We start from the raw sequence: 138,137 nt of genomic DNA on the forward strand, positions 1-138,137 counted from the left end.
GCTCTCAGTAGGGCTTTGAAGAGAGGAAGAGAGCTTCCACCGCCCTCACCCCTCCTAGGACTCCACCCGAGGGCAGGAGGGGAGGGAAGCCGGGCTGGCCTGGAATGCCCTCCTTCCACACATCCACCAAACTAGTTCTCTTCCTCCCTTCAAAGCCCTACTAAGAGCTCACCTCCTCCAGGAGGCCTTCCCAGACTGAGCCCTCCCCCTTATCCTCTGCTCCTCCTCCCCTCCACATCACCCCCTTCCTCTGCCCTAACCCCTTCCCCTCCCCACAACACTTGTGTATATTTGTACATATTTATTACTCTATTTTATTAATGATGTGTATATATCTATATTTATTTTTAAGGTACTGACAGCTGTCTACTTGTTTTGCTGTCTGTCTCCCCCTTCTAGACTGTGAGCCCATTATGGAATAGGGACTGTCTCTATATGTTGTCAAATTGTACTTTCCAAGCGCTTAGTACAGTGCCCTGCACACAGTAAGCGCTCAATAAATACGATTGAATTAATGAATGAATACTGTGGCAAGAGGAGAATTTCAGGCTTCTCACAGCTAAGAGTCCAACAGCAGCAAAAGCAGCCACAGGAACCACTAAAGCAGCAGACCACTAAAGAGATTTGTTTTGCAAAACCCTGCTGTGGCTGCTTTTGGTCCCTCGATCGATAAGTGGTATTTATTGAGTGCTTACTGTGTGCAGAACATTGTACTCAGTACTTGGGAGGGCACAGTATGAAAAGCTGGAAGACACGATCCCTGACCCTCTGAGTTTACAATCTATAGAGGGAGAAAGACATAAAAATAAATTACAGATGGGGGAATGATGGAGTGTAAGGATATGTAAATAAGTGTTTTGTGGGGTGGGAGGAATATCTAAGTATTTAAGGGCTATAGGTCCAAGTGTAAATGCTACACAGAGGGAGGGAAATGAGAGCTTAAACAGGGAAGGTCTCAGAGGAGTTATGATTTTAGGAATGGTTTGAAAGTGGGGAGAATGGTGATCTGTCAGATATGAAGGGGAAGGGAGTTCCAGGCCAGAAGAAAGATGGGCAAGGGGTCAGCCTAATAGGTAAACCACTCCCAGGAGATGCTGCACCTTTTCTCTTCTTTCTCCACCCCCACGTACAGAAAGCAAATCTCCCAACCCCACAAGCAGGGATCTCAACTAATGTTAGAGGCCACCTGGCATCACTAACTGTGTGGTCCAGGGAAACGTCTAGAAACCAGGACTCAGGCAGTAGGACTAGGGTCAGTTTTGAGAGGAACAATGTGCATTTTCGTAAACGTGTTAAGATTTTATTTTGCAATATCACTGGGAAGTTAGGATTTCTTGGGCATTTTATTTATAGGTTGTTAATGAATAAAGCCCCTTTTACAGAGCCCCTCAGCAGTCTGCCTAATTAAAGTCTTTCTAAACTAAAAAAAAAAAAATCAATAGAATCAGAGCTGTTACTTCAGGAATTCCTTTGCGGTCCTCCATTCTCCCTGTATATTGATAAATCTACATTACTCCCTAACCCACTGACTGTTGGGAGGATGTCTACAGAGGAATTCAAAATGCCTATCTTTATTTTTACTGGTATTCGTTAAGCACTTACTATGTACTGGGCACTGTGCTAAGTGCTGGGATAGATACAAGATAATCAGATTGGACAGAGTCCATGTCCCACAATGGGGCTCGCAATCTTAATCCCCATTTTACAGATAAAGTAACTGAGGCAAAGAGAAAGTTAAGTGACTTGTCCAAGGTCACACAGCAAACAAGTGGCAGAGCAGGTATTAGAACCCACATCCGCTGACTCCCAGGACTGTGCTCTATCCACTAGGCCATGCTTCTCAGATTCCTGTCTTCAGACTCCACACCTCTTCCCTTGTGCCAAAGTCATAGAATTTGCGATACACTGAGTTACCAGGGGTCCAGTCAGGTATTCCATTGTCCATGGAGTTCACATCATGGGCTTTCCCAAAGTGTGGTGATAAGCTAAAAAAAAAAACTGTTCTTTCTCCATAATGCCCTGTGCCTGTTAGTAAAGGTTGTGAGTAATAGTTTAGGAAAGAACATATTCAATCATTCATTCATTCATCCAATCGCATTTATGGAGCGCTTACTGCGTGCAGAGCACTGTATTAAGCGCTTGGGAAGTGCAAATTGGCAACCTATTTATTTTGGAAAAATTACTAAAATTAAAGAAGGGAGTTAAGGAAATAAATAAGAGGAAAGAGTAGCAAACTGGAGCACTCGGTGAGAAAAAAAGGAGCCTGAGTTTTAATATTCTTCATAAGGCATCTTTAAATTGGCTAATAAAGATTGTGTTCTTAATTTATGTCTTGTTGAAATAGCACCCTCTTGTGGCTTTTATTGCCAATTTCAACATAAACTCAAAAGTAATTGAGTAAATGCTCTAATATTTCTTCTTCTTTGATTACATTGCTACTCCACAATTTAGGGGCAACAGCCCTTGGGTGGTAGCCCCGAGGGTCACAAGTTCAACCAGAGGAGCCAAGACTATACTGCCACTATTCATATCTGAAACCAAGATAGAGTTCCGAGACTTTTTATTTAACGCAATTACCACAAAGAAGGTTACCATAGTGTTCGAGTTTTGGGTGCATACTGCAAATATCTAATGGCAATTCTGCGGCATTTTGGTCCTACTTGTTTGCAACAATGAAGTTAAACATAGGGATTAAGATCATTCAACTACTAAAGGGAGGAAAATGTCAATATTACCCAGGTTAAAAATTAATTATGAGAATTACGCTTTACTACAGTAATTCCTAAGAGCACTAGTGTTGGTGATATGAAAGTGAATTGCAAATATTTGCAACAAACATGGAAAATAATGAATAGCTAATGTTTTAATTATACCAAATGACATATTTAAAATCACTAGTAGACACAGTTTTGAATAACAATTAAGTCTCTGGAGAACTCCATTCTCTCTCTGAATCTTGCTGTAGTGTTGAGTGTTTCCTCCAGAAAAGCTGGGAAACACCTTTATTTACTTGAGACCATGCTTGGGGCTCAGAATCCCAGAAATGGCTAGAAAGCAAGAAGAAATTCCCAATCAGCTTTCTATTTAACCTGTTGGATTGGCGAGTTCAATTTTAGAAGATAATCATGATTGTTTCATTCAAGGTTTCGTGCTGAAAGAAAAAAGGAACCTATGTACCCTTTTCTACTATTCCAGCCAAATGACTTCCTTCCATCCCTTAAACCTGCACTTATCCGAGCGTATTTTATTTTCATTTTAAGAAAGTGGGGAAGAGACTCAGGGAGGGATCATAGACCTGAGTTCCAGGCAACTCTACTCAATTTGAGCACTTTTACACGCCTAAGTTTCCCTTCCTCTCCAAGGTTTTAAATGTTCTACAAATAACTTAAGCTATACAGCCCCCACCAATCCATCGAGGACAAGGGGTACAGGAAAGGTGCAGCTCATCTTCCCCCCACATTCCAAGTGAGGAGACTGAGGCTCAGTCCTTTGCCCAAAGTCACATAATAAATGAGTCTGGAGCAGAAATGAGGCTCAAATCCAGATCTCCACTCTACACTTCTAACCACTAGACCACTTTCTGTGCTTGCTCTAGAAATGCTCTTCCTATTGGTCACAGGAGAGTAAATTTGCTTTGAACGTCTTCTAGGGACAACAGGTGGCAGAATGGCAAATCACCATTCTAAACATGTCACAGACTCAATCGGAAGATATCTCCCAACTGGGATGTATTTGATCTAACATTATAACAGAGTACCCTAGAAAGTCATTATGAGTATCTGCTAATTCTGTTGCATTGTGCTTTTCCAAATGCTTAATACAGTGCTCTGCACATACTAAACATTCAATAAATACGATTGATTGATTGAAAAATATCCATATAGTTTGCATTTTCAGGAGAGTAGGGTAGTGTAACTAGAACTGCTTTTGGATTTCTGAATCTCTGTCCTCTCCAGGAGGTTATTTAGAGCATGGTGAGCTAATCGGAAGATATCTCCCAACTGGGATGTATTTGATCTAACATTATAACAGAGTACCCTAGAAAGTCATTATGGGTATCTGCTAATTCTGTTGCATTGTGCTTTTCCAAATGCTTAGTACAGTGCTCTGCACATACTAAACACTTAATAAATACGATTGATTGATTGAAAAATATCCAGATAGTTTGCATTTTCAGGAGAGTAGGGTAGCGTAACTAGAACTGCTTTTGGATTTCTGAATCTCTGTCCTCTCCAGGAGGTTATTTAGAGCATGATGAGCTTCAAAAACTCTCCAGGATATTTTCCAACTTCAACCAAGCTTCCCAGCAAAGCTAGATCCACTCACATTAAGAGCCGAGGTCTGTATGGATCTAATACCAGAAACAGCCTTTCGCCTCCTCCCAGACATCGGAAGAAGCTCTTTGAATGACTCTTCCTCTCTTATCTGAGCCTGGAGCTTTAGAAATGTATCCAACTGCTCTCCCTGAGTGCAGACCTTCCAGCAGCCATGGAAATTCTGTACACATCTGGGATGATCTATGAACACAAAAAAAGGAGGAGGTGAAGGAGGAGACCAAATACAAGAGAAGGAAAAACGAGGCTGCACTGAGGACTGGTCTCCCTGACAGTGAATGGCCCTAGGGAGAAGAGCAAACTGTACTGTTTCTGGAGAGCTTGTCAGACATCCAGTTATCTTGGGTTGGGAATTGAGTGGGGAAGGAGGATAAAGCCTGGAGACTGAGTGTAGAGTAGAAAAGTGAGAAGCAACGTGGCCTAGTGAGAAGCAACATGGCCTAGTGGAAAGAGCACGAACCTGGAAATCAGAAGGGCCTGAGTTCTAATTCCAGCTCCACCACTTGTCTGCTTTTTGACCTTCGGCAAATCACTTATCTTTTCTGTGTCTCAGTTACTTCATCTATAAAATGGGGATTAATACTGTGAGCCCTATGTGGTATGGGGATGGTGTCCAACTTGATTATCTTGTATATACCTCAACACTTAGTGCAGTGCCTGGCATTTAGTAAGCGTTTAACAAATACCATAAAAAAAAGGATGGTATCTGGCCTGAGGAAGGGCTCAGAAGAGGAATTGTGCTAGGTACTCTCCATGCAATACCAGTCCTAATTTGCAATTTAGTCCTTTGGAATATGGTAACCGGATGCCCCAGTTTCAGCAGGACCATCCCAAACTTCAAGATCTGTCCCCGCTTCATACCTTAGGCTTTTAAGGACCAAAAAGAAGAAAGAGTTGGCTGAGAAGAGCACAAATTTCAGCCAATAGGACTGGTTGGGGAAATCTCACATCAGCAGATATCTCTTTTCCTCACTAGGAGAAGAAAAACGGGGTCAAAAAGCCAACTGAAAGTCCGATCCACAGGTCAGGGGCTCAGACAGCCATGACTATCCTTTCCCACCTCTCCCTCTTTTTGCCTTCTACTCTTGACCATTCTCCCCTTTTTCTTCTTTCCCTTTTCCCTCCTCACCCCCTCTTTTTCTTTCTACCCTTCCTTCTCCATTCCTCTCTCTGACCTTGGCCCCTTTCACCTCACCCCAACGCTGCATAAGGGACCCCTTACTTTGGAACCCTAATGGAGCAAGCCAGGGATATCCAAGAGTTTCCTCATTAACCCTCTGACTCCTCCACGGTTGTATTTTGGATGATGTACACACTATGACCAAGAAGAAGCCCTCTTCTCCTTAGCAAGACACAAAACTGGTTTCACTGATCTGAAAAAGGGACTGGGGAAAAATATATACTTTACCACCCAGTTCTGGTGCTTGAGTTAATGCCACTGGGCAAGACTGCTGCCAACTGTATTGCTAAAAGAAAGAAACAAAAAGGAATCAGTGGAGAACTTGAAAAGCAAGAAACTGGACACAGTCCCTGTCCCCCACATTGGGCTCACAGTCTTAATCCCCCATTTTACAGATGAGGTCACCGAGGTACAGAAAGGTGAAGTGACTTGCCCAAGGTCACACAGCAGATGAGTGGTGGAGCAGGATCAGAACCCAGGTCCTTCTGACTCCCAGACCCACCAGACTGTTCAATCTGTTGGCAAATCCCGTCGGTTCTACCTTCACTACATGGAGAAAAACCACCCCATCCTCTCCATTCATACTGCTACCGTGCTGATCCAAACACTTCAGTGTGGCTCAGTGTAAAGAGCTCAGGCTTTGGAGTCAGAGGTCATGGGTTCAAATCCCAGCTCCGCCAACTGTCAGCTGAGTGACTTTGGGCAAGTCACTTCACTGCTCCATGCCTCAGTTACCTCATCTGTAAAATGGGGATTAAAACTGTAAGCCCCCCTTGGGACAACCTGATCATCTTGTAACCTCCCCAGCACTTAGAACAGTGCTTTGCACATAGTAAGTATTAACAAATACCATTATTATTATTATTATTATTATTATTATTATTATTATTATTATTCTGTCCGGTTGCTACTGTATAACTATAGGAAACACAGGCAACTTTCCAAATCTTACTAGAAACAGTTCTTATTAAAGGGATGTGCGAGCTGAGGGAGGAGAGAGAACCTCTCCACCCTTCAAACTCTGTGTATTGTTCCTTACCCTTTAAATGTATATTCTGGGAACAGCCAGGGGCTATATTTTAGAGAAATCAATCAATCAACAGTATTCATTCATTCATTCATTCAATCATATTTATTGAGCGCTTACTATGTGCAGAGCACTGTACTAAGCACTCAGGAAGTACAAGTCGGCAACATATAGAGACGGTCCCTACCCAACAGCGGGCTCATAGTCTAGAAGGGGGAGACAGACAACAAAACAAAACATGTAGACAGGTGTCAAGTCATCAGAACAAATAGAATTAAAGTTAAATGCATATCATTAACAAAATAAATAGAATAGTAAATATGTACAAGTAAAATAGAGTGATAAATCTGTACAAACATATATACAGGTGTTGTGGGGAGGGGAAGGAGGTGTGGCGGGGGGGTGGGGAGGAGGAGAGGAAAAAGGGGGCTCAATCTGGGAAGGCCTCCTGGAGGAGGTGAGCTCTCAGTAGGGCTTTGAAGGGAGGAAGAGAGCTAGCTTGGCAGATGAGTGGAGGGAGGGCATTCCAGGCCAAGGGAAGGACATGGGCCGGGGGTCGACAGCGGGACAGGCAAGAACAAGGTATAGTGAGGAGGTTAGCGACAGAGGAGCGGAGGGTGCAGGCTGGGCTGTAGAAGGAGAGAAGGGAGGTGAGGTAGGAGGGGGTGAGGTGATGGACAGCCTTGAAGCAGAGAGTGAGGAGTTTTTGCTTGATGCATAGGTTGACAGGCAGCCACTGGAAATTTTTGAGCACTTCCTGCATTGCTGACCACTGTACTAAGGAAAGTACAGTAGAATTAAATTGACATGATCCCTGCCCTTGAGGATTTTAGAGTTGAGTCAGGGAGATAAACAATAAAATAAGTTATAAGTACAGGAAGAAACCAAGTTCTTATCCTTGCCTACAGTGTGACCTAGGGCAAGTCATTTAACATCTCTGTGCCTCAGTTTCCTCATCCATAAAGTGGGGTTTAAATATCTGTTCTCCCTCAGACTGTGAGCCTGCTATGGGACAGAGACTGTGTTCGACCGTCTACTCCTCTACTGGTGGAGCTTAGCACAAAGTAAGTGCTTAACCAGTACACAGTTATTACTATTGAGTCTTTTCAATGCTTGGGCTGCAGTCCAATGAGTACAAAATTGAAACGAACACATTTTCAGGCTAAAGGGCTAAAGTGACCAAATGTTCCCACTCACCTTCCTTAGCTTCTCTTCTTCCGCCTTCACCCTGGTCAAAGGAAACCAGGGAATTGTTAGAACAATGATGCCTTCTTGGCAATCAAGTTGTAGTACTGGGAGAGGAGCTGACATTTTTCCCCAGAGATTAACATCAGCTCTGTACCCTTAGGCCAGGAGCAGGGGCATGGGAAGGAAAAGCAGTAGCAGCAACAATGTCTCCCCCATCACTCCTGTTAAAAGACTGCAGAGACCGAGTCCTCAAAGTGTTAAAGGGACAGTAGGTTGTAGATGGTTCTAGGGAGGACTCCAGGAAGAACTGTATAATAATAATGGCATTTATTATGCTGCATTTGATTATGCTCTAAAGAAAGGACTTTGACAACATCACCGCATCAACAACTATGAGCCACTGAGAGGATTCAAACCCCAGGAGGGGTTGTGGGTGAGTGATAAACCAGGGGAGGGATGGGGAATAGGCCACCCAATAACTCCCGCTTCTTCTGCAGGCTGCCGTTTCACTACCTTGTGGGGACCAGACCCCAGGAGTATGCGACAAATGCAATAGTAAACCATGAGAATTCTGGAGAGTGGCAATTACTGGGGCAATGGATCCATTAGAATACCAGCTATGAACTCAGGGATGCTAATGATGTGACAGGATCTCTCTGGCCTGTGGCTAATGATCTCCAGGCACACTACCTTCTGCAATACATTAAAAATCATGCCCTTTACCTTTTCTGGGCAAGAAGATTATTTTCCAATGCGAGTTTAAAATACTCTTTATCTGGAAGACAAAAAGGTGGATTGGGTTTAATGCAATAGTCTCTCAAATGTGTTCCAAAAGCCTCAAAATTTCAGTATCACCTGCATCTCAATAAAACTGAATTAAGTATCCACCTGCGTGGGGGCAAGCTACTTCCCTGTTCAATGTCAACCCTAAGCATGGAGAACAATAAGCAATGGACCCAATATAGTTGGGTGCAGTGGAATCCCAGCCATGGCCAGAAGGAAATCTCGTCATCTGTCTGTTTCCTTGTATCCTGCCAAATCTTAAAGACTAGGAGGAGAAAGCTCAGAGGGAAGATTTAGAGAATGATGGCAGGGAACTCTCTCTGTACAACTAGTACATAGTTTACTCAAGCTAACCTTCCAAACATACCTCATTCTCCCATCTTTGTCCTCTCAATCGCGCTGTTCCCCTGGCCCATATCTCCCTCCCATCTCAACTACTGCTCTCCCTATCTCCAAAGCTTTCCTGAATCCCACCTACTCCAATAAGCCTCTCCAATTAACATCCAACACCCCAAGTTACATCAACCCAAGAGCTACCTCTGCACTTGCACATTTGTTTATAGCCTTCCTTAGCACATGTATATATGTAATCAATTATACAATCATTCTGATTACTCAGTTTGTAATTATTTTCAAGTCTGTCTCACCCATTAGAACAAGGCTTCTTGTCAGCAGGGAAAGCGCGTCTGTTGTACTTCCTCAAGCACACAGTTCAAAGCCGAACCCCCAGTGGGCACTCAATAAATACGATAACTATGACTACTATTTTACCAAGGCTGCCACCACCCTACAGCAATTCAGACTTCAAAAGCTCTGACCTGTGTGCCTCTCTTAAACTCTTGCATGATCGCTAGTTTGAGAAACAATCAATTAAGGCAATTAGTTTAGGTTATTTTAGCCATGTTTAATCAGATGTGTAACAATATTTAATGAGCACCAATCAATCAGTCATTGGTATTTACTGAGTGCTTGCTATGGATTAAGCACTTGGGAAAGTAATACAACAGAGTTGGTAGTTGAGACCCCTGCCCCCAAGGAGCTTACAGTCTAGGATGATGCGGCAATACTGTACCACATCTTGAATGTATAGAACGCTGTAGGTATATAACAACTGTGTGTGGAATATTGAATTAAGGCCTTTGGAGAATAAAGAAGAGGTTGAAGTGACAATTTCCACTTTCAAGGAACTTACAATCTAATGGAGGAGACAGACACAAAATAAGTTACAGTAGAAGGAAGAAGTGCTTAAATAGTAACATGTGAAATCAATATTATTATTATTATATTTGTAAAACACTTAGTTCGTATCACTGTTCTAAGCTCTGGGGTAGATACAAATTAATTAGGTTGGACATAGTCCCTAGCCCACATGGGACTCACATTTTTAGTAGGAGGGAGAACTGGTAGTGTGGCCTGATGGATAGAGTCCGGGCCTGGGAGTTAGAAGGACCTGGGTTCTTATCCCAGTTCCACCATTTGTCTGCTGTGGAAACTGGGGCAAGTCACTTCACTTCTCTGTGCCTCAGTCACCTCATCTGTAAAATGGGGATTAAGACTGTGAGCTCCATGTGGGACAGAGACCGTGTTCAACTTGATTAACTTGTATCTACCCCAGTGCTTAATATAGTGCTTGCCCTATAGTAAGGGCTTACCAAACGCCTTTAAAAAAACAAACAGGTATTTAATCCCCATTTTACAGTCGAGGAAACTGAGGCACAGAGAAGTTAAGTGAGTTGCCCAAGGTCACACAGCAAGCAAGGAAGCAATTGGCAGATCCAGAATTAGAACCCAGGTCTTCTGAATCCCAGGCTCATGCTCTTTCTAGTAGGCCACGCTGCTTCTCCATGGGACTATGGGTGGTTATGAGTGCCTAGGTACTGAAGTGAAAGTTGGAAAGACAGAAGCTGGGGAGAAGAGCAATTAATTGGGAAAGCACCTTAGAGGAGGAGGGACTTTAGAAGGGCTTCACAGATAGGGAGAACTGTGGTCTGGTGGATTTGAAGGGGAAGGGGCCTGTAGGCAGAAGGAAGGGTGAAAACCGAGGGTCGGAGGTAGGAGAGTGAAGAACAAACTACAAGGAGAAAGTGAACTTGTGGGGGGACAAAGAGTTCAGCACTTTGCTTTGATATAGAAACAGATTTTTTCAGCACTTTGCTTTGATATAGAAACAGATTTTTTCAGAAGCGTTTTCACATCACCAATCTCATGTTATCCTCATAATATCCCCAAGAGATAGAAAAGGGAGGAAACTGAGGCTCAGAGAGGTTAAGTGACTTCACAAGATGATGCAGCAGGTCAGGGGCAGAACAGAGACTAAAACTTGGGTCTCCACACTCCCCAACCAGCACTCTTTCCCCTACACGATAGACATACCCTCATACATTAGAAACAGCTGTTCATTTTTTTCTTCTTCCTCTCTAATCCTGTTGCCTGCCTTTGTGGCAAGGATCCTCATAATTTGAAATCTCTTCTTCTTTCTTTTTTCCTTTTCTGCAATTCTTCTTTCCTCTAGGATCTTCTGATCAGGGTCTTCTTCTTCCAAGTAGTACCTAGCAGGAGTCAAATTTAAATATGCTTGTGGCTAGAAGGTTTCAGATTTGTCCTGAAAGAAGTCTGAAACTCAGGTAATAGAGAAACCAAAGATAAAGAGGACAGAGGAGCATTTTGAGAAAATGAAAATGAAAGCCTCAGAAAATTCTGCATCCCAACAGAAGAGTGGAAGTCAACTACTGAGGTAAGATCAGCAAGGCACATGTAAATCAAAGGAAGAGTGGCTCTCTTCGAGCCAAAGCTTTGTAAAAAATGAGACACGAAGGTAAAAGAGGAAACAATGAAAGGCATTACAAATATTAAACACGAGATATTAAACAAGAGACAATGTTTTTGCGTGCACAATGTGGCCAGGACTGTGGATCCCAAAGTGAGCTTTTCAGCCTCCCACACTCCTAGGTAAACGTCACCTTTAATCAATCAATCGGTCATATACATTGGGCACTTAGTGGTGCAGAGCACTGTAGTAAGTTCTCGGGAAAGTACAATATAACAGAGTTGGTTGATGCATTCCCTGCCCAAAAGGAGTTTACAGTCTAGAGCATGGTGGCAAAAAGGAAGAAGTTGTATCCATTCATATTTCTTAAGCATCTACTGTGTGTAAATCACTGTATGAAGTGCTTGAGAAAGTACAACAGAAGTGAATGATCCAGGCTATGCTTTCAAGGAATGTATTTATTTCACTTGTACATATTTACTACTCTATTTATTTTATTAATGATGTGCACATAGCTATAATTCTATTTATTCTGACGGTTTTGACACCTGTCTACTTGTTTTGTTTTGTTGTCTGTCTCCCCCTTCTAGACTGTGATCCCGTTGTTGGGTAGGGACCATCTCTATATGTTGCCGACTTGTACTTCCCAAGTGCTTAGTACAGTGCTCTGCACACAGTAAGCACTCAATAAATACAATTGAATGAATGAATGAATGAAGATGCTTCCAATATGTGATGCCAACACTTGCACAAAAAAGCTAATGCATTTCAACAGAATAAGTGATTAATATTTCCATAAGTAAAACACTGAGAATTCAACTCAGAAACAGATAAACTAGAGAATCCAAAAGTAAGAAGCTACCAAGGGGGAAATATGTATTATAACAGAAGTAATAATACTACTTATTAAGCACTTACTGTGTGCATAGCACTTTACTAGCATTGGAAAAGAATACATGGGTGGGATTTAGATCTAGTCCCTGGCCCTCAGGGGGTCATAATCTATGAAAGAGATGGTGTTCTTCCTATTTCTACTTTACCACTACCAGCTCCTTACATCCGTTCCAATCTTCGACTCCTTAAAGCATGCCCATCAATCAATCAATGGTGTATACTGAGCACTTCCTGTGTGCAGAGCACTGCACTAAATGTTTGAGAGACTACAATACAATGGAGTTGGTAAACATGGCCCCTGCCCTCAAGGAGCATTCAGCCTAATAGGTCCTCTAGTTTGAGAAACAATTATCTTAGGCGATTATTTTAGATCATTTTAAGTCATAACTGATGTGACCAGATGCTTGTTAACACTAAAGAGAAAAGGAGCAGAGCCAGTGACACCTTCACACAAAAAACAGCAATAAAAAAGTGAATGTACAAATGCAGAACTCCTAGAGGCACATAGCTGTACCCATACAAAAGACACAGAGATGCATATACCCAGAGATGAGAGAGGAAAAGAGAAAGATAGCCAGGCAGAGGTAAGCAAAAGACAAGATTTAGAAAGCAGGACAAAAAAAGACATGTACATTCACACAATAGTATTTACTGAATGTCTTCTTTGTTTAAAGTATTTTATTAGGCATTTAGAAGAGTGCAATGAAAGTAAAAGACACAGCTCCTGCCTTTGAGGAAATTACAAGACACAGGAACCAGAGATAGAGGGAAGCAGAGACAGCTCCTTGTGGGCGGGGAGCGTGTCTATAAATTCTGTTCTACTGTACTCTCCTGGGCACCTACTACAGTACTCTGTACACAGTAAATGCTTAACAAATACGATTGATTGAGACAGAGACAAAGACCCAGGGAGGACAAACTCAGATGAAGGGAGATAAAATTAATAAGGCTGAGACATTATAAAGATTACATTTACAACATGGCGTGCCACAAAGAGAGACAGAAAGGAGAGCTAGAGACTCAAGAAACTAGGTGGGATTGCATAGCTGGTTGGATGGGAAAGAGAATGGCTATGTAGATGGGAGAGAAAACGAATGTATGTAGAGGGAATTACAATATTTTCAAAAAGTGACCGTCTTCCTCTTGGTACCACAAGACCAAAACACTGCCTTACCTCTTTTGGAACCTGTGATCCTCCATGGTTTCCTCAAGATGGATGTGGTTACCAAGGTCTATAGACAAGTAAACAAACTCCTAGAGCCATGGAACGCAGTCACAGAATCAACTGTGTCATAAAACTGGAAGGAACTTCCAGATTTCCTCTCCCTGCTCATGGGTTCTGTATTGGCTACTACAGGTAATAACATTACTATAGTTACAGTGGCAAATCAAAACTCAAGCATTAATTTGACTCGATGTATTAGCGATGTTTAACGAGTCTGTATATTGCACATAAAGGAATTTCATATTACTTTTCCAGGGGTTCTGAAATGGGTCTTAATTAATGGGAAAGCATACGCCAGGATATAACCATATTTTCAAGGAATGGGATAAGCTCATCCTTGGTTAAAGCCCATAGTGCATGATGGTGATAGCAGTATCATTTTACCCAACAGATGTCATTGGGAAAAAAAGATCACAAGTACTGGTTGTAGAAAATGTTATAAAAAGAAATGCCAAATGCTGAAAGATGGAAATAGTCATCACGTATGAAGTTGAAGAGGAAGTCAGCATGGAGACAGAACCTGAAGAGCCCCTGGGTATATACTCCAGACCAAGCTGTTTTACCCAAGGAGAGATTAGATTTGGGATTTGGACTGTAACTCTCGGACTCTGGGCCGTGAGGAACCCAAAACTCTGTTTCTCTTGTTCCTTCTGCAACCCGGACTACACATCTTATTCCTTTTATGTCAACCTACTCACCGTACCTTGATCTTATCTATCTCACTGCTGATCCCTTCCATATGTAACTGTAACTTCTTCCCCCTTCATAATCAACAGACCACCTTTCTCCCCACCTTCAAAGCCTTCCTACAATCACATCTTCTCCCAGAAGCCTTACCCAAATAATCCCTCATTTCCCCACTCCCTTATGCATTGCCCACACACTTGAATCTTTACCCCTTAAGCACTGGTTGGTCATTTGGCCCTAAATCCCATTTATGTACATATCTGTAATTTATTTTAATGTCTGTCAGCCTCTACAGTGTAAACTTCTTGTGGGCAGGGATGGTGTTTACCAACTCTGTTGGGTTGTATTCATTCATTCAATCGTATTTATTGAGCACTTACTGTGTGCAGAGCGCTATACTAAGTGCTTGGAAAGTACAATTCAGCAACAAAGAGGGACAATCCCTGCCCACAGTGGGCTCACAGTCTAGAAGGGGGGAGACAGATATCAAAACAAGTAAACAGGCATCAATAGCGTCAATATAAATAAATCCAATTAGAGATATATATACACATCAGAACAAGTAAAACAGGCATTAATATAAATAAATAGAATTATAGATATGTACATATATAAAAAAGTGCTGTGGGGCGGGGAGGGGGTAGAGCAAAGGGAGTGAGTCTGGGCGAGGGTTGGGGGGGAGAGGAAGCTGAGGAAAAGGGGGGTGTAGTCTGGGAAGGCCTCTTGGAGAAGGTGAGCCTTCAGTAGGGCTTTGAAGGAGGGAAGCAGTTGTAATCTCCCAAGAACTTAGTACAATATTTTGCACAAAGTGGTCAATAAATATCATTGATTGATTAAATTGATTGGGAGGGAATGTCCTACATATCCTTGAGAGGAAAAAGTGATGACAAAATATCCAATTGCAGAGGATCAGTGTTTCTCCCTGGGGAACACCAATGCACTCACTTAAAGATGGAACTGACTTCCTTGGGACAGGAAAGGGAGATTTCCATAAACTCCCCAAACCCCAACTCTGTGGATCGCGGTTGCTGTTGCATTAGTTCCATGGCTTCCTATTTCCCCAATTCCTCTCTCTCAAGTCCCAAAGTGAAGAGAGAAAAAGCACAAAGAATTGGGGGTGCCCCTGAGGATTTATTAATAATAATAATTGTGGTATTTATCAAGTGCTTACTATGTGCCAAGTCCTGTACTAAGCACTGAGGTAGACAGTCAGGTCAAAAGCAGACCCTGTCCTTACATGGGGTTCACAATCTAAATGAGAGGGAGAAAAGGTATTGAATACCATTTTTACTGATGAGGAAACTGAAGCACAGCTATGTTACTTGCCCAAGGTTGCACAGAGGCAAATGTGAGAGCCCAGATTAGATCGTCGGTCCTCTGATTTTCAGGCCTGTGCTCTTTCAATAATTCATGTGGTTCTAACATTCATTCATTCATTCAATCGTATTTATTGAGCACTTACTGTGTGCTGAGCACTGTACTAAGCGCTTGGGAAGTACAAGTTGGCAACATATAGAGGCAGTTCCTACACAACAGTGGGCTCACAGTCTAAAAGGGGACACATATAGAGATGGTCCCAACAATGGGCTCACAATCTAGAAGGGGGAGACAGACAACAAAACATGTAGGCAGGTGTCAAAACTGTCAGAACAAATAGAATTATAGCTACATGCACATCATTAACAAAATAAATAGAATAGTAAATATGTACAAGTAAAATAGAGTAATAAATCTGTATAAATATATACAAGTGCTGTGGGGAAGGGAAGGAGGTAGGGTGGGGGGGATGGGGAGTGAGCCCACTGTTGGGTAGGGACCGTCTCTATATGTTGCCAACTTGTACTTCCCAAGCGATTAGTACAGTGTTCTGCACACAGTAAGCGCTCAATAAATACAATTGAATGAATGAATGAGGAGAGGAAAAGGGGGGCTCAGTCTGGGAAGGTCTCCTGGAGGAGGTGAGCTCTCAGTAGGGCTTTGAAGGAAGGAAGAGAGCTAGCTTGGCCGACGTGCGGAGGGAGGGCATTCCAGGCCAGGGGGAAGACATGGGCCGGGGGTCGACGGCGGGACAGGCAAGAACGAGGCACAGTGAGGAGGTTGGTGGGAGAGGAGTGGAGGGTGCGAGCTGGGCTGGAGAAGGAGGGAAGGGAGGTGAGGTAGGAGGGGACGAGGTGATGGACAGCCTTGAAGCTGAGTGAGGAATTTATCTTCCCCCAAAAGTCCTGACTTTCCACCAGCTGCAAACTTTGGTGCACAAAGCCCCACCTCTACCCAGCCCCGGGGCAAATAATACTTGCCCTTGAGGAGAGCACAATAGGCTGTCACTCTAAACTGTAAGCTCCACCGGTAGACTGTAAACTCCTCCTGTAGACTGTAAACTCCTTCTGTAGTCTGTAAATTCCTGGTGGAGAGGAAGCAGCATGGTGTAGTGGATACAGCATGAGCCTGGAAATCAGAAGGCCATGGGTTCTAATCCCAGCTCCACCACTTGTCTGCTGTGTGGCCTTGGGCAAGTCACTACACTTCTCTGTGCCTCAATTACCTTATCTGTTAAATGGGGATCAAGATTGTGAGCCCCAGGCAGGACAGGGACTGTGTCCAACCCAATTTGCTTGTATCCATCCCAGTGCTTAGTACAGTGTCTGACACAGAGTAAGTGATTAGCAAATATCATGATTATTATGATGATGATGATTATTACAGGGTACATTTCTACTAACTTCGTTGTATTCTCCCAAGCACTTAGTATAGTATTGTCTATACAGTAAGCGCTCAGTAAGCACCAGAAGCAGTGTGGCTCAGTGGAAAGAGCCTGGGCTTTGGAGTCAGAGGTCATGAGTTCAAATCACCACTCCACCAATTGTCAGCTGTGTGACTTTGGGCAAGTCACTTAACTTCTCTTCGCCTCAGTTACCTCATCTGTAAAATGGGGATTAAGACTGTGAGCCCCCCGTGGGACAACCTGATCACCTTGTAACCTCCCCAGCGCTTAGAACAGTGCTTTGCACATAGTAAGCGCTTAATAAATACCATTATTATTATTATTATTATTACCACCACTGATTGATAGATTGGAAGCCTGGTCCCCACCTAACTCTGTCTTTCAGGAAAAGAACATCCCAGTCTAAACTACCAGCAGTTTATGGAGCCTCTCTCTAAGAGGTAAGAGGATTCCCTCAATGGGAGGGGAGTCTATTAGTGGATACGAGCTCTTTTCTTACAGCAAAGGTAAACAGCTCTTCCTGATGTTGCCTACACATTCTGGAACCACCCACAGACCTGACCTCCCTTATTATCCTGAAAAGGGCCCAGGCTCTCTGTTTTCAGCCTGAGGTCCTTAGGTGGGAGTGATGGGGAAGAAACCAGCACTGTTGCTGCCCTGGACTCTGTGCTGGGCATCTAGATCTCATGTGCTGGGCGTCTAAATCTCGTGTCAGTTTCCAGCATGGGCCTGGGAATCAGAAGGACCTGGATTCTACTCCCAGCTCTTTCCACTTGTCTGCTGTGTGACCTTGGGCAAGTCGCTTTGCTTCTCTGTGCCTCAGTTACCTCATCTATAAAATGGGGATTAAGAGTGTGAGCCCCACGCGGGACAGGGACTGTAACCAACCTGATTAACTTGTATCTACCCCCAGCACAGTGCTTGGCACAGTAAGCGCATAACAAGTACCAAAATTACTATTATTAGGATGACAAAATGCCTCCTCTCTGCAGCCTGATTTCTAGCATAAATGTCCCAACACATCTCTTCTATCTAAGCAGTGTGGCTCAGTGGAAAGAGCCTGGGCTTTGGAGTCAGAGGTCATGGGTTCAAATCCCGGCTCCGCCAACTGTCAGCTGTGTGACTTTGGGCAAGTCCCTTCACTTCTCCGGGCCTCAGTTCCCTCATCTGTAAAATGGGGATGAAGCCTGTGAGCCCCCAGTGGGACAATCTGATTACCTTGTATCCCCCAGCGCTTAGAACAGTGCTTTGCACATAGTAAGTGCTTAATAAATGCCATTGTTATTATTATTATTATTATTAATATCTGTCTAGGGAGACACCAGCTGGAACTGTGAAGAGGGAGGTAAGAAACATTCCTGTGCCTGTATTTAGTGTCCAGAGAACGTCTTCATCATCAGTGATACTTACTGAGTGCTTACTGTTGTTCAGAGCACTGTACTAAGTGCTTGGGAAAGCACAATACAACAGAGAATGTGGACACATTCCCTGCCCACAACGAGCTTACAGTCTAGAGAACATTATTCAGTCAGCCAATGAATCAATAATTGTATTTATTGAGCTCTTACTGTGTGCAGAGCACTGTACTAAGCACTTGGGAGAGCACAATGCAACAGTACAACAGATGCATTCCCTGCCCACAACAAGCTCAAAACACCAGCCGGGCCTTACGATTGATTGGACTTTCAGGATTGTTTTATGTGTGAATCTTTTATACCATTTAATCCTTTCAAGTTTAACCCTGTGAGAAGCACTGTGGCCTAATGGAAAGACAATGGGCAGTCAGAGGATCTGGGGAATTAATTAATTAATCAATATTAATTAACCCATATTAATTAAATATATTAATATTAATTAAGTAAATTAATTAATATTAATTAATATTCTCAGATCTACCAATTGTTTGCTGCATGACCTTGGCTAAGTCATTTAACTTCTCTGTGCCTCAGTTTCCTCAACTGCAAAATGGGGATTAAATCCTGTTCTCCCTCTTACCTAGATTGTGAGCCCCCTTTTAGACTGTGAGCCCACTGTTGGGTAGGGACTGTCTCTATATGTTGCCAATTTGTACTTCCCAAGCGCTTAGTACAGTGCTCTGCACACAGTAAGCGCTCAATAAATACGATTGATGATGATGATGATGTAGGACAGGGACTGTGTCCACCCTAATTAACTTGTACCTTCCCAAGTGCTTAGAACAGTGTTCGACACATGGTAATTGCTTAACCAACACCATAAAAAAGAACAAGTCCCATAAATCTTCAAATGTGTTTTTCCACCCAGAAAGAACGATTAGTGTTTCCATTTTTACCTTAAGCTTGTCCCAATACAGAAGTTGCTTTAACTTGAATGAGAGAATGGGGAAGGAGAAGTGGGAAGGATTGGGGGAGAAATGACATTTCCCTACTAATGTCATCTCTCCTTCTTTAGTTATTTTATTCCATTAGCTGCCTCCCTGGAGTTCCTGCAGGGCAGGTCTGATGAAGGTTCGGGTGGGCCCAATGCAGTGGAATCTCAACCTCCTCAGCCACCCCAGGCAAACTCTATTCCTCCCTTTCTCCCCCTACAATGAATCTGCACCCTTACTTCCCCACATAGGCTCCCTGGCAGTCTCTTGTTCCAGGTTCATTGGGACTCAGTACGGTGCCCAGCACACAGTAAGTGCTCAACAAATGTGATTGATTGATCGACTGGCTCAGAAAAAACACTCATCTTCAGAGCACAGAACGGTGTCCCTCTGCATCCTGGATTCTCCTGTTCAATCAGAAGCAGACTTACTCATCTCTCAGCCTGGAGACTCCCTCCTCCAGCAGCCTCAGAATTTCCTCTTCTCCAACCTGGTGGGAATGGGAGGAGGGGAGAGGGGACAAGGGAGGGTTTGAATCCTAGAAGATTGGGCCAGGCTGTTGGGATCTCCTCAAGATGTAGCCAGGCAGTGGTATAAAACGGTCATGATGCAGGATAGAGGTTGCTAAGCTGATTTTCCCCTAAAATTTGGCACCTGGGCCGTGGCTTTTATGGGCTCCAGGGAATCTGCCGTCGAATCAGACTCCCATCATAGAGTGAACGAGTGTTCGGTTCAGCTCGCTGAGGGAAGCCTTACTTCCTGCCCCATATTCTGTTTTCTCTTCTTTTGATCTTGCTCAGGATCAGACCAAAGCGACTTCCAGCTGCTACTTTTGCCCTCCCTTTGGGGGTCACCTTCCTGTCCCCAGGACAGAAGCTGAGCTGCCTTACTGGGTCCCCCGGACTCTGAGGCCCCAACGGCCAGTAAGTGTGGGACTCGACGTGGAACTGATGAGGGGCTGGGAAGGATCAGCGTGTAAGGAGTGGAGTTGGCAGCAATTTAGTTTAGACTGGGACTTCCTGGGCTCACGCTGATCATGCAGGCCAGCCAGCTCAGAGCCCTTGCAACCCTGGAGATGGCAGTTCACGGTAACTATGGCAATAATGCAGTGACATTCAAAGCCATTGGTAATTAAAAATGCAAACTACACTGACTGCATGCACCTCTTTATTTACAAGGTAAGCACCCGCAGGAAGAGAATAAAATGAGAAAGAGTGCTGGGCTTCTAGTGGGACCAGAGACCCTAGAGAGAGATCTCTAAAAACAATAACTATGGTATTTGTTAAGCACTTACTATGTGCCAGGCACTGTTCTAAGCACTGGGGTGAATCCAAACAAATCAGGTTGGACACAGTCCCTGTCCCAAGTGGGGCTCACAGTCTTAATCCCCATTTTACAGATGAGGGAACTGAGGCACAGAGAAGTGAAGTGACTTGCCCAAGGTCACACAGCAGATAAGTGGCAGAGCTGGGATTAGGACCTTCTGACTCCCAGTCTCATGCTCTATCCACCGTGTGCTTTATCCATAACTCTACCCACAGTCTATCTCTAGATTGAGTTTGTTGTGGGCAGGGAATATGTGTGTTTGTTCTATTGTACTCTCCCAAGCGCTTAGTACACTGCTTTACACACAGTAAGGACTCAATAAATACAATTGAATGAATAAATCTGTTCAAGGAAGACTGTAGTACAGGGTCCTGGAGGGTCTCCCCATTTGGAGTCCTCCTCTGAGGACTCACTTACGGAGAAGATGATTCAATTTCCCTGTTGGATAACTGGATTTTCCTTCGGCCACGTGTAATAGGACCAGGACGTGGTTTGGATTATTTGCTTGATTAAGAAATTTATGCAGAAAGGGATTCCCTTACAATTGGCTTCAGTGAGAATTCTTCGGAGCTGGTGAAAAAGTGGATGGGAATGGAAGACCCGTTCGGGGAAGCAGCATTCAGGAAAGCAGCATGGCCTAGTGCAAAGATTATGAGCCTAGAAGTCAGAGAATCTGGGCTCTAATCCCAGCTCTGCCGCTCGGCTGCTGTGTGACCTAGGGGAAGTCACTTAACTTCTCTGTGATCAGTTTCTTCAAACATAAAATAAGGATTCAATACCTGCTCTTCCTTAGACTTTGAGCCCTGGGTGGAGCTCTCCATCCCCTCGCCCCCTCCTACCTCACCTCCCTTCTCTCCTTCTCCAGCCCACCCCGCACCCTCTGCTCCTCTGCTGCTAATCTCCTCACGGTACCTCGTTCTCACCTGTTCCACCATCGACCCCCGGCCCACGTCATCCCCCGGGCCTGGAATGCCCTCCCTCTGCCCATCCGCCAAGCTAGCTCTCTTCCTCCCTTCAAGGCCCTACTGAGAGCTCACCTCCTCCAGGAGGCCTTCCCAGACTGAGCCCCTTCCTTCCTCTCCCCCTCGTCCCCCTCTCCATTCCCCCATCTTACCTCCTTCCCTTCCCCACAGCACCTGTATATATGTATACATGTTTGTACATATTTATCACTCTATTTATTTATTTATTTATTTTACTTGTACATATCTTTTCTATTTATTTTGTTTTGTTAGTATGTCTGGTTTTGTTCTCGGTCTCCCCCTTTTAGACTGTGAGCCCACTGTTGGGTAGGGACTGTTTCTATATGTTGCCAATTTGTACTTCCCAAGCGCTTAGTACAGTGCTCTGCACATAGTAAGCGCTCAATAAACACGATTGATGATGATGATGATGATGATTACTCTATTTATTTATTTATTTATTTTACTTGTACATATCTATTCTATTTATTTTCTTTTGTTAGTATGTTTGATTTTGTTCTCTGTCTCCCCCTTTTAGACTGTGAGCCCACTGGTGGGTAGGGACTGTCTCTATATGTTGCCAACTTGTACTTCCCAAGCGCTTAGTACAGTGCTCTGCACACAGTAAGCGCTCAATAAATACGATTGATGATGATGATGTTGGAGCAGGGACTGTGTCCAACTTGATTAGCTTGTACCTACCCCAGTGCTTGGCATCTAGTAAGTGCCTAGCTAATACCACAAATATGATTACTATCATTATTATTATTACTCATTTGGTGAAGTCACATCCCCGGCCCTTTATTCCATTTTTCTCTCTTCCTCCACCAGTGCCCAAGGATCAGGAACCCAACGACAGAATTTGTTCAGACCTGCCCAGGCCACTGCTTCACCCTCGGGGGTAGCCTCCCTGTCCCAAGAGCTTCAGCAGTGCTGCCCTACTGGGTGCCCCGGGCCTTGAGGACTCAAAAGCAGGTAAGATAACCAGGAGGGAGATCCAGATTGGAGAATACAGGCTATATTGCCTAGAGGATAGAGCATGCACCTGGGAATCAGAAGGACCTGGGTTCTAATCCCTGCTCCACCACTTTTCATCATCATCATCATCATCAATCGTATTTATTGAGCGCTTACTGTGTGCAGAGCACTGTACTAACCGCTTGGGAAGTACAAATTGGCAACATACAGAGACAGTCCCTACCCAACAGTGGGCTCACAGTCTAAAAGGGTGAGACAGAGAACAAAATCAAACATACTAACAAAATAAAATAAATAGAATAGATATGTACAAGTAAAATAAATAGAGTAATAAATATGTACAAACATATATACATATATACATACAGGTATATATGTATATATATACATATATTCATTCATTCATTCATTCAATCATATTTATTGAGCGCTTACTGTGTGCAGAGCACTGTACTAAGCCCTTGGGAAGTTCAAGTTGGCAACATATAGAGACCGAACAATGGGCTCACAGTTCAGAAGGGGGAGACACACAACAAAACAAAACATGTAGACACTTGTCTGCTGTGTGGCCTTGGACAAATCACTTCACTTCTCTGTGCCTCAGTTACCTCATCTGTAAAATGGGGATTCAGATTGTGAACCCCATGTGGGACCGGGAGTGTGTCCAACCCGATTTGCTTATCTCCACCCCAGTGCTTAGTACAGTCCTTGGCATATAGTAAGTGCTTAACAAATACCAGTTATTATGATTAATTATTATCTTGATCTTTGAGAGGATGACTGAAAAGGGCTTGGAAGAGAAGGTAGCCGAATGAGAGGGGGAATCCCAGTTGAGAGGGTCAGTCAGTAAGGTAAGAAAAAGTCTTCAAGAAGCATGGTCTTCTGAATAAGCAGGCCTCCACATGCAGAGGAACAAACTTGTCCCCCTTTCGGGACATAGCAGATCCCTTTATGCCCTTCCTCAGTCCTGCTTCCACCCGCTCCTCCCACTTTTGGATAAATTAGACCTTTACTCTCTTGTTTGGCAGCTGGTAGTGAACACAGCCGTGGACTAGGCCCTCAGGTTGTATCTTGATAAACACAGTGCTGCTCTAAAGGAGCTCACGGTCTTTGGGAAACATTTCTTTCATTTATTGATTGATATTAATGTCTGTCTCCTCCTCTAGATTGTAAGTTCATTGTGGCAGGTAATGGGGTCTACCAACTCTATTAGATTGTACAGTGCTCTGCACAAAGTAATCACTCAATAAATATGATTGGTTGATTGATTTTTCTGGGTTTATTTTTCCAGCAGACCTTTACATTCCCTCTCCTGGAAATTGTCTCAGTTCAATCATCACTCGATCAATCGATCAGTGATATTTATTGAGCACGCAATATTTATTGAGAAGCAGCGTGGCTCAGTGGAAAGAGCCCGGGCTTTGGAGTCAGAGGTCATGGGTTCAAATCCCGGCTCCGCCACTTGCCAGCTGTGTGACTTTGGGCAAGTCACTTCACTTCTCTGTGCCTCAGTTACCTCATCTGTAAAATGGGGATGAAGACTGTGAGCCCCCACCATGGGACAACCTAATCACCTTGTAACCTCCCCAGCGTTTAGAACAGTGCTTTGCACATAGTAAGTGCTTAATAAATGCCATTATTATTATGCAGAGCACTGTACCAAGCACTTGAGAGAGTATACCAGGCGTAGACATATATTCCCCGATTGTATTCTGATGTGTCTTCATTTTTCCATTTCCCCTAGGCAAATACCAGTGGTCAGCCCATCCCACTGACAGAAAGTCACTCAACAGATACAGGAAGGTGGAAGGGTTCACCCAGCATCAAAACCCACAGATCCCTGAGAATTGGGATTCCACTTAATTATTAATCTTGTTATTATTAGCCATCACCACCTAGGTGATCAGAACAAACTGCTCTAACATGGAGAGCTATTTTTTAATTATTTTCTGCTGATTGCTTATTGTAATTCCAGGGAGTTGACCCGTGCATATGATAATAATGGTGGTATTTGTTAAGTGCCTCTGTTGGCGAAGCACTGTTCTAAGCGCTGGGGTAGATGATGCGAATGGAAGAGATAGTCAGAGGGGATGCAGGATCACACGATTTGCAAAGGCTCTTGAAAGTGAACCCTGTGGGGCACCTGGCATTTAACCAAAATCCAGAATATAGATTTCAACTCAGGTCATTAAAGCTCCCACCTTCTTGATAAAGCCCAGCTTTCTTGACTTTCTCCAGAGAGGGCCCACCCTGAAGTCACAGGTAATAATCATTCATTCATTCATTCAATCATATTTATTGAGTGCTTACTGTGTGCAGAGCACTGTACTAAGCGCTTGGGAAGTACACATCGGCAACCTATAGAGACGGTCCCTACCCAACAAAGGGCTCACTATTTGTAAGTGCTTACTATGTGCCAGGCACTGTGCTAAGCGCTGGGGTGGATACAAGCAAATCAGGTTGGACACAGTCTCTGTCCCACGTGGGGCTAAAGGTCTTAATCTCCATTTTACAGATGGGGTAACTGAGACACAGAGAAGTCAAGTGACTTGTCCAAGGTCACACAGCAGACAAGTGGTGGAGCTGGCATTAGAACCCACGACCTTCTGATTCCCAGGCACACGCTCTGTTTGAATAATACAACATGGTGCAGGTGTCTTCCCTATGGAAGCAGAGTCTACTTGATTAACCTTACAGGCAGGGCTTCTGTTTTTGATGCTCTGGTCCCTCTGTTAATAGAAATGTTTTCTATAGGAAAAGCAGCAGCTCAGAACCCAAACCCATTAGATCCAACTCCCAAGTTTACCAGTTACACCAAGTTCTTCTACAATATGGGAGGCAAGTTCTTACAAAACCTCACATTATTCCTTATTTGTAAAATGGAGATAAAATGCCTCGTCTCCCTCCCTTTGAAAAATGTGAATCCCATGTGGGTTAGAAGACTGTGGCTGATCTGATTACCTTATACCTACCACTGTGGTTCAGCACAGGGATTGGCAGATAGTAACCAGGTAATAAATGCCACCATTATCACTGCCGGATTCCCTCCAAAATTCCCCATCTTCCCAGTTGAGCAGCCTAGAGGGGCAAACTAAGAAAGGCTGGCAGGGAACCTGAGCTCAGAGAGTCTGGAACCCTGAAAAGCAAAGCCTGGGCCAGTTATTGCTGCACTCTTTCTTCTTCTTCTGAGGGTCCTTGTCTCTCCTGCCCTTTCCTTTATCTCCAACTCCTTTCCCAAAGCTGGGATGGCAGACTCCCCCTTGCAGAGTGCCACTAGACAGGAGAGCTGTGAACTCAACGTGCTCCTGACTGAAGCATGAGAAAGTCAAATTTGCTGAGAAGCAGGCCAAACGACTCAAGTGAAAAGCTGCCAGAGGTGCTTAGGCTGAGAGTGGAGGGGGTAAGGGGACATGGATGGGGGGAGGGAACCTCTGAGAAAGCATGCAGGAACAGCCCCAAATATTTCTCATTCTGTAAAACATTGGAAATTGCAGTCCAGTGTCATTTTCCCAGGTGATTTATTGAGCTCTTAAATCCAAGGGTTCAAACAGATCCTCACAACAATTCAACAACTGGTCCTTCATTTGGTGCCATCTCTTTCCAGCTCCTTCCAATTATCCCAGCATCAAGAGAATTATGAGGGGCCCCTCAACCAGACAGCTATAAAACAGCTGACCCAGCCTCTCATATTATATTTATATAATACACATATATATTATGCAATATATAATATATATTATATATAATATATAATATAATATATAATATATATTATATAATTATATCTATATAATATGTATTATATATGATATATAATGTATATTTTATATATTATATAATTATATCTATATAATATATATAATATATATAATATTATATATTATGTGTGTATATTATATATATACATGTATACATATATAACATATATAAATATGTTATATATGTATACATGTATATATGTTTGTACATATTTATTACTCTATTTATTTATTTATTTATTTTACTTGTACATATCTATTCTATTTATTTTATTTTGTTAGTATGTTTGGTTTTGTTCTCTGTCTTCCCCTTTTAGACTGTGAGCCCACTGTTGGGTAGGGACTGTCTCTATATGTTGCCAATTTGTACTTCCCAAGCGCTTAGTACAGTGCTCTGCACATAGTAAGCGCTCAATAAATACGATTGATGATGATGATGATGATGATATATATATATATTTATATGTGTGTTTATAATAACACCTTTGCAGTCACAGAGATCCTTTCTCTCGGGAGCTCAAGGCACTTAACAGAGATCATCTTACTTAACCTCATAATACCCCTCTGCAGGAGCTGGAAGGAAATCGTGTGTATCCCATTTGGCAGATGAGGAAACTAAGGCTCGGGGTTGCCCAGGGTCACTAAGTTGTAAAGAACATCCAAAGATAATCACCTCCTCATCATCATTACTGACTAAGCACTTACGGGGTACAGTGGACTGTATGAAGTGTCTGGAAATATACACTAGAAGTAAGAAACCCAGTTCCTCCCTGCAAAGAGCTACCGCCTCCCGGGCCCTCCTTGCTTCTTGCTGGAGTCACGTCTTAATCTCTGTCAGGAGTGGGTACAAGGAGTGGAGGGGGAATGGAGAAGGGAAGAAACAGTGTGACCTAGTGGAAAAAACACAGGCCTTGGAGTAAGAGGACCTGGGCTCTTATCCCAGCTCTGCCACTTGTCTTCTGGGTGACTTTGGGTAAGTCACTTAACTTCTCTGAGCCTCAGTTTCCTCATTTATAAAAGGGGGATTCAACACCTATTTAGACTGTGAGCCCCATATGAAACAGGAATTGCTGCCAACATAATCAATCAATCAATCAATCGTATTTATTGAGCGCTTACTATGTGCAGAGCACTGTACTAAGCGCTTGGGAAGTACAAATTGGCATCACATAGAGACAGTCCCTACCCAACAGTGGGCTCACAGTCTAAAAGGGGGAGACAGAGAACAGAACCAAACATACCAACAAAATAAAATAAGTAGGATAGAAATGTACAAGTAAAATAAATAAATAAATAAATAAATAGAGTAATAAGTATGTACAACCATATATACATATATACAGGTGCTGTGGGGAAGGGAAGGAGGTAAGATGGGGGGATGGAGAGGGGGACGAGGGGGAGAGGAAAGAAGGGGCTCAGTCTGGGAAGGCCTCCTGGAGGAGGTGAGCTCTCAGCAGGGCCTTGAAGGGAGGAAGAGAGCTAGCTTGGCGGATGGGCAGAGGGAGGGTAAACATAATGATTTTGAACCTACCCCAGTGTTTCGTATAGCACTTTTTGCAAATAACAAGTGCTTTTTTTAAATGGGTGTTTGTTAAGTGCTTACTAAGTGCCAGGCCCTGAACTAAGCACTGAGATAGATGTACAAGATAACCAGGTTGGATACAGTCCAATAATTTGGCCAATATCATTTAAAAAGAAAAAACGGATAGGTGAGTCAGCCCTGGACGTCAAACCAAGGGAGAAGGGGTACCAGTTCAAAATAGCAGCCTTATTAAACACCCCTGCCTGCAGAAAAGAAGAATGCTGAGCCCAAGAATAGAAGGAAAGTCTAGACATTTAAATAATAATAACAGTAATAATGGTATTTGTTTAGCGCCTACAATGTGCCAGACTAAGTGCTAGGGTGGATACATGCAAATAATAATAATAATGGCATTTATTAAGTGCTTACTATGTGCAAAGCACTGTTCTAAGCACTGGGGAGGTTACAAAGTGATCAGGTTGTCCCACGGGGGGCTCACAGTCTTAATCCCCATTTTACAGATGAGAGAACTGAGGCCCAGAGAAGGTAAGTGACTTGCCCAAAGTCACACAGCTGACAGTTGGTGGAGCTGGGATTTGAACCCATGACCTCTGACTCCAAAGCCCGGGCTCTTTCCAGTGAGCCACGCTGCTTCTCCATAATAATGCTGGTATTTGTTAAGCGCTTACTATGTGCCAAGCACTGTTCTAAGCGCTGGGGTAGATACAAGGTAATCAAATTGTCCCACATGGGGCTTACAGTCTTCACCCTCATTTTACAGATGAGGGAACTGAGGCCCAGAGAAGTGAAGTGACTTGCCCAAGGTCACATAGGGTTGGACATAATCCCTGTCCCAATTGGGGCTCACAGTCTCAATCGCCATTTTACAGATGAGGTAACTGAGGCACAGAGAAGAAAAGTGACTTGCCCAGGGTCACACAGCAGACAAGCAGTGGAGCAGGGATTAGAAGGAAGCAGCTTCTCCCCCGGAATTCAGAGAAACCCGAAAATGAAGTGGCAGTACTTGCAACCTGCTATGAGCTTTGGAAGGCCACGGGCCCCTATGTTTGACACCCCTAAGGCCTGTTCACCATCCCTAGGGTATCTGTCCCAGCCATCCTCTCTCCATCCCTAGAGCTGCTGCGGGCATCTGATACAGTGGTTGGCATTCCCCTTCCAGCCTGCTAACTGTCATTTTATTGGAGATGGGGCCACAGAAAGAGCAAGGTCCTGGGCTCTCACTGAGGACAACAGTCACCCATCCAACCCATCTTCATCTTTTTTCATCCAACATCCTTCTATGCTGACGATAGGATAGATAGCATCCTGGAGAGATCAGCTGAAGTTACTTGAGAAGTGACCCATGACTGACTAGGAATCTTCATTGTGGGAATGATCAATCAGAGGAGGAGGGTCCAGAACTACACATGCAGGCAAAGCACATCCTTGGGGCTGATGACATTGGCACCCATACCCACTCTGGAATGACCAGAACTGACCAGCTAGAGTCATTCATTCATTCATTCAATCGTATTTATTGAGCGCTTACTGTGTGCAGAGCACTGTACTAAGCACTTGGGAAGTACAAGTTTGCAACATATAGAGACGGTCCCTACCGAACAGCGGGCTCACAGTCTAGAAGGGGGAGACAGACAACAAAACAAAACATATTAACAAAATAAAATAAATAGAATAAATATGTACAAATAAAATAGAGTAATGAATATGTACAAACGTATATACATATATACAGGTGCTGTGGGGAGGGGAAGGAGGTAAGGTGGGGGAGATGGGGAGGGGGAGGAGGGGGAGAGGAAGGAGGGAGCTCAGGTCTCTGCCGCTAATCTCCTCACCGTGCCTCGTTCTCGCCTGTCCCGCCATCGACCCCTGGCCCACGTCATCCCCCTGGCATGGAATGCCCTCCCTCCGCACATCCACCAAGCTAGCTCTCTTCCTCCCTTCAAGGCCTTACTGAGATCTCACTTCCTCCAGGAGGCCTTCCCAGACTGAGCCCCCTCCTTCCTCTCCCCCTCCTTCCTTTCTCCCTCCTCCCCCGCCTTACCTCCTTCCCCTCCCCACAGCACCTGGATATATGTATATATGTTTGTATGTATTTATTACTCTATTTATTTTATTGTACATATTTATTCTAGTTATTTTATTTTGTTACTATGTCTTGTTTTGTTCTCTGTCTCCCCCTCCTAGACTGTGAGCCCACGATTGGGTAGGGACCGTCTCTATATGTTGCCAACTTGTACTTCCCAAGTGCTTAGTACAGTGCTCTGCACATAGTAAGTGCTCAATAAATACGATTGAATGAATGAATGAATGAATATTTAGTGAGAGCCATAGTAGCATGACCCTGTCCCTAGCGTAGTGGAGCTACCATCTCCTAGTGAGGAAGACAAATGTCCACGACCAGAGCAGAGAATGAGAAATATGTAGCCAGGTCCTGGTTGCACACACACTTATCTATGGGAAGGGCCCATCAAGTCAATTAGCACAATCCTTTTGTGCAACAAGGATCATAGGTGGGTACTAGAGGACTATGAGCCAAACCATCGCCTACCCTGGCTATTCAGGGTAGCCCTGAGACTGACACTCAAGGCCCATCGGCCAAGTCTGCCCTAGTTTGGCCTTTTGGGCCAAAGGTCTTTGGCCAAGCAGAGTGAGGAAGGTGCCCTGAGGTCACCCTTACTCACACCAGAAGAGCCACGGGAGATGCCACCCTGCCTCTCCCCATCCCCCTCTCTCCTGAGCTCCAGGCTTTTTATTCATCCTTAATGAATTAAGAAAATAATTAAAAACCACAGAGATGCTTCACTGGGAAAACAGCTGCCCAAATTTGCCAGGGCCTTCATTTTCATTACATTTTTATGGGACCCATTTGCGGTGAAAAGACCTTAATTAGAGGTGACTGAATCCTGCCTCCCCATTGCCCTCACTCCAATCTGCCAAGTGGGGGCCTGCCAGCATTCCCTTTGTCGAGGATAAAAACCCCTTGGGTTTATGGAGGTCTTCCTTCTGAGAGGCTCCTTGCATCTTAGATCTAGTCCTCTGCACACTGCCAGTGTGTGTGTGTGTGTATGGGTGTGTGTGTGTGTGAATATATAATAATAATAATAATGATGGTATTTGTTAAATGCTATGTGCCAGGCACTGTACTAAGCACTGGGGTAGATACAAGCAAATAGAGTTGGACACAATCTCTGTCCCATATGGGGCTCACAGTCTCAATCCCCATTTTACAGATGAGGTAACTGAGGCACTGAGAAGTGAAGTGACTTGCCCAAGGTCACACAGCATGCAAGTGGAGTAGCTGGGATTAGAACCCATGACCTTCTGACTCCCCAGCTTATGCTCTACCCACTATGCCATGTGTGTCTCTGTATATATATCTGTGTGTATGTTTGTGTGTGTGTGTATATATATATATATACATATATATATATATATATATATGTAGGTAGCTGGAATTTATTTGCAGAGATGACACCAATAACGGTAAGAGCCAGTCCACGTATGAAGATGAGGTAGGGAAGACCAATGGACAGGACAGTACGCTCTCTCAGGACTAGTTAAAGCACAAGTGTGCTCCAATGGTTATTGGGGCCCTTGGTCCAGAAGGAATTTGGCCCCTCCCTTCTATTTAGTTTGGGAAGACTGATGAAAAAGGTAAGAATTTTGGCTTAGAAAGATGGGAATTAGTTTGGAGGATTCAGAGAGATTGTTCCAAGCCATAGAAAAGAGCATGAAAGAAGATCTTCAGGCCTGAAGGCGGAAATTGGGGCAGACTACTAGGCTTGTGTGACTTTGGTGGAGTAAGAGTCCTGTGCAACAGCAAAAAATCAGGGAGGATAGGGGCCCTTAGAGGAGATGATGAGGGATCTTGAAAATTAAATGAAGGAAGAGTTTGGGGTGGATGCAGTGAGTGAGACTGACAGGATTTCAGGAAGGGGAAGGGTGGCCAAAGCAGCGGGCAAAAAAGAAGCTGTAGGTGATAATAATTGTGGTATTTGTTAAGTGCTATGGGCCAATCAATTGTATTTATTGAGTGCTTACTGTGTGAAGACCACTATACAAACTGCTCAAGGCTTTAAGCAGCGTGGCTCAGGGGAAAGAGCACGGGCTTTGGAGTCAGAGGTCACGGGTTCAAATCCTGGCTCCGCCAACTGTCAGCTGTGTGACTTTGGGCAAGTCACTTCACTTCTCCGTGCCTCAGTTACCTCATCTGTAAAATGGGGATTACAACTGTGAGCCCCCCATGGGAACAACCTGATCACCTTGTAACCTCCCCAGCGCTTAGAACAGTGTTTTGCACATAATGACAGCTTAATAAATGCCATTCTTATTACTATTATTATTATAGTGACAAACACTGTACTAAACACTGAGGTAGCTACAATACATGCAGATCAGACATAGTCTCCACAAGGAGCTTACAGTCTGGTGTCGGTATTTTGGAATGACTGAAAGGGGAGTCAGAGAGGCCAGAGGAAAGGACGATGTAAACCAGACTAGAAAAGACCAAGGTCAGGCCAAGGATTTGTTGAGAGAGAGGTTAAGTGTAGCTTTCCAGAATTCATCAAGGACAGTGAGAGCAACCGTTCAGATAAAGAATAGATAGTTCACCTTTTGGGGTGTAGTCAGTCTATTTTACGTTTATTAATCATTTCAAATCATCTTTTCAGTTATTGACACTAGTACAATCAAATGGAGCCTGACAAATAGCTGTCATCAGGTACTCACGCTATCCACCCAAGCCAGGTCCATCCCGTTTGAACCGGTAAATTGGAATGACCCATTATGGTCATTTCCATTCCTCTGCAAAGACACTTTCCTCCTCTTCTTCCTCCTCCTCCCACCCCTCCCCTGACTCCCAACCTACAGTCGACAGGGTCTCGTAGCTTGTGCAAAGAGGTCGGGGCATCTCCTCAGGCATAGGCCATTCTTGGCTTTAAACAGGTGCAACCCACGGGCACTGTGATGTGGTCGAGTTCATAGGAGGTGAGTCTGGGGTTGGCGGGACATGGCTTCCTCCGCAGAACCAGTACACTCTGCTCCAGGAGCACAGAATTCATCCTCAAAGTCTCCCGGTTAGACCAGGGATCGATGCAGCCAGAGAAGAGGCACTCAGAGGGTAGCGATCTTCATCCACATTGATTCTGCATTAACACTGGGGAAGCTACATTGACAACTGCAATACAGGGCTGGAGGGGAGAGCTCCACTGAGCTTGAGGAGGGACAGGCAGGGCAGGGAGTACATTGATTGTCTGCTGACCGAGAAGAAGCACGGCCTAATGGAAAGATTATGGGCCTGAGAGTCCAAAGACCTGGGTTCTAATCCCAGCTCAGCCACTTGCCTGCTGTGTGACTTTAGGCAACTCACTTCACTCCTTTGGGCCTCAGTTTCCTCATCTAAAATGGGGATGAAAATTCCTGTTCTCTTTCCACCCCAGACTGTGAGCTCCCTGTGGGAGAGGGACTTTATGTGATCTGATTTCTGGTATCTACCCCAGGACTTGGTACTTAGCATATAGTAAATGCTTAACAAATACCACCATTATTATTATGTGACAGGGGGTGCCTCTAGGGTTTGAACCAAATCTCCCATTTAGATTGGAAAGAGGAGTTAAAGAAGTGCAGAGCAAAGTTAAACTCAGGTTCAAGGACTCCATGCAAGAGTTGGCTTTCTGCCATTATTATTATGTGACAGGGGGTGCCTCTAGGGTTTGGACCAAATCTCCCATTTAGATTGGAAAGAGGAGTAAAAGAAGTGCAGAGCAAAGCTAAACTCAGGTTCAAGGACTCCACGCAAGAGTTGGATTTCTGCCTTGACAAAGGAGAAGAAGAAGATCCCCAGGATACATATTCACTGGAGTTTGCAATTGCAAAAGCCTAGCTTTAATAATAATAATAATAATAATGGTATTTATTAAGCACTTACTAAGTGCCGAGCACTGTTCTAAGCACTGGGATAGATACAAGATTGTCAGGTTGTCCCACGTGGGGCTCACAGTCTTAATCCCCATTTTACAAGAGGAGGCAATTGAGGCACAGAGAATGTTTGTACATATTTATTACTCTATTTTACTTGTACATATCTATTCTATTTATTTTATTTTGTTAGTATGTTTGGTTTTGTTCTCTGCCTCTCCCTTTTAGACTGTGAGCCCACTGTTGGGTAGGGACTGTCTCTATATGTTGCCAACTTGTACTTCCCAAGCGCCTAGTACAGTGCTCTTCACACAGTAAGCGCTCAATAAATATGATTGATTGATTAAGTGACTTGCCCAAAGTCACATAGCTGACAAGTGGCGGAGCTGGGATTAGAACCCATGACTTCTGACTCCTAAGCCCTGGCTCTTTCCACCAAGCCACACTTAATCAATCAATCAATCAATCGTATTTATTGAGCGCTTACTATGTGCAGAGCACTGTACTAAGCGCTTGGGAAGTACAAATTGGCATCACATCTTTGGAATGTACTTCGGAATCTTTGGAAATGTACAACATAGCCCTACTGTAAACCAAAAGCAACTCCAAAACCAGCATTCATAACTGGAGTAGAGTAAGTATGAGCTGCAAGGGAGCTCTCCAGTTAGTCTCAGCCTGGTCAGAACCCGCCTAGAACAGAGTCCGTGGCCCCTCAATTAAAGCGGCACCTGGGCATTCCCTAGGGAGACAGATGAGGTGCCAGGATGGGATAAGCTCATCTACCACCATCATCAGTCGTATTTATTGAGCGCTTACTGCGTGCAGAGCACTGTACTAAGGCGCTTGGGAAGTACAATACCACCAGTCCCGGCGTTGGAAAGGTTACCGGTTACCAGTTACCAGACATCTTTACCTGTAGGTCCATGGGGAGGTTGAGCGGACGTTGTAACTGGAAGGGAACGGTGGCAAAGAGTTGTGACAATTTCCTTTCACGTGTCTCCTCTTCTTCCTCTGCTGCCGTTCTAGCCTTTCCACCTCCTCCACCAGGTAGACGGAAGGAATCTTTCTCCATGAGGTACTCCGGCCTCCTGTCTGGTTCCAAACCCTCTCTGGGGCCTTCATATCATGGAGCTCATAGCAGCCCGTGGGCCAGCCCTAGCTCTTCTTTATAGGCTTGAGGGTAGAGCAGACAGTCACCAACAGTCCCACCTGAGGGAAGAGAGGAAAGGTCAGACAAATGAGGAGCAGGCAGCATCCCCTCCAAGGATGGTACTTCCCCTTTGATTGTTTTAAATCATTCATCTCCAGTTCCACAATGGCAGTGAGAAGTCCACAACCTCCCCTTCCAGTCCTCTCTAATTTTTCTTTTACAGTTGGCATTTTTATTGAGTTTGCACAATATTCTTTTGCTTTATGGGTCTGTCTCGCCCCCTCCACACGCTCACACGCATACTTAGAACCTGAACCTCTCTTGGGCCAGGGATCATGTAAAAATAGATGTCCCTGTATTTGTCCCCACTGCTTAGAGCAGTGTCTTTGTAAGCACTTAATAAACACAATTTTAAAAATAATAATAACTATGGCACTTGTTAAGAACTTACTATGTGACAAGCACAGTTCAAAGTGCTGGGGTAGTTACAAGTTAATAATAATAATAATAATAATAATGTTGGTATTTGTTAAGTGCTTACTATGTGCCAAGCACCGTTCTAAGCGCTGGGGTAGATACAAGGTAATCAGGTTGTCCCAAGTGGGGCTCACAGACTTAATCCCCATTTTACAGATGAGGCAACTGAGGCACAGAGAAGTCAAGTGACTTGCCCAAAGTCACGCAGCTGATAAGTAGCGGAGCCACGATTAGAACCCACAACCTCTGACTCCCAAGCCCGGGCTCTTTCCACTAAGCCACGCTGCTTCTCTAATGAGATTGGACACAGTCCCTGTCCCACATGGGGCTCACTCAATCTCCATTTTACAGATAACTGAGGTGCAGAGAAGTTAAGTGACTTGGCCAAGGTCACACAGTAAGCACATGGCACATCTGGGATTAGCACCCAGCTCCGTTGACTCCCATGCCACGCTGCATCTCAAAGCCCCGTTTCCATCTGGGATGCCCTTCCACAAAAGCCCCTGACATTCGACGGAACAGTGACCTGAACCCTTACAGAGAGCCTCCTCAATACCTCAGATTTCTTGAGTCTGACTGGAACCCAGTCCTAGAGGAGCTCAGGAGCCCCAGGAAGGACGGATCTAGACCCTAACTCAATGGGCTTTGGTCAACTGGCCCTTCGTCAGGCTCCCAGAAAAGGAAACAGCTGCCTTGTAATATTTAGCAGCTGATTCTAGCTCCCTCCCAGCAAACATTTTTGAGTGGCCTCAACAGGAAAGGGGCTTCCCTTACCTTCAGGATCGAACCCAGGGCCATCTCCGCCGCTGAAGCTTCAGCTGGTGGGACTTGGGCGTGCAGGGGAGGACTGAGACATCGAGCTGTTGGGCTGTTTTTCCATCTGCTCCGGAAGCCACAGCCCATCCCTGAGCTCCTTTGAAGCCTCCCACATTATTTGGGAAATGAGGTAGAGATGTAGGTGTCTGGGACGACACGGGACAATCAGGGCACCACCTTCTAATAACAGCAAACCTGGGGCCCAGACAAAGGGAACCCTCCCTCCCCCTCACAGAAATGGGGAGTCTGGGACCCAGGCACCTTGCCTGTTCGAGTCATTGCTGCTCCAGGGCATCCAACTCCCTGGCTTGTCACCTGGCAGCTCACCAAGGCTGGCTGAAATCCCAAATCTGGGAGTCAGTGGAGAGGTTGAGGGAGTTCCAACTCCTTGAAGTTTGCAGCGAGTTCTGTGGTGAGACCAGGCAGACAGCAATGGCCCCAGGGTGGATTGAAGGGATTTTCCAAAGAACTTTAAGTGTACCTAGGGGGGAGGGAGAATGGTAAAGATAGAATAATAATAATAATAATGGCATTTATTAAGTGCTTACTATGTGCAAAGCACTGTTCTAAGCGCTGGGGAGATTACAAGGTGATCAGGTTGTCCCACGTCAGCTGTGTGACTTGCCCAAAGTCACACAGCTGACAATTGGTGGAGCCGGAATTTGAACCCACGACCTCTGACTCCAAAGCCCGTGCTCTTTTCCATTGAGCCACGCTGCTTCTCGAAGTCATCTTCTCATCTCCAGGAGGCACTATGGCATGGCTAACCCCTAGGTCCCATCTTACCTGCTTCTTGGCCAAGAGGCTGTGGGAGAGTCAGACAATAATAATAGTGATACTAATAACAATGGCATTTATTAAGCACTTACTATGTGCAAAGCACTGTTCTAAGTGCTGGGGAGGTTACAAGGTGATCAGGTTGTTCCACGGGGGGCTCACAGTCTTAATCAATTAATCAATCGATCAATCAATCGTATTTATTGAGCGCTTACTGTGTGCAGAGCACTGTACTAAGCGCTTGGGAAGTACAAGTTGGCAACATATAGAGACAGTCCCTACCCAGCAGTGGGCTCACAGTCTAGAAGGGGGAGACAGGGAACAAAACCAAACATATAAACAAAATAAAATAAATAGAATAGATATGTACAAGTAAAATAAATAGAGTAATAAATATGTACAAACATATACACAGGTGCTGTGGGGAAGGGAAGGAGGTAAGACGGTAATCCCCATTACAGATGAGGGAACTGAGGCACAGAGGAGTTTAGCGACTTGCCCAAAGTCATGTGGCTGACAAGTAGTGGAGCTGGGATTTGAACCCATGACCTCTGACTCCAAAGCCTGGGCTCTTTCCACTGAGCCACGCTGCTTCTCAATCCCCTCTCCAGAATTTAGACTGCATATTACAGTGGGCCCTGGTGTGACGTGGACACCAGTATGGCTCAGGAGCACAAAGTGGGTCACCGAGGGGAGACAGGGTTGAAGACAAGCTCCCTTGAATGGCTGATCAGACTTCCATAGCAGAGAAGAGGCGAAGCAGAACCGAGTTCGAGCAGACCAAATCTGATCCAAGATTCCCATTGTTTTGAGCCGGTTGCAATCTTGCTACTTCATTCCTCCTTCTTGAGAGGACTGGAGGAATTGAGGCAAATTTCTGGCACCCAAAGACCATAACATGTTAGCTAGAAACTAACAATAATAATAATGATAATAAAAGCCATTATTATCAAACCACAGCCAAAACTAATAATGAATGATTGAGTAACTTTAAGTTGCTCTATAATACTAGCATATCTTTCCCCAAGGAGTTCAAAGTCTTTTGCAAAATATACCAGAGGGGAAGGAATGATTATTATCAGAACCATCGCTAGCTCAGATAATCAGGGGGAAAAATGTTGGAGCCAAATTTGGGAAGGGCTCCTGTCCAGGCTAGCCAAAACCAAGTAATCCAAACTTTCAATTATCAGCCTAAATCTCAGTCCAAACTAGTTTAGGTAATTGACTTTTCTGCTCAAGCCTCCTTCATTCCCCTACTAGTATTAATGACAAATTGAGGAAACTAGACCGAAAATGGGGGGAGGGAGTACCCAGAATCACATAGGGATACTTCAGCAGAGCTGGGGACAGAACTTCAGTTCTAGGTGCTCAATACTTATCGATTGACTAATTGCCAGTTGCTAAATCCCTAGCCTCTGGTCATAGTCAATAAATTGTATTGCGGATATTGGGCATGGTCATTGGTTTCCATAGGGACTGGGGTGACTTTAGAAGGTGAGCAAGTGAGGCAGCAGCAGCCTCAAGGGTCATGATCAGAGAGGGTGATGGTGGTGTATATATGTATATATGTTTGTACATATTTATTACTCTATTAATTTATTTATTTATTTTACTTGTACATATCTATTCTATTTATTTTATTTTGTTAGTATGTTTGGTTTTGTTCTCTGTCTCCCCCTTCTAGACTGTGAGCCCACTGTTAGGTAGGGACTGTCTATATGTTGCCAACTTGTACTTCCCAAGCGCTTAGTACAGTGCTCTGCACAAAGTAAGCGCTCAATAAATACGATTGATTGATTGATTGATTGATTGGTGGGATGGGAGTGGTGGAAGATTGGAAAGTCTGCCACTATGTCACATTGCTTCTCTTACGTTTCCAAAGATTCTCCCGTGGCAACCTATGGAATCAATAAGTGGTATTCATTGAGCGCTATGTGCAGCGCACTATACTAAGAGCTCTGGAGAGTTCACAGACATATTTCCTGCCCACAAGTTCACAGTCTAGAAAGGGAGATAGACATTAATATAAATAATTTATAATATATGATTTAAAGATACTTATGTAAGTGCTGTGGGGTTGAGGATGGGGAAATACCCAAAGGTCACGGGAAGCTGGGGAAAAGAGGTCTTAATCAGGGAAGTCCTCTTGGACATGGGACCTTAATCAGACTTTGAAGGTGGGGAGAGTAGTGGTCTGGTGTATGGAAGGGGGAGGGAGTACTAGGTTAGAGGGAGAATGTGGGAAAGGGGTCAGTGGTGAGATAGATGGAATAGAGGCACAGTAGTAGGAGATAAATGTGGTGAGGTGGGAAGGGGCAAGCTGATTAAGTGCTTTAAAGTCAGTGGTCAGAGGTTCTGTTTGATGTGGAGATGGATATAGCCATTGGAGATTCTTGAGGAGTGGGGAGAAATGTACTGAATTTTTTTTTAGAAAAGTGATCCATGCGGCAGAGTGAAATATGGGCTGGAGTGCGGAGAGACAGGAGGCAGGGAGGGCTGCAAGGAGGCAGATGAAAAATTAATAATAATTGTGGTATTTGTTAAACCAGGCACTATACTGAGCGCTGGGGTGCCTACAAGCAAATCGGGTTGGACACAGTCCCTATCCCACATAGGGCTCAGAGTCCCAATCCCCATTTTATAGGTGAGATAACCGAAGCCCAGAGAAGTGAAGTGACTAGCCCAAGGTCACACAGAAGATTAGTGATGGAGCCAGTTTTAGAATCCACGACCTTCTGACTTTCCGGCCCGTGCTCTATCCACTATGCCATGCAGGATTTGAAGCAACTATAAAATCATGGACTGAAAAGGAACCTGATCAGAGCCCTGCAAGGCTTCACCTTCGACTTTGGAATCCATGGCTATTTTTTTCCCGAACATTCCTTAATCTTCCCTTCAGCTGCCGCTTTTCTTGTGGTAGGCAGACTAATAAACATCCCTCAACGGCCTATCCGGGACCTACGAGGACAGTAACTTAAGTCTCCAGGACTGAGCCTACCCACAGCATTGGGAAGCTGTGTGAAGTATATTGTGAATGCCATCTTCAGCCATTCTATAGTGGCTCACTCTATAAAAAAACCACTGCTTTTAAACAGGTCACTGAGCATCCCTCCCTCCTCACAGGGAGAAGAAATAATTCCGAATCAAATCAGTTTCTGCCCTAGTAGACTCTTGGTCCCAGACTGAGCTCCCTCCTTCCTCTCCCCCTCTTCCCCCTTCCCCTCCCCACGGCAACTGTATATATGTTTGTACGGATTTATTACTCTATTTTATTTGTACATATTTATTCTATTTATTTGATTTTGTTAATATGTTTTGTTTTGTTCTCTGTCTCCCGCTTCTAGACTGTGAGCCCGCTGTCGGGTGGGGACCGTCTCTATATGTTGCCAACTTGGACTTCCCAAGCGCTTAGTACAGTGTTCTGCACACAGTAAGCGCTCAATAAATACGATTGAGTGGGTGAGTGAGTTTCTTTTTCAGCTCTAACACTTAAGATTCTGGCCTATTTTGGAATCAGTTTCTGGGATTGGGATACAGTCTGGGAATTGTGAGACTGTGTGATTCACTGCTGCCCCCTGGTGGCCTCCTAAAGGAGGACCAGATAATAATAATAATAATAATAATAATAATAACAATAATAATAATAATAATAATAGTATTTATTAAGCGCTTACTATGTGCCACGCACTGTTCTAAGCGCTGGGGAGGTTACAAGGTGATCAGGTTACCTCATGGCGGGCTCACAGTCTTAATCCCCATTTTACAGATGAGGCAACTGAGGCACAGAGAAGCTAAGTGACTTGCCCAAAGTCACACAGCTGACAATTGGCAGAGCCGGGATTTGAACCCCTGACCTCTGACTCCAAAGCCCGTGCTGTTTCCACGGAGCCATGCTGCTTCTCGGACCAGACCTCCTCATTTAGAGAAAAGACCAATAATGATTCTATTTATTTTGTTAGTATGTTTGGTTTTGTTCTCTGTCTCCCCCTTTTAGACTGTGAGCCCACTGTTGGGTAGGGACTGTCTCTGTATGTTGCCAACTTGTACTTCCCAAGTGCTTAGTACAGTGCTCTGCACACAGTAAGCGCTCAATAAATACAATTGATGATGATGATGATGATGACTACAGGAGGCGACTAAACGTAAATTGGTAGCTTCACATAAGTCTAGGTGGAAATCAGCCAAGTGGCTTTTCTTCATGCAGTCAGCAGTTTGCGGCTCTCTGCAGCTCTGTTGCTTTGGAAAAGGTAGCTTGGAGAAACTGCAGCAAGGAGGTGATCCCATGAAACCAGAATAGTTCTAATTTTTTATGGAATTTAAGTGCTTATTATGTCCTAGACACTGTACGAAACACAAGATAATCAGGTTGGACAGTCCCTCTCCCTCAGAGGGCTCACGGTCTTAATCCCCATTTTACAGCTGAGGTAACTGAGGCACAGAAGAGTTTAGTGACTTGCCTATGGTCACACAGCAGACAAGTGGTGGGGCTGGAATTAGGACCGAGGTTTTCTGAGTCCCAGGCCTGTGCTCTTTCCACTAGGCCAAGCTGCTTCTCATAGTGAGCTTTGTAACAGGGATCATCATCATCATCATCAATCGTATTTATTGAGCGCTTACTGTGTGCAGAGCACTGGACTAAGCGCTTGGGAAGTACAAATTGGCAACATATAGAGACAGTCCCTACCCAACAGTGGGCTCACAGTCTAGAAGGGGGAGACAGAAAACAAAACCAACCATACCAACAAAATAAAATAAATAGAATAGATAGGTACAAGTAAAATAAATAGAGTAATAAATATGTACAAGCATATATACATATATACAGGTGCTGTGGGGAAGGGAAGGAGGTAAGATTGGGGGGATGGAGAGGGGGACGAGGGGGAGAGGAAGGATGACTCAGTGGGAGCTATTCCATTGATACAGTCTGCCCCTGTGTGTCTCAATGGACTCAGCCAGAAGCCAAGGGATAAATAAGGATAAATAAGGTCAACTAAGGAAGGGAGAAGGGACCCAGAGTTGAGGTAAGGGATGGATTGACGTCACTGGTTTTCCTGAGACTGACTGTGCTCACTGAATCATTGAGGTATGAGAGTCTTCCATTTATTTCAGTCCCTGAATTCCCCATCTGCAAAAGAGAGCAATCTATCTCAGGGATCTTGGCATGTGGAAAAAGATTTTTATAAGAAATCTGTAATACCACATCACTAAATCACCTAAACTACCCAAGATGAAGCCTGAATAGGATGCAGTCATGAGGCCACACTACATTTGTACCCCCTCAAGGAAGAAAAGTGAAATGGTCAGCCAATATCTTAGCTCTTGTTCCTGGACATTTTATCAAATGGCCATTTGGTTTCTTCTTCAGGTATTCCTATTACTTTTGTCCGATTTATTATCATTCTCTTTTATGTTGTTTTTGTGTTTTTATTATTTCATCTTATGCATCCATAATCAGACTGCCCCACCTAATAAGACTAAAGACATAGAGAGACTTTATGTCTAAATCAATCAATCACTGGTACTTATTGAGCGCTTACTGTGTGCAGAGCACTGTACTATGACTCAGAGAGGGTGAGACTGGAACCTGGGATGCCCCAAGAGGGAGGACCAGAGGAACGTAAATCAATCAATCAATTAATCGTATTTATTGAGCGCTTACTGTGTGCAAAGCACTGTACTAAGCGCTTGGGAAGTACAAGTTGGCAACATATAGAGACAGTCCCTACCCAACAGTGGGCTCACAGTCTAGAAACCCCAGGGAACCTACAGGGAAGCACAGTGCCTCCTGGGAGGAAGGTATTAGATCCAGGGAAAGGTGGTTTGAACAGGAATGGTTCTCATTGTTTCCGAATCAGATAACTATTAAACACTGTTGAGATCTCGGATTTGGGTGTCTGCCTATGCTAGGGGCTGGAGGAGAAGCTCCAGATATCAGGGAGACAGGGAGACTTAGGAAGTCTTTGGGAAGGTGCACTTTCTCTGTGAGGTTCCCGTAGCCAGCTCCGGGACAAGGGTGGTAAGCTAGCCCAGGACAACCCCTTACCCTTCAGGCAGTGTCTGGAGGTCCAGCTGAAAGTTGGTGGCAGTGATGGGGTGCAGGAATTTGCAGACCAGCAGAGACCCCCAAACCTGTGCTAGAAAAACAAGGGGTGGGGGGCTTTAGGGCCCAGTGAAAGGTGACCAGGGTCTGGGCGCTCCATGGCTTTTTCCACTGGAGATTTAGGGCTGAGAACCACCTTTAATATTGTTAGAACCGACAAGCTACAGTGACAGACTGAACATGCTCAATCAGAACCATCTGAATCGTACTTTCCAAGTGCTTAGTACAATGCTCTGCACACAGTAAGTGCTCAATAAATACAATTGAACGAATTAAGGCTGAGTGATTGCCCCAGAGGCACTGGGACTGAGTGCCTCTGTTACAGACTGGGCTACTAGCCCAACTTCTTGGAAAGACACTGCTAGGAAAGAGAGTTGGGCTGTGGTTTTCCTTTGGCTACCCTTCAAATGTGGGCCAAAAAACCCCCCGGGAACACCCACCTCTTGACCACCCCCTTCTCAATTCTCCCCAAACTTAAGGGAAAAGGAACAAAAGATAAATTAAAAATACCTAGAATACCAATGGCTATGAGGAATTTCATCCTTATTTCCCATGTTAAAATTTAAAGGGCAAATTGGTGTCCTAGGTATTGAAATTAACCCCCTTTCCCATATAAATGCACAGTAGGTCCCAAGGACCTTCTTTCTATTAGAATGTTTGTTTTCCCCTAGCTGCAGGTTACAGTTAAAACATCTGTTTAATGAACTTAAAAGCCCGCTAGAGGTAAGGCTAAAAAAAAAAAAAAAACACTGCACTTACCTGGCCAGGAAAAAGAAAAATAATACTGTGTCCTTTGGCACGAAGTCAGATTCTGTTGGCCAGACATCTAGGAAGAAATGTACGGAACACACTCTTCCCATAAACAGTCATCCAAGTTCCTTCAAATGTAATTAACTGTTAAATTCCAAAGATGGAGTGTTACATCACCTGGGTTATTCCTGCTTCCACTTTGGGCTGAGGGTTAGCAATCTGCCATCAGTACAATCAGAATTCCCCGCTCAGGACCACACCTAGAAAGTTTCCAGTACTCTACCAGTCTTGGCTTCGGGAGGGAGAGTCAAGCAGTGCTCTGCACACAGTAAGCGCTCAATAAATACGATTGATGATATCCATTCCATTCCTAGCTTGGGCAGTGGCTAGCGAGTGGAAGGCAATCTGCTCCAAGTCAAAACTCACCCGTGCTGGGCAGCCGTTCCATGGAAGAGGGTGGAGGGCAGAGACTCAGGCTTACGGCATGGAAGGCGGCAATAGTAAACCAATTCCATATTTTTACCAGTAGAAAGCCCTATGGATACACTACCAGAACATTTGCAGGTGGAGGTGGGGCATTCTGGGAGAGGTGTATCCATGGAGTCGCTATGGGTCGGAGACAACTCGACTGCATAAGACAGGATAATCAGAATTACACCATCACCCCCCTGATGATAAGAGTTCTGATCCTTTCAGAGAATAGACGCTTTATAGAGTTACACAGTCAACTCAAATGTTCAGGTCTCCAAAGACTGGTGGAGGAGATTTGAAACTTCACCTAACAGAAGGTTTAAGGGATGACATTACTTATTTCCAGAGCTGTACATGGACTTCTTCCCAACACCGAGTTTCCCTCCTGGAGATCAGAGCCTCTGGTTTCGGCCTGTGAACTTCCCTCTCTTCCTCCCTCCCCGGAGCAGGACGCAACACCCTCCTTGGTAGCAATGATAACAATTAGGGTATTTGTCAAGTGCTTACTATGTGTCTGGCACTGTACTAAGCGCTGGGGTGGATATAAGCAAATTGGGTTGGACACAGTTCCTGTCCCACATGGGGCTCACAGTCTCAATCCCCATTTTAAGGATGAGGTAACTGAGGAACACAAAAGTGAACTGACTTGCCCAGGATCACAAAGGAGACAAGTAGTGGAGCCGGGATTATAAACCATGACCTTCTCACTCCCAGGCTGGTGCTCTATCCACTTTGCCATGCTGCTTCCCTCAGAAGTCCAAGGAGACAGTAGGAATAGACTCTATCCATTCCACCAGTACATGGGTCCAATCTCTTAGCATTATTTATTTTTATCCATCGATTCCGGTGCTTTCGCTATCATGAAGCCACCTGAGCCATGAGTTAAAACAGAACTGCAGAAGGAGGGGACCACCTTGAGGGGGTTGCTTCACCAGTCTCCAGTCCCCAACCCGACAGACAAGAAAATGGTGTGGCTTAGTACACTCTGTCTGCTCCCTGATCAGGTGATTCAATCGTCTTCCTGCCTTTCACTGACTCAGACCATCCTGAATTGAATATCAGATTAACAAGATAAGCGACTATTCAACCACCACGGGTCAGAGGAGACGTTTTCAATCTTTATGTGAAACAAACAGCCAAATCAGAGTCCATAACAGGTTTCCATTGTTTTTATTGAAAACTGCAAAGAAAAAAAAATTCCCCAGGGAAAGATGATCTGATGTCAAAATTACATGAGTTCCACACCCAAGCTTTCATCCCCCTGCCCAGGACAGCCCTACTGTCAGGTCAGTGCTTTCCTGGCCCAAATCAAACCCCGTCCCTAAAATATGATACCAGCAGAAACCCATCCACCCAGGAATTTGGGTTTCAATACATAATTGGCAGTTTCCCTGGATTTCAATTTTCATTGTACATCAGGGACTTTAAGGAAAATCAAAACGCATAACCCTGTCTTCCTGTTCTATGTTAATTGTAGCAGGACCAATCATAACAGCTAAAATGCATTCACTCTGCTAAAGAAAGAAACCCACAGAAAAGCACAGTGAATAATACCAGCCTAGACCTGACAGGCCTTCTTCTAAAATCAGGAGAGCAAAATAATTTTTCTATTTCAAAGATTAACAAAGGCAACAATAAGGTTTAAAAATGCCAATTCCTTGGCAATTATTTTAAGCTTTAGCTTTTGCGAAAAGGCTCAATAACCAAAGTACTAAAAACAAATTCAAGATATAAGTTCCACACACTGTTCAATTTAGCACAAAATCACTATCATTCACAGGCACAGCTAATATTTACTTATAGGTCTTTCTTTCATTCTACAGGCAGCTCTAAGTATGAATTTTAGGTTCCTCTTCTTGGCCATAACCAATGAGCTACTCCCCTCTGTGGAAAAAGACACTGAGAGGTGAGCCCTGTGAATGCTGTAGAATTCATACAAAGGCATACATTCCAACCAATTGCATTTATTGAGTGCTTACTGTGCGCAGAGCGCTGTACTCAGCGTTTACACACAAAGAATCGCAAATCATCCTTCTAGCCTAGAAGAAGGATCCGCAAACATGGCTTTGAGAGGTTACGGTGTGAAACAGGCAAATACACTGCCATCACCAATGACTGTCCTCCTGAATAACTACTCCCTTATATAATCAACTCTCAATTATCTGTGGTAATGGGCATATAAATGTCATGTGGCTTCCAGCATCAGCATCATCTAGGCCTCGTGCCAAAGATTAGCCTGCTAAGCCACCCCAACTATCATGCTTCCTTTGGTCACGATGGCTCATGGTAATCCTGTGCCACTTCTAAGCCATTGACGACAGTAGTCTTGCACTACTCTCCTAGTCCTCGCCACCACTCTTTTCTGACTTCCATTGGCTCAGCAATGTCACTCTGAGCAAGTCTAAGGGGTGGAGACATTAAAACCCACAGCTCCTACTGTAAATCCATCACACAACCCCAGCCTTCCTCTCGGGAAACACAGCATCTTCAAAACACTGAAGAAGTCTGGCCCAGATCACTGAACTCTTACCGATCCCCTCAAACCTGAGTTTTACCTAAATTTCAACGTCCTTCTCCACCACAGTCCATTCCCGAATGTTTAGCGGAGAAAACTGCTCTCCCTGCTGCTGTCACTCTCTGGAGGCCAAGTATGAACGATCAGCGAACTAGCCAGAAGGTGGGAAAACAGAAGGGGGAAGGCAGGAAAACAGAAAGCGGGGGGAGAAAAAGGAAAGGAACCAAATAGTTCACTGCAAATTCCTGAAAAACTGACATGCGCCCAGAGAGGCCTCTGCTGGCTGCACTGGTTCTGCATATTCTAAAATCCCGGGTCAGGATCCAAAATTATCCTTGGATTTTACCCTCCAGCACCCCCCCCCAACAAAAAAACCCACAAAAAAACGCAAAAATAATACAAACAAAAAAACCCTTCTTCTCCAGCTTCTCTCTGCAAACTAGGCCAGTGTAGTAGTCTGCCCTACCTCACTCAATTTAATGGCAATATTTCCACTTCCAAAAAGTGTCTAGCAATCTGAAGCCAACCCAAATGCTGTTGCCAACTTGTACTTCCCAAGCGCTTAGTACAGTGCTCTGCACACAGTAAGCGCTCAATAAATACAACTGAATGAATGAATGAATGAAAGACCTATCCAAAGCATAAGATCTTCAATTCAATCAACTGCTTATCTCCCAGCGATAACACTCAATGACCCAAAATCAAATAAAGCTCAATCAGCTGCATCCTAAATTGGGATTTACCAGGTGATATCTGACCACAGCATCCCACATGCTGTGGGAAGCTGTTAGAGAAGCAGCATGGCTCAGTGGAAAGAGCCCGGGCTTTGGAGTCAGAGGTCATGGGTTCAAATCCCGGCTCCACCACGTCTGCTGTGTGACCTTGGGCAAGTCACTTCACTTCTCTGAGCCTCAGTTCCCTCACCTGTAAAATGGGGATTAAGACTGTGAGCCCCACGTGGGACAACTTGATCACCTTGAATCCCCCCCAACGCTTAGAACAGTGCTCTGCACATAGTAAGCGCTTAACAAATGCCATCATTATTAACAAATGCCACATAAAAACAGTCTCAACTCAGAGACAGGGAAGTGAGCAGGCGAGGAAGAAAAGATGCACTTGCGAGATCTAGATTCTACAAATCACTGGGGGCATGGCTGTGACTGAAAGCTTTCACTCAAAAGGGGCTTTAATTCCTAGGGAGCTTTTTCGCTGACTACAGTAGTTGTGGATGCTCAGTTTTAATTTAGTAAAAAGCAAATGATAGACAAGGAAATAGAAAACCGAATTAAGAAGGTCAGAACAACCCTTGGGAGACTGTGAAACAGGGAAGCAGCAGCATATGGTATCAGGCTCCAAACCAAACTTAAGGTCTACAGAGCTCTAGTGCTGTCCAACCGTCTCAATGGCCATAAGACCAGGGCCCAGGTACTCCATCCTGCTCCTGAGGCAGTTTCACCAGCGTCGCTTACGGGCCAGTCTCAATATTAGCTCGTTGTGGGCAGGGATTGTCACTTTATTGCCGTATCGTACTTTCCCAAGCGCTAAGTACAGTGCTCTGCACACAGTAAGCGCTTAATAAATATGACAATGAAGGAATGAATAAATATCAAATGGCAAGACAAGATCGTGAACGATTAAGTTCTGGAACGTAATCTGTCTCCTAGCATTGAAGCTATGCTCATCTTCACTGGGTGGGACACGTGAGGAGACTGAGCAACAGCAGGATACTGCTGAAGGAAGAGCTGATATTGGGAAACCAAAAGCCAGGAGGACAGAGGTGGTGGTTTAAGGACATGGTAAAACAAAACCTCAGGTAATGCTGCATCCCAGCTGCAAAATGGGAGTTAATTGTTGAGGACAGTCCCGTGTGGCACACTGCTATCAATCAATGGTATTTACTGAGCACTTACTGTGTGCAGCTGATCAAGAGTTTCATACTTTGAGCCAAGGAGGCAAAAGAACAAACAGAACCAGGCACTGCAAACATTAAACATAACAACAACCCAACAAGGGATAACCTTTTTGTCTGCACAATGTGGTTGGGATTAGGGATCCAGCACTGGCCTTTTTTTTTTTTATTTAATGGTATTAGTTAAGTATCCTGGGTACTGTACCTAAGTGCTGGGATAGATAAAAGATAATCAGGTTAGACAGTCCCTCTCCCATTAGGGCTCACAGTCTTAATCCCCATTTTACAGATGAAGTAACAGACACAGAGAAGTTAAGGGACTTGCACAAGGTCACACAGCAGACAATGGCAGAGCCAAAATTAAAACAGGTATTCTGAATCCCACGCCTGTGTTCTTTCCACTAGGCCACGCCTTTACTGCTAAAAATCTTCTCACAGGTGAATTTTCCCAACAGTGGTGTCTTCTTCAAATACAATGGACAATTGAACAAATATCCTCCATCACCACTGAGACTTGAAACCTATTTTATTTGTTTGTGCTACATTTTAGTATTTCATCATTCCTATTGTGTCTGTCTCCAATCCCTTCTCCCAACTTAAACTTTTAAATTGTGAACCCCAGGAGGACCAAAGACTGTGTTTAATTCCCACCTGTGTGTTGTCTTCCAGTATTTAGTAAAGTGCTCTGTACAGTAAGGGCTTAATAAATACTATTACTACAACTGCCTAGTGTCTGGGATTATATTTTGTACATGCATATTTGGTGATTGCCCATGCTATTACGTCTTACACAGGTCACCGGAGATGATCTGAAAAGCACAGCAAGATTAAAGAATACCCTCAGAATAATTTGTTCATCCACTCTAGATAAAGTCTCAACTAACTCACTCTGTCCCTTCTCTGGGCTCTTAAGAAAGTAGGAGTGACTACTCTTAGTGCTGTACAACATCCCCGGCCTCTGCTAATTATAGCCAATCGTGAGCCTTGAGCACTAGATCTCAGCAGCCCTAGCAGAGACTAAAAGGAAAGGCTGGTTTAGGCAGATATCCTTTTAATACTTCTGTAACTAATTATTTGGTCTCGAGAATTTGATTACTTCATAAACTTTTGGAATTTTTCTTTTTCTGAAGTCCCAGTCTGAACAATGTATGCATCCAAATTTATCTCTACGTATACAGTAATGACTCTAAAGGAGTTGAGAATCTACCAAGTTAAGCATCGATCTGTAATTCAAAAATCTCTCATCAGTTTGACTTTAATAGGGTGGAAAGAAACTACAGTTTCAATATACACCTGAGTCTCCTTAGGTATGCAACATTGACTGCATAAGTACAAATGTATAGCATTTGAGATAAAAGACAAAAAAAAAAATCAATCATTTCTGCAGGGCAGAGGGAGTATGTGCTAGCTCAAGCTCACAACTTCTGGTTTCCACCCTACGCTCTGGGCACTGAGTAAGGGCTTAGGTAAAGCCTTTATATTTGCTATTTCGTGATCTGTGATCAGGGATGAAGACCCTAAATGCTGCTTTTATAGGGATGGAAGAATTTGCATGAAAATACCCTTTTGGATTAAACTCACTGATGTAAAATGACATGGAGTCCCCAATTATGTTTCTGCCTGTTCCTGGTAGGTGCAGACAACTACTAGCTCTCCATGCAACTACGTAGAGACTCAAGCTGGTGGCAGCCCTCTCTTTGGAAGCAGAGGAGAACCACTTGCACTCACTTTTCAATCTACGTGCAGGATTAAATTATTCAAACTTAACGGTTCAGCAGAACAGGATATGGTGGGCTGAATCTGGAGGGTCAGGATGATCCTGAGCAGGCTGGAAATGCCAGCCAGCAAGCTGTCACAGGCCGGCAACAGTCAGTCCTTCCAAAGAGAGTTAGAAGGGCCCAAGAAGCACATCATTCTGTATTAGTAATCCCCAAAGGTGCCCATGCTTTTTGAACACATGAAATCTAGTTCTGGGTGGGGTACCTGTCTCTAAGTGTGGGGATGGGTAGTAGATTTTGAAACTACCGTGAGGTCATTACTATATATGTAAATATATATACGGACACTTACACCTACTTAAAGAAAAAGGCCTTTTTTCCTGCTTCTGTTTAAATGGTTTAAAAACTCCAGAAAATAAAGTCAATCTGAAAGGGTTAAAATTGTAAATAGACCATAGTTGTCTACACCAGCCCAAAGACTACCCCAAAACACCCTTCATATCATTTAGAGACTCTCGCAAGGGTGTACAGAAAATTAATACATTGGTAGGTACTGAAGGGGAAGACATGGAGGTGAATGGATACAGGGATTTTCTGAAGACAAATGAAGGAGTTACCTGGAGAACAAGCAGACTAGAAGGATGCTAACTGGATAAGTAACTGCAACTACCACAACTCCCACTCTGTGTCTGCAGGCAGGGTCAGAGGGTTTTAATGACATTATCTAATGAAAAATACAGTGGGGGAAACTCAATGAGGTGAAGTGTCTTGTTCAAGTTCCAGATGAGTCAGTGAAGAGCTGGCAATAAAGCCCAGGTTTCCTGCCCAAAATCTGATGTTTCGCCCCAGACTGAATGGACTTGCATACATTATATTTGCTTTGGTTGGCACACCCGGGCTGAATAATTCCTCTTAGGCAACTACTGCTATAGATTCCTCTCCTCGATCCAAGCCATTACCTTTGTGTGTTGTCCACGATCGACCCATTTTGGGGTTCTCTCACTTTGCTTTTCAATCAACTCTTTTCAGAAAGGTTTAAATTGGCTTTTGCAAGAACTCAGACAACAAGCTAGAAATTTTCCTGAAGAATGCTACATTTTCCTTGGGAAATGGCAAGAGATAAGAGATTAGATCATCACTTCAAATTGGTTTTGATCTGATTTTTTTTTTCAATGGTGACATGCTCAATTTCCTCCTCCACGGGTTATTGGCCAATTTACAGATATCTATTACATTCTCTAGGTGAAATAGTTCAAGGAAGCATGGTTGAATTTATTACTCCTTTGACAATAAAGTATGCATTTTGGTAAAAAGGCCTTATTTCGAAAGTGCATGCTGCTTCCATTCATAGGTATTATATGGGCCGGGAGGGGAGGGAGGAAAAGCCTCATGTTATTCCCTAACAAGTGAAGGCGATCAGATGACGTCTCCAGTGATCCTCTCTTGCCAGTGGGTGTCTACTCATCAAGTTGTCAGTGACTGAATGTTCTTGAGCATTTCATCAAAGGCTTCAGGAGACGGGGGCTCAGCATTCTGGAAGGTGGCCTTGATCCTGCTGTAAAGGCTGAAAGATTTCAGTTCCAGCCAGATGAATCCAAAACGATCTTCATCGAAGAGGATGAAGATACCTGGGGTTCGCTCGGGACTGGTGAAGCCATGTCCGGCTATGAGGCCTGTGCCGTAGAAACTGTAGAGGAAAAAAGATTAGGGAGAGAGGGGAGAAAAAGAGAGAGAAAGAGAGATAAGTAATAACAGGAAAGGAAGTATTTAAGAACAAGTTATTCGCTCCTTGGCAAACGTGAGGCCTGAACTGGAGGTACATTGGGGAAGCAAGCGTGGCTCAGTGGAAAGAGCACGGGCTTTGGAGTCAAGGTCACGGGTTCAAATCCCGGCTCCGCCACTTGTCAGCTGTGTGACCTTAGGCAAGTCACTTAACTTCTCTGGGCCTCAGTTCCCTCATCTGTAAAATGGGGATGAAGACTGTGAGCCCCATGTGGGGCAATCTGATTACCTTGTATCTACCGCAGCACTTAGAACAGTGCTTGGCACATAGTAAGCGCTTAACAAATACCAACATTATTATCACATTCCAGACACACTTCCATGGGGCACAAAAATTCAACTTGAGACTTAGCTGGAGGCCCAGTTCAACTACCTTTAATACTACCTGATAAAAGTCGGAGAACCCCCTCCTCACCCAACAGAGGACAGAGTGAATCCACAGACCGTAAGTTCAGAGGTTAATGGACGTGGCAGTCTGGATCCCAATTGTGCCAACTCCTCTATCTATAAATCTCTAAAAATGGAACAAGGTCGTGGTCTCCTTGGGTCTACCCTGGTACACAAAGTACATGCATTGGGGCAGGTGGGCAAGGGAAACAGAGGGTGCACAGCCCACATTTCCTTCTGTGCTCAGGCATGAGAATCTCTGGGCATCTCTGTATCAGCCTCTATTACCACCTCAGCAGCTCTGGACACTGGGTAGGGGGTGCCTTTTGGCTTGACCTACCCTTCCTTCCCAGGTCATAATACTTCTCCCTCTGCCTCCATGGCCACCGGAATTGTTGCCCCGTTTCTTGACGCGCCCCGTCACTCCCTCCCAGGCCCTCTGGTTCAGCCACAGTCAGTCATGGCTGCAAGTGTGTTAGGTGTTTTGGAAGATGGTTAAAGGATCTATGACAAATAGAGACCTGCACTCTGTCATCCCTGGCAAACTTGAGAAGAGACTGATCTAGTCTCTTAGTACAGTACTCTGCACATAGTAAGCACTCAAATACCACTGATTGATTGCACTGTACAAGGAAGTTTAGAAAAACCTGGGCAATTTTCAGGAACGCTCCCCTAAGAAATGCCAGCCCATGAGAAAAATCCCAGAAAACTTGAAACTCCAGGAAAATTTCTGCAAAGTCGGGTCATTCCCTCCACCTCTTCAGCCGAGCTCATCCTTAGCCAGAGTGCACAGTGCCACTCCTGGGAGACAAATGGTCACTGACCCATGGTGGTACACAGAGAAGGATGAACTACTCTTTCCCATGATGGGGCTGAGGCGAAGGACTTCTTGCCTGAAGAATAACCTGGTGAAAAGTCTGATAATTATGAGCTCTGCACACATGTCAAAGATGGCTGACCACACTGCCTAGGGAAGTGCAAATAAAGCAAGAATCTCACTGTGACAGGACTTTGTGGAGGCAAGTAATTTCTATGGAATTGTATTTTATGCCAGAATTTTTCCAAAGCCTCAGCTACAGTGAAAGCTTTTCCCAAGGATTCTGCCTCTGCTCCTTCCTGGGGAAAAAAACTCCCTTTTCCCATCCAGGAACCACAATGGGGACCACACTAAAATTACGGTAGAGGTAGCAAAAGATGCATCAGAGGCTGCTGACTACAGCAAAAAAAGGGCCCATATTACTTGTAGCTCCTAGCCAATGTTCTAGTCTCTAAGTCATTAAAACCCAACAGTTATATGGTAATAATGCGATGGAACTAGGCATCCCAATCAGGCACCACAATGGGGACCACACTAAAATTACGGTAGAGGTAGCAAAAGATGCATCAGAGGCTGCTGAATACAGCAAAAAAGGGGACCACATTACCTGTAGCTCCTAGCCAATGTTCTAGCCTCTAAGTCATTAAAACCCAACAGTTATATGGTAATAATACGATGGAACTAGGCTCTCAAAATAAATAAAATAGGAATTTTAAAAATAGGGTGCTATTCACTACTAAAATAACTGGGAAAGTCGGCAAGCAGTAAGGAGTGATCAAAAGCAAGGCGGCTAAGGGTGTGTGGAAGACTCTGGCTATGGTTTTATTTAAAATAGTACCTTTCCTCTGCCAAGCCCACACTGTTTGACACAAACTAACTGATATTTTCAACAGCCTGGGAAGCTGTTGGGTTCAGGGCTGGTTGGATCATCCTCTGCTATCACAGGAGCAACCTCAGTCATACAGTGATTTGAACGTAGCAGTTGGGGAAAAATGCTGGCTATGAGCAAGGCCTGAAGAGAGACTGAAAAAGAAACAATCCCACAGAGGGGAAACATTTTAGAAGCCTGCACCAGAAGAAAGTGGCTGAGAGTGGATGGTTTGCATGCACTCTTAGCGACTTGGAGGGCATCCAAGATGCATCACTCCAAGTCTGGGAACACTGGCTACACAGCTGCAATAGGAAGCACTGATTTCATCTCTTTCTCCAAAACTGCTTAAATGTAAAACTATCAATCGATGTAATTTATTGAGTGCTTACTGGGTGCAGAGCACTGTACTAAGCACTTGAGAAAGTACAAATGCCATTACAACAGAGTACAAAACTAAAAGAGATATATAAGAATGTTTAGTAAAGTGTCTGCTTTAACAGACACCATAAAAAATAAATCGGAGCCCTAATCGTTTGGTTATTCACCAGTGCACTTGCCCACTTGGGACTGGACACTCAAATTATAGATTTATGCAGGAAGGCCAGTAAAAAGAGGTGCCAAGGAAGGTTGAGAGGTTAAGGAAGAACTGAATGGATGTCATTTGAGGACGACCCAACAAAACAATCATCAGTGTAGCTACATTGCTCTTGCAGGGTGTTAAGCTCAGACCAATGTGGGGGTGGTCCAAGTTTCAGAGGCATCAACTGTCTTCATCTCAATATAATCAATCAATCAATCAGTCGTATTTATTGAGCGCTTTCTGTGTGCAGAGCACTGTACTAAGCGCTTGGGAAGTACAAGTTGGCAACATATAGAGACAGTCCCTACCCAACAGTGGGTTCACAGTCTAAAAGGGGGAGACAGAGAACAAGACCATACTAACAAAATAAAACATAAAATATAACAGAAGAAAATAGTACAGAAAATACAGCACCCATGCTACTCAATATAGTGGGAATCTCAGAGGATTGTGGCTCAAAAGGAAAAATGTAGCTGAACCACCACTGGCTAAAAAGCCTTCAAGATCCCAGAGCCAAGCGTATCACCCTAACTGAGCACTAACAGGTCGCTAATCATTCCAAAAGAGTCTTCCCTTATTGACTGATCGACTGGTTACTACATCTGACAACCTGGGTTTGATTAGTGTGAGCCGATTCCTAACACCCTTCCTCCCTATCCCGCAGCTGTCCTCGGGTTCTTACCACATCCTGCAGGTTCGAGGATAGTCTTCGTTTCTGGAGATCACTCCAACGGGCAGCACGAAGGGTTGCCCAGCTTCAGACTGTCCTGGTTCTTTAGCTGCGGCTCCTCCTTCGGTTTCTGCCCTGTTCTCGGCTCCGCTGCCCTCGGCACCCCGGGCCGGAGGTTCGGGTCTCTGATGGGATGGCCCCGGCTGGGGCTCGCGGGAATTCTGCCGAGGCCGGCCCTGTTCTGCCCCCTGCCCGTCCCGCTGCTGCTCCTGCCGCACCTGTTCCCGCACCTCCAGGATGATTCGCGACAGCTCGTTGAAATTCCGCAGGTTCTCCACGTCGGGCAGTTGGATGCGATGCATGAGATCAATCTCCACCGTCTGCTGCCCCGCCGGGATATTAGGATCTCCCTAAGGATGATGCAGCAATTGGCGGGAAATGGATTTCAAAGAGAAACCGGAGACAACATGCCTGCTAGAAGGCTTTCCCTAATTCCTTATTCAAGTAGGCCTCTGCTGACCCTCTAGACTGTGAGCTTGTTGTGGGCAAGGAATGTACCTGTTATACCGTTATACTGTACTCTCCCAAGCGTTTAGAACAGTGCACTGCACACAGTAAGCGCTCAATAAATACAACCGACTCTACTGCATGTGGTTTGTACACTGTGTCCTCCTTGCATATTTAAACAATTCTGCAATTGTGGAATAAATCCTTAGGAGCCATTTAAACCTTCGAGTTTGCACTATAAGCAGACTGATTTCTGAAGGCACTCTTTAGGTGACGTGAATCGGTAGCAGCTCGAGAGAAGAAATTGGAAAAATCGAGCAATGTGATCGTGAACCGCTAGGTCGATTCCTCTTCCCTCAGCATCTGAGAATCACTTTGTGCAAGGCCTAAGAATATGCTAGGTGATTAGTATAATTGGCAGATTATGAAGGAGTATTGAATAACCCATTAGGATCTCTCCCCTGCACCAGGAGGCAGCAGTGCATTGAAAAACCACAGATCCACTTTTGCTCCCTATTTATAGGGTGATTTAAGGGCAGATATATCCCTGGAAGCACGAGACTACAAAAGTTGACCTCTCAACAACCTTTCCAGTCCTCTAAGAATCTACTGCAGCAAAGATATATAAATATGGAGCAGCCAACTGTTAGGTCATAGTAAGCCCCATTTTCCATGTACCTCAGGGAAAGATCTGTCACAAACCCGCAACTTTCCCTCGGCCATTTCACGTGAATTCTTGCTACCCTTTGTCTACCACTGTACAGTCTTAGTAAAAAGTAAGCCGTGTAACTTCTGAAAAGTTAGAAAATTGTTAATGGTCTTTCTCTGTGCCCCTGTGCACTACTACTAGTAATACAGTATTCCCCAAGGACCCACTGAGGGCAAGGCACTGTACTCGGTGATTGAAACGGTCCACAAAAGGGAGTGACATGTCCTCCACCTACAAAGAGCTTACAGTGTGGCCTAATGGTAACAGCATGAGCCGGGGGAGTCAAAGGACCTGGACTCCAATTCCAGCTCTGCCACTTCTCGGCAGTGAGACCTTGGGCACTGCTTAACTTCTCTGTGCCTCGGTTTCCTTATCTGTAAAATGAGGATTCAGTGCCTATTCTTCCTACTCAGTCTATTAGTCCCATGTGGGTCAGGAACTGTGTCCAACCTGATTATCGATCAATCATATTTATTGAGCGCTTACTGCGTGCAGAGCATTGTATGGAGAGCTTGGGAAAGTACAGTTCAACAGAGTTGGTAGATGTATTCCCTGCCCACAGTGAGCTTACTGTCCAGAGAGGGAAACAGACATTAATGTAAAGAAATAAATTATGGACCTGTACGTAAGTGCTGTGGGGCTGAGGGAGGGGTGAATAAAGGGCTATGAAGAAGGGAGTGGGAGAAGAGGAAATAAGGGTTTAATCAGGGAAGGCTTCTTAGAGGAGATGTACCTTCAATAAGGCTTTGATGGTGGGGAAAGTGATTGTCAAATATGAAGAGTGAGGGACAGTGGCAGGATGTGGTCAAGAGGCTGGTGGTTAGATAGATGAGATCAAGGTACAGAGAGAAGTAGGTTGGCAAAATTAATAACAACAATAATAATAATAGTGGTATTTGTTATGCACTTACTATGTGCCAGGCACTGTACTAACCTCTGAGGTATATACAAGCAAAGTGGGGTTTTTTCTAAATAGTATTTATTTTATTTAATGGTACTTAACACGCTTACTATGTACCAGTCATTATGTACTATGTAACAGACACTTAGTGCTGAGGTATCTACAAGATAATGAGGTGTCCCACACGGGGCTCAGTCTTAATCGCTGTTTTACAGATGAGGGACTGAGGCACAGAGAAGTGAGAGGACTTGCCCAGGGTCAAAGAGACGAGTGGAGGAGCTGGGATTAGAACCCGGGTTCTTCCAACTCCCAGACCTGTGTTCAATCTACTAGGCCACACTACAAAGTGTGCAGGCTGAGTTAAATAATAATAATAATAATAATGATGGCATTTATTAAGCGCTTACTATGTGCAAAGCACTGTTCTAAGCGCTGGGGAGGTTACAAGGTGATCAGGTTGTCCCACGGGGGGCTCACAGTCTTAATCCCCATTTTACAGATGAGGTCACTGAGGCCCAGAGAAGTTAAGTGACTTGCCCAAAGTCACACAGCTGACAATTGGCAGAGCTGGGATTTGAACCCATGAACCTCTGACTCCAAAGCCCGTGCTCTTTCCTACTGAGCCACGCTAAGGTAGGAAGGGGCAAGATGACTGAATGCTTTAAAGCCCGTACGGGGATTCTATTTGATGTGGAGGTGGAAGGGCATTCACTGTAGGTTCTTGAGGAGCAGGGAAACATGGACTCAAGGTTTTTGTAGAAAAATGATTCAGGCAGTTAAAGCATGGACTGGAGAGGGGAAAGACAGGAAGCAAGAAGGTCAGCAAGGAAGGCTGATATGGTAATCGAGGCAGAATAAGAAAAGTATTCAAAATAACATAGTAGCAGCTTGGATGGAGAGGAAGGGGCAGATGGTATGATGTTGTGAAGGTTGAACCGACAGGCTCTGGTCGCAGACTGAATATCAGCGTTCATTTAAAGATGAGTCAAGGATAACTCCATGGTTATGGGCTTGTGAGACATGTCGGATGGTGGTGCTGTCTACAGTGATGGAAAATTCAGGGGGAGGACAGGGAAAATTAGTTCTGTTCTGGATGTTAGGTTTGAGATGTCGGCAGGACATCCAAATATAAATGTCTTGAAAGCAGGAGGAAATATTAGACTGCAGAAAAGAGAGATCAGGCTGGAGATATAGTTTTGGGAATCATCCGTTTACAGATGGTAGTTGTCTCTACTCCTAGGCTTAGTACAATTCTTGGCAAATAGTCAGCTTTCAACAAATACCACCACTATTATTAGTATACCTTAACAGGAGACTAAGGTTGATGCCTGTAATATAACCAAAAGAAAGTTGATTTTTTTTTTCCTCTTCCTTAGGTGACACAACAATCTGGATGCTGACAGATGATCAACATCTAGATAGAAACCCATCAGGGAGAATGCTTGACCACTTGACAGCATGGCTTAGTGGAAAGAGCACAGGCTTGGGTTCTAATCCCGACTCCACCACTTGTCCGCTGTGTGACCTTGGGCAAATCACGTAATTTCTCTGTGCCTCAGTTACCTCATCTGTAAAATGGGGATTAAGACTGTGAGCCCCTCATGGGGCAACCTGATGAACTTGTATCTGCCCCAGCGCTTAGAACAGTGCTTGGCACACAGGAAGCACTTAACAAATACCATTATTATTATTAGTGACTCGGAAGAGTCCATCAGGAGCAAAATTTCTGTCACTCATAAACGTAAACTGTCCCACCTGGAGGACATTTTCAGGAACTAGACCCAATAACAGATCCCAGAAAAGAGGAAAGACAGGAAGCCCAGCAATGTTTCTGGCATTCTGACATTGTTTAACTCTAGTAAGGGTTAAGTTGCAAGAAAGGAAAGGTTACGTCTAGTACTATATTTTCTTTCACAAATTTAATCACCCTTCTAAAGAATAACTGTGAATCTATAAAATGCTACACCCCAGACTATAACAATTTGGCTCAACATACTCAGCAGCATTACCTCAGTAGCCTAACTACATTTCATGGGGGTACTGAGCCCAAGGGTAGGATGGAATAGGATGGATGTGGCCAGTCTGTTTCCTCTAAGACACTTACGTTAGGCATTGGAAACTGGTGCACACAGGGAGTGTGTTGTAAATAGGGGAGGCTACCACCACCCAGGAGAGATTCTCTGCTGGAAGAAAGTTTGCTTCAGCGGCAAATACAGGAATTTTGAAGGGAAATTATTCTTTCGCTCCACCCCCACACACCGTCCTTAAGGATGTTAAGTAATGCTCACACAGGAATAAGAGATAGGAGAATTTGTTTCCCAGTGGGAAGGTAGAATTCAATTAGCAAGCAATCTCTGAGACTATAGTAAGAATAATTCTTCCTCGAGATGGTGCCCCCATGACTAACTGCTTTCTAGAACCAGGGCTACCTTTCTGACACCCATTCAACCTATTCTTTGAACACACAGTTCTAACCCATGTTTTCAATTTGTGTTTTGACCAGAATGTGACTAGGGAACTAAGGAATGTTCTTCCAACTACGCAAACATACACGGGTCGTCGGAATAACAGGGGAGTACCACAGGGCAAGTTTACTTTATGCGAGAACATAGCCCTCACAGTATAGGAGAACAAGGTGTACTTGCACAGATATCTGCATTTTATATATATATCCAAGCAGATAAATCTGAGCACAAATGGGCTCAGATCAACAACTCCCTTATGCCTGACCAAAGAAAGAAAACATAGCTAATCATTCAAAAAGGAGCCAAGAATGACACAAGAGTCAGCCCAGCCAAGACAGTGATGATGTTGACACACTTACGGTTATTTTAGTCCCCTTTGCACATTTGCCATGGAAGCTGAGCATGACAATCTCCAAGCCGTGACTCCCATAAGTTCCCTTGAAGAGACCTGGCCTTATGAGGTCATCAGGGTTACTAGGAGGGAGGAAGATGCGCCGATATGTCAGGCAGTTACTGAAAAAGAGGCAGAGAGATCACACCAATCAGATCAAGAGGATCAGAGCAAAGTAGAGAACATGAGAAAAACCTCAAAAACTATCGTCTCCTTTCCGTCAGTGCCCGGACAAAACGAGGCTTAATTGTTGGCTTAGAAAAGTGAAATAGTACAATTACATAGCACACGAGTTTTTCAACTTGAGGTTTGCCAAAAAAGAGGTCCAGCACTTCAGACAGTACCTCATCAATATGAACTAGTCCTTTTAAATGAAGTGCTCATCATGCAATGGTTCTACATGTTGCTGATCTAAGAAATGAATATTCCAGCCCCAAATATTTACTGGGGAAGTGAAAGAAAGGCTGCCTAGAATTTACAATTGGTTCGTTAAACCTCCTTTCCTGATTAGGGGGCTAAAATTCATTATCAATAGTGAATATCTGGAAATCACTGGTCAATAAAGATGAATCTTCTATTGTTATTTTTTTTTCAATTTAGAGATCGGGAAAATGCTGGAGATGAAAAGTTAGGGAGAGGAAGGGGCTATCAGAGGCTGGAGGGGAAATGGTATATTCATAGCAAGAAAAGACTGAAGGAAGGCAGGGGTTAGCCAGGAGGACTAAGGTTAGAAAATGAAGAGATCAATTATTGGTGCTAGAACTATGAGAATGGTGGAAAAAACCCCAATGTAGGCTAGATTTGGTTTTGGGTTTTTTTTTTTTATGTGACAGGATGTCACACTTTTTGCATTATATAATTAACTTTCTAATCTGATGCTTATCATTAGATTGAGATTAAGATCAGGCCACATCACAGGGGCTCTTACCTAACCCTGTCCTGTTCATGAAAAGGAGAATTTGCCCCAACTTTATGTAGTTATTTATATGTGGTTCTTTTTCTCATCAGGTTGCAATTAAGAAAGCCAGGGCATTTTAGGTCATATTAGCTCCAGTCAGCTGGGATATAGGGCAAAGTGCCCAAGATATTTAAAACTGGGAAATAAATCTGTGCCGATATGAAAAAGGACTTCCCAAACTGCAGAGAAGCGGTGTGGCTCAATGGAAAGAGCACGGGCTTTGGAGTCAGAGGTCATGGGTTCAAATCCCGGCTCCACCAATTGTCAGCTGTGTGACTTGGGGCAAGTCACTTCACTTCTCTGGGCCTCAGTTCCCTCATCTGTAAAATGGGGATTAAGACTGTGAGCCCCCCGTGGGACAACCGCATCACCTTGTCACCTCCCCAGTGCTTAGAACAGTGCTTTGCACATAGTAAGCGCTTAATAAAATGCCATTATTATTATTATTATTATAAACTATACACTCCAAAGATCTCCTCTTATATTTCCTTTCTATTCCTTTACTTCCCCAGCAACTTGTATCAAGCTCTCCCATTATATTCTCCCATTTCCTCTATACGTAATTTTTTTTTAAATGTATTCATTGTAATGTCTGTCTCCCCCTCTGGACTGCAAGCTCTCTGGGGGTATGCTTAGCAACTCTACTACACTGTACTTTCCCAGGGGCTCAGCACACAATAAACTTTAAGTAAATATTACTGATTGACTGACTGATTGCTCTGCATACATTAGGTGTTCTTTTGATGTGGCCAACAGTAAAGGACTAGGCCAAAGAGTCCCCATTTGGATGGTCACCTGTAGTGTAAAGAACCAGGTGGTATTTCCAGCACTGAACCTTGCCCACAGATTTTTGAGACCACTGAAGATAAACTAAGAAGAGGAGTTAATCATGAATGCTGGGTGGAACCAGCTTGGACCCAGCTAAACTGTAGTTTGGTCAGTCCCTCAATCATCCTGGCAAAGGTTCACTCTCTTCCCATGTACCATTTTTGGAATCTCTGAAGCTTCTTTCCCAGGCCCCACTGGGTCAGGACTACAAAGTCTAGTCGTGCTCCTTAGGCCTGATTTGTGCAGAGTTCCAGCAGGAGAGAGGGGCCCCCTCAGAGTTGCCCAGCCTCCATTCCCTTGTCGACACGAAAGCCGCAAAATCCAGCCTCAGAGGAAAGAACTACCACTACCATCACTCTGCTGGGAAGTGCAGAGGCGTGTCAGAGGCATTCTAATCAGGAAAGACAGGGGAATACTGAACCACGGAAATGCCCTGCTCAACTTCTTTCCTTCACACGCCTCTTCCTCATTTCACAGAGAACATCCAACTGTGACACTAAACAGACTGCACATGGTCACTTCAATTTCTCCCCGACACCTCTTCTATTTCCCACTATAATTCAGACAGGCAGTAGTGGAGGATATTTATGTTCTCTGTAGCCCAAATTATAATGGGTTTACACTCTGCCTATTTGAACATCATGTGGTATCTGGAAGTGAAGTGACACTTTAAAACTAAATTCAGCTCCAATAGAGCTTCCTTGAAAATAGCATTTGCCTTCTTCCAAGGCTTCGATGCCTTCTGAATAGGAAAGGAAATCGATTTTATTCATTAACTACTTGTGTGCTTCCATGGTGGAAGAAGAGTTGCAACAAGGTGAAGGGGATGTTGTGTTTTGGGCACGTATTTACAAGATGGCAACAGCTTTTTAAATCTTGAAAAAATAGCCATGTAGACTGATCCTTAAGAGATAAAAAAGAGAGTTAATAGAACAGCTCAATCAGAGTAAGAAGGCACACCAAATTAGACCACCCTGTACCCACGCAGGATAATACAGTCACTTACTCGTATTGGCTAGTGTAAATGAACTTCATCAAGATAAGCTCCTGCATATGCTCGTGGAAAATATCCTCTAGAGTGCGTCCCCATTCTTCCCTCAGCCATGTTCGGAATTCCTTCCAAAATAATACGATCCATGAAATTCACCGTAAGAACACTGGCATCAACAGATGTTTAACCACGACCATGCCCCCATCTCCTTAGTCATATGCTACATATTTTATCACAGTGTGAGACTAGGTATTTCCAATAGGCAATGAAATATTTGGCGCCTACTGATTCCATTTGTAACGATTAATGTATTGTAGCCACAACCAGAGCCCTGTATTTCTGATACGGCAGAGTCCAGCAGACTCTAAAAGAGTTTAGAAAAGAATTACCATTTGTTACCTAAAGTTGGCATGTTACTGCCCCAAATCCAAGCAGAATGTCAGATATTATTATGCTGATTGAAAGGATGCAGCCCTTTGGAGAAAGGAGGCTGTAAAAAAGTCACACAAATAAGTGGGATTAGTCAGCTCTGTTGTGTGGGGGGCAGTGGGGAGTGGCAACCTGGTGAAAAGGTGTTGAAAACAATCAAATGAAAACCACCATAATCTTATTTTATGGTCTCTTTCTTCCCCACAATCTCACAAACCTGAATTTACATGTCTTTAAAAACATGGATGTCTTGAACTCAATAAATAGGTATATTTGTTGAGACATAAAAGGAAAAGTGAGTGAATGTAAGGAGCAAAGGTTTTAGTGCCAAAATAGTAGTTCCGGACTTGATCAGATTAGTATCACAGGCAAGGCCTCCAAAAGGTTAGAATCTTGTTTTCACAGAACAGAAAAATCAAAGGAATACTAACCAGGCCATTTAGGCCAGACAAAACACTTGTTATGAAAATATCTTATTCAGATTTTGGAAAGATTGGAAGCTGAGCCCTGAAGATAAGCTAAGACTTGTTTCAAACCCCCTAGAGAAGATCAAAAAGACAAATTGTTTTGGACAAAATTGGAGAATGGGAGGAAAATCTAGTAATGAATTTGGGCCCTGTGGGTCCCCGGCCAGTCCACTCCATTGGAGATGGACCATCCCTGAAAATAGAGCTCTGCAGGAACCAAAAATCTTGGGCCAGGCCCAACTCCAGAAGAAAGGGCCTATACCCAATCTCATTCTTCTCCAAAGATGCTGGGCTCCACCAGCACTAGGGTGGCATACAGGTGTAGCTAGCTCTAAGGGCTACTGTGATATTTATGCCAGCTGGACTTGTGCAAGCAGGGCAGCATTATAACTCTCAAGCTCCCTAGGGGCTTTGCCCCACCACCTTTTAAATACTGGCCACTCGGCTGGTTAAAAAAGTTAAAAGAATATAGTATCTTGGTATCCCTCTCCATTCTTTTGAAATTTTTTAAAAATTTAAATCTAACAAAAATCCCTTTTAAAAAGTCCTTTTTGCGCATGGTGAAGTATCTATGGGACTGGTCGGTACTAGGGCCCTAAAACTGTTAAATCACTTCCATCCTTAAAAATGCTGCAGTGTTGAATGTTCAGGGTAAGGGGGGCGGGGGGGTTAGAGGGGCTTTTTAAAATTCATTTTTGTCTTTCAAAATCTGATTAATCCAAATACAAAGTTAAATGATTACTTGAGTAAAATACCACTATTCAATTTTCAGTCAACAAGGGTGCTTTATTCCTGTCATCACTGCCTTCTTAAACTGACAGCTTATAACTATTTAAATCAAACTTTTGCCTGCCACTGTATAAACATGACAGCATCATCTTATGGAAAAAAACACTATACACCTGTTTAGGAAAGGAAAGCATCACAGAAACTCCACTTACATTACTTTTAATGAGAAAACTCTGGATCCCAAGTTGTATAATTAGGCTTTTAACAATATAAACCCATTTCCATTAGCTGTAATAAAAGCCTTTCATATTCTGGAGATCATAACGCAACAGTACATACCTGCCTCAATTTGCTCTATCACAACATACTACACTGAGGAAGCAGCAAATGATAAAGTTTTCCCAACATTTTACATATGAAAGAAGGGCAGAATGAAGAAAAGATCTCATTAAGCTGGACCCTTAAATTTCAGTACAAAATATTTCTGCATCCTGGGACTTGTAACAAATGTTCTGGGGCTTAGAGGAGAATTAAAGCTGAGAAGCAGAGATATGCCAACGTCTTCCAAATGTTTACTCAGTAAAGAAAATTCCAATTTTAGTAAGAATTAGGAAGAGCAATTGCTTCAAAAGCTTTTGACATTTAAAAATGCATGGCTACCATACGTCAGGCTCACAACAAAATAAGGCACAAACTGTGCAAGGAAAAGTTTGTGGGAGAACAAAAGGAGTCCTGAAAAGAAGCTTATAAACAAAATATACATTTTAAAATTATCCCTAAACTTGTGTGAAAGGGAAAACAAGTGACGCAAGCCCACTGGTCGGTATGCAGGCTTATCTATGTGGTGGGGGGGGGGGGGGGGGGGGGGGCATTACACCAGGATTTTAATTCAGAATTATCAGAGTAGCTGATCATCCCTGAAGATCACCAATTGAGGAAGAGCTTCACTAGGCCTAAAAAACCAAAAATATTTCATGTTCTTTTTCTCCATTATCAATCTTTCCTTAATTCACCCTTTTGGAACTACAAGATTGTCACATACTCCAGGGTGGCACAGTAACTTCTGAAACCTTCATAAATATCATTTGTCCAATGTTCTATTAGGACCAAACAGTAGTTTTGGTTAAATGAACACTTTCACTTTCCTTTAAATGGGGAATACACTTCCAATAATTACTACACTCAAATAATACTAAACCCTCCTTCCCACGCAGCCCCCACCCCTCCAATCCCTCACTGCTTGTTCCAGGTCCTGAGGCCAAAACAAACAAAAAAAAATTCCTAAGACTCATGGAGAGAAGAGAAGCTCCCTCCAAACCTTCAACCTCCCTCCAAACCTTCCTTTTTCTCCATTTAAATTGCTAGTAAGGATGGCAGCACTCTGCTCCTCACTTGTGCTTCTCCACTCCCTAAAACATGAATTTTTACGTGAGTTGTTAGGGAGTCAAGACACTAGAATATCAGAGTCCATACTAACAACAGAATGCCAGCCGGCATAAGCCTCCACCCTACCTACCCATGCTCTGCTGGGAGGCGTGACAGCCCAACAACACCCATAAAGGCCTTGCCCTTGCTTTGTGGGTGGGAAGAGGAAAAAAGGGGAGACAGAGTCTCTCCCCTCATCCAGCATAAACCTATGGAGTCATCTCTCTACAGATTTACAACAGGTCATTCTCCCACAGAACCAGATTCAAAGCTTCTAACTGCTAATTCTAATGAGGATGAAGGCATTACTGTATGGTGCACACATTTCTGAAGAACAGAATCTACCCAAATACATATACATAATAACAAACCAGCTCTGGAGACAAAGTTAAACACAATCTGCTGCAAAATGGGGAAAGTATTCAAGACTTGTCCTTCAGTCTTCAAAACCACGACAATAATCAATATATGAATATTGTTTCAGTTTCCGATATATATAGATATGTAGGACGGCAGCTCTATAGATAACAGGCTTACCTCCTGCCTCCCTCCTGACATCCGATGGTGATCAGTCTGGTTGCACTTTGTAGAAAACTCATCCTTCTTCACTATCTAGAATATACAGAGAGAAAGGAATTTGCAGAAAATGGTGTTAGGAGGGTAATTCAGAAACCACCACCACAACATGCAATGGTAAAACTAGAACAAAATGGGCAGGGAAACTGCATGTAGAGGCACCAGACCCTCCACCTTCCCTAAGCATACTTCCCCTACCACGAAGCCCTGGCTCAGCCCAGACGGTGGGAATGAAGCCTTATACAATAATTCCCCTATCAGAGGAAAGGCAGGGAGTGGCATTCTGAAAATAGTACTTGTTTCTATCCAGTTGAGTTTCTCGCCTTGACATCCCACATCCCCTCCAAATGATGATCCCAGTCTCCTCTTCAACCACTTATGATGCTAGTTTCCACAGAAGCTAAAGTCCTAATTCAAAGTATGAGCTCATCTCATTAGGACCCCCGCCACGGACATCCATTCTCAAAGCTGCTCATCTGCCAAACAAGGACGTATAGGCTTGGTGGATTACTGCAATGCAGGTACCCCTGCATAAGGAAAAAACAAACAGTGAGGAACTAGGATGTGGTGGGAAGCCCACTTTGTTCCACCTGAAAGGAGAATCAATAGTTTTCTCTGAATTCTGATTTTCAGAGCTTCCTCGAGCCAAATAACATTAAAGAAATGATGTATAAGAAGGGTAAAGTTAGAGGAAGATTTCCTTCCCTTCTGTGTGGATCAGTTCCTGGCAGAGTATGGTCTGAAGCCAACAACATGAACTCATCATTTTTAGCAAGTATCCAAAACTTAACATGAGCAGAATTCACGAAGCAGTACAGACTGCCCCTCCCCACGCCCAACCCCACCCTCCATGAATTGAGGTATGTCTGCCCACCCTAGACAAAGCTAAGAACTGGGCTCTACCTTACCTGAATATGCCCATTGTGAGGCCCTTTGTGGCCATACATGCACTCAACAGTGGCAGATTTTCTCTCCATTAAATGAATCCTGAAGAGCGGTTTGAACCTCATTGGGTCATCAACGTGGGGGTCGTGGGGTGGCAGGTACATCCAGCCAATGATGAATAAACCATCTACCTGAACCAAGAAAAGGGAGAGGGCATAACTACTTGAAAGGGTTAAAACTACTTCTAACCCTTGGTGGCAGCAACTCCGAGTTCCAGTTTTAGCATCCCTCCAGTTGGGCTACATGCTGCTTCCCCTAGGCACTAAGATTACTGTGGGCATATCCACAAAGTTGAAGAACTGCATTCCTATATAATCAGCTTTCGGTGTAAATACAAAGCATATTCTCAATGAGGAGGAGGAAGAGATTAACAAGTCCTAATGAGTTGATGGGAGAAGGGGGAGGGGGAACTGGAAATCTAGGATTCACATCTGCTTCACCAAATCACATGGCACTTGGTGGCTCTTAGCTCTAGGGAGGCAGTTGAATCTCTTCAGGTTCTAATTGGCCTGCAGCAAAAGCACAATGGCAGCTAGTCTTTCATGAGGGGTTCTATTTTTTCCTTAATTATTCACTGCTTTCAGAAGACACATTTCCCCCTACTGTATTACTCACTGCCAGTAAGAAAAACAATTATCTCCTTCCCTTGTTGAATGAAAAAATAGAAATTCAACCACCTCCAGCTCTTATTCTGCTTGTCTCCAAGAGGAAACATTCTAAATGCAAGTCAAATCTGTTGTCCAGCACCACTAAAGGCAAATGGAAAAATGCATTTTTAATGGATAGTTTGTCCTAGGTCCACTGTACTTAAGTAACATTTGTCCTTCAGCAATGCTTTGCCTCTGAAGGAACTCCCAACATAGGAATAAAGGGAAGTGGGGCCCTTTTAAGGCACAATCCATTCAATGCTCAGAAACAGGGGTGGTCAAATTTCCATTCATTTCTCACTCAAAGGATGCATTTGCTTTAAGTAGGTGAAAAACTGAAAACATTGAAAATATTCTTCTAAATCTGTCAAATGTATTACTCATCACTTAAGAAAGTATTCCCACAAAATCCTACCTTCCTACCTCAATGTTGATAAGGATATAATTCAAACAATGGTATTTATTGAGCACTTACTGTAAACACTTGGGAAAGTACAATTCAAAAAGAGATGGAAGACATGATCCCTGCTCACAAGGAGCTTTCAGTCTATGAGGGGGAGACGGACATTAGAATAAATTAGAGATTGGGGAAATAGCATAGTAGTATAGAACAGAGTAAAATGCTATGTATATAAGTGCTGTGGAGTTGAGTGCCAAAGTGCTTAAAAGGTAAACAGCCAAGAGCAAAGGCGGTGCAGATAGAAGAAATGAGGACTTAGTCCAGGCTAAATGGGATGTTCAACAAAGAAATGCAGGCAGTTCTTCCATAATGAGTGTATTCTTCCATATGTCTTGCTTCACATGCTTTTGGGGAATTAGGGAACATCCTTCTACAAGGCACATGCAAAGCCTGAAAGTGATTCAGTATCAGAAGAAACATTTGTGTGCAGAGGGGCAGCATCAATCCAGGCATGAGTTCATTAGTGTAAGTTTACCTTAATGTGGGCTGCATCAAGAAGGTAACTCCCATATTATAGGAGAACTGACTTAATGGTGGAGCATATGCTCCAGACGCAAACCAAACTATGCGGTGATCAAGCTAGAGTACTGGAGAGCAGAGAGTTTGAAAATGCCCTTATCATTCAAGGGCCAGAGTGGGTAAGGTGTAGAAAGTTCCACAGTTATAAGTAAGACACAGGAGAGGCACCTGAACGGTTCTTGGGAAAAGAATGGCAAAAGCTTCTACTATTTCTGCATATGCTCAGGAAATGAAAAATAACTTCTGCATCAAATTGGTTGGGGTAATGATAGGTACAATGGATAAAGGATAGAGGAAATATAGCACTGAAAAAATAAAAAATGAAGAGGTAATGAACATAATCTAGAGGGATAACTTTTGTAGAAAATTCTTCAATGACTTAAGTCCCAGTAAGTCATATTTAAACCAAGAATGAACGCATAACTTGGAAATATTGTGGAAATAAGTTGAATATGCCACTGACAAAGTGAAACATGGAAAACACCCAGGCTGACAGAAAGTAACACCAGAAGCTCTCGAAGGAAGAGGTGAATTTGTTATTTTATGAACTGACTTCAATGTTTAACATGAGCCAAGCACACTCCCAACTGCCTGGAAAAAACGTTACTTGTTTTCCATCAATCAATAGCATTTCTTGAATGTTTACTTGTGGAGAGCACTGTACTATGTGCTTGGGAGAATTCAAAACAACAGAGTTGGTAGACAAGATCCTTGTCCACAAGGAGCAGAGGGTGGGGAAAAAGAGGACAGGGAGGAGGGAATTAGAGGGTGGGCTTTGAGAGCATATGGTGAGATCACAGAGGGTTAAGGGTTTTAAGAGATTGTCCAGAACCATGGCAGCTTAAATTGGTGCTTCTTGCAATTAACTGCAAAACTGACTGCAGGTACTTTCAGGTGGGTGAGAAGGAACACACCCAATAAAAGGATCTTTGAGAGTAGCAAATGTTGGCAAGTAAACAAATGGCTGTTTCATATTTGAAGATGTCCCTGCCATCAATGATATTCTGTCCATGTATGTAAATGTTGCTGAAAGCAACATATGAAATGTAGTTTTCCATATGAAAATGTATTCCATATGAAATGAAAATTTTCCATTTTCCATATGAAAATGTAGTAAAAAGCATCTCTTCAACCAAGCAGTGAATTCCTGTTTATGAAGAAAAGCTCAATATCTTCAAAACTATATCCACTAATACATCTCTCTCAAAGTCTACCCAAGAGTTATATTAACCTGCATCAAAAATGACCTCAAACTGCACATAAGTACACCTATCTGGCTTTCATATTCAAAGACGACAAATACTGACACAGAGTTCTAGTCATGCCTGTAGCTAAACAGAGCTATGGAAATTAGATACTCCATTGCTCACTGGGTGCAAGTAAAGACAGCCCTATGCAGTACTGACAGACTTAATGCTAGAAGTGCCTGCTACTATTTGAAAATCTAAGTCTTGGTCTCCTGTCTTTGTGAAATCTCTGCTCAGGGGGAAAAGCCTCTCTAGAGCTGTCACCCGTCAGTCCGGTCAGTTTGCTGCGGTGGCCGCCCAAGAGTCCACTGCTGCACTAAACTGTTTGAGACTGTACTTCTCTGGGTCTTTAACAACTTTACTCTGTCCATCCTTCTTATGGAGACCCCATATTGATTTATCATGCAGCAGCCCCTACTGCCACCATATTACTCAGAGGAATCAAACAGAACAATACAGTTTCACCAAAACAGTTCACAGGATCAATCATTCATATTTATAGAGTGTTTACTATGTGCAGAGCACTGTACTAAGTGCTTGGGAGTGTGCGATGTAAGAGACATTCCCTGCCCACAATGACCTTACTGTCTAAAGAGGGAGGCAGACATTAATATAAATAAATTACAGATGTGGACATTAGTGTTGTGAGGCTAGGAACAGGACTGAATGAAGGAAGCACAACAGGGCCATGCAGAAAGAGGGCAGAAGGGAGTGGAAGACAAGGAAAAGAGGGCTTAATCAGGGAAGGCCAGGTGGGTGGAGATGTGCTTTCAATAAGGCTTTCAAGGTAGGGCAGAGTCACTCTTTAGGAAATTTACAGGGAGCGAGGAATCAGTTTTGATGATGGGTAACTGGCTTTTTCTTCATTGATGATGATGATATATATATATATATATATATATATATATATATATATATATATATATATACACTAGGGATGCAGCACCTACAGAAAGTAAAATACAAGAACTGAAGATGCAGCATCTTGAAGTTAGTCAAGAGATAAGTATCTTGTTAAATATATGCTACGAATTCTGCTTAGAAAGATTTCTGCATTTAGAAAGTAAAGCAGTTGAAGATGCGGAAAATTACATCTGCCCGGACCAGAAAATAAACAAAGACAACCCATACGATGGTGAATGCAGCAGGAAAAAAGCACTGTGGGACATTTTCAACACCATAACATCTGCCCATGAAGATAAGAGTAAATCTTCATTCCACTGTCTGGCCAGCAACGTAAAGAGGCTAAAAATATTGGTCAACAGGCTCTGAGGAAGACAAAATGGCTGGTACTCTGTGAGGCAATGCATGTGAACAGCCTCACTCCAAAAACATATTCCATACAAAGGAATTACAAAGTTTAGAAGTGTTAAAGGAAGAAGCAGCAAAATTTTATAGAAAGAGCATGAGGCTGGGAGACAAGGAACTTGGGTTCTAATTCCAGCTCCATCACCTGCCCGTTGTGTAACCTTGGGCAAGTCATGACTTCTTTGGGCCTCTATTTCTTCATCTGTAAAATAGGGATAAAATAACTGGTCTCCCTCCCATCTTAGACTGTGAGTCCCATGTGCAACAGAGTCTGTGTCTGATCTAATCTAATTACCTTCTGCCTACCCCTACGCTTAGTAAGTGCTTGGCACAAAGTAAGCTCTTAACATACGCTACAACTACTAATAAAGACACCATGTGAGGTCACACAAAGCAAAACAAAGATGGTGGGCCCTGTAGCCTACGGGTGAGACAACAGATTGTCCCCTGAGAAGCAGAAAAAACTTCCACAAAAAAAATTTTTAAATCCCCAAAACGGGAATACCCTAGGCATAGCCAGTGACATAGTACAGTGCTCTGCACATAGTAAGCGCTCAATAAATACGATTGATGATTATGGTTGGAAATTGATGCGGTGAGTAAGGATAAAGAACCACCTCAGGGAGGGGGATTTAAGTGCTGCACATTTACAAATTACTATTAAATGGGAAGCCCTTGTTGATTTGTATATTGAGTCTATTTCTAAATGAATGTTTTCAATTCACAAATACTCATCTGCAAGTCCCAATTTAATCCTTGGCAATCACTGGTCAGGCAGCCCTACTATTAAGCATTAACAGGATCTGCTTTAAAATGGCTCACTTGAATGGACGAGCAACCTAATTTCCTGTTTTGGAATATAGAAGTGAATGCAAGAAAAGTTTTTTTCCACTCTTACCCAATCTGCAGCCCGACTAATCTACTGATTTGGGTTAAACAATCCTATATTCTACACTGGATGGCTTCTTTTGGGCAGTCCTGAAAAATTAATGACCCTACTAGAAGCAGTGGAAGGCTAGCAAAGAACTTCTATGATCCTGATGAGCCTTGCTTTTAAAGTTGATTTCAATTTCACTAATTAGTCCACAGTAGGTTTGGGGAAAGTCAACTGACAGCAGTTGCTTAGCTTTCCTAGTTCTACTGCTGTTCTTTGCTGAATGCAGCAACGTTTCTCCATGTTATTCTATTCAATTTAATGTGCAATAAGCCCAGCAGGTAATGTTTATGTGGCCCAAAATTTGCATATATTCAATCTCTTAGTGAAGACTGATTTTATTCCACATTCACTCTGTGTTCAGAGTGGTGACTTTCTCCTCCTGGCCCTGGGTCCAAGCAGCTATTTTAAATGCTAAGAAAGGACAGTGATGGACGTTAAATGGCTCAAATACTATGGCTCTCCACCAGCATGTCCAGTCTTCAAAAGCCTCAAACCCATAGACAGATGAGCAACCCTGAAGGTAGCACACTGGAGCTCAAGAATAGGCTTTTTGTGGCAATTTCTGAAGATGCCTTCATCTTCCAAAAAGAAAGTTCCTGCGCCCATGAAAAGCCTCACAATATCAGGTAAATTTCTGGTTCCCCATAAGCCACTCTTCAACATTTCTTTGTAACAGACTGGGTGCTGGTTTATCCTGAATGAACGGGGAAGGTAAATGACATGAGGTTCTGCATCCAGAACAACCCCTGGCTATTTGCTCACGATAAGATGCTCCTGAGGGACACATCGCATTACTTACCACAACATTTAACAGTCCCCCATAGGGTCCAATATCTGGCTGCCACAATCCCAAAATGTGCCTGTAGCGGTGAAGCACTACGGAAAAAGAGAGACAGCAAGTCCGGGTTTTCAAACTGAACACAATAGCGTGAATAAGAGGAAATATCAGTATCAACAGCACTTCTTGAGGGTCTATCATATGCAGAGCACTGACCTAGGCACTTATACAAGATGCAGCTTGTACCCTCGAGAACTTTAAGGAAATGATAGTGGATTTAAAAAAAAAAGATACAAGTAATCTTGAAAAATACATTAATAAGAAAACTTTACAAAAACCTTATCGAAACTTTATGGAGATTTGACAATGAACAGCGTTTTTAAATAATTATAAAAATACCTGTCTCATTAGTGGCACTAACAAGTGATTGGGAACAAGAGGTTAACTATAACATAATGCCGTACAAAATTTGAAACTTAAAAGAGAACAGCCTAGTTTACAAATCAGCAAACACACACATACAGAAGTTAAGAAATACCCAGCCAAAAGTCCTCTGTTATAAAACATATCCTCGTCAAAGCCAAAACATACGCTGACGTCAGTAGAGAGGAGCAAAAGTATCCTTATTTGAACATGTTTTTATTGAGCTGGACAAATGCATGCTGCTTCTCTAAATGTAGGGGGTGGGGAGGAAAAGAGTGGGCAGATCAAACAGAGCAAAAGCCAGGGATTTCTTCAGACAATCTTTCCTCTTGCAAACTGACACTTTCCTAAGAGTCTCAGACCCCAGTTATTTACCATTCTCATCATGTTGCATTGGAGGACTTCGCATTCAAAGGTCACAGGGTTAGGATTTCACTGTGACTCAACTCATGGAAAAGCTTCGGTCTAGTTCAGTGTACTTCTGCTTATTGTGTATTTAACAATCAACTCTCTGGCTCTTCCCAAACCCTGTGGACTATGGAACCTTTTCCACATACAAAACATGAATCACATCAATGAGGAGAGGAAGGAAAAGGAGGGGAAGAATTGCTCTGTATTTGACAGAAACAGAATCCAGTGTTTGGCCCACTGTCTAAAGTAGAAAGGGTGAGAGAATAACGAGTGACCACAGTCACCAATCCCAGCTCTGGTGTCCTCAGGGAGCTGCCATGAACAGGGCAGCCTCCCTTCTCCCACCCAACTCTGAAATTTCTCTCTGTAAAAGCGGAGGGTAAGCAGAATTTGGGACCCATGAAGTTAGTTTCCTTCCACCGCAACTCCAGGGCCTCCAGGGAGATACTAAATTGCCAGGGCAGCCTCTCTTCCCCTGCCGATACCACCAGAAAAAAGTTTTACAAATATAAACATTGACTATTTTATGCTGGGACCATTTCTGGGGCTTTTGGCTTCCTTTGAAAAGTCATGTGCATAAGACTGAGTCAGGTTAGGGAATGTAGCTTAAAATGGAAAGCTGAATAACAAATTAAATTCAGAGAGGCAACTAAATTACAGTGGTGTCATTCTATTCAGGATTTCTTACCATGAAGCACTGATTACTATAGAATCAACCCAATGAAGTTTCTCTTCCTAATTTCCTTCCAGAAAAAGGGCACTACATCCCGTAAAATAATGAGTGAGAATTTGGATTTTTGTCTCTTGTTAAAATGATTTTTTAATTCTGAAATCAGTTTGCCATGTAGTTACTCTTACGAATGTTGCTTTGTTTAGTTAAGTGTGTCTTTTGCTTCTGCGGTACTGGGCAGGCAGGTAGTTCAGCATTCTGCACAGTCATCAGTCAAATCCTTTAATTGTGTGAAACCCTGAACATTCTCAGACAGGTTTCACCACAATGCCAGACTTTGAACAGATTTCTGTTCTTTGTTGGTGCCTGCTTTAAAAATTCACCAGCTGGTATTTCAGCAGGCCCAACTGACTGGGCATTGCATATCATGCTTCTGCCTTTAGAGCTCCAACCACGTATCACATTTTTATAAAATATTTTTACCCCCATTTTACAGGTAAAGGTCCAAGGGATATTAATTGCAATAAGTAGTAGTAGTAGTAGTAGTAATAGTAATAGTAGTAGTATTATTTAAGTAACCATTTGATACAGTACACTGGTCTAGGTACATAGGGAAAAACAAGCGACATGTTCCCTGCCCACAAGGAGTTTTATTCTCTAATGGGGGAAAGCAAAGTCATACAATTCCCGAAAGAACAGAATCACGCTCTGCAACCATTAGAACACAATGCTTTTCTAATAGCATAAGCATCCATGATAAGAATCAGTGTATAACAAGACGGGAAAACAAAAACCACTCGAACATCCAGTAAGGGCTCAATAAATATTAGTTCTTTGACAACAATAGACACATGTAAGGTGCCAAAATACACTCAAATAAAACTACTGATTACTACATACCTTTAAAGGAAATGCTAAGGGATGGTATTAGATGGAGAGCGACTCCAAGAATGCACACTACCTAAACCCATTTTAATGTTAAGAATAATCTAGTGTGATAATGTCCACCAGTTCCAAGCAATATATCAATACACAGCAAGATGAACCACATACCTAGTAACATAACCCTAACCCAAACTTTCTACATCATATCTTGTGCCTAGAGGGGTGTCTCAATCTAGAAGTCAAGCTTTCCAAGATCAGTCACTGGGGAGTTCTTGAGTTTTAGAGGCCAGGGCTGAAGAATCATAAACAGCTCTTCACTGGGCTGTGCACACAGTGAAGCAGCCTTCCCCTCCATCTGCAGGGCATTCACCCACTGTACCATCTCCCCTTCCACACTCCACCGTTATGATTTCTGGACTTTTTTCTTCTTCTTTGGGAGGGTGGTAAAGAGGAACATGAGGGTGACAGAATGCAATCTGCGAGTGGCTCCGCCTCTTGTCTGCTGCGTGACCTCAAGCGGGTCGCTTCACTTATATGTGCCTCAGTTCCCTCACCTGCAAAATGGGGGTTCAACACCGTTCTCTCTGCGGCTTAGATTGCACACCCCATGTGGGACCTGATGGTCTTGCTTCTAACCCAACACTGACTGTAGTGCTTGGCACATAGCCCTTAACGAATACCACAATTATTAAAATTCATTCATTCATTCAAGCGTATTTATTGAGCGCTTACTGTGTGCAAAGCACTGTACTAAGCGCTTGGGAAGTACAAGTTGGCAACATATAGAGCCGGTCCCTACCCAACAACGGGCTCACAGTCTAGAAGGGGGAGACAGACAACAAAACAAAACATGTGGACAGGTGTCAAGTCTGCTACCACTGCAGAGGAAGTTTTGTTTCTGGAAATGTAGGACAAAATGTTTTATGCCTCTAGCCAGGGCCTTCCAAACTGCCTAATCTCTATCCATTTTTTTTTTTTGCAAAAAATCACTATGTCAAACTCTATTAAAGAAGAGTATTTTAAAGGCTTCCCCTCAAGTACATGTCTCCCTACCTGTACAGTAAATCACTTCTTGTTTCGTGGCAGCACTCTGTTTGGCCTTCTGGTCTATACAACAAATGTTCCTTATTAGATGCTGCTAAAATTTGCTCCTGCACCACCACCAAGTGTGTCACATCAATCTAGATTGTTAGGGGAAGGCCCATTTCCCAAAGAGATTTGGCTTAACACAAATGTAATTTTTCCTTGCCTGATGTAAACTCAGAGCTCTGCCACACAAAAGACAATCTAGGTCTATGTGTCAGGGCCGAAAAAGTCAAGAAAATTTTGTTTTACATGGGAACTCTGCGTGCGTATCCCGAAGGCAGACATTTGTCCTCTAAGCAAAGTAATACGGGAGGAATCAAAGAGAAGGGTTTTCTAGGAGCAGGAGGTGGCACTGGTAAATATAGGAAGGGTCAACATAAATTTGGAATCCTTGTACAAATCTTGTCAGATCTAAAATAATTTTTTTTTTTTACCAACGGAAAGACTGCAACTGCCTATAATCAAATTATGAAGAATAAATAGGCTAAGTGCAATTCATGGAACTGTTTACCAATCTGCCAATAACAATGATTTCTTATACGGGATTACAACACTGCACTGACAACATGTACTGTATGGAGAAAGTGGAGGCCAATATGACAACCTAAATATAGTACTAAAACAATTTTGTAAGAAGGAAAAAAACTGCTTTGACTCACTCAACCCTTGCATCAGCCCCACCAAGCTTTCACTGTTGTGCTCCCTCAAGAGATGAATTCTTATTGCTGAGCTGGCTGACTGAAGTAGGACCTTATTCGAAAATCGTTACCTGCTCCCTCCTCTCTCCACCAGAAACTGAACATATGACTGGTTTGGAGTTCTAGTAAGTCTTCATCAATTCTTACTGCTCCATTTTATTTCTCATTGCACTGAGCAAAGGGAGCAATCCCCCAAAAGGGTAGAGGGCAATAAAAATAACTACATATCAGCTCTTTCTTCTTCCTCAAGATGATTCCATGTTTGTGAATTAGGGTGGCATTTCACTCTCCATGCAGCATCTTGTGCGTGCTCAGTGCAAAAAGCGTTAGCTAAGAAGCAGTACGTACGGCAGGTGTATACATCTCTGTATTCCATGTGCTCGTAATCGGGAAGAATTTTCATAAAACGCCCCGACTTCACTCGTGGGTTTATACCTGAACAGACACAGCAATATAAGTACTAGAAGATATATCCATTTCTCAAAACTATACAGCCACTTCCTGTTATGTTATAATGTTCTTCTTTTTAATGTTCTTTTGAAAGAACACTATTGAATGTTCACTTTGGCAGGTACATACCCAAACCCTTTTGGTGAACTTCATAGTCTGCTCTAGCCTGTGCTCAAGACATTCCACGTCCCAAACGGAACAAGACAGGTGGAGATGAGGATGCCAGGGGGGTACTGCACAAATCACTACCAATATTATCATTTCCTTTGCACAGATTCTTGGTCCTGTTGTCGCAAGCCTGAGGCTCTTCGCGTTCTTGATGGGAGACTCCCTGTATTGAATCAATGCCAGGATTACTTTCAGGCCTCTCTCACTTAGAAATAATGCTGCAAAGTTTACCTTCCCCTTCCTTGAAAGTACTTTGACTGACCTCAATAGAGTGAATATAGCCATTTCAATAAACATTAGATAATGACATCCATTTAGCAGAGATAATGGAGGATTGCTAGTGCAAGATGCTTTTTTCCTACATAAGGTATGAAAAACAACACTTAAAAAGTACTACATTTACATGTAAGCACAAAAACTAATTTTTAAATCTTACATAAAAAATATTTCCATAATTGCATTGCTATTTGATCATATACTTGCATTTCTTGTGTTTTTATCACGCTGAGAAGCAGCTCAATGGAAAGAGCACGGGCTTTGGAGCCAGAGGTCATGGGCTCAAATCCCGGCTCTCCCAAGTGTCAGCTGTGTGACTTTGGGCAAGTCACTTAACTTCTCTGTGCCTCAGTTACCTCATCTGTACAATGGGGATTAAGACTGTGAGCCCCCTGTGGGACAACCTGATCACCTTGTAACTTCCCCAGCACTTAGAACAGTGCTTCGCACATAGTAAGCGCTTAATAAATGCCACCATTATTATTATTATTATAATGCTTTGGTCACCTTTTTGGACTTTGGGTACACATTAAATGCACATTATATTACTTCTTATGGGAATCTATATTTCATTTAGTGCTCTTTTGCTTGAAGTTCTATTTTCACAAAACCAATTATGAACTCTAACAAAGGAAGAGTAGTAAATGAATTTTCAGGAAAGGTACTCTTTACCATAGAGATCTGGTGTGACAAATTATTTATTCAACAACTAGAAGTAGCGTAATGTAGTCAAATTTCCCAAGGCTCTTGCCTCAGATTTCCACCCTGACCTGGAAAGTAAATTAAATGAAAACTACTCCTTCTTAAAGCAGTAGTTCCCAACCACGTATCCAGGTATTGGAGAATCTCACAACTATTTCCTTCGGTTTCCTGGCCTCATAAATGACAGCATCCATGTAGTTTCAGAGTACCACCACCACTACCATCTCTCATTTCAATTGTATATATTGGCATATTCTAAAATACCAACACAGGTGATAAAAGAAAAAAAGATTATTATGAAGTAAAACTATGTATGTCAGAACAAACAGTCAACTAAGAGTTGGTACATGTGGGCGATAAGGGAAAGGGTCAGGCAGGATTATAAAGTGATAGGTTTACTTTACATATTGCCACTCTCCTCCAAATTTGACTTTACAAGGCAAACTCTAATACCAGAGGATGGTATTTTTCCTCACCATTTGCCTGAGTCTATCAACTTATTCTGAATTAGACCTTCATTAAAACTTACATTCGACTTTAATGCAATTTGGCTTGGAAAGGGGAACAGAACATTTCAATTCAGTATCTTGGCAAACAAATTATTTAATTTTGCTAAGGCCAACATAACATTTAGAAGGCATTCCCAGCTCAATTGTTTCAGAGTAAAGACAGTGAATATCAGTTAATACATATAATAACGAAATGAGAAAAATTATGATAGGATTACACAGTATCATCTAACCCACAAATGTAAGCAGACAACAAACCAATTTATTCAACAGTGTCAACATGACAAGTATCAGAGTTAATAAACTGAGAATTAATGAACTAAGGCTTCAAAGAAGCAAGGACACCAACTATATGGGTACTAAATATGTAAAACTGACATGTTTTGGGGGGTCATGATGGAATTTGGTTTAAAGGCTCAAAATAAAATGGAAACCCAGTGCCAAATTAGTTTCAAGATAAACAGGACACAAAGACCTCACAGACTTAAGCTAAAGCATGTCTACAGAGAACAGCAGACTGACAAGCTATTGGAGAAGTTATTCTTGTAAGTGCAACTCAGTTTAAAGGAAAGATATAGAAAGGATTTTACACGGGATTATTCAAATCATAAAGTATCTTCAATCACAGGAAGCAAAGCTTTAATAAATGGAAGGTTTAATTGCCTAGTCGGTGATGGTTCTGCACAAATCTAATGAAGAGCAGACACACAAGGGAGGGGTAGAGGGGAAAGATCTCAAAATCCCAACAGAGTTGATTAAAAATAAGCAGGTTATCTGCAACTGAACATGCCAATTTTGCAATTTAGAGGCCTTATAGCTTCTAGCAAAATATTTCTTAGTAAGTGTGGATTGAAGAGACAAGTATAGCTAGAGAAGGAACAGAGAGGTCAGAGAAAACGTGAGGAGAGGTTTTCCAGCCTTTGGTACTGCTATTACAAACATAATGAGTCCAAATTATTTCAAAACTAATGCATTTGAAAAAAAAACTGTACATCGATTCAGTGTTTTTATTATTCAGCATAACACGTAATCTGTGAATTAATTTTTAAAATAAAGCTAAGAAGAATAAAAAAAATTGTTTTACTTACGCTTGGCATAGACATCTCGACAGGAGACACCCGTGATCTCCAGTTTCCGTAAATTTTCACAAACACCATACTCTGCAACAACAAAAATTTGCTGAAAATTAAAAAGGAACATAAAGAAAAAGACAGGATAATAAAAGGAAATATCCATGCCTCTGTTGACTGAGTTTTGTACAAGCTGTTGTCAGTTTCCACAAGATTTAATTTTCGTTCCCCATCAGCCTGAACTAATTTCAGTCTAAGCTTACTAACTTCATTAAAAAATTCTAGATGTCTATTGCTGAACCTTGTCTATGTCCTCTCTTTATCCCCTCACCATTCACACCCATCACACTCCAAAATAATACTCATTTTCATCACGCAACAGGCTTCATTTTAACTAGTTGCCTGCCAGGCATAGAGGTGAGTTCTGCCTGCCCAACTGGAGGGAGTCGTCTTCTTTTTTCAACTGCATTTATTGAACGCTTACTGTGTGCCAGGTGCTCTACTAAGCGCTGTGGTAGAGAAGCGGCGTGGCTCAGTGATAAGGGCAAGGGCTTTGGAGTCAGAGGTCATGGGTTCAAATCCCAACTCCGCCAAATGTCAGCTGTGTGCCTTTGGGCAAGTCAATTCACTTCTCTGTGCCTAAATTACCTCATCTGTAAAATGGGGATTACGACTGTGAGCCTCATGTGGGACGACCTGATTACCTTGTATATCCCCCAGCGCTTAGAACAGTGCTTTGCACACAGTAAGTGCTTAATAAACGCCATCATTATTATTATTATTACAAGCTAATCTGGCTGGAAACAGTCCATGTCCCACATGGGGTTCAGAGTCTTGATCCCCATTTTTACAAATGAGGTAACAGGCACAGAGAAGTTAAGTGACTTGCCCATGGTCACACAGCAGACAAGTGACAGAGCCAGAATTAAAACCCAGGTCCTTCTGGCTGCCAGGCCCATGCTCTATCCACTGGCCACTCTGCTTCTCCAGGGCTTACCAGGCACTGTTCTAAGCACCACTGTGCTAATCACTGGGGTAATCAGTGCTTAGAACACGATAATCAGGTTGGACACAGTCCGTGTCCTGTATACGACTCATCGTCTTAAACAGCATTTTACAGACGAAGCAGTTGAGGCACAGAGAAGTTAAGTGACTTGCCCGAGGTCATACCGAAAACCGAGATTAGAACCCAGGTCTTTTTGACTCCCAAGTCTGTGCTGTATCCACTAGGCCATGCTGTTTCAAGGACCACTGCCAATCTTAGTACCAACAGGCACTAAGGTAGCAGGCAATGAAGTCACAGATGATGGCGCAGCTCCTCTGATGCTTAGGATAGAATATGGTTTCATCATAATTTCAGGCTCAAACATTCACTGAAGGATTACTTAAGATATTCACCTTTTCCCCCATCATAATGAGGTTTTAAACCTGGACAGCCTTAAAATGGTTCTAATAATAATAATGATGATAATAGTGGTACATAAATGCGTACTATGTGCAAAGCAAAATACTAAGCACTGGGGAACACATAAGAAGATTAGATAAAATCCCTGTCCCACAAGGGGCTAACAGTCTAATTAGGAGGTAGAACATGGTATTGAATCCCTTTTTACAGGTGAGGAAACTGAGACCCAGATAAGTCAAGTGGTTTGACCAAGATATTACAATCACAAAAATCTGAGTCAGGATTAGAACCCAGGTCCTCTGACTCCACTAGTCCACGCTGCTTCTCATACATATATAATTCTTTACCGATTAAAAAGGGGTTCCGACTCCACTAAGATGGGACAACAAAAACAGCTAAAACAGTCAACCCCAGGTATTTTAAACTGCATACACATAACACTAACATCTGTCTTGTATGACCTTCGTCATAAAACCTAACACTAAATTCCAGAAACAGGAGTTCTAGCTCAAGACTATAAAACTATTATTAGCTACACTGATTGCTTCAGTTAGCTTCTGCAATTTTTTTTTTTGGTATTGCTACTCTGGCTTAATAGTGTAGTTCAGTTCTTGAAAAGTATCTATCTTCTAAAATGTTAAATGAATGCAAGTTCCCCAAAAGAATGAATGCAAATATGGATGGTTAGGTTCTAAAAAATTGTTTTCATCGGCTAAAAATATTATACACAAAGGCAGTTTTTAAATAATTCTAATGGCTGTGAGATGGTGGAATCAGGAGGGTAGAACATTTGGCTGCTTCTCTGACTGTTCTTGCTGTAGGCGCACAATGGTGTAACCAAAATATTGCACTACTTTAAACACGTCTGTTTGTTAAAAGATTGATAATGTAACTACAAAACGATATTATCAGCAACAATAAGTGAGGAGTGCCTTGTACCTAAAACTCTGCCACAGGAGTGGGGAACTTAAATGCACAAGGAATTTTCATGGACTACTGAGTCTAGTACATTCCCTCACTAAGACCTCCTAGATTCTAGGAGATAAATTTACTGAGGTGGATAGTCCAACCATAGTGCTTTGTGAGGCCTGGCCCCAAAAGGATCATTGGTAGGACTTCTGCCTCAAAAAAAAAAAAAGTATCAGGATAGCTCGTAAAAGGCCCGGGTTTCTGGATTCAAGACTTGCTGCAAAAATTAGCTCTCAGTGGGTCTACTGTTAGGCCTGTCCATGTGGTTTAAAGCTATATCCCATGCCCCCATTTTCATGATCGTTGCCCTGTCACGGAGGGATGAGGGAAATTTGACCTAAAACTGCCCTGGAACAAGAAAATAATGTATTTCTCCTAATATTAAAGGGATGAGCAATCCTTTCAGCTACCGCCTCTTGCTGTCGTCTCACCTTCAACCAAGATTCAGGAAGAAAACATCCTAGCTGTCCCCAGGAGCAGTGCTCTCAGTAGCTAATCAATCATAATTATTGAGCACTTACTCTGTGCAGAGCACTGTACTAAGCACTTGGGAGAGTAAAATACAAAGCCAATTGGTAGAGTTGGTAGAGATCTCTACTCACAAGGAGCTTCAAGTCTAGAGGGCTACAGCAGAAGATTTTTCCGAACACACACTTCACGAGCACAAAGAAAACCCTGCACATGCAAACGAGTGGCCAGACACAATTCCCTAGATTACGGGGTTCATATGCTCTGTATCTGCCCCCACCCAGTCCCTGATTTAGGCCACACCCCAACTTGTTATTTTACAAACATGTGCTGCCAGTACAGAATGGCACAGGATGTGAACTGGGGAGCAGAAAGGAAGATGTTTCCTTTCCTTATGAAAATGGGCACTGGCTGTGTGAGCTTCTCAAAGCAGGGGTGCACAATCAGACTTAATACTGATGGCAGAACACCCATTTATATGAAGATACATGTAGTACATAAGGATCATCTTAAATGATTCTGAGGTTGCATTAATCAGAGCTCCAATAAATTCAATATCATCAGACTGGGAAAGAACTCCCCAGTGGCGTACATTTACTGTTGGCAATGGCTGAGAGAAAGAGGCTGAGAACAGAAAGCAAAGACACTAAGGAACTTATACCCAGGCTCATAAACAAACAAGCTCTAAATATACGCTGGCTAAACTATTCTAACTGGGAGAGCATGCACTGTAATTAAAAACAAAGACTGGATATTTGAACACAAACCACAATCGATCTCATGTTCTACCTGACACTTCATCATGCTTTACCCAGCTTTTACTCTTTCCCGGTGGTGCTGTTTTGCAACACTGCATCTGAAAAAAATTTAAGCCGGTTTCTGTTATGGCTAAATGGGCTTATCATTATCTCCTAACATTTTTATAAATTATAGGCCAATGAAGGAGTTCCAGTCCTCAAGTACAGGGTGCAGAAATGGTGGGTGCATCGCCATCTGGGTCCAGATCCAACGATGAGGGTAGGACAGGGCTCTTGAAAGTGCTGTTGTCTTTCCTTGATAGAGAAGGAGGGTGGGGCACGTGGTAGTGAGTTGGTTTGGGAAGAAGGGATTCAATTCAATATTCAGCATATATTTTTCTTAAAGGTAAACTATAAACAAAACTTTCCACAAGTGCGACCATTCTGCAGTAACTTCTGCCATACATGGATCTTGTGTGTAAAACTCTCCGCAGGGCTTCACACTGTGCTCTATCCCTACTCACTTGTTGCACTCCATGCCCCAGTGGAAGAACGACTTGGCAGGGATAATCAATCAACAGTGTTTATTACATCCCTACTGTGTGCAAAGCACAGCACTAGACTTTTGGGAGAGAACAACAGAATTAGTAGATAGAATGCCTGACCTCACACTGGCAGGAGAGATAGATGCTACAATCAATTACAGATAGGAGGAAATGACGGGAGATTGTGGGGACTGAATTTTGTAGGTGGAAGCACCAATGGACCTTGCCAGCACTGACCCACACAGGTCAGGACAGTTAACGGGGCCCTATTAATCACTGGACTAAAGAATTAAAAGAAAAACTGTCCTAACTCGAATGACGAAAATGGTCCTGTTATTAGTGAATTATCTAAGTTAATCAGATAACTGTCAAATCCTCTACCTTCCTGGCCACTAATGCCATTTATTTATTATTCATTTTCATTTTTCCATTTGTATCTATGGTCTTACCCTTTTACTAGTATATAGTTTGCAATGTATGCCACCTCATTCCCCTTGGCAGATTGTTAGTTCCTTAAGGGCAGGAACCAAATATTTCTACTGAAGGTTCCCAAATATCGAGTACGTTCATGCAGTGCTCTACACAGAAGGTCCTCAATAAATGCTGGTGATTTTTAAAATGAACTATCAAATCTCAGCTACCCTTGCTGCCATGCAGAAACAGTCCAAAAGAACCATAAATAATCCCACACATATTCAATTTTCTCTCCAAGAAATACTCAACATTTTCCAAATGACAGGGAATTTTTATTGTAAATTATTAGTAAAAGTCTGGGACAAGCTCCATATCAGTTCATTTGTTTTGTAAATCTGACTGAGTCAATAAAGAGAATGGCTCTTAAAAATTATTTTATAGCCGATTGTCTTTGCTAGTAACAACATTACATGTCCTCCAGAAATACTAAATAGCATTTCCATCCTGCTGAGTAATGCAGCATGGATTCTTAGGCTATAATTAAAAGCTGGCACAGCATAGCACCCAAGCTGTACCTGTCTGGAAACTAGAGGAGGTTGCAGGCTGCCAACTCAGCTTTCTTAGCCTACAACACATTCACTCATAAAGCCACTTGTAATTTATTTAACAATTTCTCACTTCACAGGGAGTCTATGGCTTTGCCTATCGAGGCTCAGATTCCCGGTGGGAAATGACGTGACAAGTATGGAAAAATAAACTAAACAGAACCTCCAAATACTGCAATAAAAGAGTTGAAAATAAAAAAGAAAATCAATTGGCTCACAATTATCTTAGAAAGTTCCTAAGCCTCCTTTCTGCAGGTTCCCTGAAGTTTTGTTTCAAGAAAAACCCAAAGTTGAACCCCCAACATTATCTGGGGAGTGACACTGCTTGATCCAGGATTTTCATATGGGATTCAACACAAAACTTCTAATTTGGTTCTAGCTTCTTCCCCGGGGGATTTTGGTGGGGTGGGGAGGCAGCTTTAAGACCTGTGGAAAGAAAAAGGCACGCTTGCCGACTCTGATCAACAATGTAGTGTCAGGAAAAGTCTTGGACATTTTTGGGATAAAAAATGAAATATATGTTCAGAGATGTTATCGCTCTGCTCAATTAGTCATTAACGGGTGACTCAGAATCTAAAATGTTCTGCCTATCTCCAAATGAAATTGCTACAAGATTAACAAGAGTTAAATGGAAATCCAGCCAAACTTGTGACATGGTAAGACAGCTAAATATACCCTTTGACTGAATAGGTTGCACTATGCAAGTACTATTTGAAGAGTGCCTTCTTCAAATAAGGCAGATTGAGCAAGAGACAACTGACATTTACCGTCCTGGACACAAGAAAATACTGCTCACTCTTCCAGGCCTTATTCATTCAACTTTGGAAAAGAAGCCAGACCATCAATCAGCAAAACACAACTAAATCCTTAAGTAATAAAGCCAAAAGAGACTCAAAGTGAAAACTTTAAGGGTCCTTCATCAGAGTCACTAATCAGTCAATTGTATTTACTGAGCTCTTACTGTGTATAGAGCTCAGGAGACTACATTATAACAACAGACACATTCTCTGCCCACAAAGAGCTTACAGTCTAGAGGGGGAGAGAGACATTCATATAAATAAATAAATTACAAATACATCCATAAATGCTAGGGGACTGGGAAGGGGGAGGATGAATAAAGGAAGCAAGTCAGAGTGATGCATAAGGGAGTGGAAGAGAAGGAATGGAGGGCTTAGTCAGGGAAGGACTCTTAAGAGAAGTGCCTTCAGTAAGGCTTTGAAAAGGGGGAGAGTAATTGTCTGTCAGATAATTAAGCATAAGGAATGATAAAGAGGAAAGAAATGGAAAGACGACTGGTCCCTTATGGCATGGTAGTGCTTTCCTGACATTTCTACCTTCAATACTTAGGCCGAAGTTTCTAATGTGCAATGCATTCCAGCGGCAGTTACAACAGTTTAGATTAACCACAAATTAGTCTCTATTTTTTTTTTTTACAAAAGTACAGGATTGAAGAAATTAATCAAGCAAGCAATAGTATTTATTGAGCACTTACTTGCAGCATTGTCCTAAGTGCTTGAGAATGTACAGAATAGTCTGTAATAATAATAACAATGGCATTTATTAAGCGCTTACTATGTGCAAAGCACTGTTCTAAGTGCTGGGGAGGTTACAAGGTGATCAGATTGTCCCACAGGGGGCTCACAGTCTTAATCCCCATTTTACAGACGAGGTAACTGAGGCACAGAGAAGCTAAGTGACTTGCCCGAGGTCACACAGCTGACAACTGTTGGAGCCGAAATTTGAACCCACGACCTCTGACTCCCAAACCGTGCTCTTTCCACTGAGCCATGATGCTTCAGCTGCTGTTATGTAACCTTGAATACACTGCTTAACCGTTGGGGTCTTGGTTTCCTCATCTGTACACTGGAGTTAAGGAAACTGCTATCCTTCCCTCTTATGAGTCCCTGATGGGATGATAATGGTGTGCGATCTGCTTATCTTGTATCAATCCCTCTGCCTAGTACATAGTAAGTGTTCAATAAGTGCCATACTTACAAAACCAGAGGTATACGCTCTGTGCCATATCTGGACTATCACTGGCCCGCAAAAAACATTACGTAAGAATAATTACTGAAGCTTCCCATTTTAAAAGCCCAAGAAATGCTATTACAGGGTTAGCCCAGCCCTGTGTTAAAGGTGCACTAGTTTTTTTTAATATATTGGACTAGTGATGCTACAGAAATGAAATCTCTGGAAAGAGGAATAAAATTATGGCATTTCAGGGCTAGAAGAGGCTTTAAGAGGTATATGGGACAGAATCAGCTTTTAACCATTCCAGACCAATGACAACCAAGCTAATAAGATATTCAGGATTCTGAACCAGAAGCATACGTTCTTGTGCTTTTTCTGCTATATTGCAATGTCACTCCTTCCCTTTTTCATATGCTCCAGTTGTTTTTTCCTTTCCAGATGCACTATCTGGCACTCGTCCTTCCTGGACTTTCTTATGTTTTTTCCAACCATTTTTCCAATTTATTAACCTCGCCCATCTTTCATGATTCTGTCCAACATTCCCAACATAGAATCCTGGCCAAACCAAAATGAGCACGCTCTCTTTTTAAGGCCATTATTAAAGAAATGTACGTCATCAATCAACTCCCGTGTCACATCGTTTGTTGTGTTGTGCCAAACTCAGTGACTGGTAACCACGCCCTGAGTATGTCTCAGGCACCCACTTACCAATAAAATATTAATCAACGGTGCTGAGTGCTTGTTGGGTGCAGAGCACTGTACTCACGTACTGTGATCTTTAAGCCATATTTTCTCAGCTACCCAAAGTAAAAGTTATAATGGAAAGACCAAAAGCTTTGCTAAAGACAAGATTGATTATGACCATCACTTCTTGAGCAATCTGGTCTACCACTGGCATTGAAGAGATTAGATTAGTTTTACAGAGATGTTCATGCTGCCTTTTATCCAATGCACTGTTCTCTCTGGGGTTTTGAGAATATATTCTGTGATTCATTTTCACAAGTAGAGTACGTCATGACAAGGGAGTACATCACTTTTTCTGTAATTTCCATATATATATGGACAGAGAGAGACAGACAGAGAGAGACAGACAGAGAGAGAGAGACCACATTTTTTCCAACCCTTTGGAACCTACCCTTTCCTCTACCAGTTCTCCAAAATAGAAGCCAGTGTCTCTGAAATCACTTTAGCCAATTCTTCAAGTTTTCTGACCATGCTAGCAAATGTGAATGCTAGGTTTTCTTCCATCATAGTTCGATTTGCCACCCTCCCAATATAAATATAAATGTTCTTTTATCCCTAGTCCCAATTCAAAATTTCCAAAGCTTTTCCTTCTAAGATGAGAAAGGGAAACCATTTCCTTTCATTCTTCTCTTATTTCTGAGATTGCATATTTTAAAATTTGTCCCTGATGAGTTTGAAATATTTTTTCTGTTTTCCTTTACACCTTTTACAAAGTTGCACCTTATTTTCTGCCTTAGCTTTTTCAACTTTATTTGTACAAATCTTTGAATTCTTTGATAACCTACTTTGGCTTCCCCTTTCTGTGGAATTCTAATTGGGGTTTAACTGCAGGTGTAATTTTTGCCAACCAAACTTGCTTGTGCCTTTCCTTTCTGAACAGCACACCCAGCTGCAGTAAACCACGTCACAAAAGATAAACATCCCTTGCAAGTAATTGCGAACCCACACAAAACACGTTTCATTTCAAAGAAGCGCACCTACAAGATCAGAAAATAAATTTTATTGCATAAAAAAGGATAAAATTAGCTACTCATTTCTGCCATAGGCCATCCAAGTTCACAGACACACCACAGCTGTCTGAAAAGGGATAGATCTGCTTTTATTTTACTATAAATACGATGATGTTAATAAGTAGACCCCCCAGTCAAGGGTAGAAACACAGGGCGTTTTACTGATTTACAACCCACTTCCCACATAAAGGTCCAGTACAAAGATGGTTTCCAAGTGATTTAAACATATTTAGACAAGCGAAAAGGCAGTAAGCCTGGGGACAAAACAAAAAGAACCCACATATAGAAGAAAGGGAAAGCCTAGCTAAGCCCAAGTTCCGCTGAAAGTGTGTCAGCATCGACAGTGCTGTTACTTAAAAAGCCAACGTGATACTAGGATGTAGCAACAGGAAAGTAACACGCATGAGTTGGAAAGTAATCCTTCAACAACATTCTGCTTGTTAGATTACTGAACTCAATTTTTGTTTCCCACACTTAGAAAAGTCAAAAATGAATAAAGGGAGGGGAACTATATCCTGTGAGTAAAGTTCAAGTGGGATTGTTTGGCCTAGTGATGAGAAGGCTGGGGGTGTCTGAATAACTGTCTCCAAGTCTGAACAGGATCTGAAGAAGAGATTGCTGAATAGTTCTCAATGTCCACTGAGGGCCTCGAAAGGGCGAAATAGCCTGAAAATTAAAGCAGGATAAATTTCAGGTAGAATAAGGAGGAAGAATTCTATGACATTCATGGTGACAACACCCTGGAATGGGCTACAAAGCAATACTGTGGAGTCTCCACCCCTGAAAATCTTTAAGGATACAATAAACAGTCCTTTGTCCTTGGTGGGTTAGCCACTCGCCTTTCTGGAAGCAAGACCACAATCTCTGGAGGTGCCTTCCAGTTCTACGGCTCTGACTCACCCACAATGAAAGTCATACTATGTAAGACTGAATGTCTAAAAGAATCCCCAACTGTTCTGCTCCTATAACTTGCACCTACACAAGAACATAAGCAATGCCAAACTGGGTCAAACCAAGTATCAAGTCCAATATTCTGTTTCTTACACTAATGCCAGAGCAGGCTTAGGGGTGATGTTTAGTGGTATGTCTTCTAAAATCCCTGTCCTATTAGACTCCCTTGGTCCAAGTGACCGAAACCCCGGCCACTCAAAGTTCAGGCAGAAACTCTAAATGTCCACAATTCTCTTAAGTTTTTTACTCTATTCCACCGTTTCAAGCAGCTAAGCCAGTGGCCCCAATGGACTGTTGTGACAGACCTCGAAAGGGTAGTGTGAAATGACCAAGAACCACTCAAGCAGATCATATTTTCAATTTACATATTCCTAGGTTCTCCATGGTTATAAACTACAATATCATGGTTTTCCTACTGTCGACCCGAATTTGCAATCTAGATACGCAGTCTTGTATACTGACTAAGCTCTGAATGTTTTATTGCCATAAATCAGCTTGGGGAAACAGGACATCCAACTGTCCTTTTGCAAATTCTTTGGCAAGTAAGAAAAAATATGATTATGCAATTCCTTTACCTGAAATGACCCCAACATTTTGCAATTACTTAATGAATCTTCAAATCACGCCATACGAGTCCTATTATCCTCAATTTTCAAATGCAAAAACTGCAGCAAAGAAAACATAATAATGGTGAGATTTGTTCAGTGCTTACTATCTGCCAAGCTCTGTACTAAACTCTGAGGTAGATACAGTATAGGCAGATCAAACACAGTCCCTGTCGCATACAGGGCTCAGAGTCCAAGAGGGAAGGTGAACTTATCTTTAATCCCCATTTTACAGGTAAGAGAACTGTGAATAATGTGAATTTAAGTGACTTGCTTGCAACTCCAGAATTCTGATTTCTTGACTCTACGCAGTAAAACACAGTTCGAATAATAATGATAATAATTGTGACACTTGTTAAGCACTATGTGTTAAACACTGTACTGAGCACTAGGGTAGACACACGATAATCAGGTCCCACATGGAACTCACAGTCTAAGTAGGAAGGAGAACAGGTATTGAATCCCCATTTTTGCAGATGAAAGGAACTGAGGCACAGAGAAGTTAAGTGATTGCCCAAGGTCACAGTCAGGATTAGAACCCGGCCCTCTAACTCCCAGGCCTGTGCTCTTACCATTAAGCCAAGCTGCTTCTCTTACAGAAAAAAAGAATTATTTTTTTAGCTTCTCTTCCTCTTTTGTGCTATGGTGCAAACACTGAAGTCTGGATGGTTCAGTCGTTTTATTCAAGCATTTGGTTCATGATGACTAGGATTTGGCAGGCAGTCGCAGAATGTTTTAAAAACTGTCCAAGTTATAACTGGCTAGCAATTGAAAAAATGTACAAATAAATTGTTGTATACTAACCAAGGTAATTCAAACCATGCGCAGAAGCAAAACATGCTTGGCTTCTATTCCCAAAGCACTGAAAAATGATCACTTATTTATAGAGCTATATGCAAGCTATAAAATCTCTTTTGCCAAAGAAGTGACTCATCAAGAAGCGTATTTACCCCCAGCATAATTGCAAAATCTTCTTTGTGATGTTTTCTCTATGTTGAGAGATAAAAACATTTCCTACTTTTCCAAAAATGTGTAAATTTATAATTACTTTCTCATTGGAATATGTATAGCGGATTGTGCACCATAGAATAATAGTCCTCAAAACCCAAATCAGCAAGCAATGAAAAAGGCGGTGTTGATACCCCCAAAAGCCTAGCCTTGTTTGAATCTAGGCCAGAGGGACTAGAGCGGCCTCCTTCCAGAAGGCTTCCCTGACTAAGCCTTACTCTCCTCTTCTCCCACTCCCTTCTCCGATACTCTTACTTGCTCCTTCATTCAATCCATTCATCCTCCCTCCCAACCCCACAGCACAGATGAATATATCTGCAATTTATTTAATTACATTAATGTCGGTTTCCCCCTCTAGACTCTGACCTCGTTCGTTGTGAGCAGGGAATATGTCTGTCTGTTATGGTAGTGTACTCTCACGAGCACTTGGTACAGTGTTTTGTACACAGTAAGCACTCAATAAATGAGACTGAATGCATGAATGAATCAAATGGCAGAATACAAGTGATGGTGAGATCTCTGAGGAAAAGCATCGGCTTCACTTTCTTCTAAACTCCTTTCAGCTATCTTTTATTTTTAGGTGTTTACTTTCCAATTTGAAAGATGTACTTGGCTCTCAGTTAACTCTAGATATTGCTAATACGTGCCCTACAAACCTATCCTTCTGGGAAAAAGAAAGGAACAACTGGCCTCCAAAAACCCATTCGGTCACTCTGGAAGAGCCCAATGTAAACCAACATGCCTTCCTCTGCACTTTGAAATCTGAAAGTCTAATTTTTTGCAACTTAAGGATTCCCTAGTGTGAAAGCAAAGAAGGCATATAAAACTGGAGTCCTTCCTCCTTTATTTTTGTAAGGTTTGCATGGCTTACAGGAAAGACCACAGGCTTGGGAGTCAGAGGTCGTGGGTTCTAATCCAGACTCTGCCATTTGCCAGCTGTGTGACTTTGGGCAAGTCACTTCTTCTCTGGGCCTCAGTGACCTCATCTGTAAAATGGGGATTAAGACTGTGAGCCCCACGTGGGGCAACCTGATTACTTTGTAACCTCCCCAGCGCTTAGAACAAGTGCTTGGCACACAGTAAGCACTCAACAAATACCATCATCATTATTATTATTATAACATACATGAATCAAAATGCTACAAATATTATGCACATTCTTCATGCACTCAAATTATAGATTAATAACTGCCAATTGAGATCTTCCTGTAAAAAAAAACTGAAGCTTTCAGATAAGAAAACTCCGATCGGGTCCTGATGAACAAGGGGAAGAATTACACAGTACAAAAAGCAAGTGTCATTGTGCATTCTGTCTTTCACTGTTTAGTAGAGTCTATACCCATGTCATGTAATTCTGACCACTGTAGGATATGAACTTTGACAGCCTGGAAGTCCTTCAGATTGTAAACTTCTCCAGGGCAGGAACTGTGGGTTACACATTTTCTGTGCTCCCCAAGCACCTAGCACACCCTCTTTAGGGGCTCAGTAAATAAGAATAATAATGGTAATTATTAAGTGCTTACTATGTGCCAAGCACTGTTCTAAGCACTGGGGTAGATACAAGGTAATCAGGTTGTCCCACATGGGGTTCACAGCCTTCATCCCCATTTTCCAGATGAGGGAACTGAGGGATAGAGGAGTGAAGTGACTTGCCCAAGGTCACACAGCAGACAAGTGGTGGAGCTGGGATTAGAACCCACATCCTCTGACTCCTAAGCCTGGGCTCTTTCCACTAAGCTACGCTGCTTCTCAATAATGTTTGTGAAGTGCTTACTATGTGTCAAGCCCCGTCCTAAGCGCTGGGGCAGATACAGTTAGGTTAATGATGCCATCTCCCATTTCACTGGGAAGAGGCCATCCCTCTTAAGGGCCCTCAACTGCCAATTCTGCTTGGGGGGCAAACTGAGGCAGGCAGCGAGTGCTGGACAAGGGGAGAAGCTCAACGAGCCCTTGCTTTTATTCATTCATTCAATCATATTTATTGAGTGCTTACTGTGTGCAAGGCACTGTACTAAGCGCTTGGGAAGTACAATTCAGCAACAAATAGAGACAATCCCTGCCCACAACGGGCTCACTTCCCATTTCAAGCTTACAGTACTGCTTCCTTCTCAGTCTCTTTGGCTGGCCCCTCCTCTGCCTTCCACCCTAACTGTTGGGGTTCCTCAAGGCTCAGCTCTGGATCCCCTTCTATTCTCCATCTACACCCATTCCTTTGGGCAACTCATTCATTCACACGGCTTCAATCACCATTTCCATGCGGCTAATTCCCAAATCTACCTCTCCAAACCTGACCTCTCTCTTTTCCTGCAGTCTCTTACATTTCCTCCTGCTTTCAGAACAGCTCTGTGTGGATGTCCCATGGACACCTCGAACTCAACATTTCCAAAACAGAACTCACTACCCACCCAAACTCTGCCCTCTTCCCTCCTTTAGCACCAACCTACTCTCTGTGCCTCAATTTCATCTATTCCCCCCACCAACCCCTTGCCCACATCCTTCCTCTGGCCTGGAATTCCCTCCCCCTTGGTATCCAACAGACCACCACTCTCCCCACCTTCAAAACACTGATAAAAATCACACCTCCAAGAGGACTTCTTTGACTAACCCCTCATTTTCCCTCCATGCTCTCCCCTCAACATCACCTATGTGCTTGGCTGTACACTCCTGAAGTACTTTGACACTCACCCTAGCTCCACAGAACTCAAGTACATCAATCAATCGTATTTATTGAGCGCTTACCATGTGCAGAGCACTGTACTAAGTGCTTGGGAAGTACAAGTTGGCAACATACAGAGACAGTCCCTACCCAACAGTGGGCTCACAGTCTAGAAGGGGGAGACAGAGAACAAAGCCAAGCATATTAACAAAATAAAATAAATAGAATAGATATGTACAAGTAAAATAAATATGTACATATCCTCATACACTATTTCCCCAATGTGTCATTCATTTTAACCTCTGTCTCCCCCTCTATACTGTAAGCTCCTTGGGGGTAGGGGTCATGTCTACCAACTCTATTGTATGTACTTGCCCAAGTACTTAGTACAGTGCTCTGCACATGGTTAAGCACTCAATAAATAATAATGATGGTATTTGTTAAGCGCTTACTATGTGCCACGCACTGTTCTAAGCACTGGGGTAGATACAAGGTAATCAGGTTGACCCACGTGGGGCTCACAGTCTTAATCCCCATTTTACAGATGAGGTAACTGAGGCACAGAGAAGTTAAGTGACTTGCCCAAAGTCACACAGCTGACAGGGGGCGGAGCCGGAATTAGAACCCATGACCTCTGACTCCCAAGCCCATGCTCCTTCCACTGAGCCACGCTGACTGACTGGTTGGAAGCAAGGCAGACTTAGAATGACAGTACAAATGTCACAGAATGGATGCTTTATAAATTAAGATAAAACAAATGGTTATAAGGAATTAGAGGACTATAAGACTAGCAGCGTGGCTCAGTGGAAAGAGCCCGGGCTTTGGAGTCAGAGTTCATGGGTTCGAATCCCGGCTCCGCCAATTGTCAGCTGTGTGACTTTGGGCAAGTCACTTCACTTCTCTGGGCCTCAGTTGCCTCAACTGTAAAATGGGGGTTAAGATTGTGAGCCCCCGTGGGACAACCTGATCACCTTGTAACCTCCCCAGCGCTTAGAACAGTGCTTTGCACATAGTAAGCGCTTAATAAATGCCATTGTTATTATTAAATCCAAACACAAAAAAATAAGCCAGTTTTTTACTGGAGTCCAAATTCCAGTACTCCATACTGGAGGAATGTAGGACACCTGCCTCCTGACTTAGCATACCTTGTAGTTTATGTCCTGGAACCTGTTCAAGTAAAAACAAGATCAGATAGCTAATCTCTTCTGGTAAACTACACACACCACCAATTTATCATTCCAGAGCTATAGTTATCTTACTTTCTGAACAGATCCCAAAACCCTCCCCTCCGTCGGAAAGCCACATTCACGACCCACACAGCTGTCATATACAGATGCTCCTACGGCTCTACAAGGCCACAACAGGGGGCTTTTAATTGGTCGATAGCAGATTTTAGTGGCTGCAATCTATCTCATGAGTTGAAATCATCTACAGGATGCAGATGCAACCTGTTGGACAGTACAAACTGAACAGATAAAAGGTCGCATAGCCTGCGGAGAAAAAGAAAAGTGTTCTGTCCTCTATGTTGGTTTTATATTTTTAATACTTTTTTTTTTCAGATTGGAGATGGATTCCTCAAATATCTACCAATCAGTGGAATTTACTGAATGCATACCGTGTGCATGAGCACAGTACTAAGCGCTTGGGAGAGTACAATACCAGAGAGTTGGTAGACCTCTTCCTGCCCACAAGGAGCTTACAATCTAGACCAAATCAAGATCTTAACAGTTGTTCTAAGCGGGAGGGCCAGGGGACTCTGTTATGTAAACCTTGCCCGTGTGTGTTTGCGTCAGAGGTCATGGGTTCAAATCCCGGCTCCGCCACATGTCTGCTGTGTGACCTTGGGCAAGTCACTTTACTTCTCAGTTACATCATCTGTAAAATGGGGATTAAGGCTGTGAGCCCCACGTGGGACGACCTGATCACCTTGTATCCACCCAAGCGCTTAGAACAGTGCTTTGCACATAGTAAGTGCTTAATAAATGCCATCATTATTATTATTTACAAACAGGAGGTCAACACAAGTGCCAGGGAAAAATCTGAACTGCAAAGTGTGCATATACCACAGTGCCGTAAGCTCAAGTGCTATGATTTCCAGACTTCCCAGCCTGAGGCTTCATTAGAGAAGCAGCGTGGCTTAGTGGAAAGAGTCCAGGCTTGGGAGTCAGAGGTCATGAGTTCTAATCCTGACTCTGCCACTTGTCAGCTGTGTGACTTTGGGCAAGTCACTTAACTTCTCTGTACCTCAGTTATCGCAACTGTAAAACGGGGATGAAGACTGTGAGCCCCATGTGGGACAACCTGATAACCCTGTATCCATCCCAGCGCTTACAGCAGTGCTTGGCACATAGAAAGCACTTAAATACCATCATTATTATTATTATTATATTATTATTATTTCACCAGTCTAACCAGATCCTGGATCCTAGTACCCTTCCCGGTCCTAGGTGTCTTTCTCCTCCTCTGTGGATCCTTGACAGCAGGGATCGTTGACTTCTCTCCCGAGTGCTTAGTACAGTCCTCCGCACAAAGTAAGCACTTAACAAATACTACTGATGGCTGATTGTCCACCGGACATTTTCTCCTAACAGAGCTCAGGGCCATCCTTAAACGGGCTCTCTGGTGAGGGACTGAAGGGTCATTCAGCCTTCTGGCTCTTTAACCCTTGGTGGGCTGTCCCGTCTCCCTAACCCACAGTTTTATCTAGAGTGTGGAAACGTTTACATCTCTCCCCCAGAGATAGGATGCCTCCCCTAAGCCCCACACAAGCCTGCCATCCTCCGACCTGAGGGATCTGTCCCCACTGTTCTCCCCACCAAAATTCCACCTGCATCCACTGACTGAGCCCCACTCCACCCGGATCCATTCATTCAATCGTATTTATTGAGTGCTTACTGTGTGCAGAGCACTGTACTAAGCACTTGGAAAGTACAGTTCGGATCTTAGTGACAGCCAGGGTGCCGGGTGACCCCGATATCCCCTCATCCTTCTAGGTCCCAGAGTGGCCCCCCTCCCAGCCCCTTTATACAGACTTGGGGTGCGGCCGTCCCCCCCACCCCCTGGGGGGGGCATTCACTCATTCAATCATTCATTCATTCGTATTTACTGAGCATTTACTGTGTGCAGAGCACTGGACTAAGTGCTTGGAAAGTACAATCCGGCAACAGAGAGACTATCCCTACCCAACAACGGGCTCAGAGTCTAGAAGGAGGAAACAGACAACAAAAAAAAGCAGACAGGCGTCAATGCCATCAAAATAGGTAAATACAATTATAGGTATGGACACATCATTAATAAAATAAATAGAATAATGAATGTGCACACAAGTGCTGTGGGGCAGGGAATGGGGCAGAGCAGGGGGAGGGAGTGGGGGCGATGGGGAGGGAAAGAGGAAGAGAGGATAAAGGGGGAGTTCAGTCTGGGAAGGCCTCTTGGAGGTGAGCTCTCAGTAGTAATAATAATGATGATGGTATTTGTTGAGCGCTTACTATGTGCCAAGCACTGTTCTAAGCGCTGGGCACTGTTCTAAAGGGCTTTGAACTTGGTGCCGAGAAGCGGCATGGCTCGGTGGAAAGAGCCCGGGCTTGGGAGTCAGAGGTCCTGGGTTCAAATCCTAACTCATCCACTTGTCAGCTGTGTGACTTTGGGCGAGTCACTTCACTTCTCTGTGTCTCAGTTACCTCATCTGGAAAATGGGGATGAACACTGTGAGCCCCCCGTGGGACAACCCGATCACCTTGTATCCTCCCCAGTGCTTAGAACAGTGCTTGGCACATGGTAAGCTCTTAATAAATATCATTACTGTTATTATTATTATTATTAGAAATAGTATGGCTCAATGGAAAGAGCCCGGGCTTGGCAGACAGAGATCATGGGTTCTAAGCCCGACTCCGCCACTTGTCAGCTGTGGGACTTTGGGCAAGTCACTTCACTGGGCCTCAGTTCCCTCATCTGTAAAATGGGGATGAAGACTGTGAGCCCCCCGTGGGACAACCCGATCACCTTGTATCCTCCCCAGCGCTTAGGACAGTGCTTGGCACATAGTAGGTGCTGAATCAATCAATCGTATTTATTGAGCGCTTAATGTGTGCAGAGCGCTTAACAAATGCCATCATTATTACTGAAGGGAGGAAGAGAGGTAGTTTGGTGGATGTGAGGAGGGAGAGCGTTCCACATACCTGTATAAATGTGTATATGTTTGTACATATTTATTACTCTATTTTACTGGGACATATTTATTCTATTTATTTTATTTTGTCAATATGTTTTGTTGCCTGTCTCCCCCTTCTAGACTGTGAGCCCACTGCTGGGTAGGGACCGTCTCTATCTGTTGCCGACTTGTACTTCCCAGGCGCTTAGTCCAGTGCTCTGCCCATAGTAAGCGCTCAATAAATACGACTGAATGAATGAATGAATGTGGCCAACTTGTACTTCCCAAGGGCTCAGTCCAGTGCTCTGCCCACAGTAAGCGCTCAATAAATACGACTGAATGAACGAATGAATGTGGCCAACTTGTACTTCCCATGCGCTCAGTCCAGTGCTCTGCCCACAGTAAGTGCTCAATAAATATGACTGATTGAACGAATGAATGTTGTCAACTTGTACTTCCCAAGCGCTTAGTGCAGTGGTCTGCCCACAGTAAGCACTCAATAAATATGATTGAATGAACGAATGATTGTGGCCAACTTGTACTTCCCAAGCGCTCAGTCCAGTGCTCTGCCTACAGTAAGCGCTCAATAAAAACGACTGAATGAATGAAGGTGGCCAACTTGTACTTCCCAAATGCGTAGTCCAGTGCTCTGCCCACAGTAAGCGCTCAATAGATACGATTGAATGAATGAATGTGGCCAACTTGTACTTCCCAAGCGCTCAGTCCAGTGCTCTGCCCACAGTAAGCGCTCAATAGGATTGAATGAATGAATGTGGCCACCTTGTACTTCCCAAGCGCTTAGTGCAGTGCTCTGCCCACAGTAAGCGCTCAATAAAAACGACTGAATGAATGAAGGTGGCCAACTTGTACTTCCCAAGCGCGTACAGTAAGCGCTCAACAAATACGACTGAATGAATGAATGCGGCCAACTTGTACTTCCCAGGCGCTCAGTCCAGTGCTCTGCCCATAGTAAGCGCTTAATAAATACGACGATGAACAAATGAATGCTGCAACTTGTATTTCCCAAGCCCTCAGTCCAGTGCTCTGCCCACAGTAAGCACTCAATAAATATGATTGAATGAATGTGGCCAACTTGTACTTCCCAAGCCCTCAGTCCAGTGCTCTGCCCACAGTAAGCGCTCAATAAAAACGACTGAATGAATGAAGGTGGCCAACTTGTACTTCCCAAGCGCTCAGTCCAGTGCTCTGCCCACAGTAAGCACTCAATAAATAGGATTGAATGAACGAATGAATGTGGCCACCCTGTACTTCCCAAGCGCTCAGTCCAGTGCTCTGCCCACAGTAAGCGCTCAACAAATATGGCTGAATGAATGAATGAAGGTGGCCAACTTGTACTTCCCAAGCGCGTACCGTAAGCCCTCACTAAAGACGACTGAATGAACGAATGGGGCCAACCTGTACTTCCCAGGCGCTCAGTCCAGTGCTCTGCCCACAGTAAGCGCTCAATAAATACGACTGAATGAATGAATGAAGGTGGCCAACTTGTACTTCCCAAGCGCCTACCGTAAGCCCTCAATAAATGCGACTGAATGAATGAATGAGGCCAACTTGTACTTCCCAAGCGCGTACCGTAAGCACTCAATAAATACGACTGAATGAATGAATGGGGCCAACCTGTACTTCCCAAGTGCTCAGTCAATCAATCGTATTTATTGAGCGCTTACTGTGTGCAGAGCACTGTACTAAGCGCTTGGGAAGTACAAGTTGGCAACATATAGAGACAGTGCCTACCCAACAGTGGGCTCACAGTCTAAGCGCTCAATAAAAACGGCTGAATGAATGAAGGTGGCCAACTTGTACTTCCCAGGCGCTCAGTCCAGTGCTCTGCCCACAGTAAGCTCTCAATAAATACTACTGAACGAATGAATGTGGCCAACTTGTACTTCCCAAGCGCGTACCGTAAGCCCTCACTAAACACGACTGAATGAACGAATGGGGCCAACCTGTACTTCCCAGGCGCTCAATCAATCAATCAATCGTATTTATTGAGCGCTTACTGTGTGCAGAGCACTGTACTAAGCGCTTGGGAAGTACAAGTTGGCAACATATAGAGACAGTCCCTACCCAACAGTGGGCTCACAGTCTAAAAGAGTGGGCTCACAGTCTAAGCGCTCAATAAAAACGGCTGAATGAATGAAGGTGGCCACCTTGTACTTCCCAAGCGCTTAGTGCAGTGCTCTGCCCACAGTAAGCGCTCAATAAAAACGACTGAATGAATGAAGGTGGCCAACTTGTACTTCCCAAGCGCGTACCGTAAGCCCTCACTAAACACGACTGAATGAACGAATGGGGCCAACCTGTACTTCCCAAGCGCTCAGTCAATCAATCAATCAATCAATCAATCGTATTTACTGAGCGCTTACTGTGTGCAGAGCACTGTACTAAGCGCTTGGGAAGTACAAGTTGGCAACATATAGAGACAGTCCCTACCCAACAGTGGGCTCACAGTCTAAAAGAGTGGGCTCACAGTCTAAGCGCTCAATAAAAACGGCTGAATGAATGAAGGTGGCCAACTTGTACTTCCCAGGCGCTCAGTCCAGTGCTCTGCCCACAGTAAGCGTTCAATAAAAACGACTGAATGAATGAAGGTGGCCAACTTGTACTTCCCAAGCGCGTACCGTAAGCCCTCACTAAACACGACTGAATGAACGAATGGGGCCAACCTGTACTTCCCAAGCGCTCAGTCAATCAATCAATCAATCAATCAATCGTATTTACTGAGCGCTTACTGTGTGCAGAGCACTGTACTAAGCGCTTGGGAAGTACAAGTTGGCAACATATAGAGACAGTCCCTACCCAACAGTGGGCTCACAGTCTAAAAGAGTGGGCTCACAGTCTAAGCGCTCAATAAAAACGGCTGAATGAATGAAGGTGGCCACCTTGTACTTCCCAAGCGCTTAGTGCAGTGCTCTGCCCACAGTAAGCGCTCAATAAAAACGACTGAATGAATGAAGGTGGCCAACTTGTACTTCCCAAGCGCGTACCGTAAGCCCTCACTAAACACGACTGAATGAACGAATGGGGCCAACCTGTACTTCCCAAGCGCTCAGTCAATCAATCAATCAATCAATCAATCGTATTTACTGAGCGCTTACTGTGTGCAGAGCACTGTACTAAGCGCTTGGGAAGTACAAGTTGGCAACATATAGAGACAGTCCCTACCCAACAGTGGGCTCACAGTCTAAAAGAGTGGGCTCACAGTCTAAGCGCTCAATAAAAACGGCTGAATGAATGAAGGTGGCCAACTTGTACTTCCCAGGCGCTCAGTCCAGTGCTCTGCCCACAGTAAGCGTTCAATAAAAACGACTGAATGAATGAAGGTGGCCAACTTGTACTTCCCAAGCGCGTACCGTAAGCCCTCACTAAACACGACTGAATGAACGAATGGGGCCAACCTGTACTTCCCAAGCGCTCAGTCAATCAATCAATCAATCAATCAATCGTATTTACTGAGCGCTTACTGTGTGCAGAGCACTGTACTAAGCGCTTGGGAAGTACAAGTTGGCAACATATAGAGACAGTCCCTACCCAACAGTGGGCTCACAGTCTAAAAGAGTGGGCTCACAGTCTAAGCGCTCAATAAAAACGGCTGAATGAATGAAGGTGGCCAACTTGTACTTCCCAGGCGCTCAGTCCAGTGCTCTGCCCACAGTAAGCGCTCAATAAATACGACTGAATGAATGAAGGTGGCCAACTTGTACTTCCCAAGCGCGTACCGTAAGCACTCAATAAATACGACTGAATGACTGAATGTGGCCAACTTGTACTTCCCAAGCGCTCAGTCCAGTGCTCTGCCCACAGTAAGCGCTCAATAAAAACGACTGAATGAATGAATGAAGGTGGCCAACTTGTACTTCCCAAGCGCGTACCGTAAGCCCTCACTAAACACGACTGAATGAATGAATGGGGCCAACCTGTACTTCCCAGGCGCTCAGTCCAGTGCTCTGCCCACAGTAAGCGCTCAATAAAAACGACTGAATGAATGAATGAAGGTGGCCAACTTGTACTTCCCAAGCGCTTACCGTAAGCCCTCACTAAACACGACTGAATGAACGAATGGGGCCGACCCGTACTGCCCTACTGAGACCTCACCTCCTCCAGGAGGCCTTCCCAGACTGAGCCCCTTCCTTCCTCTCCCCCTCGCCCCCCCTCCATCCCCCCATCTTACCTCCTTCCCTTCCCCACAGCACCTGTATATATGTCTATATGTCTGTACCTATCTATTCTATTTATTTGATTTTATTAGTCTGTTTGGTTTTGTTCTCCGTCTCCCCCTTTTCAGACTGTGAGCCCACCGCTGGGTAGGGACTGTCTCCATATGTTGCCGACTTGGACTTCCCAAGCGCTTCGTCCAGTGCTCTGCACACAGTAAGCGCTCAATAAATACGATTGATTGATTGATTGATTCAGTACAGTGCTCTGCACATAGTAAGCGCTCAATAAATACGATTGATGATGATGATGATGATTCCCAAGCGCTCGGGGGAGAGCTGTGCCCACAGTGAGGGCTCGATAAACCCTTTTAGACCGTGAGCCCACACTGTTGGGTAGGGACCGTCTCTTGGACTTCCCAAGCGCTTAGTACAGCGCTCTGCACATAGTAAGCGCTCCATAAAGACGATGGATGATGAGGAGGATGATGATAAACACGGCTGAATGAACGAAGGGGCGAAGGCCCCCGCCTCACCCTCCCGGCAGCGGCGCCTCCAGATGGTGTCGGTGTGGAGGATCCGGCGGAACTTGGTGCAGACTCGCGCCAGGCTGGGCAGGTCGGTGCCCGGCAGGGAGGCGAAGATCTCCACCAGCAGCTCCGGGGGAAGCTCCAGCAGGGAGCGGCGGGGGGGCGGCGGGAGCGGAGGCTGAGGGGACGACGACGGCGGCGGCTGAGGGGACGACGACGGCGGCGGCTGAGGGGACGACGACGGCGGCGGCTGAGGGGACGACGACGGCGGCGGCTGAGGGGACGACGACGGCTGAGGGGACGACGACGGCTGAGGGGACGACGACGCCGGCTGAGGGGCCGCCGGCATGGGGCCGCCCTCGATCCTCTCCTCCTCAGGGTCGGTGTCCTGCTCGCCGTCCGGACCCTTTCGCTGCTGCTGCTGCTGCTGCCGCCGCCGCCGGCAGCCCCGGCCCTGCCCCACCCCGCACAACCGGGCGCACACCGCCATCCCGGGGCCCGCACTGAGGGACGGACGAACGGGGGGCGCGTCCCCGACGCCCGCGGGAGCGCGCCGGCCCGCCCCCTCCGGCCGCGTGACGCGGCCGCGGCGGGCCGGAGAGCCGCTCCTGCGCACGCGCGCGATCGCGCCGCGGGGCGAGGGCGCGTGCCCGTGGCGGCTGGTTTTCCGCGCATGCGCGGGAGCCGCTTTCTAAACGCTCGATAAATACGATTGAATAAATGTAGACTGTCAGGCCGGCGTGGGCCGGGATTGTCTCTCTTTAATTTCCAAGCGCTTAGTACAGTCCTCTACACCCACTAAACGCTCAATAAATACTACCGAATGAATGTAGGCTGTATGTCCGGCGTGATTGTCTCTCTTTAATTTCCAAGCGCTTAGTACAGTCCTCTACACATACTAAACGCTCAATAAATACTACCGAATGAATGTAGACTGTATGTCCGGCGTGGGCCGCGATTGTCTCTCTTTATTACCGAATGGCATTTTCCAAGCGCTTAGTACAGTCCTCTGCACCCACTAAACGCTCAATAAATGCGATTGAATGAATGTAGACTGTAAGTCCGGCGTGGGCCGGGATTGTCTCTCTTTATTACCGAATGGTATTTTCCAAGCGCTTAGTACAGTCCTCTGCACCCACTAAACGCTCAATAAATACTATCGAATGAATGTAGACTGTATGTCCGGCGTGATTGTTTCTCTTTAATTTCCAAGCGCTTAGTACAGTCCTCTGCACCCACTAAACGCTCAATAAATACTACCGAATGAATGTAGGCTGTATGTCCGGCGTGATTGTCTCTCTTTAATTTCCAAGCGCTTAGTACAGTCCTCTACACATACTAAACGCTCAATAAATACTACCGAATGAATGTAGACTGTATGCCCGGCGTGGGCGGGAATTGTCTCTCGTTATTACCGAATGGTATTTTCCAAGCGCTTAGTACAGTCCTCTGCACCCACTAAACGCTCAATAAATACGATTGAATGAATGTAGACTGTAAGTCCGGCGTGGGCCGGGATTGTCTCTCTTTATTACCGAATGGTATTTTCCAAGCGCTTAGTACAGTCCTCTGCACCCACTAAACGCTCAATAAATACTATCGAATGAATGTAGACTGTATGTCCGGCGTGATTGTTTCTCTTTAATTTCCAAGCGCTTAGTACAGTCCTCTGCACCCACTAAACGCTCAATAAATACTACAGAATGAATGTAGACTGTGTGTCCGGCGTGATTGTCTCTCTTTAATTTCCAAGCGCTTAGTACAGTCCTCTACACCCACTAAACGCTCAGTAACTACTATCGAATGAATGTAGACAGTATGTCCGGCGTGGGCCGGGATTGTCTCTCTTTATTACCGAATGGTATTTTCCAAGCGCTTAGTACAGTCCTCTGCACCCACTAAACGCTCAATAAATACTATCGAATGAATGTAGGCTGTATGTCCGGCGTGATTGTCTCTCTTTAATTTCCAAGCGCTTAGTACAGTCCTCTACACCCACTAAACGCTCAATAAATACGATTGAATGCGGGATTGTCTCTCTTTAATTTCCAAGCGCTTAGTACAGTCCTCCACACCCACTAAACGCTCAATAAATACGACTGAATGAATGTAGACTGTATGTCCGGCGTGGGCGGGGATTGTCTCTCTTTATTACTGAATGGTATTTTCCAAGCGCTTAGTACAGTCCTCTGCACCCACTAAACGCTCAATAAATACTATCGAATGAATGTAGACTGTATGTCCGGCGTGATTGTTTCTCTTTAATTTCCAAGCGCTTAGTACAGTCCTCTGCACCCACTAAACGCTCAATAAATACTACCGAATGAATGTAGACTGTGTGTCCGGCGTGATTGTCTCTCTTTAATTTCCAAGCGCTTAGTACAGTCCTCTACACCCACTAAACGCTCAGTAACTACTATCGAATGAATGTAGACAGTATGTCCGGCGTGGGCCGGGATTGTCTCTCTTTATTACCGAATGGTATTTTCCAAGCGCTTAGTACAGTCCTCTGCACCCACTAAACGCTCAATAAATACTATCGAATGAATGTAGGCTGTATGTCCGGCGTGATTGTCTCTCTTTAATTTCCAAGCGCTTAGTACAGTCCTCTACACCCACTAAACGCTCAATAAATACGATTGAATGCGGGATTGTCTCTCTTTAATTTCCAAGCGCTTAGTACAGTCCTCCACACCCACTAAACGCTCAATAAATACGACTGAATGAATGTAGACTGTATGTCCGGCGTGGGCGGGGATTGTCTCTCTTTATTACTGAATGGTATTTTCCAAGCGCTTAGTACAGTCCTCTACACCCACTAAACGCTCAATAAATACTATCGAATGAATGTAGACTGTATGTCTGGCGTGATTGTCTCTCTTTAATTTCCAAGCGCTTAGTACAGTCCTCTAAACCCACTAAACGCTCAATAAATACTATCGAATGAATGTAGACTGTATGTCCGGCCTGGGCGGGGATTGTCTCTCTTTATTACCGAATGGTATTTTCCAAGCGCTTAGTACAGTCCTCTACACCCACTAAACGCTCAATAAATACGATCGAATGAATGTAGACTGTATGTCCGGCGTGGGCGGGGATTGTCTCTCTTTATTACCGAATGGTGTTTTCCAAGCGCTTAGTACAGTCCTCTGCACCCACTAAACGCTCAATAAATACGATCGAATGAATGTAGACTGTATGTCCAGCGTGATTGTCTCTCTTTAATTTCCAAGCACTTAGTACAGTCCTCTACACCCACTAAACGCTCAATAAATACGATCGAATGAATGTAGACTGTATGTCCGGCGTGGGCGGGGATTGTCTCTCTTTATTACCGAATGGTGTTTTCCAAGCGCTTAGTACAGTCCTCTGCACCCACTAAACGCTCAATACGATCGAATGAATGTAGACTGTATGTCCAGCGTGATTGTCTCTCTTTAATTTCCAAGCGCTTAGTACAGTCCTCTACACCCACTAAACGCTCAATAAATACTATCGAATGAATGTAGACTGTATGTCTGGCGTGGGCCGGGATTGTCTCTATTACTGAATGGTATTTTCCAAGCGCTTAGTACAGTCCTCTGCACCCACTAAACGCTCAATAAATACGATTGAATGAATGTAGACTGTAAGTCCGGCGTGGGCCGGGATTGTCTCTCTAATTCCCAAGCGCTTAGTACAGTCCTCTACACCCACTAAACGCTCAATAAATACTATTGAATGAATGTAGACTGTATGTCCGGCGTGGGCCGGGATTGTCTCTCTTTATTACCGAATGGTCCTTTCCAAGCGCCTAGTACAGTGCTCAGTGTGCGCTCAACAAGTACGAATGACTGAATGAATGAATATAGAGGCGTGGGCAGGGCCTGCCTCTCTTTGTTGCTGAATTATCCGATAATAATAATAATGACGGCATTTTAATTAAGCGCTTACTCTGTGCCAGGCACTGTTCTAAGCGCTGGAGAGTTTACAAGGTGATCACAGTCTTCATCCCCATTTTCCAGATGAGGTAACTGAGGCACAGAGAAGTGACTCGCCCCAGCTAGGTGGCGGGGGCGGAATTTGAACCCATGACCTCGGGCTCCCAAGCCCGGGCTCTTTCCACCGAGCCACACTGCTTCCCGGCGTCTAATACAGTGCTCTGCGCCCCCAGTAGGCGCTCAATAAATACCACCCGCCCCTTCCCCCTTAAAAGAGGCAAGGGCCCGGTCTCTAAGCGGCGGGCGCGTGCCCGTGGCGGCTGGCTTTCGCGCATGCGCGGGAGCCGCTTTCTCCGCGCACGGCCGCGCGCCGGCGTCGTGCGCGTCCTCGCTCCGACGGGGCGGTGCGCGCCCTCAGCCTGCGGCCCGGCGGGATTCCGCGCGTGCGCAGGAGCCGCCCTCTCGCCCCTCCCCACCCCAGCCCGAGCTCGGCCGCGCGCAGGCGTCGTGCGGGTCATCAACATCAATCGTATTTATTGAGCGCTTACTGTGTGCAGAGCACTGTGCTAAGCGCTTGGGAAGTACAAGTTGGTAACATATAGAGACAGTCCCTACCCAGCAGTGGGCTCACAGGGTCCTCGCTCCGACTCAGAATCAATCAATCGTATTTATTGAGCGCTCACTGGGTGCAGAGCACTGGACTAAGCGCTTGGGAAGTACAAATTGGCAACATATAGAGACGGTCCCTACCCAACAATCAATCAATCAATCGTATTTATTGAGCGCTTAATGTGTGCAGAGCACTGGACTAAGCGCTTGAGAAGTACAAGCTGGCAACATATAGAGGCAGTCCCTACCCAACAGTGGGCTCACAGTCTAAAACGGGGAGACAGAGAACAAAACCAAACATACTAACAAAATAAAATAAATAGAATAGATATGTACAAATAAAATGAATAAATAAATAGAGTAATAAATATGTACAAACATATATACGTATATACAGGTGCTGTGGGGAAGGGAAGGAGGTAAGATGGGGGGATGGAGAGGGGGACGAGGGGGAGAGGAAGGAAGGGGCTCAGTCTGGGAAGGCCTCCTGGAGGAGGTGGGCCTCCTTCTAGACTGGGAGCCCACTGTTGGGTAGGGACTGTCTCTATATGTTGCCAATTTGTACTTCCCAAGCGCTTAGTACAGTGCTCTGCACACAGGAAGCGCTTAATAAATACGACTGATGATGATGATCATGCTACGCGGCGGGCGCGTGCCCGTGGCGGCTGGCTTTTTCGCGCATGCGCGGGAGCCGCTTTCTCCGAGCACGGCCGCGCGCCGGCGCCGTGCGCGTCCTCGCTTCGACGGGGCGGCGCGTGCCCTCAGCCTGCGGCGCGGCGGGGTTCCGCGCGTGCGCAGGAGCCGCTCTCTCAGTCAATCAATCAATCAATCAATCAATCGTATTATTGAGCGCTTATTGGGTGCAGAGCACTGGACTAATTGCTTGGGAAGTACAAGCTGGCAACATATAGAGACAGTCCCTACCCAACAGTGGGCTCACAGTCTAGAAGGGGGAAACGGAGAACAAAACCAAACATATTAACAAAATAAAATAAATAGAATAGATAGGTACAAGTAAAATAAATACATAAATAGAGTAATAAATATGTACAAACATATATACATATATACAGGTGCTGTGGGGAAGAGAAGGAGGTAAGATGCGGGGGATGGAGAGGGGGACGAGGGGGAGAGGAAGGAAGGGGCTCAGTCTGGGAAGGCCTCCTGGAGGAGGTGAGCTCTCAGTAGGGCCTTGAAGGGAGGAAGAGGTCCTCGCTCCGACTCTTAGAATCAATCAATCAATCAATCAATCGTATTTATTGAGCACTTACTTTTTTTTATAATGGCATTTATTAAGCGCTTACTATGTGCAGAGCACTGTTCTAAGCGCTGGGGAATTTACAAGGTGATCAGGCTGTCCCACGTGGGGCTCACAGTCTTCATCCCCATTTTATAGATGAGGGAACTGAGGCCCAGAGAAGTGAAGACTTGCCCAAAGTCACACAGTTGACAAGTGGTGGAGCCGGGATTTGAACCCATGTTCAAACGTTCAAACCCATGTCACTGTGTGCAGAGCACTGTACTAAGCTCTTGGGAAGTACAAGTTGGCAACGTATAGAGACAGTCCCTACCCAACAGTGGGCTCACAGTCTAAAAGGACTAGAACAGTTGAGTGCTTAATAAATGCCATTATTATTAATCGACGGGGCGGTGGGATTCCGCGCGTGCGCAGGAGCCACTTTCTCGCCCGGCCGAGCACGGCCGCGCGCCTGCGTCGTGCGGGTCCTCGCCTCAACGCTTAGGACAGTGCTTTGCACACCGTAAGCGCTCAATAAATACGATTGAATGAACGACGGGCGGCGCTTAGAACTTGTGCGCTTGGGAAGTACAAGTTGGCGAAATATAGGGACGGTCCCTACCCAACAACGGTCTCGGTGTAGAAGGGGGAGACAGACAACAAAACAAAACGTGGACAGGTATCAAGTCACCAGAGAGAAGCAGTGCGCCTTAGTGGAAAGGGCGCAGGCTTGGGAGTCAGAGGACGTGGGTTCTAACGCCGATTCCTCCACTTGTCTGCTGTGTGACCTTGGGCAAGTCACTCAACTTCTCTGTGCTTCACTTACCTCCTCTGCAAAATGGGGATTAAAACTGTGAGCCCCATGTGGGACAACCTGATTACCCTGTATCTACCCCAGCGTTTAGAACAGTGCTTGGCACATAGCACTTAACAAATACCATTATTATTATTATTGCAGCATTGTACTAAACGTTTCAGGAAATACAATATGACACAGTTGATTGCGAGAACCCGCACGACGCCGGCGCGCGAAAAAGCGGCTCCTGCGCACGCGCGCAATCCCGCCGCGCCGCCCCGTCGAATAATAATAATGACCTTTATTAAGCGCTTACTATGTGCAAAACACTGTTCTAAGCGTCGAAGCGCGGGCCCAAACGATGCCGGCGCCCGGCCGTGCTGGGGCGGGGCGGGAGAGGGGCGAGAAAGCAGCTCATTCATTCATTCATTCAACCGTATTTATTGAGCGCTTACTGTGTGCACAGCACTGTACTAGGCGCTTGGGAAGTCCAAGTTGCCAACATAATAGAGATGGTCCCTACCCAACAGCGGGCTCACAGTCTAGAAGGGGGAGACAGACAACAAAACAAAAGATATTAACAAAACAAAATAAATAGAATATGTACAAATAAAATAGAGTAATCAATCAATCAATCGTATTTATTGAGCACTTACTGTGTGCAGAGCACTGTACTAAGCTCTTGGGAAGTACAAGTTGGCAACATATAGAGACAGTCCCTACCCAACAGTGGGCTCACAGTCTAAAAGGGGGAGACGGAGAACAAAACCAAACGTACTAACAAAATAAAACAAATAGAATAGATATGTACAAGTAAAATAAATAGAGTAATAAATACGTACAAACATATATACATATATACAGGTGCTGTGGGGAGGGGAAGGAGGTAAGGCCAGGGGAGGAGGGGGGAGGAAGGAGGGGGCTCAGTCTGGGAGGGCCTCCTGGAGGAGGTGAGCTCAGGGCTCTGAAGGGAATCATCATCAACATCATCAATCGTATTTATTGAGCGCTTACTATGTGTAGAGCACTGTACTAAGCGCTTGGGAAGTACAAATTGGCAACATATAGAGACAGTCCCTACCCAACAGTGGGCTCACAGTCTAAAAGGCTCATAGTCTAAAAAGTCTTTTAAACTCTACCTCGCCGCAGGGTGAGGGCGTGCGCCGCCCCGTTGAATCATCATCATCATCAATCGTATTTATTGAGCGCTTACTATGTGCAGAGCACTGTACTAAGCGCTTGGGAAGTACAAGTGGGCAACATATAGAGACAGTCCCTACCCAACAGTGGGCTCACAGTCTAAAAGGGGGAGACGGAGAACAAAACCAAACATACTAATAAAATAAATAGAATAGATATACGTACAAGTAAAATAAATAGAGTAATAAATACATACAAACATATATACATATATACAGGTGCTGTGGGGAAGGGAAGGAGGTAAGATGGGGGGATGGAGAGGGGGATGAGGGGGAGAGGAAGGAAGGGGCTCAGTCTGGGAAGGCCTCCTGGAGGAGGTGAGCTCTCAGCAGGGCCTTGAAGGGAATAATAATGGCATTAATTAAGCGCTATGTGCAAAGCACTGTTCTAAGCGTCGAGGCGAGGACACGCAAGACGCAGGCGCGCGGCCGTGCTGGGGGGGGGGCGAGAGAGCGGCTTCTGCGCACGCGCGGAATCCCACCGCCCCGTCGAATAATAATAATGGCATTTATTAAGCGCTTACTATGTGCAAAGCACCGTTCTAAGCGTCAAGGCGGGGACCCGCACGACGCATGCGCGCGGCCGAGCTCGGGCTGGGGTGGGGAGGGGCGAGAGGGCGGCTGCTGCGCACGCGCGGAATCCCGCCGGGCCGCAGGCTGAGGGCGCGCGCCGCCCCGTCGGAGCGAGGACGCGCACGACGCCGGCGCGCGGCCGTGCGCGGAGAAAGCGGCTCCCGCGCATGCGCAATAGCCAGCCGCCACGGGCACGCGCCCGTCGCTTAGAGACCGGGCCCTGGCCTCTTTCAAGGGGGAAGGGGCGGGTGGTATTTATTGAGCGCCTACTGGGGGCGCAGAGCACTGTATTAGCCGCCGGGAAGCAGTGTGGCTCGGTGGAAAGAGCCCGGGCTTGGGAGCCCGGGGTCATGGGTTCAAATTCCGCCTCCGCCACCTAGCTGGGGCGAGTCACTTCTCTGTGCCTCAGTTACCTCATCTGGAAAATGGGGATGAAGACTGTGACCACCTTGTAAACTCTCCAGCGCTTAGAACAGTGCCTGGCACAGAGTAAGCGCTTAATAAAAATGTCGTCATTATTATTATTATCGGACAATTCAGCAATAAAGAGAGGCAGGCCCTGCCCACGCCTCTACATTCATTCATTCAGTCATTCGTACTTGTTGAGCGCACACTGAGCGCTGAGCACTGTACTAGGCGCTTGGAAAGGACCATTTGGTAATAAAGAGAGACAATCCCGGCCCACGCCGGACTTTCAGTCTACATTCATTCAATCGTATTTATTGAGCATTTAGTGGGTGCAGAGGACTGTACTAAGCGTTTGGAAAATACCATTCGGTAATAAAGAGGGACAACCCCGGCCCACGCCGGATTTACAGTCTACATTCATTCAATCGTATTTATTGAGCGTTTAGTGGGTGCAGAGGACTGTACTAAGCGCTTGGAAAATACCATTCGGTAATAAAGAGAGATAATCCCGGCCCACGCCGGACTTACAGTCCACATTCATTCGATCGTATTTATTGAGCGTTTAGTGGGTGTAGAGGACTGTACTAAGCGCTTGGAAAATAAAGAGAGACAATCCCGGCCCACGCCGGACTTACAGTCTACATTCATTCAATCGTATTTATTGAGCGTTTAGTGGGTGCAGAGGACTGTACTAAGCGCTTGGAAAATAAAGAGAGACAATCCCGGCCCACGCCGGACTTACAGTCTACATTCATTCAATCGTATTTATTGAGCGTTTAGTGGGTGCAGAGGACTGTACTAAGCGCTTGGAAAGTACCATTCAGTAATAAAGAAAGACAATCCTGGCCCATGCCGGATTTACAGTCTACATTCATTCAATCGTATTTATTGAGCGTTTAGTGGGTGCAGAGGGCTGTACTAAGCGCTTCGAAAGTACCATTTGGTAATAAAGACAGACAATTCCGGCCCACGCCGGATTTACAGACTACCTTCATTCAATGGTATTTATTGAGCGTTTAGTGGGTGCAGAGGACTGTACTAAGCGCTTGGAAAATACCATTCGGTAATAAAGAGGGACATTCCCGGCCCATGCCGGATTTACAGTCTACATTCATTCAATCGTATTTATTGAGCGTTTAGTGGGTGTAGAGGACTGTACTAAGCACTTGGAAAATGCCATTCGGTAATAAAGAGAGACAATTCTGGCCCACGCCGGACATACAGTCTACATTCATTCGATAGTATTTATTGAGCGTTTAGTGGGTGTAGAGGACTGTACTAAGCGCTTGGAAAATAAAGAGAGACAATCCCGGCCCACGCCGGACATACAGTCTACATTCATTCAATCGTATTTATTGAGCGTTTAGTGGGTGTGGAGGACTGTACTAAGCGCTTGGAAAGTACCATTCGGTAATAAAGAGAGACAATCCCGGCTCACGCCGGACTTACAGTCTACATTCGTTCAATCGTATTTATTGAGCGTTTAGGGGGGGCAGAGGACTGTACTAAGCGCTTGGAAAATACCATTCGGTAATAAAGAGGGACAATCCCGGTCCACGCCGGATTTACAGTCTACATTCATTCAATCGTATTTATTGAGCGTTTAGTGGGTGCAGAGGACTGTACTAAGCGCTTGGAAAATACCATTCGGTAATAAAGAGGGACAATCCCGGCCCATGCCGGATTTACAGTCTACATTCATTCAATAGTATTTATTGAGCGTCTAGTGGGTGTAGAGGACTGTACTAAGCCCTTGGAAAATAAAGAGAGACAATCCCGGCCCACGCCGGACTTACAGTCTACATTCATTCAGTCGTAGTTATTGAGCATTTAGTGGGTGCAGAGGACTGTACTAAGCGCTTGGAAAATACCATTCGATAATAAAGAGAGACAATCCCGGCCCACACCGGATTTACAGTCTACATTCATTCAATCGTATTTATTGAGCGTTTAGTGGGTGCAGAGGACTGTACTAAGCGCTTGGAAAATACCATTCGGTAATAAAGAGAGACAATCCCGGCCCACGCCGGACTTACAGTCTACATTCATTCAATCGTATTTATTGAGCGTTTAGTGGGTGTACAGGACTGTACTAAGCGCTTGGGAACTGTACTAAGCGCTTGGGAAGTACAATTTGGAAAGAGAAAATCCCTGCCCACGCCGGGCTCACAGTCTACATTCATTCATTCATTCATGCAATCGTATTTATTGAGGGCACACTGGGCGCAAAGCACTGTACTAAGCGCTTGGAAAGTACAATTCCGCAATAGAGACAATCCCTGCCCACGCCGGACTTACAGTCTATGTTCATTCAATCGTATTGATTGAGCGTTTACTGGGTGCAGAGCACTGTACTAAGCGCTTGGGAAGTACAATGCGGAAATAGAGACAATCCCTGCCCACGCTGGGCTTACAGTCTACATACATTCATTCATTCACGCAGTCGTATTTATTGAGCGCTAACTGGGGTGCGGAGCACTGTACTAAGCGCTTGGAAAGCACAATTCCGCAATAAAGAGAGACAATCCCTGCCCACGCCGGGCTTACAGTCTACATTCCCCAGCGCTTAGAACAGTGCTTGGCACATAGTAAGCGCTTAACAAATGCCATCATCATTATTATTATTACATTCATTCATTCAACCGTATTTCATTCATTTATTCATTCATTCAATCGTATTCATTGGGTACTTACTGTGCGCAGAGCACTATACTAAGCGCTTGGGAAGTCCAATTCAGCAACAAATAGACAATCCCTGACCACAGCGGGCTCAAAGTCTAGAAGGGGGGAAACAGACATCAAAACAAGTAAACAGGCATCAGTAGCATTATTATAAATAAAAAGACTTATAGCTATATACACATCATTAATCAAAATAAATATAATTATAAATGTGTACATATATACGGAAGTGCTGTGGGGCATTTATTAGCCAGGGTCCTAGATGATTTATTATCCGCCCCCACTTGATTTCTTTGGACACGCTTTTTAACAGCGCCAGTTCATTCATTCATGCAATCGTATTTATTGAGCGCTTACTGGGCGCAGAACACTGTGCTAAGCGCTCGGGAGAGTACAGTGCAATGCAACAACAACAAGCCAACGCATTCCCTGCCCACAAGGAGCTCACAGTCTAGAGTGGGGGGGAGTCTAGGAAAAAGCACGGGCTTTGGAGTCAGAGGTCATGGATTCAAATCCCTCCTCCGCCAATTGTCAGCTGGGTGACCTTGGGTAAGTCACTTCACTTCTCTGTGCCTCAGTTACCTCATCTGTAAAATGGGGATTTCGACTGTGAGCCCCCCAGGGGACAGCCTGATCACCTTGTAACCTCCCCAACGCCTAGAATAGTGCTTTGCACATAGTAAGCGCTTAATAAAGCGCTTAGAGAAGCAGCGTGGCTCAGTGGAAAAAGCACGGGCTTTGGAGTCAGAGGTCATGGGTTCAAATCCCGGCTCCACCACTTGTCAACTGTGTGACTTTGGGCAAGTCACTTAACTTCTCTGGGCCTCAGTTCCCTCATCTGTAAAAAATGGGGATGAAGACTGTGAGCCCCACGTGGGACAACCTGATCACCTTGTAAATTCCCCAGCGCTTAGAACAGTGCTCTGCACATAGTAAGCGCTTAATAAATGCCATTAAAAAAAATAAATAAAAAATAAAAAAAATAAATAAATGCCATTATTATTATTATTATTATTATTAGCCTTCTCGCAGTCCATTGCTTTCCTGCGATTCGTATTCATGATTCATCTCAGCGCTTAGAACAGTGCATGGCACATAGTATGTGCTTAACAAATACCATTATTATTATTATTATTATTATTATCTCATTCATTCGTTCAGTCAATCAATCATATTTATTGAGCGCTTACTGTGTGCAGAGCACTGTACTAAGCGCTTGGGAAGTACAAGTGGGCAACATATAGAGACAATCCCTACCCAACATGGGGCTCACACTCTAGAAGGGGGAGACAGAGAACAAAACCAAACATGCTAACAAAATAAAATAAATAGAATAGATATGTACAAGTAAAATAAATAAAAAAATTAATAGAGTACTAAATATGTACAAACATATACATATATACAGGTGCTGTGGGGAAGGGAAGGAGGTAAGATGGGGGATGGAGAGGGGGACGAGGGGGATTTATTTATTCAGTCAATCAATCGTATTTATTGAGCGCTTACTGTGTGCAGAGCACTGTACTAAGCGCTTGGGAAGTACAAGTTGGCAACATAAAGAGACGGTCCCTACTCAACAGGGGGCTCACAGTCTAGAAGGGGGAGATAGACAACAAAACAAAACATACTAACAAAAATAGAATAGATATGTACAAGTAAGATAAATAAATAAAAAAAATTAATAGAGTAATAAATCTGCACAAACATATATACATATATACAGGTGCTGTGGGGAAGGGAAGGAGGTAAGATGGGGGGATGGAGAGGGGGGTGAGGGGGATTTATTTATTCAGTCAATCAATCAATCGTATTTATTGAGCGCTTACTGTGTGCAGAGCACTGTACTAAGCGCTTGGGAAGTACAAGTTGGCAACATATAGAGACGGTCCCTACCCACCAGTGGGCTCACAGTCTAAAAGGGGGAGACAGAGAACAAAACCAAACATACTAACAAAATAAAATAAATAGAATAGATAGGTACAAGTAAAATAAATAAATAAATAAATAAATAGAGTAACAAATATATACAAACATATATACATATATACAGGTGCTGTGGGGAAGGGATCAATCAATCGTATTTATTGAACGCTTACTGTGTGCAGAGCACTGGACTAAGCGCTTGGGAAGTACAAGTCGGCAACATATAGAGACGGTCCTTACCCACCAGTGGGCTCACAGTCTAAAAGGGGGAGACAGAGAACAAAACCAAACATACTAACAAAATAAAATAAATAGAATAGATATGTACAAGTAAAATAAATAAATAAATAAATAGAGGAACAAATATGTACAAACATATATACATATATACAGGTGCTGTGGGGAAGGAGGTAAGATGAGGGGATGGAGACGGGGACGAGGGGGATTTATTTATTCAGTCAATCAATCGTATTTATTGAGTGCTTACTGTGTGCAGAGCACTGTACTAAGCGCTTGGGAAGTACAAGTTGGCAACATCTAGATACAGTCCCTACCCAACAGTGAGCTCACAGTCTAAAAGGGGGAGACAGAGAACAAAACCAAACACATACTAACAAAATAAAATAAATAGAATAGATATGTACGAATAGATATGTACAAGTAAGACAAATAAAAAAATTAATAGAGTACTAAATATGTACAAACATATATACATATATACAGGTGCTGTGGGGAAGGGAAGGAGGTAAGATGGGGGATGGAGGGAGGACGAGGGGGATTTATTTATTCAGTCAATCAATCGTATTTATTGAGCGCTTACTGTGTGCAGAGCACTGTACTAAGCGCTTGGGAAGTACAAGTTGGCAACATATAGAGACGGTCCCTACCCAACAGTGGGCTCACGGTCTAAAAGAGATGGAGACGGGGATGGAGAGGGGGACGAGGGGGATTTATTTATTCAGTCATCATTATTATCATGATCCTCAATCGTATTTATTGAGCGCTTACTGTGTGCAGAGCACTGTACTAAGCGCTTGGGAAGTCCAAGCTGGCAACATATAGAGACAGTCCCTACCCAACAGTGGGCTCACAGTCTAAAAGGGGGAGACAGAGAACGAAATTCCCAAACATACTAACAAAATAAAATAAATAGAATAGATATGTACAAGTAAAATAAATAAATAAATAGAGTAACAAATATGTACAAACATATCATCATCATCAATCGTATTTATTGAGCGCTTACTACGTGCAGAGCACTGTACTAAGCGCTTGGGAAGTACAAATTGGCAACATATAGAGACAGTCCCTACCCAACAGTGGGCTCACAGTCTAAAAGGGGGAGACAGAGAACAAAACCAAACATACTAACAAAATAAAATAAATAGAATAGATATGTACAAGTAAAATAAATGAATAGAGTAATAAATCTGTACAAACATATACATATATACAGGTGCAGTGGGGAAGGGAAGGAGGTAAGATGGGGGGATGGAGAGGGGGACGAGGGGGATTTATTCAGTCAATCAATCGTATTTATTGAGCGCTTACTGTGTGCAGAGCACTGTACTAAGCGCTTGGGAAGTACAAATTGGCAACATATAGGGACAGTCCCTACCCAACAGTGGGCTCCCAGTCTAAAAGTGATGGGAATGGAGAGGGGGACGAGGGGGATTTATTTATTCAGTCGATCAATCAATCGTATTTATTGAGCGCTTACTGTGTGCACAGCACTGGACTAAGCGCTGGGAAAGTACAATTGGGCAGCAGATCTATTTATTCATTCAATCCTATTTATTGAGCGCTTACTGTGTGTAGAGCGCTGGACTAAGCCCTTGGGAAGGACAAGTCGGGAACAAATAGAGATCACCCCTCCTCCTTCCTTCCTCTCCCCCTCTCCATCCCCCCCATCTTACCTCCTTCCCTTCCCCACAGCACCTGTATATATGTATATATGGTTGTGCATATTTATTACTCTATTTATTTATTCATTTATTTTACTTGTACATATCTATCCCATTTATTTTATTTTATTAGTATGTTTGGTTTTGTTCTCTGTCTCCCCCTTTTAGACTGTGAGCCCACTGTTGGGTAGGGCCTGTCTCTATATGTCGCCAATTTGTACTTCCCAAGCGCTTAGTACAGTGCTCTGCACGTAGTAAGCGCTCAATAAATACGATTGATGATGATGATGATGATGATGATGATATATATATTTATATGTGTGTTTATAATAACACCTTTGCAGTCACAGAGATCCTTTCTCTCGGGAGCTCAAGGCACTTAGAGATCATCTTACTTAAGTAAGCGCTCAATAAATACGATTGATGATGATGATATGTTTGTACATATTTGTTACTCTATTTATTTATTTATTTATTTATTTTACCTGTACCTATCTATCCTATTTATTTTATTTTGTTAGTACGTTTGGTTTTGTTCCCTGTCTCCCCCTTTTAGACTGTGAGCCCACTGGTGGGTAGGGCCTGTCTCTATATGTCGCCAATTTGTACTTCCCAAGCGCTTAGTACAGTGCTCTGCACATAGGAAGCGCTCAATAAATACGATTGATGATGATGATATGTTTGTACATATTTGTTACTCCATTTATTTATTTATTTATTTTACTTGTACCTATCTATCCTATTTATTTTATTTTGTTAGTATGTTTGGTTTTGTTCTCTGTCTCCCCCTTTTAGACTATGAGCCCACTGGTGGGTAGTGCCTGTCTCTAGATGTTGCCAATTTGTACTTCCCAAGCGCTTAGTACAGTGCTCTGCACATAGTAAGCGCTCAATAAATATGATTGATGATGATAGTACAGTGTTTTTCACATCGTAAGCGCTTAACACATATTATTATTATTATTATTATTGTTGTTGTTGTTGTTGTTGTTGTTGTTGTTGTTGTTGTTGTTATTATTATTATTATGCCCACGGAGAAAAGTGTAGAATTGTCTGGGTTCAAAACTGTTTTTATCAGGGGGTTCTTCTCACCATCAAAGGGAATGGGAGAATGAGGGGTGGGTTTGGCCACAAAAGGGCTCTATCCTTTCTCTCTCAAGTGCTTCTCTCCGGACAGAGTGTAATTAAAATTGTGCAATAAATAAAGGTTTGCGTCAAGTCCCCGTTCAGTTGGGCATTTGGGGGGATGTCATCAGTTCCACGAGTGTGTTTTGGAGCGTTGCAAATTCCGGAGGAAAAATAAAAAAACAACGGATGCCCCGTGTGAGGATCGAACTCACGACCTTCAGATTATGAGACTGACGCGCTACCTACTGCGCTAACGAGGCTTCCCGGAAACCCACTTTTGTGAAATCTTCTTTGAATAAAGACTGGTTTTTGCTTGTGCGTTTTTTTTTATATTTGTTTAAATTGTTTGATGCTGTGGGCTAAGCGAATTCATTTCAGGTCCGGTACGAAGAGCTGAGATTCCTGCTAGCGGAAAATTGGATTAGAAGGCTTTGAAACTGGGAATGAGCCCGGGCTTTGGAGTCAGGGGTCATGGGTTCGAATCCCGGCTCTGCCCATTGCCAGCTGGGTGACTTTGGGCAAGTCACAAACTTCTCTGGGCCTCATCTGTAAAGTGGGGATTAAGACTGTGAGCCCCCCGTGGGACTTTGGGCGAGTCACAACTTCTCTGGGCCTCATCTGTAAAGCTAGCTGGGTGACTTTGGGCAAGTCACAACTTCTCTGGGCCTCATCTGTAAAGTGGGGATTAAGACTGTGAGCCCCCCGTGGGACTTTGGGCAAGTCACACCTTCTCTGGGCCTCATCTGTAAAGTGGGGATTAAGACTGTGAGCCCCCCGTGGGACTTTGGGCAAGTCACACCTTCTCTGGGCCTCATCTGTAAAGTGGGGATTAAGACTGTGAGCCCCCCATGTGGGACAACCTGATCTCCTTGTAACTCCCCCAGCGCTTAGAACAGTGCTTTACACGTAGTAAGCACTTAATAAATGCCATTATTATTATTCTGTTGGCCCTTTTAGACCGTGAGCCCACTGTTGGGTAGGGACTGTCTCTATATGTTGCCAACTTGTCCTTCCCAAGCGCTTAGTACAGTGCTCTGCACACAGTAAGCGCTCAATAAATACGATTGATGATGATGATGGTAGAAAGCCTTTTCCTTTCTTTCCTTTCTGATCTCATTCCTTCATTCCATCGTATTTATTGAGCGCTTACCGTCTGCACAGCGCTGTACTAAGCGCTTGGAAAGCACAATTCAGCAATAAAGAGAAACAAGCCCTGCTCACAGATGGAGACGGCTATCAGCATTGTTAACCGTTTTCCTGAGCATTTGCAGTTCAGCGCTTAGTACTAGCTCCCTTCCTCCCTTCAAGGCCCTGCTGAGAGCTCACCTCCTCCAGGAGGCCTTCCCAGACGGAGCCCCTCCCTTCCTCTCCCCCTCGTCCCCCTCTCCATCCCCCCTTCTTACCTCCTTCCCTTCCCCACAGCACCTGTATATATGTATATATGTTTGTACATATTTATTACTCTATTTATTTATTTATCTATTTTACTTGTACATATCTATTCTATTTATTTTATTTTGTTAGTATGTTTGGTTTTGTTCTCTGTCTCCCCTTTTAGACTGTGAGCCCACTGTTGGGTAGGGACTGTCTCTATATGTTGCCAATTTGTACTTCCCAAGCGCTTAGTACAGTGCTCTGCACATAGTAAGCGCTCAATAAATACGATTGATGATGATAGTACAGTGTTTTTCACATCGTAAGCGCTTAACACATATTATTATTATTATTGTTGTTGTTGTTGTTATTGTTATTATTATTATTATGCCCACGGAGAAAAGTGTAGAGTTGTCTGGGTTCAAAACTGTTTTTATCAGGGGGTTCTTCTCACCATCAAAGGGAATGGGAGAATGAGGGGTAGGTTTGGCCACAAAAGGGAAAAGAAGACCTCTTTGCACCCAAACCCAGATTGAAGCAGTAGAGGACAGCAAAAACGGTAAATCTCCCCTCCCTATTCACTCTTTTTTGACGTTGATGTCCCTTTACTGGCTAAACTGAAGAAAGGTGGGGAGGGGGCTTTTGGAGAAGAAAATGAAATTCCACCAGCGCTGAAGCACCCTGGACTCTAGACTGTGAGCCCATTGTGGGCAGGGATTGTCTCTGTTTACTGCTGAATTGTACTTTCCAAACGCTCAATACAGTGCTCTGCACACAGTAAACGCTCAATGAATACGATTGAATGAATGAATGAATATCTTAAATTCATTGTTTTGTCTTCCTATTCTTTCCACTGCCTGCAATAATAATAATTGTGGTATTTTGTTAAGGCTTACTCTGCGCCAAGCACTGTACTAAACGCTGGGATGGATACAAGCAAATTAGGTTAATAAACACCTCCATTACCAATCCTCTTTTGCTTGCCACTACTTTGTCCATTAAAAAGTGACAGTCTCACTCAGTAACATCATATAAACTGGATCCAGGCAACTAGAAGGATTGAACAAGGTAAGTCATTACTTTTTTTAAATGTATTCTTTCCCGGACATGACCCAGGAAAGGGGTCTGCTGAGGAAACAAGGTTTCCCCATTTCTGACTTCCTGGCTGATGTGATATAGACTTTTCAACTTTTTCAACTAACTCCTTCATTCTCTACAAGTACCACTTCTATATCATATCCCCACTGATAAGGACATCGAGATCATTCAGAAAATATGGTATAATTTGTAGCTCGTTTCATTCAATTGTATTTATTGAGTGCCTACTGTGTGCAGAGCACGGTACTAAGCGTTTGGTGACTACAATAGAACAATAAACAGACACATAATAATAATTATGGTATTTGTTAAGCGCATACTATGTACCAAGCCCGGCTATAAGTGCTGGAGTAGATACAAGGTAGTCAGGTTGTCCCATATGGGGCTCACAGTCTTAATTCCCATTTTACAGATGAGGTAACTGAGGCCCAGAGAATTGAAGTAGTGATTGTCTGGACCCTAATACTCTTAAAACAGTCATCAGTAAATACTATTTATTGAGTCTTTACTCTGTGCTTGGTGACTACAATAGAACAATAAACAGACACATAATAATAATTATGGTATTTGTTAAGCGCATACTATGTACCAAGCCCTGCTATAAGTGCTGGAGTAGATACAAGGTAGTCAGGTTGGCCCATATGGGGCTCACAGTCTTAATTCCCATTTTACAGATGAGGTAACTGAGGCCCAGAGAATTGAAGTAGTGATTGTCTGGACCTTAATACTCTTAAAACAGTCATCAGTAAATACTATTTATTGAGCCTTTACTCTGTGCTTGGTGACTACAATAGAACAATAAACAGACACATAATAATAATTATGGTATTTGTTAAGCACATACTATGTACCAAGCCCTGCTATAAGTGCTGGAGTAGATACAAGGTAGTCAGGTTGGCCCATATGGGGCTCACAGTCTTAATTCCCATTTTACAGATGAGGTAACTGAGGCCCAGAGAATTGAAGTAGTGATTGTCTGGACCTTAATACTCTTAAAACAGTCATCAGTAAATACTATTTATTGAGCCTTTACTCTGTGCTTGGTGACTACAATAGAACAATAAACAGACACATAATAATAATTATGGTATTTGTTTAGCACATACTATGTACCAAGCCCTGCTATAAGTGCTGGAGTAGATACAAGGTAATCAGGGTGTCCCACATGGGGCTCACAGTCTTAATTCCCATTTTACAGATGAGGTAACTGAGGCTCAGAGAATTGAAGTAGTGATTGTCTGGACCTTAATACTCTTAAAACAGTCATCAGTAAATACTATTTATTGAGCCTTTGTGCAGAACTGTGCCCTGCTCTTGTGCTTCTACTGTTTTCCTGTTCTGATCTGTTTAGCTATTTAGAGGATAACTATGTATTCTTTTGATATTGCTGTTGTTATTCATTGTTTTTCGTCTGTTTGTTTTTGCCTTTTTCCTGGGGGTTACCAAATATAGATTAACAAATGAGTCAAGGCAGGATGGTGTCTGTGGCTGCTGAGGTTGCAGAGATGTTCTGTTTTGTGACCCCAGATTAGGCCCATTCTACCCGTCAACCTTTTTGCGACGTGATCCCCGGAGTGCAGGACTGGACAAGTCCAAGGACTGGACTTTATATATGTATATATGTTTGTACATATTTATTACTCTATTTATTTATTTATTTATTTTACTTGTACATATCTATTCTATTTTATTTTGTTAGTATGTTTGGTTTTGTTCTCTGTCTCCCCCTTTTAGACTGTGAGCCCACTGTTGGGTAGGGACTGTCTCTATATGTTGCCAATTTGTACTTCCCAAGCGCTTAGTACAGTGCTCTGCACATAGTAAGCGCTCAATAAATACGATTGATGATGATGACAAGAGAGTGTGGATGACTCACACAAATCACCACTGCTTCAGAAACAACTCAAGCGCATGGCCTGCTGGTGGTAGGATTATCTTTCCATTTTTAACCATCGTAGTCTGCGTAATGCTCACCTGAATGGGTTAGAAAAGTGTTTGGCACATAGTAAGCGCTTAACAAATACCATCATTATTATTATTAAGGAGCCAGAAAAGGTGCATTATGGTATTTTCAAGGACAAAGTGCACAAGTGTGCAAAAGTCACTCACACTTTGTGGATTCAGTCTCATTTTTGGTGTCATCTGCAAAACAAGAGTCAATGATCTCTATCAATTCATTCATTCATTCAGTTGTATTTATTGAGGGCTTACTGTGTGCAGAGCACTGTACTAAGGGCTTGGAAAGTACAGTTTGGCTTAATTTAGTAATCAGGCACTACACTCTGCAATGATCAACCAACAGTATTTATTAAATATTTTATTGTTTATTCAACACTTGCAATGCACAAAGACATGTACCACGTACTTGAAAATACATGGTTGTTATTTAAGATGAAGTACCAGGCCCACAAGAGACTGAGGGTCCAAGGGGGAAAGGCAGAAATGGAAAAAAAATTTGAAAAATGCCTTGCTGCCTCCCCACCTCTGGAACACAATCAGTTGACCAGCATCAAAGCAATGCTTATCCTAACACACCTTCAAAGGTAGGGTGGGAAAAGAGAATGACAGCAGGCTACCCAAAAGGCTGCTCCAAAGTAAAGTGAAATGGTATAACCTTAAACGGTGTAAATTGCTGAGAAACTCAATTAACTCTCTCCCTCCCTCTTATTCACTCTCTTTCCACCGCACCCCAGGTCACACTCTTCGTTCCACTCAAGATAATTTACTCACTTCTCCTCCCACCAACATCTTGTTCACACACACATACACACCCCACTCCCCCACTGCATGGAACCTCCTCCCCCTTCATATCTGACAGACCTTAGGGAACACTCCCTTCAGAACTCTTCAAAAATCACATTTACTCCTGGAAAACTTTCCAGATTAATTTCCAATCTAACCCAGTTTATATCCACCCCCCAGTTGCCACTTCAGCACTAACATATCACCTATGAATTTAAGTGCCAAAAACCACTTGTAGCAATTATGTGCATGTAAGTTATCCTACCACCTCCTCCTAGCTCCTAACTAGCAACTATCTCCCTTGCTAGACTGTAAAATCCTTGAGGGCAGGGATCACATCCACTAATTCTACTGGGCTCTCCCAAACACTTGGTACCCAACTTCGCATACAGTAAATGCTCAGTGAATACTATTGACTGATTGATGTAGATTTGAGAAGTAGAGTGAACTAGTGGAAATAGCATGGGTTTGAGAGTTAGAGGGCCTGGGTTCTAATCCCACATCCTCTACTTGCCCATGTGTGACCTTGGGCAAGTCACTGAACTTCTCTGTGCCTCAGTTTTGTCATCTGTAAAATGGAGTCAATAAAACCAAAGAAAGATAGCACGCCTGGGTGGAGTGAGTGGTCCAGTACCGAAGCTGACTGAGAGTAGAGAGGGGATTATTTTTAGGAGGAGTGAGTGGTCCAGTATCAAAGCTGACTGAAAGTAGAGAGGGGATTATCATACAGTAAATCCATATTTTTACCAAGAAAACTCTATGGATACACTACCAGAACAATTGCAGGTGGAGGTGGACATTCTGGGAGAGATGCATCCATGGCGTCACTATGGGTCGGCTATAACTCAACAGCATAAGGCAAGAGACCATTAGATTTGGCAAGAGGAGGTCATTGGTTACCTTGGAGAGAACAGTCTCAGTGTGACAGGGACAGTAAAATGCTGGTTACAGAAATGATTATTGCCTGAACTGATCCACAAATGAATTGTCCAGATGACTGAACAAAACTGGGCTGTGGAAAAAAAAAAGTCTAATTTTGTTCATTTAACTAATTTTATTTGAACTAGCCTCAGGCCCAGATTTAGTTGGGATAATCAGTGTTTTGAGTATTCCCAATGAAAGTTTTTTTTTAATGGTATTTGTTTAGCACTTATGATGTGCCAGGCACTGTGCTAAGAGCTATGGAAGGCACAATCTAATCAGGTTGGACACAGGCCAATTCCGACATGGGGCTTACAGTCTTAACCCCCATTTTATAGATGAGGTAATTGAGGCCAACTTGTTGTCAACTTGTACTTCCCAAGCGCTTAGTACAGTGCTCTGCACACAGTAAGCGCTCAATAAATACGATTGATGATGATGATGATGAGGCACAGAGAAGTTAAGTGACTTGCCCAAGATCACACAGCAGACACGTGGCCAAGCTATTTCCTCTTCTTAAAGTGTATCTTTGCAGTAGACAAAAAGTAGGAACAGTTGTTTCTAGCTTGAGAGAATTGTACCATCAAATGGATTAAAACGAGTACATCTAGAAAAGGAAGCAAAAGGAAACAGGAGAAAAACAGCATTAGTTTAGAAATGACGGTACATGAATTTCACAGAATCACAAATTTCCAGTTGCCTGTCCCACACGCAGAAGAATATATTCAGTGTAACTGGTATTTCATGTGAACGTGCGTAATGAACAAGATGCACTGGGGAAAAAATGTAAACGTTTTTATCTCATGACACTGTGACCGAAATTGAAATGTTGAACTTCTTGATGATGGAATCTTCTCTCTTCCCTTTTTGGGTTTGTGGGGTTTTTTTATTTTTAATAGGTTTTCTTCTTTTTTAAAAACTCTCAACCCTTAATCTCGTTTCTTTTCTTTTACATTCAACTCCCTTCTCAGGCCCCCGGTTCCTCCCCCTCCTCCTTCCCTCACCCCCAACGATCTGGCCTCCTACTTCATTAACAAAATTAAATCCATCAGGTCCGACCTCCCCAAAGTCTCTTCCCCCCTTTCTCCAACCCCCCGGCTCTCAACACTCTCTGCTACTCTCCCATCCTTCCCAGCGGTATCCTCAGAGGAACTCTCCTCCCTCCTCTCAAGTGCTACTCCGGCCACCTGTGCTTCTGACCCCATTCCCTCTCATCTTATGAAATCTCTCGCTCCATCCCTTCTCCCCTCCTTAACTTCCATCTTCAACCGCTCACTCTCCACTGGTTCCTTCCCCTCTGCCTTCAAACATGCCCATGTCTCTCCCATCCTAAAAAAACCCTCTCTTGACCCCACCTCACCTTCTAGTTATCGTCCCATATCCCTCCTACCATTCCTTTCCAAACTCCTTGAACGAGTTGTCTACACGCGCTGCCTAGAATTCCTCAACAACAACTCTCTCCTCGACCCCCTCCAGTCTGGCTTCCGTCCCCTTCATTCCACGGAAACTGCGCTCTCAAAGGTCACCAATGACCTCCTGCTTGCCAAATCCAACGGCTCATACTCTGTCCTAATCCTCCTCGACCTCTCAGCTGCCTTTGACACTGTGGACCACCCCCTTCTCCTCCACACGTTATCTGACCTTGGCTTCACAGACTCCGTCCTCTCCTGGTTCTCCTCTTATCTCTCCGGTCGTTCTTTCTCAGTCTCTTTTGCAGGCTCCTCCTCCCCCTCCCATCCTCTTACGGTGGGGGTTCCCCAAGGTTCAGTACTTGGTCCCCTTCTGTTCTCAATATACACTCACTCCCTTGGTGACCTCATTCGCTCCCACGGCTTCAACTATCATCTCTACGCTGATGACACCCAGATCTACATCTCTGCCCCCGCTCTCTCCCCCTCCCTCCAGGCTCGCATCTCCTCCTGCCTTCAGGACATCTCCATCTGGATGTCCGCCCGCCACCTAAAGCTCAACATGTCGAAGACTGAGCTCCTTGTCTTCCCTCCCAAACCTTGTCCTCTCCCTGACTTTCCCATCTCTGTTGACGGCACTACCATCCTTCCCGTCTCACAAGCCCGCAACCTTGGTGTCATCCTCGACTCTGCTCTCTCATTCACCCCTCACATCCAAGCCGTCACCAAAACCTGCCGGTCTCAGCTCCGCAACATTGCCAAGATCCGCCCTTTCCTCTCCATCCAAACTGCTACCCTGCTCATTCAAGCTCTCATCCTATCCCGTCTGGACTACTGCACTAGCCTTCTCTCTGATCTCCCATCCTCGTGTCTCTCTCCACTTCAATCCATACTTCATGCTGCTGCCCGGATTATCTTTGTCCAGAAACGCTCTGGACATATTACTCCCCTCCTCAAAAACCTCCAATGGCTACCGATCAATCTGCGCATCAGGCAGAAACTCCTCACCCTGGGCTTCAAGGCTCTCCATCACCTCGCCCCCTCCTACCTCACCTCCCTTCTCTCCTTCTACTGCCCAGCCCGCACCCTCCGCTCCTCCACCGCTAATCTCCTCACTGTACCTCGCTCTCGCCTGTCCCGCCATCGACCCCCGGCCCACGTCATCCCCCGGGCCTGGAATGCCCTCCCTCTGCCCATCCGCCAAGCTAGCTCTCTTCCTCCCTTCAAGGCCCTGCTGAGAGCTCACCTCCTCCAGGAGGCCTTCCCAGACTGAGCCCCTTCTTTCCTCTCCCCCTCGTCCCCCTCTCCATCCCCCCGTCTTACCTCCTTCCCTTCCCCACAGCACCTGTATATATGTATATATGGTTGTACATATTTATTACTCTATTTATTTATTTATTTATTTATTTATTTTACTTGTACATTTCTATCCTACTTATTTTATTTTGTTGGTATGTTTGGTTCTGTTCTCTGTCTCCCCCTTTTAGACTGTGAGCCCACTGTTGGGTAGGGACTGTCTCTATGTGTTGCCAATTTGTACTTCCCAAGCGCTTAGTACAGTGCTCTGCACATAGTAAGTGCTCAATAAATACGATTGATTGATTGATTGATTGATTCACTATACCTCCTTCGCTTTTCTCCAAAACTTCATCCACGGTTTCTTTGCTTTGTTTCTTTACTTAATAATAATGATGGTATTTGTTCATTCATTCATTCAATCGTATTTATTGAGCGCTTACTGTGTGCAGAGCACTGGACTAAGCGCTTGTAAAGTACAGTTCGGCAATCCCTACCCAACAGCGGGCTCACAGTCTAAAAGGGGGAGACAACAAAACAAAACAAGAAGACAGGCATCAATAGCATCAAAATAGATAAATAGAATTATAGATATATACGCATCATTGTTAAGTGCTTACTATGTACCAAGCACTGTTCTAAGCACTGGAGTAGATACAAGGTAGTCAGATTATCCCACGTCGGGCTCACAGTCTTAATCTCCATTTTACAGACGAGGTAACTGAGGCACAGAGAAGTTAAGTGATTTGCCCAAAGTCACACAGCTGACAAGTGGCAGAGCCGGGATTAGAACCCACGACGTCTGACACCCAAGCCCGAGCTCTTTCCACTAAGCCAGTCCAGGCACCCATCGTAACCTTGCTTCACTACAGTTACTGCCTCCTCACTGGCCTCTCTGCCTCCAGTTTCACCCCCCTCTGGTTAAAACTTCACTCTATTGCCCAAATCAGTTTTCTAAAAATCATTCTTTTTTTTAATTGGTATTTGTTATGCACTTACTATGTGCCAGGCACTATACTAAGCGCTAGGGTGGATACAAGTTTAACACGTTGGACACCGTCTTAATCCCCATTTTATAGGTGAGGTAACTAAGGCACAGAAAAATTAAGTGGTTTGCCCATAGTCACACAGTAGTCAAATGGCAGAGGCAGGATTATAACCCAAATCCTCTGAATTTCAGGCTGTTTCCACTAGGCCAAGCCATTCTGCACACTCTCTTCACTCCCCCAAGACTTCCAATAGTTATATATTCATCTTCGCATCAAATGGAAACTCCTGACCATTGGCTTTAAGGCACTCCATCAACTCTCCCTCTTCCTTGTCCTCTCTCTTTCCCACCACACTGGAACTGTCTGCTTGCTTATGTCCATTGAGCCTTTAATGTTGAGACATTTATTTATATACAGTAAAGAAATATTGGGGTAGCTTTAGACTCTTTGACATTTCTCAAGTAACATATTTCTTCTCTAACACCCTTCTTCTCCTGTGAACACACCCCTTTTTATTCTAAAACGTCAGGTGAAGGAGGCATATTGAAAGGGACTTCATTCTGACCAAAGAAACCTTTGAGGAAGGTGGGGAAGAGAAGACAGCAGACAAAGAAAATCAGTCACTATGAAATAATGAAACAACTTGTGGAGTGTGAATACTTTATCACTATACCTGACTGAAGGTGTAACAGAAATAAAAATATATTTCTGTTTATAGTTCATATCTCATGCACATTGTTCTTGACTGCCTCTACAAATGGCATTTTTTTTCTCATTAATCAAATATTTTTAGTTTTCCTCATTGGTTTGCAGTTCTAGTATATACAATATAATGCTTGTACTTCTGCAAACATTCCACATAGAGTGGAAACACAGAAATGCATTTAAAGACCTTGGTTGTCAATTCAACCAATTCAGTCTAGGCATCCAATTTATAAAAATAACTATGGGCACTCTAGCACTCCAATATGCTTGTCCTACACACCCATTAGAAAGAATGATGAATCCCTTCAAAATGTTACAGGTCCTCAAGTTGCATGGAGAAGTAAAAAAGGAAGTGGTATGACTTTATGAACCTTTTTATTTGGAATAGTAAGGAAGTGGAGAGGCTTACCCACACTCTTCAAATCCCCTAAAAGGTTTAGGCGCTCTTGTACAGTACAATGGCATCGTTTCTCATCATCATCATCATATTATTATTATTAATAATGATAACAAGAATTGTGAAATTTGTTAAGATCATACTTTATGCTAACCATTTGGGTAGACACAAGATAATCAGGTCTGACACAATCCTTGTCCCTCGTGGGGCCCACAGTCTAAGGGGGAGGGAAAACAGGTATTTAATCCCCATTTTACAGATGAGGAAACTGAGGAACAACTCATCCTACGACACTTCAAACTCCGGCCACCCAGAAAGTCTTCCATTCCTGTCAGTTTCTAAAGAACTGATTAATCGATTGTGTATCTTTGCTTTTCCCACTGCGCTACTGAGGAAGAACTGTTTGATTTGTACATGGGTTATGCTGACGAAGCCTGGGGGAGGAAGAGAAGGGAGGTGCCAGAGCTAGGCAATGGTAACAGCGACTACACTCAATCTACTTGAAATCTCACCAGAAGTAACAAAAAGTGCTGACACTCTTATAAATAAAGTAGTTTTAACTACAACCATTGGCTTCCGCTGAAACCCTCCCTCTTCCTTTCTTAGAACAACTTTGAAAACTCTGCTTGAGCAATACCCTGTTTGTTTATTTGCTCGAAAGATGAGATATTTCCATGACTGATAGGTGAACTGACCAATTGTAACGTGAAAAACAAAGAGTGTAGCATCCTCCCCCAATCAGCCCACAGGGAGGCAGGGATACCCATGCATGTTGAGTTGAAGTGAAAACATTCCCGGTATAAGTAGTTCTCCATATTGAGTGTGGCAGAATAAAGGTTTGGGAAATGTTTCCTTCTTCCTTTGATTCTACAGTGATCCCCTCCTAGGAAATAACTAGTCAGAAAGTCTGACAGCTAGCTTTCCACCAGCAGAGACTACAGCAAAACAGTTTTGTGGTTGGACTAATTTTTGCTAGGGTTGCGGTAGTTTTACGGGGATGAGAGTAACATCAGGGTGTGCATTATTTTTCATTATAAATGAATGCAGCTTTATGTACTTTCTAGACTTGTTTTGAGGGCCAAATCTTATTTGAAGATTTAAAGCTAGCAAAGCACCTACCTTGAGTTTTTCTCAAAAGACCCTAAATTAATCAAAATCAAAGCCCCCAAATTCCTCTCACTGTTCTTGGCATGCATTATTTTGGGTATGGCACTTCAAATGACATCACTGTCTTAAAAATTCAGCATCCAGCAAATTTTTAAGGACTACTTAACCTCTTCAGTCTCATACACATCATTTAAAAGCGAGTGAGCTCTCTGATTTTGAAGGATTGATTTAAAAATAGAAAATAACATCGATCTACTCCTCAGTAATATTTGTTACAGTACTTACGCGGGTCACTTTAGGACGCAGTTCAGTCCCAGATAATGAGTCTGCCAGGACTCGCTCAAGCCCAGGTCAGCCTTGTCATGATGAGGTACACCTACCTTTGCTTGTCCCTTTGTCACATATAGGAGTGTGAAATACTGAGTTTCAAAGGGAACGTGTTCACTTGGAGGCCTTGAAGCTATTGATTCATTTCTCACTGCCCTATGCTCAATTCACCCACTTGCCTTCCTGCTTTCTGTCTCTTGTCAGTACAACCTTGCATGTCTCCATATCAAACCCTCATGTGTTAACAGCATGCTAATTAAACTCGTGCCTGAGGAAGCATCTCATAATCTACTACAGAAAACAGATTATTTTAGAAACCGGTTCTTCACACTTGTAAATGAAATTCCAAAGCTTGTTAAGGAGAGAAGAGTGCCTTTTAGTTTTCTCTGCTGGTATTTTACCTGTAAACCTGGGGTAGTGGAGATGATGAGGTTTGGAGGGAACCAAAATTAAGGTTTCCATGAAAGGGGTAAATTAAGACTGTAAATTTAGACTGTGAGCCCACTGTTGTGTAGGGACTGTCTCTATATGTCGCCAACTTGTACTTCCCAAGCGCTTAGTACAGTGCTCTGCACATGGTAAGCGCTCAATAAATACGATTGATTGATTGATTGATTAAATATTAGTGAGCATGCCCCTTTCCCCTTCTCTCAGTCTCAGAATGCAGCAAGGGACAAAAAATGAGGTGGCAAGAAAAGCCCTCAGCAGTCTCTCTAGGATATTATTTCACATTGGGTTGAAATTGGATTAAAAATAAAAAGGTTACGGTCAAAATTCACTTGCTTACAAATTTGAGGCTTTAGCAAATATATCTCCAGCTCCTTCTCTCTCAACCTCACAAGTCAATCATACCGGCAAATGGGCAAGTATGTGAAAATCAAAGGAGCCAGACAAACCCAGACCATCATTATGTATCCAGTGAAATTCTAAATGCTTGAACTACTGGTGTCAGAGCTCTGACCTGTATCAAACTGTAAAAGAAATATCCATTCTTTGTCGGGGGTACAGTGACAAAGTACTTCTTTCTGCTCTCTTTCTCTCCCACCGAGCCGCTTTCCTCATGTCTCCATTTTTATCCCAGTGCTTGTTCTCCACAGTACCCCTCTTCTGCAGTGTTACTGCTTTGCTTTCTGTCACCTGTTCCTCATTGTATGTTTGCGAGTACCGATGTGGTTGTGTGTTTCTCCCGGCCTGTGTGTGCATCTCCTTGAGAATATGGGCTAGTTTGATGCCTCTCTTTGTGTGTCTAGATTAAAAGAAGTTTCTGTGGGTTCCTGAATGGGTGTGCCTGGGTGTGTTGTGAGTGGGTATACGTGTGTGGGTGGAGGGGCCTCAAATTCCTCCCTTCCTCCATCCACAGACCTAGTTTCCAGACCTGCCCATTTCTCAAGGAGGTGTGTAGCTTCAAAGTCACCAGGCTGGGAAGCAGTGTGACAGGGAAAACATGGGAGAAACCCTTTACTCAGTCAACTGGGGGAAAGCTTGGACAAATCAGCAGGATTGCCTGATGGGCAGCAGAATACAGGCTATGTGGAGAAAGAACATAAGGATCCTTCTGCTGAGGGAAAAGGAGCGCCCTCCTTCCTAGGAGACATCCAAATATGGATGAATGGAGATATCTGAAGACAGCACCCTCAGTAGGAGGCAGTAGGCCTGGGGTAGATGCTATCTTTGCTTAGCTCCTAATGTAATTTGATAAAGTTCCGGGAATAACGGAGGAGAGGAATAAATGAAACCATTTCCAGATGCTAGTTATTGATTTTTTTCCACTACCTCTTGCATTCTGAATAGATCAGCTCACTGACCAAGCAATCCTCAGGGAAGCCAGCTTTTTTTTCTATATTATTTGGTCTCATTAAGGGTGTCCAAGAAAACAGGGACCGTTGTTCAAATTCATATTTTTTTTTAATTATCAGAGAAGTGAAAAAAAATAGCACATATTCTCCCCCGTTACCCATGGATACGAATTCATGAAATCACAAATGCATATACACCAGGTACCTTTTCAAGATGCCCCCAAAATCCTTCCTGTTAATTATTTAAAAATATTGTATTGGAGTAGAGAAGCTGTCTCTATAGAGAAAACGTTACTTTTCTTTATTCTCCAATTCAAACTAATAGAAGAAAAAATAGGAGTACATTTGGATCGTTAGACTTCAACCTGTTTGCTTTAATCTCCTTTCAATCAGTAAATCATATTTATCGAATGCTTACTATGTGCAGAGCACTATACTAAGCACTTGGGAGAGCATGGTACAATAAAATTAGCAGACGTGTTTCCTGTACATGATGAGCATACAGTCTAGAGAGGGAGACAGACATTAATATGAATAAATTAAATATTAATCTGATTTTGAGATGAGAAAAATTGAACTGTATCTTCTGGAAGACTATTACTGTTTTTAAATGAAAGGCATTAAAAGTAAATTGTCATGACAGAAAAATACAGGTATAATGGCAGAAGTCACATGGGTATATGTTCTAGAGGTCTAATTAAAACCATTGCCCTAGGGTCATAGAATAATTTATAGTTTTGTAAATAACTATTTCATGAGACATGTCCTCTGGGGTTATGTTTATTTCAGCTAAAGGATTATAATGCAGAATGTGAAATATATCGAATATCAATATATTGATGCTGGAAACTGACCAAGTTTTGAGAGGTGTGACTTCCCCTGGGTGATCTACGGAAGGATAAGGGGACGGGAGCCGGTGAGAACCTGAATCCCTTGTTGATGTGGTTTCTGTTTGCAGTTCTATACTTTTAAAATACTTAAACAAAAAGGAAAGATGGGCCCGAGGTCATGGAAGTGATTGTTCAAGGAACGCTGTAGTAGTCACTAAGGACTTATTAATTCTTGCACAGGGCAGAGTTATATAAACTTAGCAACAATAGATGATATCATTGATAAATGAAAATTAAGGGGACTGGTGATCTGCTCCAGAGAGAACAGTGACAGTTATCATCCTCCCTATTTCAGAAACTCACAACTTTGTGATTATCCTTGAGCAGGACCTGATTATTGCAGGGACTCATGGGACTTTAGTCCTCTAGTAGCCCTATCTCCCAGTCAATCATATTTATTATTATTATTGTTAGTAATAATAATAATAATGGTATATGTTAAGCGCTTACTATGTGCCAAGCACTTTTCTAAGCACAGGGGTAGATATAAGGTAATCAGGTTGTCCCAAGTGGGACTCACATTCTTAATCCCCATTTTACAGATGAGGTAGCCTTCCCAGACTGAGCCCCCTTTTTCCTCTCCTCCTCCGCATCCCTCGCCGTACCTCCTTCCCCTCCCCACAGCACCTGTATACATCTTTGTACAGATTTATTATTCTATTTATTTTACTTGTACATATTTACTATTCTATTTATTTTGTTAATGATGTGCATTTAGCTTTAATTCTCTTTGTTCTGACGACTTGACACCTGTCCACATGTTTTGTTTTGTTGTCTGTCTCCCCCTTCTAGACTGTGAGCCCATTGTTGGGTAGGGACCGTCTCTATATGTTGCCAACCTGTACTTCCCAAGCACTTAGCACAGTGCTCGGCACACAGTAAGCGCTCAATAAATACGATTGAATGAAAGGTAACTGAGGAACAGATGGCTTGCCCAAGGTCACTCAGCAGACAAGTAGCGGACCAGGATTCGAACCCAAGTCCTCTGACTCCCAAGCCCGTGCTCTTTCCACTAAGCCACACTGCTTCTCTCTTGAGTGTTTACCATGTGAAGAACACTGTACTAAACACTTGGGAGAGTACAATACAAGAGAATTAGCAGACACGTCTCCTTCTCGTAACAAGGTTACATTACTATTATAAGAAATCCTGCTGTGGGGCCACTACTGTGCATGCTTCCACCCCCGAGTTCTGCCTCCAGTCTTCAGTTCCTATCCCCCAACAAGACTTGTGTAATAATAATAATAATAATAATGATGGCATTTGTTAAGCGCTTACTCTGTGCAAAGCACTGTTCTAAGCGCTGGGGGGATACAAGGTGATCAGGTTGTCCCACGTGGGGCTCACAGTCTTAATCCCCATTTTACAGATGAGGGAACTGAGGCTCAGAGAAGTTAAGTGATTTGCCCAAGGTCACACAGCAGATGTGGCGGAGCCGGCTTTCGAACCCATGACCTCTGGCTCCAAAGCCCGTGCTCTTTCCACTGAGCCGTGCTGCTGCTACTACTCCAATCTTCCACCCACCCCCACCCCACCCCATCCTGCCCCCCTCTTCCTCAGCTCCCCTCCCATCCACATCACCTCAATTCACTCCCTTTGCTCTCCCCACCTCACTACCACATGGCACTTACGCATTTATGGATATATGTATAATTCTATTTATTTATACTGATGCCTGTATACTTGTTTTGATGTGTACGTAACTATAATTTTATTTATTTATATTGATGCCTGTTTACTTGTTTGATGTCTGTCTTCCCCCTTCTAGACTGTAAGCCCTGTGTGGGCAGGGATTGTCTCTTAATTGCTGAATTGTAGTTTCCAAGCACTTAGTACAGTGCTCTGCACACAGTAAGTGCTCAATAAATACAATTAAATGAATTGAATGAATCAGCATCTCCCAGGCCCAGCTCCATGCCGTGGTGACTCAGAGTACTTGTGTGTGCGTCTCCACTGCTGCCCCTGCTGTTCCTGCTAGTGGTAGTAGCAGCAGTAATAGTAGTAGTAGTAGTGGTAGTAGTCATAGTAGTAGTAGTAGTAGTAGCAGCAGCAGTAGTAGTAGTAGTAGTAGTAGTAGTAGTAGTAGTAGTAGTAGTAGTACTACTACTACTACTACTACTACTACTACTACTACTACTACTACTAGAGAAGCAGCGTGGCTCAGAGGAAAAGAGCACGGGCTTTGGAGTCAGAGGTCATGGGTTCAAACCCCGGCTCCACCAATTGTCAGCTGTGTGACTTTGGGCAAGTCACTTGACTTCTCTGTGCCTCAGTTACCTCATCTGTAAAATGGGGATTAAGACTGTGAGCCCCACGTGGGACATCTGATCACCTTGTAACCTCCCCAGCGCTTAGAACAGTGCTCTGCACATAGTAAGTGCTTAATAAATGCCATCATTATTATTATTAGTAGTACTAATAGCCTTTGTTAAGTGGTGACTGCAGAGCGCAGTGAGCCATAGGAAGTTACATACAGGTGAAATTTAGACCAGATTCCTGGCTCTCAAGGGGAGCTATCTCAATCTAAAAATAACTAACACAGAAGGGGGAAATAAAACAATAAAAAGACAAAATCGACATAAAAGAGGTAGTACTAAATAAAATAAAAGCCATAAGTATTGGGATTAGAAGAGCACAGTGTCAGGGTTCTCGCGGCTCAGAGTCTAACAGTCTTAGACATGGTGGTCGCCACAGCTGCGGCCTTCCCAGTATTCTCTGTTCTTTGGAGACGGCCTGCTGTTGCTGCTGTTGCTGCCGCCACTGCTTCTGTCCCTC

General features: G+C 43.7%; 2 protein-coding genes, 1 non-coding gene and 1 pseudogene across 7 annotated transcripts; all 4 read right to left on the minus strand.

Annotated features, from left to right (window-relative positions):
- Positions 1–2,845: 2,845 nt before the first annotated feature.
- On the minus strand, positions 2,846–13,420 carry LOC119935204 (golgin subfamily A member 6-like protein 6). The gene is made up of 7 exons (XM_038754863.1): positions 13,348–13,420; positions 10,886–11,061; positions 8,453–8,504; positions 7,739–7,769; positions 5,743–5,800; positions 4,327–4,517; positions 2,846–3,047 (listed from the first exon to the last, which is right to left on the minus strand). Exons 1-7 carry the CDS (start codon positions 13,371–13,373, stop codon positions 3,030–3,032), a joined length of 552 nt encoding a protein of 183 aa, XP_038610791.1. The 5' UTR covers positions 13,374–13,420; the 3' UTR covers positions 2,846–3,029.
- A 19,184-nt stretch (positions 13,421–32,604) lies between these two features.
- LOC119934779 lies at positions 32,605–36,167 on the minus strand (annotated as a pseudogene).
- A 13,674-nt stretch (positions 36,168–49,841) lies between these two features.
- FBXO31 (F-box protein 31) lies at positions 49,842–104,436 on the minus strand. Of its 5 annotated transcripts, XM_038753454.1 has the most exons (11): positions 104,276–104,436; positions 103,939–104,134; positions 81,011–81,082; positions 78,166–78,252; positions 73,666–73,742; positions 67,712–67,879; positions 66,765–66,839; positions 63,193–63,302; positions 60,369–60,522; positions 55,440–55,837; positions 49,842–52,007 (listed from the first exon to the last, which is right to left on the minus strand). In XM_038753454.1, exons 1-11 carry the CDS (start codon positions 104,420–104,422, stop codon positions 51,785–51,787), a joined length of 1,707 nt encoding a protein of 568 aa, XP_038609382.1. In that variant the 5' UTR covers positions 104,423–104,436; the 3' UTR covers positions 49,842–51,784. The 5 variants fall into 5 exon arrangements, with proteins under 5 accessions (XP_038609382.1, XP_038609383.1, XP_038609379.1 ...); XM_038753455.1 differs by lacking the exon at positions 78,166–78,252 and having other exon boundaries at positions 103,939–104,110; positions 104,273–104,436; XM_038753451.1 differs by lacking the exons at positions 73,666–73,742; positions 78,166–78,252; positions 104,276–104,436 and having other exon boundaries at positions 103,939–104,010.
- A 16,062-nt stretch (positions 104,437–120,498) lies between these two features.
- Positions 120,499–120,571, minus strand: TRNAM-CAU. Its single transcript has one exon. It is a non-coding gene; the product is annotated as a tRNA-Met (tRNA).
- Positions 120,572–138,137: the final 17,566 nt, after the last annotated feature.

This window comes from Tachyglossus aculeatus, chromosome 11 (genome assembly GCF_015852505.1).
Source record: "Tachyglossus aculeatus isolate mTacAcu1 chromosome 11, mTacAcu1.pri, whole genome shotgun sequence".
Lineage (NCBI taxonomy): Eukaryota > Metazoa > Chordata > Mammalia > Monotremata > Tachyglossidae > Tachyglossus > Tachyglossus aculeatus.

What these genes read in the sequence shown, in the direction of transcription:
- FBXO31 (XM_038753454.1), bottom strand. Translation starts at nt 104,422, where the DNA reads ATGGCGGTGTGCGCCCGGTTGTGCGGGGTGGGGCAGGGCCGGGGCTGC. An exon ending in TCGAGATGTCTATGCCAAGC is followed by an intron (nt 78,253 to 81,010) that starts GTAAGTAAAACA and finishes GTGTCTGTTCAG; the next exon opens with GTATAAACCCACGAGTGAAG. An exon ending in CAGAGATGTATACACCTGCC is followed by an intron (nt 73,743 to 78,165) that starts GTACGTACTGCT and finishes CTTTTTCCGTAG; the next exon opens with TGCTTCACCGCTACAGGCAC.
- LOC119935204 (XM_038754863.1), bottom strand. Translation starts at nt 13,373, where the DNA reads ATGGAGGATCACAGGTTCCAAAAGAG. An exon ending in GCTGTTTCTAATGTATGAGG is followed by an intron (nt 8,505 to 10,885) that starts GTATGTCTATCG and finishes TTTGTCTTCCAG; the next exon opens with ATAAAGAGTATTTTAAACTC. An exon ending in TCAAGCACCAGAACTGGGTG is followed by an intron (nt 4,518 to 5,742) that starts GTAAAGTATATA and finishes TTGTGTTCATAG; the next exon opens with ATCATCCCAGATGTGTACAG.